The sequence below is a fragment of the Megachile rotundata genome, unplaced genomic scaffold, assembly GCF_050947335.1.
Source record: "Megachile rotundata isolate GNS110a unplaced genomic scaffold, iyMegRotu1 scaffold0044, whole genome shotgun sequence".
Lineage (NCBI taxonomy): Eukaryota > Metazoa > Arthropoda > Insecta > Hymenoptera > Megachilidae > Megachile > Megachile rotundata.
The window spans coordinates 587,287-731,465 of NW_027473341.1; positions in this window are offsets into that span (position 1 = coordinate 587,287).

Consider the following 144,179-nt stretch of genomic DNA (forward strand, 5'->3'; position numbering starts at 1 on the left):
TCGTATAATCACAATCGTACAATCACAATCGCACAACCACAATCAGAAAATCACACTCATACAATCACAATCATACAATCACAATCATACAATCACAATCATACCATCACAATCATACTTTCACAATCATACAATCACAATCATACAATCACAATCATACAATCACAGTCATACAATCACAATCATACAATCACAATCATACTATCACAATCATACAATCACAATCATACAATCACAATCATACAATCACAATCATACAATCACAATCATACAATCACAATCATACAATCACAATCATACAATCATAATCATACAATCACAATCATACGATCGCAATCATACAATCACAATCATACCATCACAATCATACAATCACAATCATACAATCATAATCATACAATTACAGTCATACATCACAATCATACAATCACAATCATACAATCGCAATCATACAATTACAATATCCCAAATACAATCTCCCAAATACAATCATACAATCACAATCATACATACACAATCATACAATCACAATCATACAATCGCAATCATACAATCGCAATCATACAATTACAATATCCCAAATAGAATCTCCCAAATACAATCATACAATCACAATCATACAATCACAATCATACAATCGCAATCATACAATTACCATATCCCAAATACAATCTCCCAAATACAATCATACAATCACAATCACACAATCACAATCATACAATCATAATCATACAATTACAATCATACATCACAATCATACAATCAAAATCATACTATCACAATCATAGAATCACAATCATACAGTCACAATCATACAATCACAATCATACAATCACAATCATACAATCGCAATCATACAATTACAATCTCCCAAATACAATCTCCCAACTACAATCTCCCAAATACAATCATACAATCACAATCATACAATCACAATCATACAATCACAATCATACAATCACAATCATACAATCATAATCATACAATTACAATCATACATCAGAATCATACAATCACAATCATACAATCGCAATCATACAATCACAATCATACAATCGCAATCATACAATTACAATCTCCCAAATACAATCTCCCAAATACAATCATACAATCACAATCATACAATCACAATCATACAATCACAATCATACAATCACAATCATACTATCACAATCATACAATCACAATCATACAATCACAAACATACAATCACAATCATACAATCACAATCATACATTCAAAATCATGCAATCACAATCATACAATCACAATCATGCAATCACAATCATACAATTATAATCATACAATCGCAATCATACAATCACAATCATACAATCACAATCATACAATCACAATCATACAATCACAATCATACAATCAGAATCATACAATCGCATTCATACAATCGCAATCATACAATTACAATCATACAATCAAAATCATACAATTACAATCATACATCACAATCATACAATCACAATCATACAATCGCAATCATACAATCACAATCATACAATCGCAATCATACAATTACAATCTCCCAAATACAATCTCCCAAATACAATCTCCCAAATACAATCTCCCAAATACAATCATACAATCACAATCATACAATCACAATCATACAATCACAATCATACAATCACAATCATACAATCACAATCATACAATCACAATCATACTATCACAATCATACAATCACAATCATACAATCACAAACATACAATCACAATCATACAATCACAATCATACATTCAAAATCATGCAATCACAATCATACAATCACAATCATGCAATCACAATCATACAATTATAATCATACAATCGCAATCATACAATCACAATCATACAATCACAATCATACAATCACAATCATACAATCAGAATCATACAATCGCATTCATACAATCGCAATCATACAATTACAATCATACAATCAAAATCATGCAATCACAATCATACAATCACAATCATGCAATCACAATCATACAATCGCAATCATACAATCACAATCATACAATCACAATCATACAATCACAATCATACAATCACAATCATACAATCACAATCATACAATCACAATCATACAATCACAATCATACAATCGCATTCACACAATCGCAATCATACAATCACAATCATACAATCGCAATCATACAATTACAATCTCCCAAACACAATCTCCCAAATACAATCACCCAAATACAATCATACAATCACAATCATACAATCACAATCATACAATCATAATCATACAATTACAATCATACATCACAATCAGACAATCACAATCATACAATCGCAATCATATAATCACAATCATACAATCGCAATCATACAATTACAATCTCCCAAATACAATCTCCCAAATACAATCTCCCAGATACAATCATACAATCACAATCATACAATCACAATCATACAATCAGAATCATACAATCACAATCATTCAATAACAATCGTATAATCACAATCGTACAATCACAATCGCACAACCACAATCAGAAAATCACACTCATACAATCACAATCATACAATCACAATCATACAATCACAATCATACCATCACAATCATACTTTCACAATCATACAATCACAATCATACAATCACAATCATACAATCACAGTCATACAATCACAATCATACAATCACAATCATACTATCACAATCATACAATCACAATCATACAATCACAATCATACAATCACAATCATACAATCACAATCATACAATCACAATCATACAATCACAATCATACAATCATAATCATACAATCACAATCATACGATCGCAATCATACAATCACAATCATACCATCACAATCATACAATCACAATCATACAATCATAATCATACAATTACAGTCATACATCACAATCATACAATCACAATCATACAATCGCAATCATACAATTACAATATCCCAAATACAATCTCCCAAATACAATCATACAATCACAATCATACATACACAATCATACAATCACAATCATACAATCGCAATCATACAATCGCAATCATACAATTACAATATCCCAAATAGAATCTCCCAAATACAATCATACAATCACAATCATACAATCACAATCATACAATCACAATCATACAATCACAATCATACAATCACAATCATACAATCACAATCATACAATCGCATTCACACAATCGCAATCATACAATCACAATCATACAATCGCAATCATACAATTACAATCTCCCAAACACAATCTCCCAAATACAATCACCCAAATACAATCATACAATCACAATCATACAATCACAATCATACAATCATAATCATACAATTACAATCATACATCACAATCAGACAATCACAATCATACAATCGCAATCATATAATCACAATCATACAATCGCAATCATACAATTACAATCTCCCAAATACAATCTCCCAAATACAATCTCCCAGATACAATCATACAATCACAATCATACAATCACAATCATACAATCAGAATCATACAATCACAATCATTCAATAACAATCGTATAATCACAATCGTACAATCACAATCGCACAACCACAATCAGAAAATCACACTCATACAATCACAATCATACAATCACAATCATACAATCACAATCATACCATCACAATCATACTTTCACAATCATACAATCACAATCATACAATCACAATCATACAATCACAGTCATACAATCACAATCATACAATCACAATCATACTATCACAATCATACAATCACAATCATACAATCACAATCATACAATCACAATCATACAATCACAATCATACAATCACAATCATACAATCACAATCATACAATCATAATCATACAATCACAATCATACGATCGCAATCATACAATCACAATCATACCATCACAATCATACAATCACAATCATACAATCATAATCATACAATTACAGTCATACATCACAATCATACAATCACAATCATACAATCGCAATCATACAATTACAATATCCCAAATACAATCTCCCAAATACAATCATACAATCACAATCATACATACACAATCATACAATCACAATCATACAATCGCAATCATACAATCGCAATCATACAATTACAATATCCCAAATAGAATCTCCCAAATACAATCATACAATCACAATCATACAATCACAAACATACAATCACAATCATACAATCACAATCATACATTCAAAATCATGCAATCACAATCATACAATCACAATCATGCAATCACAATCATACAATTATAATCATACAATCGCAATCATACAATCACAATCATACAATCACAATCATACAATCACAATCATACAATCAGAATCATACAATCGCATTCATACAATCGCAATCATACAATTACAATCATACAATCAAAATCATACAATTACAATCATACAATAACAATCATACAATCACAAACATACAATCACAATCATACAATCACAATCATACATTCAAAATCATGCAATCACAATCATACAATCACAATCATGCAATCACAATCATACAATTATAATCATACAATCGCAATCATACAATCACAATCATACAATCACAATCATACAATCACAATCATACAATCAGAATCATACAATCGCATTCATACAATCGCAATCATACAATTACAATCATACAATCAAAATCATGCAATCACAATCATACAATCACAATCATGCAATCACAATCATACAATCGCAATCATACAATCACAATCATACAATCACAATCATACAATCACAATCATACAATCACAATCATACAATCACAATCATACAATCACAATCATACAATCACAATCATACAATCGCATTCACACAATCGCAATCATACAATCACAATCATACAATCGCAATCATACAATTACAATCTCCCAAACACAATCTCCCAAATACAATCACCCAAATACAATCATACAATCACAATCATACAATCACAATCATACAATCATAATCATACAATTACAATCATACATCACAATCAGACAATCACAATCATACAATCGCAATCATATAATCACAATCATACAATCGCAATCATACAATTACAATCTCCCAAATACAATCTCCCAAATACAATCTCCCAGATACAATCATACAATCACAATCATACAATCACAATCATACAATCAGAATCATACAATCACAATCATTCAATAACAATCGTATAATCACAATCGTACAATCACAATCGCACAACCACAATCAGAAAATCACACTCATACAATCACAATCATACAATCACAATCATACAATCATAATCATACCATCACAATCATACTTTCACAATCATACAATCACAATCATACAATCACAATCATACAATCACAGTCATACAATCACAATCATACAATCACAATCATACTATCACAATCATACAATCACAATCATACAATCACAATCATACAATCACAATCATACAATCACAATCATACAATCACAATCATACAATCACAATCATACAATCATAATCATACAATCACAATCATACGATCGCAATCATACAATCACAATCATACCATCACAATCATACAATCACAATCATACAATCATAATCATACAATTACAGTCATACATCACAATCATACAATCACAATCATACAATCGCAATCATACAATTACAATATCCCAAATACAATCTCCCAAATACAATCATACAATCACAATCATACATACACAATCATACAATCACAATCATACAATCGCAATCATACAATCGCAATCATACAATTACAATATCCCAAATAGAATCTCCCAAATACAATCATACAATCACAATCATACAATCACAATCATACAATCGCAATCATACAATTACCATATCCCAAATACAATCTCCCAAATACAATCATACAATCACAATCACACAATCACAATCATACAATCATAATCATACAATTACAATCATACATCACAATCATACAATCAAAATCATACTATCACAATCATAGAATCACAATCATACAGTCACAATCATACAATCACAATCATACAATCACAATCATACAATCGCAATCATACAATTACAATCTCCCAAATACAATCTCCCAACTACAATCTCCCAAATACAATCATACAATCACAATCATACAATCACAATCATACAATCACAATCATACAATCACAATCATACAATCATAATCATACAATTACAATCATACATCACAATCATACAATCACAATCATACAATCGCAATCATACAATCACAATCATACAATCGCAATCATACAATTACAATCTCCCAAATACAATCTCCCAAATACAATCTCCCAAATACAATCATACAATCACAATCATACAATCACAATCATACAATCACAATCATACAATCACAATCATACAATCACAATCATACAATCACAATCATACTATCACAATCATACAATCACAATCATACAATCACAAACATACAATCACAATCATACAATCACAATCATACATTCAAAATCATGCAATCACAATCATACAATCACAATCATGCAATCACAATCATACAATTATAATCATACAATCGCAATCATACAATCACAATCATACAATCACAATCATACAATCACAATCATACAATCAGAATCATACAATCGCATTCATACAATCGCAATCATACAATTACAATCATACAATCAAAATCATGCAATCACAATCATACAATCACAATCATGCAATCACAATCATACAATCGCAATCATACAATCACAATCATACAATCGCAATCATACAATTACAATCTCCCAAATACAATCTCCCAAATACAATCACCCAAATACAATCATACAATCACAATCATACTTTCACAATCATACAATCACAATCATACAATCACAATCATACTTTCACAATCATACTGTCACAATCATACAATCACAATCATACAATCGCAATCATACAATTACAATATCCCAAATACAATCATACAATCACCATCATACAATCACAATCATACAATCACAATCATACAATCACAATCATACAATCACAATCATACAATCACAATCATACAATCACAATCATACAATCACAATCATACAATCACAATCATACAATCACAATCATACAATCACAATCATACTTTCACAATCATACAATCACAATCATACAATCACAATCATACAATCACAATCATACAATCACAATCATACAATCACAATCGTACAATCACAATCATACAATCACAATCATACAATCACATTCATACAATCGCAAGCATGCAATCACAATCATACAATCTCAATCATACAATCACAATCATACAATCACAATCGTACAATCACAATCATACAATCACAATCATACAATCACATTCATACAATCGCAAGCATGCAATCACAATCATACAATCTCAATCATACAATCACAATCATACAATCATAATCATACAATTACAATCATACATCACAATCATACAATCACAATCATACAATCGCAATCATACAATTACAATATCCCAAATACAATCTCCCAAATACAATCATACAATCACAATCATACAATCACAATCATACAATCACTATCATACAATCACAATCATACAATCACAATCATACAATCGCATTCATACAATCGTAATCATACAATCACAATCATACAATCGCAATCATACAATTACAATCTCCCAAATACAATCTCCCAAATACAATCACCCAAATACAATCATACAATCACAATCATACAATCACAATCATACAATCATAATCATACAATTACAATCATACATCACAATCAGACAATCACAATCATACAATCGCAATCATATAATCACAATCATACAATCGCAATCATACAATTACAATCTCCCAAATACAATCTCCCAAATACAATCTTCCAGATACAATCATACAATCACAATCATGCAATCACAATCATACAATCAGAATCATACAATCACAATCATTCAATAACAATCGTACAATCACAATCGTACAATCACAATCGCACAACCACAATCAGACAGTCACACTCATACAATCACAATCATACAATCACAATCATACAATCACAATCATACCATCACAATCATACTTTCACAATCATACAATCACAATCATACAATCACAATCATACAATCACAGTCATACAATCACAATCATACAATCACAATCATACTATCACAATCATACAATCACAATCATACAATCACAATCATACAATCACAATCATACAATCACAATCATACAATCGCAATTATACAATCGCAATCATACAATCACAATCATACAATCTCAATCATACAATCACAATCATACAACCACAAACAGACAATCACAATCATACAATCACAATCATACCATCACAATCATACAATCACAATCATACAATCATAATCATACTTTCACAATCATACTGTCACAATCATACAATCACAATCATACAATCGCAATCATACAATTACAATATCCCAAATACAATCATACAATCACCATCATACAATCACAATCATACAATCACAATCATACAATCACAATCATACAATCACAATCATACAATCACAATCATACAATCACAATCATACAATCATAATCATACAATTACAATCATACATCACAATCATACAATCACAATCATACAATCGCAATCATACAATTACAATATCCCAAATACAATCTCCCAAATACAATCATACAATCACAATCATACAATCACAATCATACAATCACTATCATACAATCACAATCATACAATCACAATCATACAATCGCATTCATACAATCGCAATCATACAATCACAATCATACAATCGCAATCATACAATTACAATCTCCCAAATACAATCTCCCAAATACAATCACCCAAATACAATCATACAATCACAATCATACAATCACAATCATACAATCATAATCATACAATTACAATCATACATCACAATCAGACAATCACAATCATACAATCGCAATCATATAATCACAATCATACAATCGCAATCATACAATTACAATCTCCCAAATACAATCTCCCAAATACAATCTCCCAGATACAATCATACAATCACAATCATGCAATCACAATCATACAATCAGAATCATACAATCACAATCATTCAATAACAATCGTACAATCACAATCGTACAATCACAATCGCACAACCACAATCAGACAGTCACACTCATACAATCACAATCATACAATCACAATCATACAATCACAATCATACCATCACAATCATACTTTCACAATCATACAATCACAATCATACAATCACAATCATACAATCACAGTCATACAATCACAATCATACAATCACAATCATACTATCACAATCATACAATCACAATCATACAATCACAATCATACAATCACAATCATACAATCACAATCATACAATCGCAATTATACAATCGCAATCATACAATCACAATCATACAATCTCAATCATACAATCACAATCATACAACCACAAACAGACAATCACAATCATACAATCACAATCATACAATCACAATTATGCAATCACAAACATACAATCGCTTTCATACAATCGCAATCATACAATCACAATCATACAATCACAATCATACAATCACAATCATAAAATCACAAAAATCCAAACTTAATCATACAATCACAATCATACAATCGCAATCGCACAATCACAATCATACAATCATAATCATACAATCACAATCATACGATCGCAATCATACAATCACAATCATACCATCACAATCATACAATCACAATCATACAATCATAATCATACAATTACAATCATACATCACAATCATACAATCGCAATCATACAATTACAATATCCCAAATACAATCTCCCAAGTACAATCAAACAATCACAATCATACAATCACAATCATACTATCACAATCGTACAATCACAATCGTACAATCACAATCGTACAATCACAATCGCACAACCACAATCAGACGATCATAATCATACAATCACAATCATACGATCGCAATCATACAATCACAATCATACCATCACAATCATACAATCACAATCATACAATCATAATCATACAATTACAATCATACATCACAATCATACAATCACAATCATACAATCGCAATCATACAATTACAATATCCCAAATACAATCTCCCAAATACAATCATACAATCACAATCATACATACACAATCATACAATCACAATCATACAATCGCAATCATACAATCGCAAGCATACAATCACAATCATACAATCTCAATCATACAATCACAATCATGCAATCATAATCATACAATTACAGTCATACATCACAATCATACAATCACAATCATACAATCGCAATCATACAATCACAATCATACAATCGCAATTATACAATTACAATCTCCCAAGTACAATCTCCCAAATACAATCTCCCAAATACAATCAAACAATCACAATCATACAATCACAATCATACAATCACAATCATACAATCACAATCATACAATCACAAAAATACAATCATAATCATACAATCACAATCATACAATCGCAATCATACAATCACAATCATACAATCATAATCATGCAATCACAATCATACGATCGCAATCATACAATCACAATCATACCATCACAATCATACAATCACAATCATACAATCATACTCATACAATTACAATCATACATCACAATCATACAATCACAATCATACAATCGCAATCATACAATCACAATCATACAATCGCAATCATACAATTACAATCTCCCAAATACAATCTCCCAAATACAATCTCCCAGATACAATCATACAATCACAATCATACAATCACAATCATACAATCATAATCATACAATTACAATCATACATCACAATCATACAATCACAATCATACAATCGCAATCATACAATCACAATCATACAATCGCAATCATACAATTATAATCTCCCAAATACAATCTCCCAAATACAATCTCCCAAATACAATCATACAATCACAATCATACAATCACAATCATACAATCACAATCATACTATCACAATCATACAATCACAATCATACAATCACAATCATACAATCACAATCATACAACTACAATCATACAATCATATTCATACAATCACAATCATACTTTCACAATCATACAATCACAATCGTACAATCACAATTGCACAACCACAATCAGACAATCACAATCATACAATCACAATCATACAATCACAATCATACAATCACAATCATACATTCAAAATCATGCAATCACAATCATACAATCACAATCATGCAATCACAATCATACAATCATAATCATGCAATCACAATCATACAATCACAATCGTACAATCACAATCGTACAATCACAATCGTACAACCACAATCAGACAATCACAATCATACAATCACAATCATACAATCACAATCATACAATCACAATCATACAATCACAATCATACAATCACAATCATACAATCACAATCATACAATCACAATCATACAATCACAATCATACAATCACAAAAATACAATCATAATCATACAATCACAATCATACAATCGCAATCATACAATCACAATCATACAATCATAATCATGCAATCACAATCATACGATCGCAATCATACAATCACAATCATACCATCACAATCATACAATCACAATCATACAATCATACTCATACAATTACAATCATACATCACAATCATACAATCACAATCATACAATCGCAATCATACAATCACAATCATACAATCGCAATCATACAATTACAATCTCCCAAATACAATCTCCCAAATACAATCTCCCAGATACAATCATACAATCACAATCATACAATCACAATCATACAATCATAATCATACAATTACAATCATACATCACAATCATACAATCACAATCATACAATCGCAATCATACAATCACAATCATACAATCGCAATCATACAATTACAATCTCCCAAATACAATCTCCCAAATACAATCTCCCAAATACAATCATACAATCACAATCATACAATCACAATCATGCAATCACAATCATACAATCACAATCATACAATCACAATCATACTATCACAATCATACAATCACAATCATACAATCACAATCATACAATCACAATCATACAACCACAATCATACAATCACAATCATACAATCACAATCATACTATCACAATCATACAATCACAATCATACAATCACAATCATACAATCACAATCATACAATCACAATCATACAATCGCAATTATACAATCGCAATCATACAATCACAATCATACAATCTCAATCATACAATCACAATCATACAACCACAAACAGACAATCACAATCATACAATCACAATCATACAATCACAATTATGCAATCACAAACATACAATCGCTTTCATACAATCGCAATCATACAATCACAATCATACAATCACAATCATACAATCACAATCATAAAATCACAAAAATACAAACTTAATCATACAATCACAATCATACAATCGCAATCGCACAATCACAATCATACAATCATAATCATACAATCACAATCATACGATCGCAATCATACAATCACAATCATACCATCACAATCATACAATCACAATCATACAATCATAATCATACAATTACAATCATACATCACAATCATACAATCACAATCATACAATCGCAATCATACAATTACAATATCCCAAATACAATCTCCCAAATACAATCATACAATCACAATCATACATACACAATCATACAATCACAATCATACAATCGCAATCATACAATCGCAAGCATGCAATCACAATCATACAATCTCAATCATACAATCACAATCATGCAATCATAATCATACAATTACAATCTCCCAAATACAATCTCCCAAATACAATCTCCCAAATACAATCATACAATCACAATCATACAATCACAATCATACAATCACAATCATACAATCACAATCATACTATCACAATCATACAATCACAATCATACAATCACAATCATACAATCACAAACATACAATCACAATCATACAATCACAATCATACATTCAAAATCATGCAATCACAATCATACAATCACAATCATGCAATCACAATCATACAATTATAATCATACAATCACAATCATTCAATCACAATCGTACAATCACAATCGTACAATCTCAATCGCACAACCACAATCACACAATCACACTCATACAATCACAATCATACAATCACAATCATACAATCACAATCATACAATCGCAATCATACAATCACAATCATACTATCACAATCATACAATCACAATCATACAATCAGAATCATACAATCGCATTCATACAATCGCAATCATACAATTACAATCATACAATCAAAATCATGCAATCACAATCATACAATCACAATCATGCAATCACAATCATACAATCGCAATCATACAATCACAATCATACAATCGCAATCATACAATTACAATCTCCCAAATACAATCTCCCAAATACAATCACCCAAATACAATCATACAATCACAATCATACTTTCACAATCATACAATCACAATCATACAATCACAATCATACTTTCACAATCATACTGTCACAATCATACAATCACAATCATACAATCGCAATCATACAATTACAATATCCCAAATACAATCATACAATCACCATCATACAATCACAATCATACAATCACAATCATACAATCACAATCATACAATCACAATCATACAATCACAATCATACAATCACAATCATACAATCATAATCATACAATTACAATCATACATCACAATCATACAATCACAATCATACAATCGCAATCATACAATTACAATCTCCCAAATACAATCTCCCAAATACAATCTCCCAGATACAATCATACAATCACAATCATGCAATCACAATCATACAATCAGAATCATACAATCACAATCATTCAATAACAATCGTACAATCACAATCGTACAATCACAATCGCACAACCACAATCAGACAGTCACACTCATACAATCACAATCATACAATCACAATCATACAATCACAATCATACCATCACAATCATACTTTCACAATCATACAATCACAATCATACAATCACAATCATACAATCACAGTCATACAATCACAATCATACAATCACAATCATACTATCACAATCATACAATCACAATCATACAATCACAATCATACAATCACAATCATACAATCACAATCATACAATCGCAATTATACAATCGCAATCATACAATCACAATCATACAATCTCAATCATACAATCACAATCATACAACCACAAACAGACAATCACAATCATACAATCACAATCATACAATCACAATTATGCAATCACAAACATACAATCGCTTTCATACAATCGCAATCATACAATCACAATCATACAATCACAATCATACAATCACAATCATAAAATCACAAAAATACAAACTTAATCATACAATCACAATCATACAATCGCAATCGCACAATCACAATCATACAATCATAATCATACAATCACAATCATACGATCGCAATCATACAATCACAATCATACCATCACAATCATACAATCACAATCATACAATCATAATCATACAATTACAATCATACATCACAATCATACAATCGCAATCATACAATTACAATATCCCAAATACAATCTCCCAAATACAATCATACAATCACAATCATACAATCACAAACATACAATCACAATCATACAATCACAATCATACATTCAAAATCATGCAATCACAATCATACAATCACAATCATGCAATCACAATCATACAATTATAATCATACAATCACAATCATTCAATCACAATCGTACAATCACAATCGTACAATCTCAATCGCACAACCACAATCACACAATCACACTCATACAATCACAATCATACAATCACAATCATACAATCACAATCATACAATCGCAATCATACAATCACAATCATACTATCACAATCATACAATCACAATCATACAATCAGAATCATACAATCGCATTCATACAATCGCAATCATACAATTACAATCATACAATCAAAATCATGCAATCACAATCATACAATCACAATCATGCAATCACAATCATACAATCGCAATCATACAATCACAATCATACAATCGCAATCATACAATTACAATCTCCCAAATACAATCTCCCAAATACAATCACCCAAATACAATCATACAATCACAATCATACTTTCACAATCATACAATCACAATCATACAATCACAATCATACTTTCACAATCATACTGTCACAATCATACAATCACAATCATACAATCGCAATCATACAATTACAATATCCCAAATACAATCATACAATCACCATCATACAATCACAATCATACAATCACAATCATACAATCACAATCATACAATCACAATCATACAATCACAATCATACAATCACAATCATACAATCATAATCATACAATTACAATCATACATCACAATCATACAATCACAATCATACAATCGCAATCATACAATTACAATCTCCCAAATACAATCTCCCAAATACAATCTCCCAGATACAATCATACAATCACAATCATGCAATCACAATCATACAATCAGAATCATACAATCACAATCATTCAATAACAATCGTACAATCACAATCGTACAATCACAATCGCACAACCACAATCAGACAGTCACACTCATACAATCACAATCATACAATCACAATCATACAATCACAATCATACCATCACAATCATACTTTCACAATCATACAATCACAATCATACAATCACAATCATACAATCACAGTCATACAATCACAATCATACAATCACAATCATACTATCACAATCATACAATCACAATCATACAATCACAATCATACAATCACAATCATACAATCACAATCATACAATCGCAATTATACAATCGCAATCATACAATCACAATCATACAATCTCAATCATACAATCACAATCATACAACCACAAACAGACAATCACAATCATACAATCACAATCATACAATCACAATTATGCAATCACAAACATACAATCGCTTTCATACAATCGCAATCATACAATCACAATCATACAATCACAATCATACAATCACAATCATAAAATCACAAAAATACAAACTTAATCATACAATCACAATCATACAATCGCAATCGCACAATCACAATCATACAATCATAATCATACAATCACAATCATACGATCGCAATCATACAATCACAATCATACCATCACAATCATACAATCACAATCATACAATCATAATCATACAATTACAATCATACATCACAATCATACAATCGCAATCATACAATTACAATATCCCAAATACAATCTCCCAAATACAATCATACAATCACAATCATACATACACAATCATACAATCACAATCATACAATCGCAATCATACAATCGCAAGCATACAATCACAATCATACAATCTCAATCATACAATCACAATCATGCAATCATAATCATACAATTACAGTCATACATCACAATCATACAATCACAATCATACAATCGCAATCATACAATCACAATCATACAATCGCAATCATACAATTACAATCTCCCAAGTACAATCTCCCAAATACAATCTCCCAAATACAATCAAACAATCACAATCATACAATCACAATCATACAATCACAATCATACAATCACAATCATACAATCACAATCATACAATCACAATCATACAATCACAATCATACAATCTCAATCATACAATCACAATCATACAACCACAAACAGACAATCACAATCATACAATCACAATCATACAATCACAATCATACAATCACAATTATGCAATCACAAACATACAATCGCTTTCATACCATCGCAATCATACAATCACAATCATACAATCACAATCATACAATCACAATCATGCAATCATAATCATACAATTACAGTCATACATCACAATCATACAATCACAATCATACAATCGCAATCATACAATCACAATCATACAATCGCAATCATACAATTACAATCTCCCAAATACAATCTCCCAAGTACAATCAAACAATCACAATCATACAATCACAATCATACTATCACAATCGTACAATCACAATCGTACAATCACAATCGTACAATCACAATCGCACAACCACAATCAGACGATCATAATCATACAATCACAATCATACGATCGCAATCATACAATCACAATCATACCATCACAATCATACAATCACAATCATACAATCACAATCATACAATCATAATCATACAATTACAATCATACATCACAATCATACAATCACAATCATACAATCGCAATCATACAATTACAATATCCCAAATACAATCTCCCAAATACAATCATACAATCACAATCATACATACACAATCATACAATCACAATCATACAATCGCAATCATACAATCGCAAGCATACAATCACAATCATACAATCTCAATCATACAATCACAATCATGCAATCATAATCATACAATTACAGTCATACATCACAATCATACAATCACAATCATACAATCGCAATCATACAATCACAATCATACAATCGCAATCATACAATTACAATCTCCCAAGTACAATCTCCCAAATACAATCTCCCAAATACAATCAAACAATCACAATCATACAATCACAATCATACAATCACAATCATACAATCACAATCATACAATCACAAAAATACAATCATAATCATACAATCACAATCATACAATCGCAATCATACAATCACAATCATACAATCATAATCATGCAATCACAATCATACGATCGCAATCATACAATCACAATCATACCATCACAATCATACAATCACAATCATACAATCATACTCATACAATTACAATCATACATCACAATCATACAATCACAATCATACAATCGCAATCATACAATCACAATCATACAATCGCAATCATACAATTACAATCTCCCAAATACAATCTCCCAAATACAATCTCCCAGATACAATCATACAATCACAATCATACAATCACAATCATACAATCATAATCATACAATTACAATCATACATCACAATCATACAATCACAATCATACAATCGCAATCATACAATCACAATCATACAATCGCAATCATACAATTATAATCTCCCAAATACAATCTCCCAAATACAATCTCCCAAATACAATCATACAATCACAATCATACAATCACAATCATACAATCACAATCATACTATCACAATCATACAATCACAATCATACAATCACAATCATACAATCACAATCATACAACCACAATCATACAATCATATTCATACAATCACAATCATACTTTCACAATCATACAATCACAATCGTACAATCACAATTGCACAACCACAATCAGACAATCACAATCATACAATCACAATCATACAATCACAATCATACAATCACAATCATACATTCAAAATCATGCAATCACAATCATACAATCACAATCATGCAATCACAATCATACAATCATAATCATGCAATCACAATCATACAATCACAATCGTACAATCACAATCGTACAATCACAATCGTACAACCACAATCAGACAATCACAATCATACAATCACAATCATACAATCACAATCATACAATCACAATCATACAATCACAATCATACAATCACAATCATACAATCACAATCATACAATCACAGTCATACAATCACAATCATACAATCACAAAAATACAATCATAATCATACAATCACAATCATACAATCGCAATCATACAATCACAATCATACAATCATAATCATGCAATCACAATCATACGATCGCAATCATACAATCACAATCATACCATCACAATCATACAATCACAATCATACAATCATACTCATACAATTACAATCATACATCACAATCATACAATCACAATCATACAATCGCAATCATACAATCACAATCATACAATCGCAATCATACAATTACAATCTCCCAAATACAATCTCCCAAATACAATCTCCCAGATACAATCATACAATCACAATCATACAATCACAATCATACAATCATAATCATACAATTACAATCATACATCACAATCATACAATCACAATCATACAATCGCAATCATACAATCACAATCATACAATCGCAATCATACAATTACAATCTCCCAAATACAATCTCCCAAATACAATCATACAATCACAATCATACAATCACAATCATACAATCACAATCATACAATCACAATCATACAATCACAATCATACTATCACAATCATACAATCACAATCATACAATCACAATCATACAATCACAATCATACAACCACAATCATACAATCGCAATCATACATTCAAAATCATGCAATCACAATCATACAATCACAATCATGCAATCACAATCATACAATCAGAATCATACAATCACAATCATTCAATAACAATCGTACAATCACAATCGTACAATCACAATCGCACAACCACAATCAGACAATCACACTCATACAATCACAATCATACAATCACAATCATACCATCACAATCATACTTTTACAATCATACAATCACAATCATACAATCATAATCATACAATCACAATCATACAATCACAATCATACAATCACAATCATACAATCACAATCATACAATCGCAAGCATTCAATCACAATCATACAATCTCAATCATACAATCACAATCATGCAATCATAATCATACAATTACAGTCATACATCACAATCATACAATCACAATCATACAATCGCAATCATACAATCACAATCATACAATCGCAATCATACAATTACAATCTCCCAAATACAATCTCCCAAATACAATCTCCCAAATACAATCAAACAATCACAATCATACAATCACAATCATACAATCACAATCATACAATCACAATCATACTATCACAATCGTACAATCACAATCGTACAATCACAATCGTACAATCACAATCGCACAACCACAATCAGACAATCACAATCATACAATCACAATCATACAATCACAATCATACAATCACAATCATACAATCACAATCATACTTTCACAATCATACAATCACAATCATACAATCACAATCATACTTTCACAATCATACTATCACAATCATACAATCACAATCATACAATCGCAATCATACAATTACAATATCCCAAATACAATCATACAATCACAATCATACAATCGCAATCATACAATCGCAATCATACAATTACAATATCCCAAATAGAATCTCCCAAATACAATCATACAATCACAATCATACAATCACAATCATACAATCGCAATCATACAATTACAATATCCCAAATACAATCTCCCAAATACAATCATACAATCACAATCACACAATCACAATCATACAATCATAATCATACAATTACAATCATACATCACAATCATACAATCAAAATCATACTATCACAATCATAGAATCACAATCATACAGTCACAATCATACAATCACAATCATACAATCACAATCATACAATCGCAATCATACAATTACAATCTCCCAAATACAATCTCCCAACTACAATCTCCCAAATACAATCATACAATCACAATCATACAATCACAATCATACAATCACAATCATACAATCATAATCATACAATTACAATCATACATCACAATCATACAATCACAATCATACAATCGCAATCATACAATCACAATCATACAATCGCAATCATACAATTACAATCTCCCAAATACAATCTCCCAAATACAATCTCCCAAATACAATCATACAATCACAATCATACAATCACAATCATACAATCACAATCATACAATCGCAATCATACAATCACAATCATACAATCACAATCATACTATCACAATCATACAATCACAATCATACAATCACAAACATACAATCACAATCATACAATCACAATCATACATTCAAAATCATGCAATCACAATCATACAATCACAATCATGCAATCACAATCATACAATTATAATCATACAATCACAATCATTCAATCACAATCGTACAATCACAATCGTACAATCTCAATCGCACAACCACAATCACACAATCACACTCATACAATCACAATCATACAATCACAATCATACAATCACAATCATACAATCGCAATCATACAATCACAATCATACAATCACAATCATACAATCACAATCATACAATCACAATCATACAATCACAATCATACAATCACAATCATACAATCACAATCATACAATCACAATCATACAATCACAATCATACTTTCACAATCATACAATCACAATCATACAATCACAATCATACAATCACAATCATACAATCACAGTCATACAATCACAATCATACTATCACAATCGTACAATCACAATCGTACAATCACAATCGTACATTCACAATCATACAATCACAATCATACAATCACAATCATACAATCGCAATTATACAATCGCAATCATACAATCACAATCATACAATCTCAATCATACAATCACAATCATACAACCACAAACAGACAATCACAATCATACAATCACAATCATACAATCACAATTATGCAATCACAATCATACAATCGCAATTATACAATCGCAATCATACAATCACAATCATACAATCTCAATCATACAATCACAATCATACAACCACAAACAGACAATCACAATCATACAATCACAATCATACAATCACAATTATGCAATCACAAACATACAATCGCTTTCATACCATCGCAATCATACAATCACAATCATACAATCACAATCATAAAATCACAATCATGCAATCATAATCATACAATTACAGTCATACATCACAATCATACAATCACAATCATACAATCGCAATCATACAATCACAATCATACAATCGCAATCATACAATTACATTCTCCCAAATACAATCTCCCAAGTACAATCAAACAATCACAATCATACAATCACAATCATACAATCACAATCATACTATCACAATCGTACAATCACAATGGTACAATCACAATCGTACAATCACAATCGCACAACCACAATCAGACGATCATAATCATACAATCACAATCATACGATCGCAATCATACAATCACAATCATACCATCACAATCATACAATCACAATCATACAATCATAATCATACAATTACAATCATACATCACAATCATACAATCACAATCATACAATCGCAATCATACAATTACAATATCCCAAATACAATCTCCCAAATACAATCATACAATCACAATCATACATACACAATCATACAATCACAATCATACAATCGCAATCATACAATCGCAAGCATACAATCACAATCATACAATCTCAATCATACAATCACAATCATGCAATCATAATCATACAATTACAGTCATACATCACAATCATACAATCACAATCATACAATCGCAATCATACAATCACAATCATACAATCGCAATCATACAATTACAATCTCCCAAGTACAATCTCCCAAATACAATCTCCCAAATACAATCAAACAATCACAATCATACAATCACAATCATACAATCACAATCATACAATCACAATCATACTATCACAATCGTACAATCACAATCGTACAATCACAATCGCACAACCACAATCATACAATCGCAATCATACAATTACAATCTCCCAAATACAATCTCCCAAATACAATCATACAATCACAATCATACAATCACAATCATACAAACATAATCATACAATCACAATCATACTTTCACAATCATACAATCACAATCATACAATCACAATCATACAATCACAATCATACAATCACAATCATACAATCACAATCATACAATCACAATCATACAATCACAATCATACAATCGCAATTATACAATCGCAATCATACAATCACAATCATACAATCTCAATCATACAATCACAATCATACAACCACAAACAGACAATCACAATCATACAATCACAATCATACAATCACAATTATGCAATCACAAACATACAATCGCTTTCATACAATCGCAATCATACAATCACAATCATACAATCACAATCATACAATCACAATCATGCAATCATAATCATACAATTACAGTCATACATCACAATCATACAATCACAATCATACAATCGCAATCATACAATCACAATCATACAATCGCAATCATACAATTACAATCTCCCAAATACAATCTCCCAAGTACAATCAAACAATCACAATCATACAATCACAATCATACAATCACAATCATACTATCACAATCGTACAATCACAATCGTACAATCACAATCGTACAATCACAATCGCACAACCACAATCAGACGATCACAATCATACAATCACAATCATACAATCACAATCATACAATCACAATCATACAATCACAATCATACAATCACAATCATACAATCACAATCATACTTTCACAATCATACTATCACAATCATACAATCACGATCTTACAAACACAATCATACAATCGCAATCATACAATTACAATATCCCAAATACAATCATACAATCACAATCATACAATTACAATATCCCAAATACAATCATACAATCACAATCATACAATCACAATCATACAATCACAATCATACAATCACAATCATACAATCACAATCATACAATCACAATCATACAATCACAATCATACAATCACAATCATACAATCACAATCATACAATCACAATCATACAATCACAATCATACAATCACAATCATACAATCACAATCATACAATCACAATCATACAATCACAATCATACAATCACAATCATACAATCACAATCATACAATCACAATCATGCTTTCACAATCATACAATCACAATCATACAATCACAATCATACAATCGCAATCATACAATTACAATATCCCAAATACAATCTCCCAAATACAATCATACAATCACAATCATACAATCACAATCATACAATCACAATCATACAATCACAATCATACAATCACAATCATACAATCACAATCATACAATCGCATTCACACAATCGCAATCATACAATCACAATCATACAATCGCAATCACACAATTACAATCTCCCAAATACAATCTCCCAAATACAATTACCCAAATACAATCATACAATCACAATCATACAATCACAATCATACAATCATAATCATACAATTACAATCATACATCACAATCAGACAATCACAATCATACAATCGCAATCATATAATCACAATCATACAATCGCAATCATACAATTACAATCTCCCAAATACAATCTCCCAAATACAATCTCCCAGATACAATCATACAATCACAATCATGCAATCACAATCATACAATCAGAATCATACAATCACAATCATTCAATAACAATCTTATAATCACAATCGTACAATCACAATCGCACAACCACAATCAGAAAATCACACTCATACAATCACAATCATACAATCACAATCATACAATCACAATCATACCATCACAATCATACTTTCACAATCATACAATCACAATCATACAATCACAATCATACAATCACAGTCATACAATCACAATCATACAATCACAATCATACTATCACAATCATACAATCACAATCATACAATCACAATCATACAATCACAATCATACAATCACAATCATACAATCATAATCATACAATTACAATCATACATCACAATCATACAATCAAAATCATACTATCACAATCATAGAATCACAATCATACAGTCACAATCATACAATCACAATCATACAATCACAATCATACAATCGCAATCATACAATTACAATCTCCCAAATACAATCTCCCAACTACAATCTCCCAAATACAATCATACAATCACAATCATACAATCACAATCATACAATCACAATCATACAATCATAATCATACAATTACAATCATACATCACAATCATACAATCACAATCATACAATCGCAATCATACAATCACAATCATACAATCGCAATCATACAATTACAATCTCCCAAATACAATCTCCCAAATACAATCTCCCAAATACAATCATACAATCACAATCATACAATCACAATCATACAATCACAATCATACAATCACAATCATACAATCACAATCATACAATCACAATCATACAATCACAATCATACTATCACAATCATACAATCACAATCATACAATCACAAACATACAATCACAATCATACAATCACAATCATACATTCAAAATCATGCAATCACAATCATACAATCACAATCATGCAATCACAATCATACAATTATAATCATACAATCACAATCATTCAATCACAATCGTACAATCACAATCGTACAATCTCAATCGCACAACCACAATCACACAATCACACTCATACAATCACAATCATACAATCACAATCATACAATCACAATCATACAATCGCAATCATACAATCACAATCATACAATCACAATCATACAATCAGAATCATACAATCGCATTCATACAATCGCAATCATACAATTACAATCATACAATCAAAATCATGCAATCACAATCATACAATCACAATCATGCAATCACAATCATACAATCGCAATCATACAATCACAATCATACAATCGCAATCATACAATTACAATCTCCCAAATACAATCTCCCAAATACAATCACCCAAATACAATCATACAATCACAATCATACTTTCACAATCATACAATCACAATCATACAATCACAATCATACTTTCACAATCATACTATCACAATCATACAATCACAATCATACAATCGCAATCATACAATTACAATATCTCAAATACAATCATACAATCACCATCATACAATCACAATCATACAATCACAATCATACAATCACAATCATACAATCACAATCATACAATCACAATCATACAATCACAATCATACAATCACAATCATACAATCACAATCATACAATCACAATCATACAATCACAATCATACTTTCACAATCATACAATCACAATCATACAATCACAGTCATACAATCACAGTCATACAATCACAGTCATACAATCACAATCATACTATCACAATCGTACAATCACAATCGTACAATCACAATCGTACATTCACAATCATACAATCACAATCATACAATCACAATCATACAATCACAATCATACAATCACAATCATACAATCACAATCATACAATCACAATCATACAATCACAATCGTACAATCACAATCATACAATCACAATCATACAATCACATTCATACAATCGCAAGCATGCAATCACAATCATACAATCTCAATCATACAATCACAATCATACAATCATAATCATACAATTACAATCATACATCACAATCATACAATCACAATCATACAATCGCAATCATACAATTACAATATCCCAAATACAATCTCCCAAATACAATCATACAATCACAATCATACAATCACAATCATACAATCACTATCATACAATCACAATCATACAATCACAATCATACAATCGCATTCATACAATCGCAATCATACAATCACAATCATACAATCGCAATCATACAATTACAATCTCCCAAATACAATCTCCCAAATACAATCACCCAAATAAAATCATACAATCACAATCATACAATCACAATCATACAATCATAATCATACAATTACAATCATACATCACAATCAGACAATCACAATCATACAATCGCAATTATATAATCACAATCATACAATCGCAATCATACAATTACAATCTCCCAAATACAATCTCCCAAATACAATCTCCCAGATACAATCATACAATCACAATCATGCAATCACAATCATACAATCAGAATCATACAATCACAATCATTCAATAACAATCGTACAATCACAATCGTACAATCACAATCGCACAACCACAATCAGACAGTCACACTCATACAATCACAATCATACAATCACAATCATACAATCACAATCATACCATCACAATCATACTTTCACAATCATACAATCACAATCATACAATCACAATCATACAATCACAGTCATACAATCACAATCATACAATCACAATCATACTATCACAATCATACAATCACAATCATACAATCACAATCATACAATCACAATCATACAATCACAATCATACAATCGCAATTATACAATCGCAATCATACAATTACAATCTCCCAAGTACAATCTCCCAAATACAATCTCCCAAATACAATCAAACAATCACAATCATACAATCACAATCATACAATCACAATCATACAATCACAATCATACTATCACAATCGTACAATCACAATCGTACAATCACAATCGCACAACCACAATCATACAATCGCAATCATACAATTATAATCTCCCAAATACAATCTCCCAAATACAATCATACAATCACAATCATACAATCACAATCATACAAACATAATCATACAATCACAATCATACTTTCACAATCATACAATCACAATCATACAATCACAATCATACAATCACAATCATACAATCACAATCATACAATCACAATCATACAATCACAATCATACAATCGCAATTATACAATCGCAATCATACAATCACAATCATACAATCTCAATCATACAATCACAATCATACAACCACAAACAGACAATCACAATCATACAATCACAATCATACAATCACAATTATGCAATCACAAACATACAATCGCTTTCATACAATCGCAATCATACAATCACAATCATACAATCACAATCATACAATCACAATCATGCAATCATAATGATACAATTACAGTCATACATCACAATCATACAATCACAATCATACAATCGCAATCATACAATCACAATCATACAATCGCAATCATACAATTACAATCTCCCAAATACAATCTCCCAAGTACAATCAAACAATCACAATCATACAATCACAATCATACAATCACAATCATACTATCACAATCGTACAATCACAATCGTACAATCACAATCGTACAATCACAATCGCACAACCACAATCAGACGATCACAATCATACAATCACAATCATACAATCACAATCATACAATCACAATCATACAATCACAATCATACAATCACAATCATACAATCACAATCATACTTTCACAATCATACTATCACAATCATACAATCACGATCATACAATCACAATCATACAATCGCAATCATACAATTACAATATCCCAAATACAATCATACAATCACAATCATACAATCACAATCATACAATCACAATCATACAATCACAATCATACAATCACAATCATACAATCACAATCATACAATCACAATCATACAATCACAATCATACAATCACAATCATACAATCACAATCATACAATCACAATCATACAATCACAATCATACTTTCACAATCATACAATCACAATCATACAATCACAGTCATACAATCACAGTCATACAATCACAGTCATACAATCACAATCATACTATCACAATCGTACAATCACAATCGTACAATCACAATCGTACATTCACAATCATACAATCACAATCATACAATCACAATCATACAATCACAATCATACAATCACAATCATACAATCACAATCATACAATCACAATCATACAATCACAATCATACAATCACAATCGTACAATCACAATCATACATCACAATCATACAATCACAATCATACAATCGCAATCATACAATTACAATATCCCAAATACAATCTCCCAAATACAATCATACAATCACAATCATACAATCACAATCATACAATCACTATCATACAATCACAATCATACAATCACAATCATACAATCTCAATCATACAATCACAATCATACAACCACAAACAGACAATCACAATCATACAATCACAATCATACAATCACAATCATACAATCACAATTATGCAATCACAAACATACAATCGCTTTCATACCATCGCAATCATACAATCACAATCATACAATCACAATCATACAATCACAATCATGCAATCATAATCATACAATTACAGCCATACATCACAATCATACAATCACAATCATACAATCGCAATCATACAATCACAATCATACAATCGCAATCATACAATTACAATCTCCCAAATACAATCTCCCAAGTACAATCAAACAATCACAATCATACAATCACAATCATACAATCACAATCATACTATCACAATCGTACAATCACAATCGTACAATCACAATCGTACAATCACAATCGCACAACCACAATCAGACGATCATAATCATACAATCACAATCATACGATCGCAATCATACAATCACAATCATACCATCACAATCATACAATCACAATCATACAATCATAATCATACAATTACAATCATACATCACAATCATACAATCACAATCATACAATCGCAATCATACAATTACAATATCCCAAATACAATCTCCCAAATACAATCATACAATCACAATCATACATACACAATCATACAATCACAATCATACAATCGCAATCATACAATCGCAAGCATACAATCACAATCATACAATCTCAATCATACAATCACAATCATGCAATCATAATCATACAATTACAGTTATACATCACAATCATACAATCACAATCATACAATCGCAATCATACAATCACAATCATACAATCGCAATCATACAATTACAATCTCCCAAGTACAATCTCCCAAATACAATCTCCCAAATACAATCAAACAATCACAATCATACAATCACAATCATACAATCACAATCATACAATCACAATCATACAATCACAATCATACAATCACAAAAATACAATCATAATCATACAATCACAATCATACAATCGCAATCATACAATCACAATCATACAATCATAATCATGCAATCACAATCATACGATCGCAATCATACAATCACAATCATACCATCACAATCATACAATCACAATCATACAATCATACTCATACAATTACAATCATACATCACAATCATACAATCACAATCATACAATCGCAATCATACAATCACAATCATACAATCGCAATCATACAATTACAATCTCCCAAATACAATCTCCCAAATACAATCTCCCAGATACAATCATACAATCACAATCATACAATCACAATCATACAATCATAATCATACAATTACAATCATACATCACAATCATACAATCACAATCATACAATCGCAATCATACAATCACAATCATACAATCGCAATCATACAATTATAATCTCCCAAATACAATCTCCCAAATACAATCTCCCAAATACAATCATACAATCACAATCATACTATCACAATCATACAATCACAATCATACAATCACAATCATACAATCACAATCATACAACCACAATCATACAATCATATTCATACAATCACAATCATACTTTCACAATCATACAATCACAATCATACAATCACAATTGCACAACCACAATCAGACAATCACAATCATACAATCACAATCATACAATCACAATCATACAATCACAATCATACATTCAAAATCATGCAATCACAATCATACAATCACAATCATGCAATCACAATCATACAATCATAATCATGCAATCACAATCATACAATCACAATCGTACAATCACAATCGTACAATCACAATCGTACAACCACAATCAGACAATCACAATCATACAATCACAATCATACAATCACAATCATACAATCACAATCATACAATCACAATCATACAATCACAATCATACAATCACAATCATACAATCACAATCATACAATCACAATCATACAATCACAATCATACAATCACAATCATACAATCACAATCATACAATCACAAAAATACAATCATAATCATACAATCACAATCATACAATCGCAATCATACAATCACAATCATACAATCATAATCATGCAATAACAATCATACGATCGCAATCATACAATCACAATCATACCATCACAATCATACAATCACAATCATACAATCATACTCATACAATTACAATCATACATCACAATCATACAATCACAATCATACAATCGCAATCATACAATCACAATCATACAATCGCAATCATACAATTACAATCTCCCAAATACAATCTCCCAAATACAATCTCCCAGATACAATCATACAATCACAATCATACAATCACAATCATACAATCATAATCATACAATTACAATCATACATCACAATCATACAATCATAATCATACAATCGCAATCATACAATCACAATCATACAATCGCAATCATACAATTACAATCTACCAAATACAATCTCCCAAATACAATCTCCCAAATACAATCATACAATCACAATCATACAATCACAATCATACAATCACAATCATACAATCACAATCATACAATCACAATCATACTATCACAATCATACAATCACAATCATACAATCACAATCATACAATCACAATCATACAACCACAATCATACAATCGCAATCATACATTCAAAATCATGCAATCACAATCATACAATCACAATCATGCAATCACAATCATACAATCAGAATCATACAATCACAATCATTCAATAACAATCGTACAATCACAATCGTACAATCACAATCGCACAACCACAATCAGACAATCACACTCATACAATCACAATCATACAATCACAATCATACCATCACAATCATACTTTTACAATCATACAATCACAATCATACAATCATAATCATACAATCACAATCATACAATCACAATCATACAATCACAATCATACAATCACAATCATACAATCGCAAGCATTCAATCACAATCATACAATCTCAATCATACAATCACAATCATGCAATCATAATCATACAATTACAGTCATACATCACAATCATACAATCACAATCATACAATCGCAATCATACAATCACAATCATACAATCGCAATCATACAATCACAATCATACAATCGCAATCATACAATTACAATCTCCCAAATACAATCTCCCAAATACAATCTCCCAAATACAATCATACAATCACAATCATACAATCACAATCATACAATCACAATCATACAATCACAATCATACAATCACAATCATACAATCACAATCATACAATCACAATCATACTATCACAATCATACAATCACAATCATACAATCACAAACATACAATCACAATCATACAATCACAATCATACATTCAAAATCATGCAATCACAATCATACAATCACAATCATGCAATCACAATCATACAATTATAATCATACAATCACAATCATTCAATCACAATCGTACAATCACAATCGTACAATCTCAATCGCACAACCACAATCACACAATCACACTCATACAATCACAATCATACAATCACAATCATACAATCACAATCATACAATCGCAATCATACAATCACAATCATACAATCACAATCATACAATCAGAATCATACAATCGCATTCATACAATCGCAATCATACAATTACAATCATACAATCAAAATCATGCAATCACAATCATACAATCACAATCATGCAATCACAATCATACAATCGCAATCATACAATCACAATCATACAATCGCAATCATACAATTACAATCTCCCAAATACAATCTCCCAAATACAATCACCCAAATACAATCATACAATCACAATCATACTTTCACAATCATACAATCACAATCATACAATCACAATCATACTTTCACAATCATACTATCACAATCATACAATCACAATCATACAATCGCAATCATACAATTACAATATCCCAAATACAATCATACAATCACCATCATACAATCACAATCATACAATCACAATCATACAATCACAATCATACAATCACAATCATACAATCACAATCATACAATCACAATCATACAATCACAATCATACAATCACAATCATACAATCACAATCATATAATCACAATCATACTTTCACAATCATACAATCACAATCATACAATCACAGTCATACAATCACAGTCATACAATCACAGTCATACAATCACAATCATACTATCACAATCGTACAATCACAATCGTACAATCACAATCGTACATTCACAATCATACAATCACAATCATACAATCACAATCATACAATCACAATCATACAATCACAATCATACAATCACAATCATACAATCACAATCATACAATCACAATCGTACAATCACAATCATACAATCACAATCATACAATCACATTCATACAATCGCAAGCATGCAATCACAATCATACAATCTCAATCATACAATCACAATCATACAATCATAATCATACAATTACAATCATACATCACAATCATACAATCACAATCATACAATCGCAATCATACAATTACAATATCCCAAATACAATCTCCCAAATACAATCATACAATCACAATCATACAATCACAATCATACAATCACTATCATACAATCACAATCATACAATCACAATCATACAATCTCAATCATACAATCACAATCATACAACCACAAACAGACAATCACAATCATACAATCACAATCATACAATCACAATCATACAATCACAATTATGCAATCACAAACATACAATCGCTTTCATACCATCGCAATCATACAATCACAATCATACAATCACAATCATACAATCACAATCATGCAATCATAATCATACAATTACAGTCATACATCACAATCATACAATCACAATCATACAATCGCAATCATACAATCACAATCATACAATCGCAATCATACAATTACAATCTCCCAAATACAATCTCCCAAGTACAATCAAACAATCACAATCATACAATCACAATCATACAATCACAATCATACTATCACAATCGTACAATCACAATCGTACAATCACAATCGTACAATCACAATCGCACAACCACAATCAGACGATCATAATCATACAATCACAATCATACGATCGCAATCATACAATCACAATCATACCATCACAATCATACAATCACAATCATACAATCATAATCATACAATTACAATCATACATCACAATCATACAATCACAATCATACAATCGCAATCATACAATTACAATATCCCAAATACAATCTCCCAAATACAATCATACAATCACAATCATACATACACAATCATACAATCACAATCATACAATCGCAATCATACAATCGCAAGCATACAATCACAATCATACAATCTCAATCATACAATCACAATCATGCAATCATAATCATACAATTACAGTCATACATCACAATCATACAATCACAATCATACAATCGCAATCATACAATCACAATCATACAATCGCAATCATACAATTACAATCTCCCAAGTACAATCTCCCAAATACAATCTCCCAAATACAATCAAACAATCACAATCATACAATCACAATCATACAATCACAATCATACAATCACAATCATACAATCACAAAAATACAATCATAATCATACAATCACAATCATACAATCGCAATCATACAATCACAATCATACAATCATAATCATGCAATCACAATCATACGATCGCAATCATACAATCACAATCATACCATCACAATCATACAATCACAATCATACAATCATACTCATACAATTACAATCATACATCACAATCATACAATCACAATCATACAATCGCAATCATACAATCACAATCATACAATCGCAATCATACAATTACAATCTCCCAAATACAATCTCCCAAATACAATCTCCCAGATACAATCATACAATCACAATCATACAATCACAATCATACAATCATAATCATACAATTACAATCATACATCACAATCATACAATCACAATCATACAATCGCAATCATACAATCACAATCATACAATCGCAATCATACAATTATAATCTCCCAAATACAATCTCCCAAATACAATCTCCCAAATACAATCATACAATCACAATCATACTATCACAATCATACAATCACAATCATACAATCACAATCATACAATCACAATCATACAACCACAATCATACAATCATATTCATACAATCACAATCATACTTTCACAATCATACAATCACAATCATACAATCACAATTGCACAACCACAATCAGACAATCACAATCATACAATCACAATCATACAATCACAATCATACAATCACAATCATACATTCAAAATCATGCAATCACAATCATACAATCACAATCATGCAATCACAATCATACAATCATAATCATGCAATCACAATCATACAATCACAATCGTACAATCACAATCGTACAATCACAATCGTACAACCACAATCAGACAATCACAATCATACAATCACAATCATACAATCACAATCATACAATCACAATCATACAATCACAATCATACAATCACAATCATACAATCACAATCATACAATCACAATCATACAATCACAATCATACAATCACAATCATACAATCACAAAAATACAATCATAATCATACAATCACAATCATACAATCGCAATCATACAATCACAATCATACAATCATAATCATGCAATAACAATCATACGATCGCAATCATACAATCACAATCATACCATCACAATCATACAATCACAATCATACAATCATACTCATACAATTACAATCATACATCACAATCATACAATCACAATCATACAATCGCAATCATACAATCACAATCATACAATCGCAATCATACAATTACAATCTCCCAAATACAATCTCCCAAATACAATCTCCCAGATACAATCATACAATCACAATCATACAATCACAATCATACAATCATAATCATACAATTACAATCATACATCACAATCATACAATCATAATCATACAATCGCAATCATACAATCACAATCATACAATCGCAATCATACAATTACAATCTACCAAATACAATCTCCCAAATACAATCTCCCAAATACAATCATACAATCACAATCATACAATCACAATCATACAATCACAATCATACTATCACAATCATACAATCACAATCATACAATCACAATCATACAATCACAATCATACAACCACAATCATACAATCGCAATCATACATTCAAAATCATGCAATCACAATCATACAATCACAATCATGCAATCACAATCATACAATCAGAATCATACAATCACAATCATTCAATAACAATCGTACAATCACAATCGTACAATCACAATCGCACAACCACAATCAGACAATCACACTCATACAATCACAATCATACAATCACAATCATACCATCACAATCATACTTTTACAATCATACAATCACAATCATACAATCATAATCATACAATCACAATCATACAATCACAATCATACAATCACAATCATACAATCACAATCATACAATCGCAAGCATTCAATCACAATCATACAATCTCAATCATACAATCACAATCATGCAATCATAATCATACAATTACAGTCATACATCACAATCATACAATCACAATCATACAATCGCAATCATACAATCACAATCATATAATCGCAATCATACAATCACAATCATACAATCGCAATCATACAATTACAATCTCCCAAATACAATCTCCCAAATACAATCTCCCAAATACAATCATACAATCACAATCATACAATCACAATCATACAATCACAATCATACAATCACAATCATACAATCACAATCATACAATCACAATCATACAATCACAATCATACTATCACAATCATACAATCACAATCATACAATCACAAACATACAATCACAATCATACAATCACAATCATACATTCAAAATCATGCAATCACAATCATACAATCACAATCATGCAATCACAATCATACAATTATAATCATACAATCACAATCATTCAATCACAATCGTACAATCACAATCGTACAATCTCAATCGCACAACCACAATCACACAATCACACTCATACAATCACAATCATACAATCACAATCATACAATCACAATCATACAATCGCAATCATACAATCACAATCATACAATCACAATCATACAATCAGAATCATACAATCGCATTCATACAATCGCAATCATACAATTACAATCATACAATCAAAATCATGCAATCACAATCATACAATCACAATCATGCAATCACAATCATACAATCGCAATCATACAATCACAATCATACAATCGCAATCATACAATTACAATCTCCCAAATACAATCTCCCAAATACAATCACCCAAATACAATCATACAATCACAATCATACTTTCACAATCATACAATCACAATCATACAATCACAATCATACTTTCACAATCATACTATCACAATCATACAATCACAATCATACAATCGCAATCATACAATTACAATATCCCAAATACAATCATACAATCACCATCATACAATCACAATCATACAATCACAATCATACAATCACAATCATACAATCACAATCATACAATCACAATCATACAATCACAATCATACAATCACAATCATACAATCACAATCATACAATCACAATCATATAATCACAATCATACTTTCACAATCATACAATCACAATCATACAATCACAGTCATACAATCACAGTCATACAATCACAGTCATACAATCACAATCATACTATCACAATCGTACAATCACAATCGTACAATCACAATCGTACATTCACAATCATACAATCACAATCATACAATCACAATCATACAATCACAATCATACAATCACAATCATACAATCACAATCATACAATCACAATCATACAATCACAATCGTACAATCACAATCATACAATCACAATCATACAATCACATTCATACAATCGCAAGCATGCAATCACAATCATACAATCTCAATCATACAATCACAATCATACAATCATAATCATACAATTACAATCATACATCACAATCATACAATCACAATCATACAATCGCAATCATACAATTACAATATCCCAAATACAATCTCCCAAATACAATCATACAATCACAATCATACAATCACAATCATACAATCACTATCATACAATCACAATCATACAATCACAATCATACAATCTCAATCATACAATCACAATCATACAACCACAAACAGACAATCACAATCATACAATCACAATCATACAATCACAATCATACAATCACAATTATGCAATCACAAACATACAATCGCTTTCATACCATCGCAATCATACAATCACAATCATACAATCACAATCATACAATCACAATCATACAATCACAATCATGCAATCATAATCATACAATTACAGTCATACATCACAATCATACAATCACAATCATACAATCGCAATCATACAATCACAATCATACAATCGCAATCATACAATTACAATCTCCCAAATACAATCTCCCAAGTACAATCAAACAATCACAATCATACAATCACAATCATACAATCACAATCATACTATCACAATCGTACAATCACAATCGTACAATCACAATCGTACAATCACAATCGCACAACCACAATCAGACGATCATAATCATACAATCACAATCATACGATCGCAATCATACAATCACAATCATACCATCACAATCATACAATCACAATCATACAATCATAATCATACAATTACAATCATACATCACAATCATACAATCACAATCATACAATCGCAATCATACAATTACAATATCCCAAATACAATCTCCCAAATACAATCATACAATCACAATCATACATACACAATCATACAATCACAATCATACAATCGCAATCATACAATCGCAAGCATACAATCACAATCATACAATCTCAATCATACAATCACAATCATGCAATCATAATCATACAATTACAGTCATACATCACAATCATACAATCACAATCATACTTTGACAATCATACAATCACAATCATACAATCGCAATCATACAATTACAATCTCCCAAATACAATCTCCCAAATACAATCTCCCAACTACAATCTCCCAAATACAATCATACAATCACAATCATACAATCACAATCATACAATCACAATCATACAATCATAATCATGCAATTACAATCACACATCACAATCATACAATCACAATCATACAATCGCAATCATACAATCACAATCATACAATCGCAATCATACAATTACAATCTCCCAAATACAATCTCCCAAATACAATCATACAATCACAATCATACAATCATAACCATACAATCACAATCATACAATCACAATCATACTATCACAATCATACAATCACAATCATACAATCACAATCATACAATCACAATCATACAATCACAATCATACAATCACAATCATACAATCACAATCATACAATCGCAATTATACAATCGCAATCATACAATCACAATCATACAATCTCAATCATACAATCACAATCATACAACCACAAACAGACAATCACAATCATACAATCACAATCATACAATCACAATTATGCAATCACAATCATACAATCGCTTTCATACAATCGCAATCATACAATCACAATCATACAATCACAGTCATACAATCACAATCATACAATCACAATCATACAATCACAATCATACAATCACAATCATACAATCACAATCATACAATCACAATCATACAATCGCAATTATACAATCGCAATCATACAATCACAATCATACAATCTCAATCATACAATCACAATCATACAACCACAAACAGACAATCATAATCATACAATTACAATCATACATCACAATCATACAATCACAATCATACAATCACAATCATACAATCGCAATCATACAATTACAATATCCCAAATACAATCTCCCAAATACAATCTCCCAAATACAATCATACAATCACAATCACACAATCACAATCATACAATCATAATCATACAATTACAATCATACATCACAATCATACAATCACAATCATACTATCACAATCATACAATCACAATCATACAGTCACAATCATACAATCACAATCATACAATCACAATCATACAATCGCAATCATACAATTACAATCTCCCAAATACAATCTCCCAAATACAATCTCCCAACTACAATCTCCCAAATACAATCATACAATCACAATCATACAATCACAATCATACAATCGCAATCATACAATCATAATCATACAATTACAATCACACATCACAATCATACAATCACAATCATACAATCGCAATCATACAATCACAATCATACAATCGCAATCATACAATTACAATCTCCCAAATACAATCTCCCAAATACAATCATACAATCACAATCATACAATCATAACCATGCAATCACAATCATACAATCACAATCATACTATCACAATCATACAATCACAATCATACAATCACAATCATACAATCACAATCATACAATCACAATCATACAATCACAATCATACAATCACAATCATACAATCACAATCATACAATCGCAATTATACAATCGCAATCATACAATCACAATCATACAATCTCAATCATACAATCACAATCATACAACCACAAACAGACAATCACAATCATACAATCACAATCATACAATCACAATTATGCAATCACAATCATACAATCGCTTTCATACAATCGCAATCATACAATCACAATCATGCAATCACAGTCATACAATCACTATCATAAAATCACAAAAATACAAACTTAATCATACAATCACAATCATACAATCGCAATCGTACAATCACAATCATACAATCATAATCATACAATCACAATCATACGATCGCAATCATACAATCACAATCATACCATCACAATCATACAATCACAATCATACTATCATAATCATACAATTACAATCATACATCACAATCATACAATCACAATCATACAATCGCAATCATACAATTACAATATCCCAAATACAATCTCCCAAATACAATCATACAATCACAATCATACACACACAATCATACAATCACAATCATACAATCGCAATCATACAATCGCAATCATACAATTACAATATCCCAAATACAATCTCCCAAATACAATCATACAATCACAATCATACAATCACAATCATACAATCGCAATCATACAATTACAATCTCCCAAATACAATCTCCCAAATACAATCATACAATCACAATCATACAATCATAATCATACAATCACAATCATACAATCACAATCATACTATCACAATCATACAATCACAATCATACAATCACAATCATACAATCACAATCATACAATCACAATCATACAATCACAATCATACAATCACAATCATACAATCACAGTCATTCAATCACAATCATACAACCACAATCATACAATCGCAATCATACATTCAAAATCATGCAATCACAATCATACAATCACAATCATGCAATCACAATCATACAATCAGAATCATACAATCACAATCATTCAATAACAATCGTACAATCACAATCTTACAATCACAATCGCACAACCACAATCATACAATCTCAATCATACAATCACAATCATGCAATCATAATCATACAATTACAGTCATACATCACAATCATACAATCACAATCATACAATCGCAATCATACAATCACAATCATACAATCGCAATCATACAATTACAATCTCCCAAATACAATCTCCCAAATACAATCTCCCAAATACAATCAAACAATCACAATCATACAATCACAATCATACAATCACAATCATACAATCACAATCATACTATCACAATCGTACAATCACAATCGTACAATCACAATCGCACAACCACAATCAGACAATCACAATCATACAATCACAATCATACAATCACAATCATACAATCACAATCATACAATCACAATCATACTTTCACAATCATACTATCACAATCATACAATCACAATCATACAATCACAGTCATACAATAACAATCATATAATCACAATCATACTATCACAATCATACAATCACAATCATACAATCACAATCATATAATCACAATCATACAATCACAATCATACAATCGCAATCATACAATCACAATCAAAGAATCACAATCATACAATCACAATCATACAATCGCAAGCATACAATCACAATCATACAATCTCAATCATACAGTCACAATCATACAATCACAATCATACAATCATAATCATACAATTACAATCATACATCACAATCATACAATCACAATCATACAATCGCAATCATACAATTACAATATCCCAAATACAATCTCCCAAATACAATCATACAATCAAAATCATACAATCACAATCATACAATCGCAATCATACAATTACAATATCCCAAATACAATCTCCCAAATACAATCATACAATCACAATCATACAATCACAATCATACAATCGCAAGCATACAATCACAATCATACAATCTCAATCATACAATCACAATCATACAATCATAATCATACAATTACAATTATACATCACAATCATACAATCACAATCATACAATCACAATCATACAATCACAATCATACTATCGCAATCATACAATCACAATCATACAATCACAATCATACGATCACAGTCATACAATCACAACCATTCAATCACAATCATACATTCAAAATCATGCAATCACAATCATACAATCACAATCATGCAATCACAATCATACAATCATATTCATACAATCACAATCATACAATCACAATCATACAATCACAATCATACAATCACATTCATACATTCAAAATCATGCAATCACAATCATACAATCACAATCATGCAATCACAATCATACAATCATAATCATGCAATCACAATCATACAATCACAATCGTACAATCACAATCGTACAATCACAATCGCACAACCACAATCATACAATCATAATCATACAATCACAATCATACAATCACATTCATACATTCAAAATCATGCAATCACAATCATACAATCACAATCATGCAATCACAATCATACAATCATAATCATGCAATCACAATCATACAATCACAATCGTACAATCACAATCGTACAATCACAATCGCACAACCAAAATCATACAATCATAATCATACAATCACAATCATACTTTCACAATCATACAATCACAATCATACAATCACAATCATACAATCACAATCATACAATCACAATCATACAATCACAATCATACAATCACAATCATACAATCACAATCATACAATCGCAATCACACAATCGCAATCATACAATCGCAATCATACAATCACAATCATACAATCTCAATCATACTTTCACAATCATACTATCACAATCATACAATCACAATCATACAATCACAATCATACAATCACAATCATATAATCACAATCATACAATCACAATCATACAATCACAATCATACAATCACAATCAAAGAGTCACAATCATACAATCACAATCATACAATCGCAAGCATACAATCACAATCATACAATCTCAATCATACAATCACAATCATACAATCACAATCATACAATCATAATCATACAATTACAATCATACATCACAATCATACAATCACAATCATACAATCGCAATCATACAATCACAATCATACAATCTCAATCATACAATCACAATCATACAATCACAATCATACAATCATAATCATACAATTACAATCATACATCACAATCATACAATCACAATCATACAATCGCAATCATACAATTACAATATCCCAAATACAATCTCCCAAATACAATCATACAATCACAATCATACAATCACAATCATACAATCGCAATCATACAATTACAATATCCCAAATACAATCTCCCAAATACAATCTCCCAAATACAATCATACAATCACAATCATACAATCACAATCATGCAATCGCAAGCATACAATCACAATCATATAATCTCAATCATACAATCACAATCATACAATCACAATCATACAATCGCAATCATACAATTACAATATCCCAAATACAATCTCCCAAATACAATCATACAATCACAATCACACAATCACAATCATACAATCATAATCATACAATTACAATCATACATCACAATCATACAATCACAATCATACAATCACAATCATACAATCGCAATCATACAATTACAATATCCCAAATACAATCTCCCAAATACAATCTCCCAAATACAATCATACAATCACAATCACACAATCACAATCATACAATCATAATCATACAATTACAATCATACATCACAATCATACAATCACAATCATACTATCACAATCATACAATCACAATCATACAGTCACAATCATACAATCACAATCATACAATCGCAATCATACAATTACAATCTCCCAAATACAATCTCCCAAATACAATCTCCCAACTACAATCTCCCAAATACAATCATACAATCACAATCATACAATCACAATCATACAATCACAATCATACAATCATAATCATACAATTACAATCACACATCACAATCATACAATCACAATCATACAATCGCAATCATACAATCACAATCATACAATCGCAATCATACAATTACAATCTCCTAAATACAATCTCCCAAATACAATCATACAATCACAATCATACAATCATAACCATACAATCACAATCATACAATCACAATCATACTATCACAATCATACAATCACAATCATACAATCACAATCATACAATCACAATCATACAATCACAATCATACAATCACAATCATACAATCACAATCATACAATCGCAATTATACAATCGCAATCATACAATCACAATCATACAATCTCAATCATACAATCACAATCATACAACCACAAACAGACAATCACAATCATACAATCACAATCATACAATCACAATTATGCAATCACAATCATACAATCGCTTTCATACAATCGCAATCATACAATCACAATCATACAATCACAGTCATACAATCACAATCATAAAATCACAAAAATACAAACTTAATCATACAATCACAATCATACAATCGCAATCGTACAATCACAATCATACAATCATAATCATACAATCACAATCATACGATCGCAATCATACAATCACAATCATACCATCACAATCATACAATCACAATCATACAATCATAATCATACAATTACAATCATACATCACAATCATACAATCACAATCATACAATCGCAATCATACAATTACAATATCCCAAATACAATCTCCCAAATACAATCATACAATCACAATCATACACACACAATCATACAATCACAATCATACAATCGCAATCATACAATCGCAATCATACAATTACAATATCCCAAATACAATCTCCCAAATACAATCATACAATCACAATCATACAATCACAATCATACAATCGCAATCATACAATTACAATCTCCCAAATACAATCTCCCAAATACAATCATACAATCACAATCATACAATCATAATCATACAATCACAATCATACAATCACAATCATACTATCACAATCATACAATCACAATCATACAATCACAATCATACAATCACAATCATACAATCACAATCATACAATCACAATCATACAATCACAATCATACAATCACAATCATACAATCACAATCATTCAATCACAATCATACAACCACAATCATACAATCGCAATCATACATTCAAAATCATGCAATCACAATCATACAATCACAATCATACAATCACAATCATACAATCGCAATCATACAATTACAATCTCCCAAATACAATCTCCCAAATACAATCTCCCAAATACAATCAAACAATCACAATCATACAATCACAATCATACAATCACAATCATACAATCACAATCATACTATCACAATCGTACAATCACAATCGTACAATCACAATCGCACAACCACAATCAGACAATCACAATCATACAATCACAATCATACAATCACAATCATACAATCACAATCATACAATCACAATCATACTTTCACAATCATACTATCACAATCATACAATCACAATCATACAATCACAGTCATACAATAACAATCATATAATCACAATCATACTATCACAATCATACAATCACAATCATACAATCACAATCATATAATCGCAATCATACAATCACAATCATACAATCACAATCATACAATCACAATCAAAGAATCACAATCATACAATCACAATCATACAATCGCAAGCATACAATCACAATCATACAATCTCAATCATACAGTCACAATCATACAATCACAATCATACAATCATAATCATACAATTACAATCATACATCACAATCATACAATCACAATCATACAATCGCAATCATACAATTACAATATCCCAAATACAATCTCCCAAATACAATCATACAATCAAAATCATACAATCACAATCATACAATCGCAATCATACAATTACAATATCCCAAATACAATCATACAATCACAATCATACAATCACAATCATACAATCGCAAGCATACAATCACAATCATACAATCTCAATCATACAATCACAATCATACAATCATAACCATACAATTACAATCATGCATCACAATCATACAATCACAATCATACAATCACAATCATACAATCACAATCATACTATCGCAATCATACAATCACAATCATACAATCACAATCATACGATCACAGTCATACAATCACAACCATTCAATCACAATCATACATTCAAAATCATGCAATCACAATCATACAATCACAATCATGCAATCACAATCATACAATCATATTCATACAATCACAATCATACAATCAGAATCATACAATCACAATCATACAATCACATTCATACATTCAAAATCATGCAATCACAATCATACAATCACAATCATACAATCACAGTCATACAATCACAATCATACTATCACAATCGTACAATCACAATCGTACAATCACAATCGTACATTCACAATCATACAATCACAATCATACAATCACAATCATACAATCACAATCATACAATCACAATCATACAATCACAATCATACAATCACAATCGTACAATCACAATCATACAATCACAATCATACAATCACATTCATACAATCGCAAGCATGCAATCACAATCATACAATCTCAATCATACAATCACAATCATGCAATCATAATCATACAATTACAATCATACATCACAATCATACAATCACAATCATACAATCGCAATCATACAATTACAATATCCCAAATACAATCTCCCAAATACAATCATACAATCACAATCATACAATCACAATCATACAATCACTATCATACAATCACAATCATACAATCACAATCATACAATCACAATCATACAATCGCATTTATACAATCGCAATCATACAATCACAATCATACAATCGCAATCATACAATTACAATCTCCCAAATACAATCTCCCAAATACAATCACCCAAATACAATCATACAATCACAATCATACAATCACAATCATACAATCATAATCATACAATTACAATCATACATCACAATCAGACAATCACAATCATACAATCGCAATCATATAATCACAATCATACAATCGCAATCATACAATTACAATCTCCCAAATACAATCTCCCAAATACAATCTCCCAGATACAATCATACAATCACAATCATGCAATCACAATCATACAATCAGAATCATACAATCACAATCATTCAATAACAATCGTACAATCACAATCGTACAATCACAATCGCACAACCACAATCAGACAATCACACTCATACAATCACAGTCATACAATCACAATCATACAATCACAATCATACTATCACAATCATACAATCACAATCATACAATCACAATCATACAATCACAATCATACAATCACAATCATACAATCACAATCATACAATCACAATCATACAATCACAATCATACAATCACAATCATACAATCACAATCATACAATCGCAAGCATACAATCACAATCATACAATCTCAATCATACAATCACAATCATGCAATCATAATCATACAATTACAGTCATACATCACAATCATACAATCACAATCATACAATCGCAATCATACAATCACAATCATACAATCGCAATCATACAATTACAATCTCCCAAGTACAATCTCCCAAATACAATCTCCCAAATACAATCACCCAAATACAATCATACAATCACAATCATACAATCACAATCATACAATCATAATCATACAATTACAATCATACATCACAATCAGACAATCACAATCATACAATCGCAATCATATAATCACAATCATACAATCGCAATCATACAATTACAATCTCCCAAATACAATCTCCCAAATACAATCTCCCAGATACAATCATACAATCACAATCATGCAATCACAATCATACAATCAGAATCATACAATCACAATCATTCAATAACAATCGTACAATCACAATCGTACAATCACAATCGCACAACCACAATCAGACAATCACACTCATACAATCACAATCATACAATCACAATCATACAATCACAATCATACCATCACAATCATACTTTCACAATCATACAATCACAATCATACAATCACAATCATACAATCACAGTCATACAATCACAATCATACAATCACAATCATACTATCACAATCATACAATCACAATCATACAATCACAATCATACAATCACAATCATACAATCATAATCATACAATCACAATCATACAATCACAATCATACAATCACAATCATACAATCACAATCATACAATCACAATCATACAATCGCAAGCATACAATCACAATCATACAATCTCAATCATACAATCACAATCATGCAATCATAATCATACAATTACAGTCATACATCACAATCATACAATCACAATCATACAATCGCAATCATACAATCACAATCATACAATCGCAATCATACAATTACAATCTCCCAAGTACAATCTCCCAAATACAATCTCCCAAATACAATCAAACAATCACAATCATACAATCACAATCATACAATCACAATCATACAATCACAATCATACTATCACAATCGTACAATCACAATCGTACAATCACAATCGCACAACCACAATCATACAATCGCAATCATACAATTACAATCTCCCAAATACAATCTCCCAAATACAATCATACAATCACAATCATACAATCACAATCATACAAACATAATCATACAATCACAATCATACTTTCACAATCATACAATCACAATCATACAATCGCAATCATACAATTACAATCTCCCAAATACAATCTCCCAAATACAATCTCCCAACTACAATCTCCCAAATACAATCATACAATCACAATCATACAATCACAATCATACAATCACAATCATACAATCATAATCATACAATTACAATCACACATCACAATCATACAATCACAATCATACAATCGCAATCATACAATCACAATCATACAATCGCAATCATACAATTACAATCTCCCAAATACAATCTCCCAAATACAATCATACAATCACAATCATACAATCATAACCATACAATCACAATCATACAATCACAATCATACTATCACAATCATACAATCACAATCATACAATCACAATCATACAATCACAATCATACAATCACAATCATACAATCACAATCATACAATCACAATCATACAATCGCAATTATACAATCGCAATCATACAATCACAATCATACAATCTCAATCATACAATCACAATCATACAACCACAAACAGACAATCACAATCATACAATCACAATCATACAATCACAATTATGCAATCACAATCATACAATCGCTTTCATACAATCGCAATCATACAATCACAATCATACAATCACCGTCATAAAATCACAATCATACAATCACAATCATACAATCACAATCATACAATCACAATCATACAATCACAATCATACAATCACAATCATACAATCGCAATTATACAATCGCAATCATACAATCACAATCATACAATCTCAATCATACAATCACAATCATACAACCACAAACAGACAATCATAATCATACAATTACAATCATACATCACAATCATACAATCACAATCATACAATCACAATCATACAATCGCAATCATACAATTACAATATCCCAAATACAATCTCCCAAATACAATCTCCCAAATACAATCATACAATCACAATCACACAATCACAATCATACAATCATAATCATACAATTACAATCATACATCACAATCATACAATCACAATCATACTATCACAATCATACAATCACAATCATACAGTCACAATCATACAATCACAATCATACAATCACAATCATACAATCGCAATCATACAATTACAATCTCCCAAATACAATCTCCCAAATACAATCTCCCAACTACAATCTCCCAAATACAATCATACAATCACAATCATACAATCACAATCATACAATCACAATCATACAATCATAATCATACAATTACAATCACACATCACAATCATACAATCACAATCATACAATCGCAATCATACAATCACAATCATACAATCGCAATCATACAATTACAATCTCCCAAATACAATCTCCCAAATACAATCATACAATCACAATCATACAATCATAACCATACAATCACAATCATACAATCACAATCATACTATCACAATCATACAATCACAATCATACAATCACAATCATACAATCACAATCATACAATCACAATCATACAATCACAATCATACAATCACAATCATACAATCGCAATTATACAATCGCAATCATACAATCACAATCATACAATCTCAATCATACAATCACAATCATACAACCACAAACAGACAATCACAATCATACAATCACAATCATACAATCACAATTATGCAATCACAATCATACAATCGCTTTCATACAATCGCAATCATACAATCACAATCATACAATCACAGTCATACAATCACAATCATAAAATCACAAAAATACAAACTTAATCATACAATCACAATCATACAATCGCAATCGTACAATCACAATCATACAATCATAATCATACAATCACAATCATACGATCGCAATCATACAATCACAATCATACCATCACAATCATACAATCACAATCATACAATCATAATCATACAATTACAATCATACATCACAATCATACAATCACAATCATACAATCGCAATCATACAATTACAATATCCCAAATACAATCTCCCAAATACAATCATACAATCACAATCATACACACACAATCATACAATCACAATCATACAATCGCAATCATACAATCGCAATCATACAATTACAATATCCCAAATACAATCTCCCAAATACAATCATACAATCACAATCATACAATCACAATCATACAATCACAATCATACAATCACAATCATACAATCGCAATCATACAATTACAATCTCCCAAATACAATCTCCCAAATACAATCATACAATCACAATCATACAATCATAATCATACAATCACAATCATACAATCACAATCATACTATCACAATCATACAATCACAATCATACAATCACAATCATACAATCACAATCATACAATCACAATCATACAATCACAATCATACAATCACAATCATACAATCACAATCATTCAATCACAATCATACAACCACAATCATACAATCGCAATCATACATTCAAAATCATGCAATCACAATCATACAATCACAATCATGCAATCACAATCATACAATCAGAATCATACAATCACAATCATTCAATAACAATCGTACAATCACAATCGTACAATCACAATCGCACAACCACAATCATACAATCTCAATCATACAATCACAATCATGCAATCATAATCATACAATTACAGTCATACATCACAATCATACAATCACAATCATACAATCGCAATCATACAATCACAATCATACAATCGCAATCATACAATTACAATCTCCCAAATACAATCTCCCAAATACAATCTCCCAAATACAATCAAACAATCACAATCATACAATCACAATCATACAATCACAATCATACAATCACAATCATACTATCACAATCGTACAATCACAATCGTACAATCACAATCGCACAACCACAATCAGACAATCACAATCATACAATCACAATCATACAATCACAATCATACAATCACAATCATACAATCACAATCATACAATCACAATCATACTTTCACAATCATACTATCACAATCATACAATCACAATCATACAATCACAGTCATACAATAACAATCATATAATCACAATCATACTATCACAATCATACAATCACAATCATACAATCACAATCATATAATCACAATCATACAATCACAATCATACAATCACAATCATACAATCACAATCAAAGAATCACAATCATACAATCACAATCATACAATCGCAAGCATACAATCACAATCATACAATCTCAATCATACAGTCACAATCATACAATCACAATCATACAATCATAATCATACAATTACAATCATACATCACAATCATACAATCACAATCATACAATCGCAATCATACAATTACAATATCCCAAATACAATCTCCCAAATACAATCATACAATCAAAATCATACAATCACAATCATACAATCGCAATCATACAATTACAATATCCCAAATACAATCTCCCAAATACAATCATACAATCACAATCATACAATCACAATCATACAATCGCAAGCATACAATCACAATCATACAATCTCAATCATACAATCACAATCATACAATTATAATCATACAATTACAATTATACATCACAATCATACAATCACATTCATACATTCAAAATCATGCAATCACAATCATACAATCACAATCATGCAATCACAATCATACAATCATAATCATACAATCACAATCATACAATCACAATCATACAATCGCAATCATACAATTAGAATATCCCAAATACAATCTCCCAAATACAATCTCCCAAATACAATCATACAATCACAATCACACAATCACAATCATACAATCATAATCATACAATTACAATCATACATCACAATCATACAATCACAATCATACTATCACAATCATACAATCACAATCATACAGTCACAATCATACAATCACAATCATACAATCACAATCATACAATCGCAATCATACAATTACAATCTCCCAAATACAATCTCCCAAATACAATCTCCCAACTACAATCTCCCAAATACAATCATACAATCACAATCATACAATCACAATCATACAATCACAATCATACAATCATAATCATACAATTACAATCACACATCACAATCATACAATCACAATCATACAATCGCAATCATACAATCACAATCATACAATCGCAATCATACAATTACAATCTCCCAAATACAATCTCCCAAATACAATCATACAATCACAATCATACAATCATAACCATACAATCACAATCATACAATCACAATCATACTATCACAATCATACAATCACAATCATACAATCACAATCATACAATCACAATCATACAATCACAATCATACAATCACAATCATACAATCACAATCATACAATCGCAATTATACAATCGCAATCATACAATCACAATCATACAATCTCAATCATACAATCACAATCATACAACCACAAACAGACAATCACAATCATACAATCACAATCATACAATCACAATTATGCAATCACAATCATACAATCGCTTTCATACAATCGCAATCATACAATCACAATCATACAATCTCAATCATACTTTCACAATCATACTATCACAATCATACAATCACAATCATACAATCACAATCATACAATCACAATCATATAATCACAATCATACAATCACAATCATACAATCACAATCATACAATCACAATCAAAGAGTCACAATCATACAATCACAATCATACAATCGCAAGCATACAATCACAATCATACAATCTCAATCATACAATCACAATCATACAATCGCAATCATACAATCATAATCATACAATTACAATCATACATCACAATCATACAATCACAATCATACAATCGCAATCATACAATCACAATCATACAATCTCAATCATACAATCACAATCATACAATCACAATCATACAATCATAATCATACAATTACAATCATACATCACAATCATACAATCACAATCATACAATCGCAATCATACAATTACAATATCCCAAATACAATCTCCCAAATACAATCAGACAATCACAATCATACAATCACAATCATACAATCGCAATCATACAATTACAATATCCCAAATACAATCTCCCAAATACAATCTCCCAAATACAATCATACAATCACAATCATACAATCACAATCATGCAATCGCAAGCATACAATCACAATCATATAATCTCAATCATACAATCACAATCATACAATCACAATCATACAATCGCAATCATACAATTACAATATCCCAAATACAATCTCCCAAATACAATCATACAATCACAATCACACAATCACAATCATACAATCATAATCATACAACCGCAATTATACAATCGCAATCATACAATCACAATCATACAATCTCCATCATACAATCACAATCATACAACCACAAACAGACAATCATAATCATACAATTACAATCATACATCACAATCATACAATCACAATCATACAATCACAATCATACAATCGCAATCATACAATTAGAATATCCCAAATACAATCTCCCAAATACAATCTCCCAAATACAATCATACAATCACAATCACACAATCACAATCATACAATCATAATCATACAATTACAATCATACATCACAATCATACAATCACAATCATACTATCACAATCATACAATCACAATCATACAGTCACAATCATACAATCACAATCATACAATCACAATCATACAATCGCAATCATACAATTACAATCTCCCAAATACAATCTCCCAAATACAATCTCCCAACTACAATCTCCCAAATACAATCATACAATCACAATCATACAATCACAATCATACAATCACAATCATACAATCATAATCATACAATTACAATCACACATCACAATCATACAATCACAATCATACAATCGCAATCATACAATCACAATCATACAATCGCAATCATACAATTACAATCTCCCAAATACAATCTCCCAAATACAATCATACAATCACAATCATACAATCATAACCATACAATCACAATCATACAATCACAATCATACTATCACAATCATACAATCACAATCATACAATCACAATCATACAATCACAATCATACAATCACAATCATACAATCACAATCATACAATCACAATCATACAATCGCAATTATACAATCGCAATCATACAATCACAATCATACAATCTCAATCATACAATCACAATCATACAACCACAAACAGACAATCACAATCATACAATCACAATCATACAATCACAATTATGCAATCACAATCATACAATCGCTTTCATACAATCGCAATCATACAATCACAATCATACAATCACAGTCATACAATCACAATCATAAAATCACAAAAATACAAACTTAATCATACAATCACAATCATACAATCGCAATCGTACAATCACAATCATACAATCATAATCATACAATCACAATCATACGATCGCAATCATACAATCACAATCATACCATCACAATCATACAATCACAATCATACAATCATAATCATACAAATACAATCATACATCACAATCATACAATCACAATCATACAATCGCAATCATACAATTACAATATCCCAAATACAATCATACAATCAGAATCATACACACACAATCATACAATCACAATCATACAATCGCAATCATACAATCGCAATCATACAATTACAATATCCCAAATACAATCTCCCAAATACAATCATACAATCACAATCATACAATCACAATCATACAATCACAATCATACAATCGCAATCATACAATTACAATCTCCCAAATACAATCTCCCAAATACAATCATACAATCACAATCATACAATCATAATCATACAATCACAATCATACAATCACAATCATACTATCACAATCATACAATCACAATCATACAATCACAATCATACAATCACAATCATACAATCACAATCATACAATCACAATCATACAATCACAATCATACAATCACAATCATTCAATCACAATCATACAACCACAATCATACAATCGCAATCATACATTCAAAATCATGCAATCACAATCATACAATCACAATCATGCAATCACAATCATACAATCAGAATCATACAATCACAATCATTCAATAACAATCGTACAATCACAATCGTACAATCACAATCGCACAACCACAATCATACAATCTCAATCATACAATCACAATCATGCAATCATAATCATACAATTACAGTCATACATCACAATCATACAATCACAATCATACAATCGCAATCATACAATCACAATCATACAATCGCAATCATACAATTACAATCTCCCAAATACAATCTCCCAAATACAATCTCCCAAATACAATCAAACAATCACAATCATACAATCACAATCATACAATCACAATCATACAATCACAATCATACTATCACAATCGTACAATCACAATCGTACAATCACAATCGCACAACCACAATCAGACAATCACAATCATACAATCACAATCATACAATCACAATCATACAATCACAATCATACTTTCACAATCATACTATCACAATCATACAATCACAATCATACAATCACAATCATACAATCACAATCATATAATCACAATCATACAATCACAATCATACAATCACAATCATACAATCACAATCATACAATCACAATCAAAGAATCACAATCATACAATCACAATCATACAATCGCAAGCATACAATCACAATCATACAATCTCAATCATACAGTCACAATCATACAATCACAATCATACAATCATAATCATACAATTACAATCATACATCACAATCATACAATCACAATCATACAATCGCAATCATACAATTACAATATCCCAAATACAATCTCCCAAATACAATCATACAATCAAAATCATACAATCACAATCATACAATCGCAATCATACAATTACAATATCCCAAATACAATCTCCCAAATACAATCATACAATCACAATCATACAATCACAATCATACAATCATAACCATACAATCACAATCATACAATCACAATCATACTATCACAATCATACAATCACAATCATACAATCACAATCATACAATCACAATCATACAATCACAATCATACAATCACAATCATACAATCACAATCATACAATCGCAATTATACAATCGCAATCATACAATCACAATCATACAATCTCAATCATACAATCACAATCATACAACCACAAACAGACAATCACAATCATACAATCACAATCATACAATCACAATTATGCAATCACAATCATACAATCGCTTTCATACAATCGCAATCATACAATCACAATCATACAATCACAGTCATACAATCACAATCATAAAATCACAAAAATACAAACTTAATCATACAATCACAATCATACAATCGCAATCGTACAATCACAATCATACAATCATAATCATACAATCACAATCATACGATCGCAATCATACAATCACAATCATACCATCACAATCATACAATCACAATCATACAATCATAATCATACAATTACAATCATACATCACAATCATACAATCACAATCATACAATCGCAATCATACAATTACAATATAACAAATACAATCTCCCAAATACAATCATACAATCACAATCATACACACACAATCATACAATCACAATCATACAATCGCAATCATACAATCGCAATCATACAATTACAATATCCCAAATACAATCTCCCAAATACAATCATACAATCACAATCATACAATCACAATCATACAATCACAATCATACAATCGCAATCATACAATTACAATCTCCCAAATACAATCTCCCAAATACAATCTCCCAAATACAATCATACAATCACAATCATACAATCATAATCATACAATCACAATCATACAATCACAATCATACTATCACAATCATACAATCACAATCATACAATCACAATCATACAATCACAATCATACAATCACAATCATACAATCACAATCATACAATCACAATCATACAATCACAATCATTCAATCACAATCATACAATCACAATCATACAATCACAATCATACAATCACAATCATACAATCACAATCATACAATCACAATCATACAATCACAATCATACAATCACAATCATACAATCGCAATCATACAATCGCAATCATACAATCGCAATCATACAATCGCAATCATACAATCACAATCATACAATCTCAATCATACTTTCACAATCATACAATCACAATCATACAATCACAATCATACAATCACAATCATACAATCATAATCATACAATTACAATCACACATCACAATCATACAATCACAATCATACAATCGCAATCATACAATCACAATCATACAATCGCAATCATACAATTACAATCTCCCAAATACAATCTCCCAAATACAATCTCCCAACTACAATCTCCCAAATACAATCATACAATCACAATCATACAATCACAATCATACAATCACAATCATACAATCATAATCATACAATTACAATCACACATCACAATCATACAATCACAATCATACAATCGCAATCATACAATCACAATCATACAATCACAATCATACAATCGCAATCATACAATTACAATATCCCAAATACAATCTCCCAAATACAATCATACAATCACAATCATACACACACAATCATACAATCACAATCATACAATCGCAATCATACAATCGCAATCATACAATTACAATATCCCAAATACAATCTCCCAAATACAATCATACAATCACAATCATACAATCACAATCATACAATCACAATCATACAATCGCAATCATACAATTACAATCTCCCAAATACAATCTCCCAAATACAATCATACAATCACAATCATACAATCATAATCATACAATCACAATCATACAATCACAATCATACTATCACAATCATACAATCACAATCATACAATCACAATCATACAATCACAATCATACAATCACAATCATACAATCACAATCATACAATCACAATCATACAATCACAATCATTCAATCACAATCATACAACCACAATCATACAATCGCAATCATACATTCAAAATCATGCAATCACAATCATACAATCACAATCATGCAATCACAATCATACAATCAGAATCATACAACCACAATCATTCAATAACAATCGTACAATCACAATCGTACAATCTCAATCATACTATCACAATCATACAATCACAATCATACAATCACAATCATACAATCACAATCATACTATCACAATCATACAATCACAATCATACAATCACAATCATACAATCACAATCATACAATCACAATCATACAATCACAATCATACAATCACAATCATACAATCACAATCATACAATCACAATCATACAATCGCAATCATACAATCGCAATCATACAATCGCAATCATACAATCACAATCATACAATCTCAATCATACTTTCACAATCATACTATCACAATCATACAATCACAATCATACAATCACAATCATACAATCACAATCATATAATCACAATCATACAATCACAATCATACAATCACAATCATACAATCACAATCAAAGAGTCACAATCATACAATCACAATCATACAATCGCAAGCATACAATCACAATCATACAATCTCAATCATACAATCACAATCATACAATCGCAATCATACAATCATAATCATACAATTACAATCATACATCACAATCATACAATCACAATCATACAATCGCAATCATACAATCACAATCATACAATCTCAATCATACAATCACAATCATACAATCACAATCATACAATCATAATCATACAATTACAATCATACATCACAATCATACAATCACAATCATACAATCGCAATCATACAATTACAATATCCCAAATACAATCTCCCAAATACAATCAGACAATCACAATCATACAATCACAATCATACAATCGCAATCATACAATTACAATATCCCAAATACAATCTCCCAAATACAATCTCCCAAATACAATCATACAATCACAATCATACAATCACAATCATGCAATCGCAAGCATACAATCACAATCATATAATCTCAATCATACAATCACAATCATACAATCACAATCATACAATCGCAATCATACAATTACAATATCCCAAATACAATCTCCCAAATACAATCATACAATCACAATCACACAATCACAATCATACAATCATAATCATACAATCGCAATTATACAATCGCAATCATACAATCACAATCATACAATCTCCATCATACAATCACAATCATACAACCACAAACAGACAATCATAATCATACAATTACAATCATACATCACAATCATACAATCACAATCATACAATCACAATCATACAATCGCAATCATACAATTAGAATATCCCAAATACAATCTCCCAAATACAATCTCCCAACTACAATCTCCCAAATACAATCATACAATCACAATCATACAATCACAATCATACAATCACAATCATACAATCATAATCATACAATTACAATCACACATCACAATCATACAATCACAATCATACAATCGCAATCATACAATCACAATCATACAATCGCAATCATACAATTACAATCTCCCAAATACAATCTCCCAAATACAATCATACAATCACAATCATACAATCATAACCATACAATCACAATCATACAATCACAATCATACTATCACAATCATACAATCACAATCATACAATCACAATCATACAATCACAATCATACAATCACAATCATACAATCACAATCATACAATCACAATCATACAATCGCAATTATACAATCGCAATCATACAATCACAATCATACAATCTCAATCATACAATCACAATCATACAACCACAAACAGACAATCACAATCATACAATCACAATCATACAATCACAATTATGCAATCACAATCATACAATCGCTTTCATACAATCGCAATCATACAATCACAATCATACAATCACAATCATACAATCACAGTCATACAATCACAATCATAAAATCACAAAAATACAAACTTAATCATACAATCACAATCATACAATCGCAATCGTACAATCACAATCATACAATCATAATCATACAATCACAATCATACGATCGCAATCATACAATCACAATCATACCATCACAATCATACAATCACAATCATACAATCATAATCATACAAATACAATCATACATCACAATCATACAATCACAATCATACAATCGCAATCATACAATTACAATATCCCAAATACAATCATACAATCACAATCATACACACACAATCATACAATCACAATCATACAATCGCAATCATACAATCGCAATCATACAATTACAATATCCCAAATACAATCTCCCAAATACAATCATACAATCACAATCATACAATCACAATCATACAATCACAATCATACAATCGCAATCATACAATTACAATCTCCCAAATACAATCTCCCAAATACAATCATACAATCACAATCATACAATCATAATCATACAATCACAATCATACAATCACAATCATACTATCACAATCATACAATCACAATCATACAATCACAATCATACAATCACAATCATACAATCACAATCATACAATCACAATCATACAATCACAATCATACAATCACAATCATTCAATCACAATCATTCAATCACAATCATACAACCACAATCATACAATCGCAATCATACATTCAAAATCATGCAATCACAATCATACAATCACAATCATGCAATCACAATCATACAATCAGAATCATACAATCACAATCATTCAATAACAATCGTACAATCACAATCGTACAATCACAATCGCACAACCACAATCATACAATCTCAATCATACAATCACAATCATGCAATCATAATCATACAATTACAGTCATACATCACAATCATACAATCACAATCATACAATCGCAATCATACAATCACAATCATACAATCGCAATCATACAATTACAATCTCCCAAATACAATCTCCCAAATACAATCTCCCAAATACAATCAAACAATCACAATCATACAATCACAATCATACAATCACAATCATACAATCACAATCATACTATCACAATCGTACAATCACAATCGTACAATCACAATCGCACAACCACAATCAGACAATCACAATCATACAATCACAATCATACAATCACAATCATACAATCACAATCATACTTTCACAATCATACTATCACAATCATACAATCACAATCATACAATCACAATCATACAATCACAATCATATAATCACAATCATACAATCACAATCATACAATCACAATCATACAATCACAATCAAAGAATCACAATCATACAATCACAATCATACAATCGCAAGCATACAATCACAATCATACAATCTCAATCATACAGTCACAATCATACAATCACAATCATACAATCATAATCATACAATTACAATCATACATCACAATCATACAATCACAATCATACAATCGCAATCATACAATTACAATATCCCAAATACAATCTCCCAAATACAATCATACAATCAAAATCATACAATCACAATCATACAATCGCAATCATACAATTACAATATCCCAAATACAATCTCCCAAATACAATCATACAATCACAATCATACAATCACAATCATACAATCATAACCATACAATCACAATCATACAATCACAATCATACTATCACAATCATACAATCACAATCATACAATCACAATCATACAATCACAATCATACAATCACAATCATACAATCACAATCATACAATCACAATCATACAATCGCAATTATACAATCGCAATCATACAATCACAATCATACAATCTCAATCATACAATCACAATCATACAACCACAAACAGACAATCACAATCATACAATCACAATCATACAATCACAATTATGCAATCACAATCATACAATCGCTTTCATACAATCGCAATCATACAATCACAATCATACAATCACAGTCATACAATCACAATCATAAAATCACAAAAATACAAACTTAATCATACAATCACAATCATACAATCGCAATCGTACAATCACAATCATACAATCATAATCATACAATCACAATCATACGATCGGAATCATACAATCACAATCATACCATCACAATCATACAATCACAATCATACAATCATAATCATACAATTACAATCATACATCACAATCATACAATCACAATCATACAATCGCAATCATACAATTACAATATAACAAATACAATCTCCCAAATACAATCATACAATCACAATCATACACACACAATCATACAATCACAATCATACAATCGCAATCATACAATCGCAATCATACAATTACAATATCCCAAATACAATCTCCCAAATACAATCATACAATCACAATCATACAATCACAATCATACAATCACAATCATACAATCGCAATCATACAATTACAATCTCCCAAATACAATCTCCCAAATACAATCTCCCAAATACAATCATACAATCACAATCATACAATCATAATCATACAATCACAATCATACAATCACAATCATACTATCACAATCATACAATCACAATCATACAATCACAATCATACAATCACAATCATACAATCACAATCATACAATCACAATCATACAATCACAATCATACAATCACAATCATACAATCACAATCATTCAATCACAATCATACAACCACAATCATACAATCGCAATCATACATTCAAAATCATGCAATCACAATCATACAATCACAATCATGCAATCACAATCATACAATCAGAATCATACAATCACAATCATTCAATAACAATCGTACAATCACAATCGTACAATCACAATCGCACAACCACAATCATACAATCTCAATCATACAATCACAATCATGCAATCATAATCATACAATTACAGTCATACATCACAATCATACAATCGCAATCATACAATCACAATCATACAATCACATTCATACATTCAAAATCATGCAATCACAATCATACAATCACAATCATGCAATCACAATCATACAATCATAATCATGCAATCACAATCATACAATCACAATCGTACAATCACAATCGTACAATCACAATCGCACAACCAAAATCATACAATCATAATCATACAATCACAATCATACTTTCACAATCATACAATCACAATCATACAATCACAATCATACAATCACAATCATACAATCACAATCATACAATCACAATCATACAATCACAATCATACAATCACAATCATACAATCGCAATCATACAATCGCAATCATACAATCGCAATCATACAATCACAATCATACAATCTCAATCATACTTTCACAATCATACAATCACAATCATACAATCACAATCATACAATCACAATCATACAATCATAATCATACAATTACAATCACACATCACAATCATACAATCACAATCATACAATCGCAATCATACAATCACAATCATACAATCGCAATCATACAATTACAATCTCCCAAATACAATCTCCCAAATACAATCTCCCAACTACAATCTCCCAAATACAATCATACAATCACAATCATACAATCACAATCATACAATCACAATCATACAATCATAATCATACAATTACAATCACACATCACAATCATACAATCACAATCATACAATCGCAATCATACAATCACAATCATACAATCACAATCATACAATCGCAATCATACAATTACAATATCCCAAATACAATCTCCCAAATACAATCATACAATCACAATCATACACACACAATCATACAATCACAATCATACAATCGCAATCATACAATCGCAATCATACAATTACAATATCCCAAATACAATCTCCCAAATACAATCATACAATCACAATCATACAATCACAATCATACAATCACAATCATACAATCGCAATCATACAATTACAATCTCCCAAATACAATCTCCCAAATACAATCATACAATCACAATCATACAATCATAATCATACAATCACAATCATACAATCACAATCATACTATCACAATCATACAATCACAATCATACAATCACAATCATACAATCACAATCATACAATCACAATCATACAATCACAATCATACAATCACAATCATTCAATCACAATCATACAACCACAATCATACAATCGCAATCATACATTCAAAATCATGCAATCACAATCATACAATCACAATCATGCAATCACAATCATACAATCAGAATCATACAACCACAATCATTCAATAACAATCGTACAATCACAATCGTACAATCTCAATCGCACAACCACAATCATACAATCTCAATCATACAATCACAATCATGCAATCATAATCATACAATTACAGTCATACATCACAATCATACAATCACAATCATACAATCGCAATCATACAATCACAATCATACAATCGCAATCATACAATTACAATCTCCCAAATACAATCTCCCAAATACAATCTCCCAAATACAATCAAACAATCACAATCATACAATCACAATCATACAATCACAATCATACAATCACAATCATACAATCACAATCATACTATCACAATCGTACAATCACAATCGTACAATCACAATCGCACAACCACAATCAGACAATCACAATCATACAATCACAATCATACAATCACAATCATACAATCCCAGTCATACAATAACAATCATATAATCACAATCATACTATCACAATCATACAATCACAATCATACAATCACAATCATATAATCACAATCATACAATCACAATCATACAATCACAATCATACAATCACAATCAAAGAATCACAATCATACAATCACAATCATACAATCGCAAGCATACAATCACAATCATACAGTCTCAATCATACAGTCACAATCATACAATCACAATCATACAATCATAATCATACAATTACAATCATACATCACAATCATACAATCACAATCATACAATCGCAATCATACAATTACAATATCCCAAATACAATCTCCCAAATACAATCATACAATCAAAATCATACAATCACAATCATACAATCGCAATCATACAATTACAATATCCCAAATACAATCTCCCAAATACAATCATACAATCACAATCATACAATCACAATCATACAATCGCAAGCATACAATCACAATCATACAATCTCAATCATACAATCACAATCATACAATCATAATCATACAATTACAATTATACATCACAATCATACAATCACAATCATACAATCACAATCATACAATCACAATCATACTATCGCAATCATACAATCACAATCATACAATCACAATCATACGATCACAGTCATACAATCAGAACCATTCAATCACAATCATACATTCAAAATCATGCAATCACAATCATACAATCACAATCATGCAATCACAATCATACAATCATATTCATACAATCACAATCATACAATCACAATCATACAATCACAATCATACAATCACATTCATACATTCAAAATCATGCAATCACAATCATACAATCACAATCATGCAATCACAATCATACAATCATAATCATGCAATCACAATCATACAATCACAATCGTACAATCACAATCGTACAATCACAATCGCACAACCACAATCATACAATCATAATCATACAATCACAATCATACAATCACATTCATACATTCAAAATCATGCAATCACAATCATACAATCACAATCATGCAATCACAATCGTACAATCATAATCATGCAATCACAATCATACAATCACAATCGTACAATCACAATCGTACAATCACAATCGCACAACCAAAATCATACAATCATAATCATACAATCACAATCATACTTTCACAATCATACAATCACAATCATACAATCACAATCATACAATCACAATCATACAATCACAATCATACAATCACAATCATACAATCACAATCATACAATCACAATCATACAATCGCAATCATACAATCGCAATCATACAATCGCAATCATACAATCACAATCATACAATCTCAATCATACTTTCACAATCATACTATCACAATCATACAATCACAATCATACAATCACAATCATACAATCACAATCATATAATCACAATCATACAATCACAATCATACAATCACAATCATACAATCACAATCAAAGAGTCACAATCATACAATCACAATCATACAACCGCAAGCATACAATCACAATCATACAATCTCAATCATACAATCACAATCATACAATCACAATCATACAATCATAATCATACAATTACAATCATACATCACAATCATACAATCACAATCATACAATCGCAATCATACAATCACAATCATACAATCTCAATCATACAATCACAATCATACAATCACAATCATACAATCATAATCATACAATTACAATCATACATCACAATCATACAATCACAATCATACAATCGCAATCATACAAATACAATATCCCAAATACAATCTCCCAAATACAATCATACAATCACAATCATACAATCACAATCATACAATCGCAATCATACAATTACAATATCCCAAATACAATCTCCCAAATACAATCTCCCAAATACAATCATACAATCACAATCATACAATCACAATCATGCAATCGCAAGCATACAATCACAATCATATAATCTCAATCATACAATCACAATCATACAATCACAATCATACAATCGCAGTCATACAATTACAATATCCCAAATACAATCTCCCAAATACAATCATACAATCACAATCACACAATCACAATCATACAATCATAATCATACAATTACAATCATACATCACAATCATACAATCACAATCATACAATCACAATCATACAATCACAATCATACAATCGCAATCATACAATTACAATATCCCAAATACAATCTCCCAAATACAATCTCCCAAATACAATCATACAATCACAATCACACAATCACAATCATACAATCATAATCATACAATTACAATCATACATCACAATCATACAATCACATTCATACTATCACAATCATACAATCACAATCATACAGTCACAATCATACAATCACAATCATACAATCACAATCATACAATCGCAATCATACAATTACAATCTCCCAAATACAATCTCCCAAATACAATCTCCCAACTACAATCTCCCAAATACAATCATACAATCACAATCATACAATCACAATCATACAATCACAATCATACAATCATAATCATACAATTACAATCACACATCACAATCATACAATCACAATCATACAATCGCAATCATACAATCACAATCATACAATCGCAATCATACAATTACAATCTCCCAAATACAATCTCCCAAATACAATCATACAATCACAATCATACAATCATAACCATACAATCACAATCATACAATCACAATCATACTATCACAATCATACAATCACAATCATACAATCACAATCATTCAATCACAATCATACAATCACAATCATACAATCACAATCATACAATCACAATCATACAATCGCAATTATACAATCGCAATCATACAATCACAATCATACAATCTCAATCATACAATCACAATCATACAACCACAAACAGACTATCACAATCATACAATCACAATCATACAATCACAATTATGCAATCACAATCATACAATCGCTTTCATACAATCGCAATCATACAATCACAATCATACAATCACAGTCATACAATCACAATCATAAAATCACAAAAATACAAACTTAATCATACAATCACAATCATACAATCGCAATCGTACAATCACAATCATACAATCATAATCATACAATCACAATCATACGATCGCAATCATACAATCACAATCATACCATCACAATCATACAATCACAATCATACAATCATAATCATACAATTACAATCATACATCACAATCATACAATCACAATCATACAATCGCAATCATACAATTACAATATCCCAAATACAATCTCCCAAATACAGTCATACAATCACAATCATACACACACAATCATACAATCACAATCATACAATCGCAATCATACAATCGCAATCATACAATTACAATATCCCAAATACAATCTCCCAAATACAATCATACAATCACAATCATACAATCACAATCATACAATCACAATCATACAATCGCAATCATACAATTACAATCTCCCAAATACAATCTCCCAAATACAATCATACAATCACAATCATACAATCATAATCATACAATCACAATCATACAATCACAATCATACTATCACAATCATACAATCACAATCATACAATCACAATCATACAATCACAATCATACAATCACAATCATACAATCACAATCATACAATCACAATCATTCAATCACAATCATACAACCACAATCATACAATCGCAATCATACATTCAAAATCATGCAATCACAATCATACAATCACAATCATGCAATCACAATCATACAATCAGAATCATACAATCACAATCATTCAATAACAATCGTATAATCACAATCGTACAATCACAATCGCACAACCACAATCATACAATCTCAATCATACAATCACAATCATGCAATCATAATCATACAATTACAGTCATACATCACAATCATACAATCACAATCATACAATCGCAATCATACAATTACAATCTCCCAAATACAATCTCCCAAATACAATCTCCCAAATACAATCAAACAATCACAATCATACAATCACAATCATACAATCACAATCATACAATCACAATCATACTATCACAATCGTACAATCACAATCGTACAATCACAATCGCACAACCACAATCAGACAATCACAATCATACAATCACAATCATACAATCACAATCATACAATCACAATCATACTTTCACAATCATACTATCACAATCATACAATCACAATCATACAATCACAGTCATACAATAACAATCATATAATCACAATCATACTATCACAATCATACAATCACAATCATACAATCACAATCATATAATCACAATCATACAATCACAATCATACAATCACAATCATACAATCACAATCAAAGAATCACAATCATACAATCACAATCATACAATCGCAAGCATACAATCACAATCATACAATCTCAATCATACAGTCACAATCATACAATCACAATCATACAATCATAATTATACAATTACAATCATACATCACAATCATACAATCACAATCATACAATCACAATCATTCAATCACAATCATACAACCACAATCATACAATCGCAATCATACATTCAAAATCATACAATCACAATCATACAATCACAATCATGCAATCACAATCATACAATCAGAATCATACAATCACAATCATTCAATAACAATCGTACAATCACAATCGTACAATCACAATCGCACAACCACAATCATACAATCTCAATCATACAATCACAATCATGCAATCATAATCATACAATTACAGTCATACATCACAATCATACAATCACAATCATACAATCGCAATCATACAATCACAATCATACAATCGCAATCATACAATTACAATCTCCCAAATACAATCTCCCAAATACAATCTCCCAAATACAATCAAACAATCACAATCATACAATCACAATCATACAATCACAATCATACTATCACAATCGTACAATCACAATCGTACAATCACAATCGCACAACCACAATCAGACAATCACAATCATACAATCACAATCATACAATCACAATCATACAATCACAATCATACAATCACAATCATACAATCACAATCATACAATCACAATCATACAATCACAATCATACTTTCACAATCATACTATCACAATCATACAATCACAATCATACAATCACAGTCATACAATAACAATCATATAATCACAATCATACTATCACAATCATACAATCACAATCATACAATCACAATCATATAATCACAATCATACAATCACAATCATACAATCACAATCATACAATCACAATCAAAGAATCACAATCATACAATCACAATCATACAATCGCAAGCATACAATCACAATCATACAATCTCAATCATACAGTCACAATCATACAATCACAATCATACAATCATAATCATACAATTACAATCATACATCACAATCATACAATCACAATCATACAATCGCAATCATACAATTACAATATCCCAAATACAATCTCCCAAATACAATCATACAATCAAAATCATACAATCACAATCATACAATCGCAATCATACAATTACAATATCCCAAATACAATCTCCCAAATACAATCATACAATCACAATCATACAATCACAATCATACAATCATAACCATACAATCACAATCATACTATCACAATCATACAATCACAATCATACAATCACAATCATATAATCACAATCATACAATCACAATCATACAATCACAATCATACAATCACAATCAAAGAATCACAATCATACAATCACAATCATACAATCGCAAGCATACAATCACAATCATACAATCTCAATCATACAGTCACAATCATACAATCACAATCATACAATCATAATCATACAATTACAATCATACATCACAATCATACAATCACAATCATACAATCGCAATCATACAATTACAATATCCCAAATACAATCTCCCAAATACAATCATACAATCAAAATCATACAATCACAATCATACAATCGCAATCATACAATTACAATATCCCAAATACAATCTCCCAAATACAATCATACAATCACAATCATACAATCACAATCATACAATCGCAAGCATACAATCACAATCATACAATCTCAATCATACAATCACAATCATACAATCATAATCATACAATTACAATTATACATCACAATCATACAATCACAATCATACAATCACAATCATACAATCACAATCATACTATCGCAATCATACAATCACAATCATACAATCACAATCATACGATCACAGTCATACAATCACAACCATTCAATCACAATCATACATTCAAAATCATGCAATCACAATCATACAATCACAATCATGCAATCACAATCATACAATCATATTCATACAAGCACAATCATACAATCACAATCATACAATCACAATCATACAATCACAATCATACAATCACATTCATACATTCAAGATCATGCAATCACAATCATACAATCACAATCATGCAATCACAATCATACAATCATAATCATGCAATCACAATCATACAATCACAATCGTACAATCACAATCGTGCAATCACAATCGCACAACCACAATCATACAATCATAATCATACAATCACAATCATACAATCACATTCATACATTCAAAATCATGCAATCACAATCATACAATCACAATCATGCAATCACAATCATACAATCATAATCATGCAATCACAATCATACAATCACAATCGTACAATCACAATCGTACAATCACAATCGCACAACCAAAATCATACAATCATAATCATACAATCACAATCATACTTTCACAATCATACAATCACAATCATACAATCACAATCATACAATCACAATCATACAATCACAATCATACAATCACAATCATACAATCACAATCATACAATCACAATCATACAATCGCAATCATACAATCGCAATCATACAATCGCAATCATACAATCACAATCATACAATCTCAATCATACTTTCACAATCATACAATCACAATCATACAATCATAACCATACAATCACAATCATACAATCACAATCATACTATCACAATCATACAATCACAATCATACAATCACAATCATACAATCACAATCATACAATCACAATCATACAATCACAATCATACAATCGCAATCATACAATTACAATCTCCCAAATACAATCTCCCAAATACAATCAAACAATCACAATCATACAATCACAATCATACAAACATAATCATACAATCACAATCATACTTTCACAATCATACAATCACAATCATACAATCATAACCATACAATCACAATCATACAATCACAATCATACAATCACAATCATACAATCACAATCATACTATCACAATCGTACAATCACAATCGTACAATCACAATCGCACAACCACAATCATACAATCGCAATCATACAATTACAATCTCCCAAATACAATCTCCCAAATACAATCATACAATCACAATCATACAATCACAATCATACAAACATAATCATACAATCACAATCATACTTTCACAATCATACAATCACAATCATACAATCGCAATCATACAATTACAATCTCCCAAATACAATCTCCCAAATACAATCTCCCTACTACAATCTCCCAAATACAATCATACAATCACAATCATACAATCACAATCATACAATCACAATCATACAATCATAATCATACAATTACAATCACACATCACAATCATACAATCACAATCATACAATCGCAATCATACAATCACAATCATACAATCGCAATCATACAATTACAATCTCCCAAATACAATCTCCCAAATACAATCATACAATCACAATCATACAATCATAACCATACAATCACAATCATACAATCACAATCATACTATCACAATCATACAATCACAATCATACAATCACAATCATACAATCATAATCATACAATTACAATCACACATCACAATCATACAATCACAATCATACAATCGCAATCATACAATCACAATCATACAATCGCAATCATACAATTACAATCTCCCAAATACAATCTCCCAAATACAATCATACAATCACAATCATACAATCATAACCATACAATCACAATCATACAATCACAATCATACTATCACAATCATACAATCACAATCATACAATCACAATCATACAATCACAATCATACAATCACAATCATACAATCACAATCATACAATCACAATCTTACAATCGCAATTATACAATCGCAATCATACAATCACAATCATACAATCTCAATCATACAATCACAATCATACAACCACAAACAGACAATCACAATCATACAATCACAATCATACAATCACAATTATGCAATCACAATCATACAATCGCTTTCATACAATCGCAATCATACAATCACAATCATACAATCACAGTCATACAATCACAATCATAAAATCACAAAAATACAAACTTAATCATACAATCAAAATCATACAATCGCAATCGTACAATCACAATCATACAATCATAATCATACAATCACAATCATACGATCGCAATCATACAATCACAATCATACCATCACAATCATACAATCACAATCATACAATCATAATCATACAATTACAATCATACATCACAATCATACAATCACAATCATACAATCGCAATCATACAATTACAATATCCCAAATACAATCTCCCAAATACAATCATACAATCACAATCATACACACACAATCATACAATCACAATCATACAATCGCAATCATACAATCGCAATCATACAATTACAATATCCCAAATACAATCTCCCAAATACAATCATACAATCACAATCATACAATCACAATCATACAATCACAATCATACAATCGCAATCATACAATTACAATCTCCCAAATACAATCTCCCAAATACAATCATACAATCACAATCATACAATCATAATCATACAATCACAATCACACAATCACAATCATACTATCACAATCATACAATCACAATCATACAATCACAATCATACAATCACAATCATACAATCACAATCATACAATCACAATCATACAATCACAATCATTCAATCACAATCATACAACCACAATCATACAATCGCAATCATACATTCAAAATCATGCAATCACAATCATACAATCACAATCATGCAATCACAATCATACAATCAGAATCATACAATCACAATCATTCAATAACAATCGTACAATCACAATCGTACAATCTCAATCGCACAACCACAATCATACAATCTCAATCATACAATCACAATCATGCAATCATAATCATACAATCACAATCATACAATCACAGTCATACAATAACAATCATATAATCACAATCATACTATCACAATCATACAATCACAATCATACAATCACAATCATATAATCACAATCATACAATCACAATCATACAATCACAATCAAAGAATCACAATCATACAATCACAATCATACAATCGCAAGCATACAATCACAATCATACAATCTCAATCATACAGTCACAATCATACAATCACAATCATACAATCATAATCATACAATTACAATCATACATCACAATCATACAATCACAATCATACAATCGCAATCATACAATTACAATATCCCAAATACAATCTCCCAAATACAATCATACAATCAAAATCATACAATCGCAATCATACAATTACAATATCCCAAATACAATCTCCCAAATACAATCATACAATCACAATCATACAATCACAATCATACTATCGCAATCATACAATCACAATCATACAATCACAATCATACGATCACAGTCATACAATCACAACCATTCAATCACAATCATACATTCAAAATCATGCAATCACAATCATACAATCACAATCATGCAATCACAATCATACAATCATATTCATACAATCACAATCATACAATCACAATCATACAATCACAATCATACAATCACAATCATACAATCACATTCATACATTCAAAATCATGCAATCACAATCATACAATCACAATCATGCAATCACAATCATACAATCATAATCATGCAATCACAATCATACAATCACAATCGTACAATCACAATCGTACAATCACAATCGCACAACCACAATCATACAATCATAATCATACAATCACAATCATACAATCACATTCATACATTCAAAATCATGCAATCACAATCATACAATCACAATCATGCAATCACAATCATACAATCATAATCATGCAATCGCAATCATACAATCACAATCGTACAATCACAATCGTACAATCACAATCGCACAACCAAAATCATACAATCATAATCATACAATCACAATCATACTTTCACAATCATACAATCACAATCATACAATCACAATCATACAATCACAATCATACAATCACAATCATACAATCACAATCATACAATCGCAATCATACAATCGCAATCATACAATCGCAATCATACAATCGCAATCATACAATCACAATCATACAATCTCAATCATACTTTCACAATCATACTATCACAATCATACAATCACAATCATACAATCACAATCATACAATCACAATCATATAATCACAATCATACAATCACAATCATACAATCACAATCATACAATCACAATCATACAATCACAATCAAAGAGTCACAATCATACAATCACAATCATACAATCGCAAGCATACAATCACAATCATACAATCTCAATCATACAATCACAATCATACAATCACAATCATACAATCATAATCATACAATTACAATCATACATCACAATCATACAATCACAATCATACAATCGCAATCATACAATCACAATCATACAATCTCAATCATACAATCACAATCATACAATCACAATCATACAATCATAATCATACAATTACAATCATACATCACAATCATACAATCACAATCATACAATCGCAATCATACAATTACAATATCCCAAATACAATCTCCCAAATACAATCATACAATCACAATCATACAATCACAATCATACAATCGCAATCATACAATTACAATATCCCAAATACAATCTCCCAAATACAATCTCCCAAATACAATCATACAATCACAATCATACAATCACAATCATGCAATCGCAAGCATACAATCACAATCATATAATCTCAATCATACAATCACAATCATACAATCACAATCATACAATCGCAATCATACAATTACAATATCCCAAATACAATCTCCCAAATACAATCTCCCAACTACAATCTCCCAAATACAATCATACAATCACAATCACACAATCACAATCATACAATCATAATCATACAATTACAATCATACATCACAATCATACAATCACAATCATACAATCACAATCATACAATCGCAATCATACAATTACAATATCCCAAATACAATCTCCCAAATACAATCTCCCAAATACAATCATACAATCACAATCACACAATCACAATCATACAATCATAATCATACAATTACAATCATACATCACAATCATACAATCACAATCATACTATCACAATCATACAATCACAATCATACAGTCACAATCATACAATCACAATCATACAATCACAATCATACAATCGCAATCATACAATTACAATCTCCCAAATACAATCTCCCAAATACAATCTCCCAACTACAATCTCCCAAATACAATCATACAATCACAATCATACAATCACAATCATACAATCACAATCATACAATCATAATCATACAATTACAATCACACATCACAATCATACAATCACAATCATACAATCGCAATCATACAATCACAATCATACAATCGCAATCATACAATTACAATCTCCCAAATACAATCTCCCAAATACAATCATACAATCACAATCATACAATCATAACCATACAATCACAATCATACAATCACAATCATACTATCACAATCATACAATCACAATCATACAATCACAATCATACAATCACAATCATACAATCACAATCATACAATCACAATCATATAATCACAATCATACAATCGCAATTATACAATCGCAATCATACAATCACAATCATACAATCTCAATCATACAATCACAATCATACAACCACAAACAGACAATCACAATCATACAATCACAATCATACAATCACAATCATACAATCACAATTATGCAATCACAATCATACAATCGCTTTCATACAATCGCAATCATACAATCACAATCATACAATCACAGTCATACAATCACAATCATAAAATCACAAAAATACAAACTTAATCATACAATCACAATCATACAATCGCAATCGTACAATCACAATCATACAATCATAATCATACAATCACAATCATACGATCGCAATCATACAATCACAATCATACCATCACAATCATACAATCACAATCATACAATCATAATCATACAATTACAATCATACATCACAATCATACAATCACAATCATACAATCGCAATCATACAATTACAATATCCCAAATACAATCTCCCAAATACAATCATACAATCACAATCATACACACACAATCATACAATCACAATCATACAATCGCAATCATACAATCGCAATCATACAATTACAATATCCCAAATACAATCTCCCAAATACAATCATACAATCACAATCATACAATCACAATCATACAATCACAATCATACAATCGCAATCATACAATTACAATCTCCCAAATACAATCTCCCAAATACAATCATACAATCACAATCATACAATCATAATCATACAATCACAATCATACAATCACAATCATACTATCACAATCATACAATCACAATCATACAATCACAATCATACAATCACAATCATACAATCACAATCATACAATCACAATCATACAATCACAATCATACAATCACAATCATACAATCACAATCATTCAATCACAATCATACAACCACAATCATACAATCGCAATCATACATTCAAAATCATGCAATCACAATCATACAATCACAATCATGCAATCACAATCATACAATCAGAATCATACAATCACAATCATTCAATAACAATCGTACAATCACAATCGTACAATCACAATCGCACAACCACAATCATACAATCTCAATCATACAATCACAATCATGCAATCATAATCATACAATTACAGTCATACATCACAATCATACAATCACAATCATACAATCGCAATCATACAATTACAATCTCCCAAATACAATCTCCCAAATACAATCTCCCAAATACAATCAAACAATCACAATCATACAATCACAATCATACAATCACAATCATACAATCACAATCATACAATCACAATCGTACAATCACAATCGTACAATCACAATCGCACAACCACAATCAGACAATCACAATCATACAATCACAATCATACAATCACAATCATACAATCACAATCATACAATCACAATCATACTTTCACAATCATACTATCACAATCATACAATCACAATCATACAATCACAGTCATACAATAACAATCATATAATCACAATCATACTATCACAATCATACAATCACAATCATACAATCACAATCATATAATCACAATCATACAATCACAATCATACAATCACAATCATACAATCACAATCAAAGAATCACAATCATACAATCACAATCATACAATCGCAAGCATACAATCACAATCATACAATCATAATCATACAATTACAATCATACATCACAATCATACAATCACAATCATACAATCGCAATCATACAATTACAATATCCCAAATACAATCTCCCAAATACAATCATACAATCAAAATCATACAATCGCAATCATACAATTACAATATCCCAAATACAATCTCCCAAATACAATCATACAATCATAATCATACAATCACAATCATACAATCGCAAGCATACAATCACAATCATACAATCTCAATCATACAATCACAATCATACAATCATAATCATACAATTACAATTATACATCACAATCATACAATCACAATCATACAATCACAATCATACAATCACAATCATACAATCGCAATCATACTATCGCAATCATACAATCACAATCATACAATCACAATCATACGATCACAGTCATACAATCACAACCATTCAATCACAATCATACATTCAAAATCATGCAATCACAATCATACAATCACAATCATGCAATCACAATCATACAATCATATTCATACAATCACAATCATACAATCACAATCATACAATCACAATCATACAATCACATTCATACATTCAAAATCATGCAATCACAATCATACAATCACAATCATGCAATCACAATCATACAATCATAATCATGCAATCACAATCATACAATCACAATCGTACAATCACAATCGTACAATCACAATCGCACAACCACAATCATACAATCATAATCATACAATCACAATCATACAATCACATTCATACATTCAAAATCATGCAATCACAATCATACAATCACAATCATGCAATCACAATCATACAATCATAATCATGCAATCGCAATCATACAATCACAATCGTACAATCACAATCGTACAATCACAATCGCACAACCAAAATCATACAATCATAATCATACAATCACAATCATACTTTCACAATCATACAATCACAATCATACAATCACAATCATACAATCACAATCATACAATCACAATCATACAATCACAATCATACAATCGCAATCATACAATCGCAATCATACAATCGCAATCATACAATCGCAATCATACAATCACAATCATACAATCTCAATCATACTTTCACAATCATACTATCACAATCATACAATCACAATCATACAATCACAATCATACAATCACAATCATATAATCACAATCATACAATCACAATCATACAATCACAATCATACAATCACAATCATACAATCACAATCAAAGAGTCACAATCATACAATCACAATCATACAATCGCAAGCATACAATCACAATCATACAATCTCAATCATACAATCACAATCATACAATCACAATCATACAATCATAATCATACAATTACAATCATACATCACAATCATACAATCACAATCATACAATCGCAATCATACAATCACAATCATACAATCTCAATCATACAATCACAATCATACAATCACAATCATACAATCATAATCATACAATTACAGTCATACATCACAATCATACAATCACAATCATACAATCGCAATCATACAATTACAATATCCCAAATACAATCTCCCAAATACAATCATACAATCACAATCATACAATCACAATCATACAATCGCAATCATACAATTACAATATCCCAAATACAATCTCCCAAATACAATCTCCCAAATACAATCATACAATCACAATCATACAATCACAATCATGCAATCGCAAGCATACAATCACAATCATATAATCTCAATCATACAATCACAATCATACAATCACAATCATACAATCGCAATCATACAATTACAATATCCCAAATACAATCTCCCAAATACAATCATACAATCACAATCACACAATCACAATCATACAATCATAATCATACAATTACAATCATACATCACAATCATACAATCACAATCATACAATCACAATCATACAATCGCAATCATACAATTACAATATCCCAAATACAATCTCCCAAATACAATCTCCCAAATACAATCATACAATCACAATCACACAATCACAATCATACAATCATAATCATACAATTACAATCATACATCACAATCATACAATCACAATCATACTATCACAATCATACAATCACAATCATACAGTCACAATCATACAATCACAATCATACAATCACAATCATACAATCGCAATCATACAATTACAATCTCCCAAATACAATCTCCCAAATACAATCTCCCAACTACAATCTCCCAAATACAATCATACAATCACAATCATACAATCACAATCATACAATCATAATCATACAATTACAATCACACATCACAATCATACAATCACAATCATACAATCGCAATCATACAATCACAATCATACAATCGCAATCATACAATTACAATCTCCCAAATACAATCTCCCAAATACAATCATACAATCACAATCATACAATCATAACCATACAATCACAATCATACAATCACAATCATACTATCACAATCATACAATCACAATCATACAATCACAATCATACAATCACAATCATACAATCACAATCATACAATCACAATCATATAATCACAATCATACAATCGCAATTATACAATCGCAATCATACAATCACAATCATACAATCTCAATCATACAATCACAATCATACAACCACAAACAGACAATCACAATCATACAATCACAATCATACAATCACAATCATACAATCACAATTATGCAATCACAATCATACAATCGCTTTCATACAATCGCAATCATACAATCACAATCATACAATCACAGTCATACAATCACAATCATAAAATCACAAAAATACAAACTTAATCATACAATCACAATCATACAATCGCAATCGTACAATCACAATCATACAATCATAATCATACAATCACAATCATACGATCGCAATCATACAATCACAATCATACCATCACAATCATACAATCACAATCATACTATCATAATCATACAATTACAATCATACATCACAATCATACAATCACAATCATACAATCGCAATCATACAATTACAATATCCCAAATACAATCTCCCAAATACAATCATACAATCACAATCATACACACACAATCATACAATCACAATCATACAATCGCAATCATACAATCGCAATCATACAATTACAATATCCCAAATACAATCTCCCAAATACAATCATACAATCACAATCATACAATCACAATCATACAATCACAATCATACAATCGCAATCATACAATTACAATCTCCCAAATACAATCTCCCAAATACAATCATACAATCACAATCATACAATCATAATCATACAATCACAATCATACAATCACAATCATACTATCACAATCATACAATCACAATCATACAATCACAATCATACAATCACAATCATACAATCACAATCATACAATCACAATCATACAATCACAATCATACAATCACAATCATTCAATCACAATCATACAACCACAATCATACAATCGCAATCATACATTCAAAATCATGCAATCACAATCATACAATCACAATCATGCAATCACAATCATACAATCAGAATCATACAATCACAATCATTCAATAACAATCGTACAATCACAATCGTACAATCACAATCGCACAACCACAATCATACAATCTCAATCATACAATCACAATCATGCAATCATAATCATACAATTACAGTCATACATCACAATCATACAATCACAATCATACAATCGCAATCATACAATTACAATCTCCCAAATACAATCTCCCAAATACAATCTCCCAAATACAATCAAACAATCACAATCATACAATCACAATCATACAATCACAATCATACAATCACAATCATACAATCACAATCGTACAATCACAATCGTACAATCACAATCGCACAACCACAATCAGACAATCACAATCATACAATCACAATCATACAATCACAATCATACAATCACAATCATACAATCACAATCATACTTTCACAATCATACTATCACAATCATACAATCACAATCATACAATCACAGTCATACAATAACAATCATATAATCACAATCATACTATCACAATCATACAATCACAATCATACAATCACAATCATATAATCACAATCATACAATCACAATCATACAATCACAATCATACAATCACAATCAAAGAATCACAATCATACAATCACAATCATACAATCGCAAGCATACAATCACAATCATACAATCTCAATCATACAGTCACAATCATACAATCACAATCATACAATCATAATCATACAATTACAATCATACATCACAATCATACAATCACCATCATACAATCGCAATCATACAATTACAATATCCCAAATACAATCTCCCAAATACAATCATACAATCAAAATCATACAATCACAATCATACAATCGCAATCATACAATTACAATATCCCAAATACAATCTCCCAAATACAATCATACAATCACAATCATACAATCACAATCATACAATCGCAAGCATACAATCACAAACATACAATCTCAATCATACAATCACAATCATACAATCATAATCATACAATTACAATCATACATCACAATCATACAATCACAATCATACAATCACAATCATACAATCACAATCATACTATCGCAATCATACAATCACAATCATACAATCACAATCATACGATCACAGTCATACAATCACAACCATTCAATCACAATCATACATTCAAAATCATGCAATCACAATCATACAATCACAATCATGCAATCACAATCATACAATCATATTCATACAATCACAATCATACAATCACAATCATACAATCACAATCATACAATCACATTCATACATTCAAAATCATGCAATCACAATCATACAATCACAATCATGCAATCACAATCATACAATCATAATCATGCAATCACAATCATACAATCACAATCGTACAATCACAATCGTACAATCACAATCGCACAACCACAATCATACAATCATAATCATACAATCACAATCATACAATCACATTCATACATTCAAAATCATGCAATCACAATCATACAATCACAATCATGCAATCACAATCATACAATCATAATCATGCAATCACAATCATACAATCACAATCGTACAATCACAATCGTACAATCACAATCGCACAACCAAAATCATACAATCATAATCATACAATCACAATCATACTTTCACAATCATACAATCACAATCATACAATCACAATCATACAATCACAATCATACAATCACAATCATACAATCACAATCAAAGAGTCACAATCATACAATCACAATCATACAATCGCAAGCATACAATCACAATCATACAATCTCAATCATACAATCACAATCATACAATCACAATCATACAATCATAATCATACAATTACAATCATACATCACAATCATACAATCACAATCATACAATCGCAATCATACAATCACAATCATACAATCTCAATCATACAATCACAATCATACAATCACAATCATACAATCATAATCATACAATTACAATCATACATCACAATCATACAATCACAATCATACAATCGCAATCATACAATTACAATATCCCAAATACAATCTCCCAAATACAATCATACAATCACAATCATACAATCACAATCATACAAAAGCAATCATACAATTACAATATCCCAAATACAATCTCCCAAATACAATCATATAATCACAATCATGCAATCACAATCATACAATCATAATCCTGCAATCACAATCATACAATCACAATCGTACAATCACAATCGTACAATCACAATCGCACAACCACAATCATACAATCATAATCATACAATCACAATCATACTTTCACAATCATACAATCACAATCATACAATCACAATCATACAATCGCAATCATACAGCCACAATCATACAATCACAATCATACAATCACAATCATACAATCACAATCATACAATCACAATCATACAATCGCAATCATACAATTACAATATCCCAAATACAATCTCCCAAATACAATCATACAATCACAATCATACAATCGCAATCATACAATTACAATATCCCAAATACAATCTCCCAAATACAATCATACAATCACAATCATACAATCACAATCATACAATCACAATCATACAATCGCAAGCATACAATCACAATCATACAATCTCAATCATACAATCACAATCATACAATCATAATCATACAATTACAATCATACATCACAATCATACAATCACAATCATACAATCACAATCATACAATCACAATCATACTATCGCAATCATACAATCACAATCATACAATCACAATCATACAATCACAATCATACGATCACAGTCATACAATCACAACCATTCAATCACAATCATACATTCAAAATCATGCAATCACAATCATACAATCACAATCATGCAATCACAATCATACAATCATATTCATACAATCACAATCATACTTTCACAATCATACAATCACAATCATACAATCACAATCATACAATCACAATCATACAATCACAATCATACAATCACAATCATACAATCACAATCATACAATCACAATCATACAATCACAATCATACAATCGCAATCATACAATCGCAATCATACAATCGCAATCATACAATCACAATCATACAATCACAATCATACAATCACATTCATACATTCAAAATCATGCAATCACAATCATATAATCACAATCATGCAATCACAATCATACAATCATAATCCTGCTATCACAATCATACAATCACAATCGAACAATCACAATCGTACAATCACAATCGCACAACCACAATCATACAATCATAATCATACAATCACAATCATACTTTCACAATCATACAATCACAATCATACAATCACAATCATACAGTCACAATCATACAACCACAATCATACAATCACAATCATACAATCACAATCATACAATCACAATCATACAATCACAATCATACAATCGCAATCATACAATTACAATATCCCAAATACAATCTCCCAAATACAATCATACAATCACAATCATACAATCGCAATCATACAATTACAATATCCCAAATACAATCTCCCAAATACAATCATACAATCACAATCATACAATCACAATCATACAATCGCAAGCATACAATCACAATCATACAATCTCAATCATACAATCACAATCATACAATCATAATCATACAATTACAATCATACATCACAATCATACAATCACAATCATACAATCACAATCATACAATCACAATCATACTATCGCAATCATACAATCACAATCATACAATCACAATCATACGATCACAGTCATACAATCACAACCATTCAATCACAATCATACATTCAAAATCATGCAATCACAATCATACAATCACAATCATGCAATCACAATCATACAATCATATTCATACAATCACAATCATACTTTCACAATCATACAATCACAATCATACAATCACAATCATACAATCACAATCATACAATCACAATCATACAATCACAATCATACAACCACAATCATACAATCACAATCATACAATCACAATCATACAATCGCAATCATACAATCGCAATCATACAATCGCAATCATACAATCACAATCATACAATCACAATCATACAATCACATTCATACATTCAAAATCATGCAATCACAATCATACAATCACAATCATGCAATCACAATCATACAATCATAATCATGCAATCACAATCATACAATCACAATCGTACAATCACAATCGTACAATCACAATCGCACAACCACAATCATACAATCATAATCATACAATCACAGTCATACTTTCACAATCATACAATCACAATCATACAATCACAATCATACAATCACAATCATACAATCACAATCATACAATCACAATCATACAATCGCAATCATACAATCGCAATCATACAATCGCAATCATACAATCACAATCATACGATCACAGTCATACAATCACAACCATTCAATCACAATCATACATTCAAAATCATGCAATCACAATCATACAATCACAATCATGCAATCACAATCATACAATCATATTCATACAATCACAATCATACAATCACAATCATACAATCACAATCATACAATCACATTCATACATTCAAAATCATGCAATCACAATAATACAATCACAATCATGCAATCACAATCATACAATCATAATCATGCAATCACAATCATACAATCACAATCGTACAATCACAATCGTACAATCACAATCGCACAACCACAGTCATACAATCATAATCATACAATCACAATCATACTTTCACAATCATACAATCACAATCATACAACCACAATCATACAATCACAATCATACAATCACAATCATACAATCACAATCATACAATCGCAATCATACAATCGCAATCATACAATCGCAATCATACAATCACAATCATACAATCTCAATCATACAATCACAATCATACAACCACAATCAGACAATCACAATCATACAATCACAATCATACAATCACAATTATGCAATCACAATCATACAATCGCATTCATACAATCGAAATCATACAATCACAATCATACAATCACAATCATACAATCACAATCATAAAATCACAAAAATACAAACTTAATCATACAATCAAAATCATACTATCACAATCATACAATCACAATCATACAGTCACAATCATACAATCACAATCATACAATCACAATCATACAATCATAATCATACAATCACAATCATACAATCACAATCATACAATCACAATCATACAATCACGATCATACAATCGCAATCATACAATCACAATCATACAATCGCTATCATACAATCACAATCATACTATCACAATCGTACAATCGCAATCGTACAATCACAATCGCACAACCACAATCAGACAATCCCAATCATACAATCACAATCATACAATCACAATCATACAATCACAATCATACAATCACAATCATACAATCACAATCATACTTTCACAATCATACTATCACAATCATACAATCACAATCATACAATCACAGCCATACGATCACAGTCATACAATCACAATCAAAGAAACACAATCATACAATCACAATCATACAATCGCAAGCATACAATCACAATCATACAATCACAATCATACAATCACGATCATACAATCGCAATCATACAATCACAATCATACAATCACAATCATATGATCACAGTCATACAATCACAACCATTCAATCACAATCATACATTCAAAATCATGCAATCACAATCATACAATCACAATCATGCAATCACAATCATACAATCATATTCATACAATCACAATCATACAATCACAATCATACAATCACAATCATACAATCACATTCATACATTCAAAATCATGCAATCACAATCATACAATCACAATCATACTATCGCAATCATACAATCACAATCATACAATCACAATCATATGATCACAGTCATACAATCACAACCATTCAATCACAATCATACATTCAAAATCATGCAATCACAATCATACAATCACAATCATGCAATCACAATCATACAATCATATTCATACAATCACAATCATACAATCACAATCATAGAATCACAATCATACAATCACATTCATACATTCAAAATCATGCAATCACAATCATACAATCACAATCATGCAATCACAATCATACAATCATAATCATGCAATCACAATCATACAATCACAATCGTACAATCACAATCGTACAATCACAATCGCACAACCACAATCATACAATCATAATCATACAATCACAATCATACTTTCACAATCATACAATCACAATCATACAATCACAATCATACAATCACAATCATACAACCACAATCATACAATCACAATCATACAATCACAATCATACAATCACAATCATACAATCGCAATCATACAATCGCAATCATACAATCGCAATCATACAATCACAATCATACAATCTCAATCATACAATCACAATCATACAACCACAATCAGACAATCACAATCATACAATCACAATCATACAATCACAATTATGCAATCACAATCATACAATCGCATTCATACAATCGAAATCATACAATCACAATCATACAATCACAATCATACAATCACAATCATAAAATCACAAAAATACAAACTTAATCATACAATCAAAATCATACTATCACAATCATACAATCACAATCATACAGTCACAATCATACAATCACAATCATACAATCATAATCATACAATCACAATCATACAATCACAATCATACAATCACAATCATACAATCACGATCATACAATCGCAATCATACAATCACAATCATACAATCGCTATCATACAATTACAATCTCCCAAATGCAATCTCCCAAATACAATCTCCCAAATACAATCAAACAATCACAATCATACAATCACAATCATACAATCACAATCATACAATCACAATCATACTATCACAATCGTACAATCACAATCGTACAATCACAATCGCACAACCACAATCAGACAATCACAATCATACAATCACAATCATACAATCACAATCATACAATCACAATCATACAATCACAATCATACAATCACAGTCATACTTTCACAATCATACTATCACAATCATACAATCACAATCATACAATCACAGTCATACAATAACAATCATATAATCACAATCATACTATCACAATCATACAATCACAATCATACAATCACAATCATATAAGCACAATCATACAATCACAATCATACAATCACAATCATACAATCACAATCATACAATCACAATCAAAGAATCACAATCATACAATCACAATCATACAATCGCAAGCATACAATCACAATCATACAATCTCAATCATACAATCACAATCATACAATCACAATCATACAATCATAATCATACAATTACAATCATACATCACAATCATACAATCACAATCATACTATCGCAATCATACAATCACAATCATACAATCACAATCATACGATCACAGTCATACAATCACAACCATTCAATCACAATCATACATTCAAAATCATGCAATCACAATCATACAATCACAATCATGCAATCACAATCATACAATCATATTCATACAATCACAATCATACAATCACAATCATACAATCACAATCATACAATCACAATCATACAATCACATTCATACATTCAAAATCATGCAATCACAATCATACAATCACAATCATGCAATCACAATCATACAATCATAATCATGCAATCACAATCGTACAATCACAATCATACAATCACAATCATACAATCACAATCATACAATCACAATCATACAATCACAATCATACAATCGCAATCATACAATCGCAATCATACAATCGCAATCATACAATCACAATCATACAATCTCAATCATACTTTCACAATCATACTATCACAATCATACAATCACAATCATACAATCACAGTCATACAATAACAATCATATAATCACAATCATACTATCACAATCATACAATCACAATCATACAATCACAATCATATAATCACAATCATACAATCACAATCATACAATCACAATCATACAATCACAATCAAAGAATCACAATCATACAATCACAATCATACAATCGCAAGCATACAATCACAATCATACAATCTCAATCATACAATCACAATCATACAATCACAATCATACAATCATAATCATACAATTACAATCATACATCACAATCATACAATCACAATCATACAATCGCAATCATACAATTACAATATCCCAAATACAATCTCCCAAATACAATCATACAATCACAATCATACAATCACAATCATACAATCACAATCATACAATCACAATCATACTATCGTAATCATACAATCACAATCATACAATCACAATCATTCAATCACAGCCATACAATCACAACCATTCAATCACAATCATACATTCAAAATCATGCAATCACAATCATACAATCACAATCATGCAATCACAATCATACAATCATATTCATACAATCACAATCATACTTTCACAATCATACAATCACAATCATACAATCACAATCATACAATCACAATCATACAATCACAATCATACAATCACAATCATACAATCACAATCATACAATCACAATCATACAATCGCAATCATACAATCGCAATCATACAATCGCAATCATACAATCGCAATCATACAATCACAATCATACAATCACAATCATACAATCACATTCATACATTCAAAATCATACAATCACAATCATACAATCATAATCATACAATTACAATCATACATCACAATCATACAATCACAATCATACAATCGCAATCATACAATTACAATATCCCAAATACAATCTCCCAAATACAATCATACAATCACAATCATACAATCACAATCATACAATCGCAATCATACAATTACAATATCCCAAATACAATCTCCCAAATACAATCATATAATCACAATCATGCAATCACAATCATACAATCATAATCCTGCAATCACAATCATACAATCACAATCGTACAATCACAATCGTACAATCACAATCGCACAACCACAATCATACAATCATAATCATACAATCACAATCATACTTTCACAATCATACAATCACAATCATACAATCACAATCATACAATCGCAATCATACAGCCACAATCATACAATCACAATCATACAATCACAATCATACAATCACAATCATACAATCACAATCATACAATCGCAATCATACAATTACAATATCCCAAATACAATCTCCCAAATACAATCATACAATCACAATCATACAATCGCAATCATACAATTACAATATCCCAAATACAATCTCCCAAATACAATCATACAATCACAATCATACAATCACAATCATACAATCACAATCATACAATCGCAAGCATAAAATCACAATCATACAATCTCAATCATACAATCACAATCATACAATCATAATCATACAATTACAATCATACATCACAATCATACAATCACAATCATACAATCACAATCATACAATCACAATCATACTATCGCAATCATACAATCACAATCATACAATCACAATCATACAATCACAATCATACGATCACAGTCATACAATCACAACCATTCAATCACAATCATACATTCAAAATCATGCAATCACAATCATACAATCACAATCATGCAATCACAATCATACAATCATATTCATACAATCACAATCATACTTTCACAATCATACAATCACAATCATACAATCACAATCATACAATCACAATCATACAATCACAATCATACAATCACAATCATACAATCACAATCATACAATCACAATCATACAATCACAATCATACAATCGCAATCATACAATCGCAATCATACAATCGCAATCATACAATCACAATCATACAATCACAATCATACAATCACATTCATACATTCAAAATCATGCAATCACAATCATATAATCACAATCATGCAATCACAATCATACAATCATAATCCTGCAATCACAATCATACAATCACAATCGAACAATCACAATCGTACAATCACAATCGCACAACCACAATCATACAATCATAATCATACAATCACAATCATACTTTCACAATCATACAATCACAATCATACAATCACAATCATACAGTCACAATCATACAACCACAATCATACAATCACAATCATACAATCACAATCATACAATCACAATCATACAATCACAATCATACAATCGCAATCATACAATTACAATATCCCAAATACAATCTCCCAAATACAATCATACAATCACAATCATACAATCGCAATCATACAATTACAATATCCCAAATACAATCTCCCAAATACAATCATACAATCACAATCATACAATCACAATCATACAATCGCAAGCATACAATCACAATCATACAATCTCAATCATACAATCACAATCATACAATCATAATCATACAATTACAATCATACATCACAATCATACAATCACAATCATACAATCACAATCATACAATCACAATCATACTATCGCAATCATACAATCACAATCATACAATCACAATCATACGATCACAGTCATACAATCACAACCATTCAATCACAATCATACATTCAAAATCATGCAATCACAATCATACAATCACAATCATGCAATCACAATCATACAATCATATTCATACAATCACAATCATACTTTCACAATCATACAATCACAATCATACAATCACAATCATACAATCACAATCATACAATCACAATCATACAATCACAATCATACAACCACAATCATACAATCACAATCATACAATCACAATCATACAATCGCAATCATACAATCGCAATCATACAATCGCAATCATACAATCACAATCATACAATCACAATCATACAATCACATTCATACATTCAAAATCATGCAATCACAATCATACAATCACAATCATGCAATCACAATCATACAATCATAATCATGCAATCACAATCATACAATCACAATCGTACAATCACAATCGTACAATCACAATCGCACAACCACAATCATACAATCATAATCATACAATCACAGTCATACTTTCACAATCATACAATCACAATCATACAATCACAATCATACAATCACAATCATACAATCACAATCATACAATCACAATCATACAATCGCAATCATACAATCGCAATCATACAATCGCAATCATACAATCACAATCATACGATCACAGTCATACAATCACAACCATTCAATCACAATCATACATTCAAAATCATGCAATCACAATCATACAATCACAATCATGCAATCACAATCATACAATCATATTCATACAATCACAATCATACAATCACAATCATACAATCACAATCATACAATCACATTCATACATTCAAAATCATGCAATCACAATAATACAATCACAATCATGCAATCACAATCATACAATCATAATCATGCAATCACAATCATACAATCACAATCGTACAATCACAATCGTACAATCACAATCGCACAACCACAGTCATACAATCATAATCATACAATCACAATCATACTTTCACAATCATACAATCACAATCATACAACCACAATCATACAATCACAATCATACAATCACAATCATACAATCACAATCATACAATCGCAATCATACAATCGCAATCATACAATCGCAATCATACAATCACAATCATACAATCTCAATCATACAATCACAATCATACAACCACAATCAGACAATCACAATCATACAATCACAATCATACAATCACAATTATGCAATCACAATCATACAATCGCATTCATACAATCGAAATCATACAATCACAATCATACAATCACAATCATACAATCACAATCATAAAATCACAAAAATACAAACTTAATCATACAATCAAAATCATACTATCACAATCATACAATCACAATCATACAGTCACAATCATACAATCACAATCATACAATCACAATCATACAATCATAATCATACAATCACAATCATACAATCACAATCATACAATCACAATCATACAATCACGATCATACAATCGCAATCATACAATCACAATCATACAATCGCTATCATACAATCACAATCATACTATCACAATCGTACAATCGCAATCGTACAATCACAATCGCACAACCACAATCAGACAATCCCAATCATACAATCACAATCATACAATCACAATCATACAATCACAATCATACAATCACAATCATACAATCACAATCATACTTTCACAATCATACTATCACAATCATACAATCACAATCATACAATCACAGCCATACGATCACAGTCATACAATCACAATCAAAGAAACACAATCATACAATCACAATCATACAATCGCAAGCATACAATCACAATCATACAATCACAATCATACAATCACGATCATACAATCGCAATCATACAATCACAATCATACAATCACAATCATATGATCACAGTCATACAATCACAACCATTCAATCACAATCATACATTCAAAATCATGCAATCACAATCATACAATCACAATCATGCAATCACAATCATACAATCATATTCATACAATCACAATCATACAATCACAATCATACAATCACAATCATACAATCACATTCATACATTCAAAATCATGCAATCACAATCATACAATCACAATCATACTATCGCAATCATACAATCACAATCATACAATCACAATCATATGATCACAGTCATACAATCACAACCATTCAATCACAATCATACATTCAAAATCATGCAATCACAATCATACAATCACAATCATGCAATCACAATCATACAATCATATTCATACAATCACAATCATACAATCACAATCATAGAATCACAATCATACAATCACATTCATACATTCAAAATCATGCAATCACAATCATACAATCACAATCATGCAATCACAATCATACAATCATAATCATGCAATCACAATCATACAATCACAATCGTACAATCACAATCGTACAATCACAATCGCACAACCACAATCATACAATCATAATCATACAATCACAATCATACTTTCACAATCATACAATCACAATCATACAATCACAATCATACAATCACAATCATACAACCACAATCATACAATCACAATCATACAATCACAATCATACAATCACAATCATACAATCGCAATCATACAATCGCAATCATACAATCGCAATCATACAATCACAATCATACAATCTCAATCATACAATCACAATCATACAACCACAATCAGACAATCACAATCATACAATCACAATCATACAATCACAATTATGCAATCACAATCATACAATCGCATTCATACAATCGAAATCATACAATCACAATCATACAATCACAATCATACAATCACAATCATAAAATCACAAAAATACAAACTTAATCATACAATCAAAATCATACTATCACAATCATACAATCACAATCATACAGTCACAATCATACAATCACAATCATACAATCATAATCATACAATCACAATCATACAATCACAATCATACAATCACAATCATACAATCACGATCATACAATCGCAATCATACAATCACAATCATACAATCGCTATCATACAATTACAATCTCCCAAATGCAATCTCCCAAATACAATCTCCCAAATACAATCAAACAATCACAATCATACAATCACAATCATACAATCACAATCATACAATCACAATCATACTATCACAATCGTACAATCACAATCGTACAATCACAATCGCACAACCACAATCAGACAATCACAATCATACAATCACAATCATACAATCACAATCATACAATCACAATCATACAATCACAATCATACAATCACAGTCATACTTTCACAATCATACTATCACAATCATACAATCACAATCATACAATCACAGTCATACAATAACAATCATATAATCACAATCATACTATCACAATCATACAATCACAATCATACAATCACAATCATATAAGCACAATCATACAATCACAATCATACAATCACAATCATACAATCACAATCATACAATCACAATCAAAGAATCACAATCATACAATCACAATCATACAATCGCAAGCATACAATCACAATCATACAATCTCAATCATACAATCACAATCATACAATCACAATCATACAATCATAATCATACAATTACAATCATACATCACAATCATACAATCACAATCATACTATCGCAATCATACAATCACAATCATACAATCACAATCATACGATCACAGTCATACAATCACAACCATTCAATCACAATCATACATTCAAAATCATGCAATCACAATCATACAATCACAATCATGCAATCACAATCATACAATCATATTCATACAATCACAATCATACAATCACAATCATACAATCACAATCATACAATCACAATCATACAATCACATTCATACATTCAAAATCATGCAATCACAATCATACAATCACAATCATGCAATCACAATCATACAATCATAATCATGCAATCACAATCGTACAATCACAATCATACAATCACAATCATACAATCACAATCATACAATCACAATCATACAATCACAATCATACAATCGCAATCATACAATCGCAATCATACAATCGCAATCATACAATCACAATCATACAATCTCAATCATACTTTCACAATCATACTATCACAATCATACAATCACAATCATACAATCACAGTCATACAATAACAATCATATAATCACAATCATACTATCACAATCATACAATCACAATCATACAATCACAATCATATAATCACAATCATACAATCACAATCATACAATCACAATCATACAATCACAATCAAAGAATCACAATCATACAATCACAATCATACAATCGCAAGCATACAATCACAATCATACAATCTCAATCATACAATCACAATCATACAATCACAATCATACAATCATAATCATACAATTACAATCATACATCACAATCATACAATCACAATCATACAATCGCAATCATACAATTACAATATCCCAAATACAATCTCCCAAATACAATCATACAATCACAATCATACAATCACAATCATACAATCACAATCATACAATCACAATCATACTATCGTAATCATACAATCACAATCATACAATCACAATCATTCAATCACAGCCATACAATCACAACCATTCAATCACAATCATACATTCAAAATCATGCAATCACAATCATACAATCACAATCATGCAATCACAATCATACAATCATATTCATACAATCACAATCATACTTTCACAATCATACAATCACAATCATACAATCACAATCATACAATCACAATCATACAATCACAATCATACAATCACAATCATACAATCACAATCATACAATCACAATCATACAATCGCAATCATACAATCGCAATCATACAATCGCAATCATACAATCGCAATCATACAATCACAATCATACAATCACAATCATACAATCACATTCATACATTCAAAATCATGCAATCACAATCATACAATCACAATCATACAATCACAATCATACAATCACATTCATACATTCAAAATCATGCAATCACAATCATACAATCACAATCATGCAATCACAATCATACAATCATAATCATGCAATCACAATCATACAATCACAATCGTACAATCACAATCGTACAATCACAATCGCACAACCACAATCATACAATCATAATCATACAATCACAGTCATACTTTCACAATCATACAATCACAATCATACAATCACAATCATACAATCACAATCATACAATCACAATCATACAATCACAATCATACAATCACAATCATACAATCACAATCATACAATCACAATCATACAATCACAATCATACAATCACAATCATACAATCGCAATTATACAATCGCAATCATACAATCACAATCATACGATCACAGTCATACAATCACAACCATTCAATCACAATCATACAATCACAATCATACAATCGCAATCATACAATCGCAATCATACAATCGCAATCATACAATCACAATCATACAATCTCAATCATACTTTCACAATCATACTATCACAATCATACAATCACAATCATACAATCACAGTCATACAATAACAATCATATAATCACAATCATACTATCACAATCATACAATCACAATCATACAATCACAATCATATAATCACAATCATACAATCACAATCATACAATCACAATCATACAATCACAATCAAAGAATCACAATCATACAATCACAATCATACAATCGCAAGCATACAATCACAATCATACAATCTCAATCATACAATCACAATCATACAATCACAATCATACAATCATAATCATACAATTACAATCATACATCACAATCATACAATCACAATCATACAATCGCAATCATACAATTACAATATCCCAAATACAATCTCCCAAATACAATCATACAATCACAATCATACAATCGCAATCATACAATTACAATATCCCAAATACAATCTCCCAAATACAATCATACAATCACAATCATACAATCACAATCATACAATCGCAAGCATACAATCACAATCATACAATCTCAATCATACAATCACAATCATACAATCATAATCATACAATTACAATCATACATCACAATCATACAATCACAATCATACAATCACAATCATACTATCGCAATCATACAATCACAATCATAAAATCACAATCATACGATCACAGTCATACAATCACAACCATTCAATCACAATCATACATTCAAAATCATGCAATCACAATCATACAATCACAATCATGCAATCACAATCATACAATCATATTCATACAATCACAATCATACTTTCACAATCATACAATCACAATCATACAATCACAATCATACAATCACAATCATACAATCACAATCATACAATCACAATCATACAATCACAATCATACAAACACAATCATACAATCGCAATCATACAATCGCAAACATACAATCGCAATCATACAATCGCAATCATACAATCGCAATCATACAATCACAATCATACAATCACAATCATACAATCACATTCATACATTCAAAATCATGCAATCACAATCATACAATCACAATCATACAATCACAATCATACAATCACATTCATACATTCAAAATCATGCAATCACAATCATACAATCACAATCATGCAATCACAATCATACAATCATAATCATGCAATCACAATCATACAATCACAATCGTACAATCACAATCGTACAATCACAATCGCACAACCACAATCATACAATCATAATCGTACAATCACAGTCATACTTTCACAATCATACAATCACAATCATACAATCACAATCATACAATCACAATCATACAATCACAATCATACAATCACAATCATACAATCGCAATCATACAATCGCAATTATACAATCGCAATCATACAATCACAATCATACGATCACAGTCATACAATCACAACCATTCAATCACAATCATACATTCAAAATCATGCAATCACAATCATACAATCACAATCATGCAATCACAATCATACAATCATATTCATACAATCACAATCATACAATCACAATCATACAATCACAATCATACAATCACAATCATACAATCACATTCATACATTCAAAATCATGCAATCACAATCATACAATCACAATCATGCAATCACAATCATACAATCATAATCATGCAATCACAATCATACAATCACAATCGTACAATCACAATCGTACAATCACAATCGCACAACCACAATCATACAATCATAATCATACAATCACAATCATACTTTCACAATCATACAATCACAATCATACAAACACAATCATACAATCACAATCATACAATCACAATCATACAATCACAATCATACAATCGCAAGCATACAATCACAATCATACAATCTCAATCATACAATCACAATCATACAATCATAATCATACAATTACAATCATACATCACAATCATACAATCACAATCATACAATCGCAATCATACAATTACAATATCCCAAATACAATCTCCCAAATACAATCAGACAATCAAAATCATACAATCACAATCATACAATCGCAATCATACAATTACAATATCCCAAATACAATCTCCCAAATACAATCATACAATCACAATAATACAATCACAATCATACAATCGCAAGCATACAATCACAATCATACAATCTCAATCATACAATCACAATCATACAATCATAATCATACAATTACAATCATACATCACAATCATACAATCACAATCATACAATCACAATCATACAATCACAATCATACTATCGCAATCATACAATCACAATCATACAATCACAATCATACGATCACAGTCATACAATCACAACCATTCAATCACAATCATACATTCAAAATCATGCAATCACAATCATACAATCACAATCATGCAATCACAATCATACAATCACAATCATACAATCACAATCATACAATCGCAAGCATACAATCACAATCATACTATCTCAATCATACAATCACAATCATACAATCATAATCATACAATTACAATCATACATCACAATCATACAATCACAATCATACAATCACAATCATACAATCACAATCATACTATCGCAATCATACAATCACAATCATACAATCACAATCATACGATCACAGTCATACAATCACAACCATTCAATCACAATCATACATTCAAAATCATGCAATCACAATCATACAATCACAATCATGCAATCACAATCATACAATCATATTCATACAATCACAATCATACAATCACAATCATACAATCAAATTCATACATTCAAAATCATGCAATCACAATCATACAATCACAATCATGCAATCACAATCATACAATCATAATCATGCAATCACAATCATACAATCACAATCGTACAATCACAATCGTACAATCACACTCGTACAATCACAATCGCACAACCAAAATCATACAATCATAATCATACAATCACAATCATACTTTCACAATCATACAATCACAATCATACAATCACAATCATACAATCACAATCATTCAATCACAATCATACAATCACAATCATACAATCACAATCATACAATCGCAATCATACAATCGCAATCATACAATCGCAATCATACAATCACAATCATACAATCTCAATCATACTTTCACAATCATACTATCACAATCATACAATCACAATCATACAATCTCAATCATACAATCACAATCATACAATCACAATCATACAATCATAATCATACAATTACAATCATACATCACAATCATACAATCACAATCATACAATCGCAATCATACAATTACAATATCCCAAATACAATCTCCCAAATACAATCATACAATCACAATCATACAATCACAATCATACAATCGCAATCATACAATTACAATATCCCAAATACAATCTCCCAAATACAATCATACAATCACAATCATACAATCACAATCATGCAATCGCAAGCATACAATCACAATCATATAATCTCAATCATACAATCACAATCATACAATCATAATCATACAATTACAATCATACATCACAATCATACAATCACAATCATACAATCACAATCATACAATCACAATCATACTATCGCAATCATACAATCACAATCATACAATCACAATCATACGATCACAGTCATACAATCACAACCATTCAATCACAATCATACATTCAAAATCATGCAATCACAATCATACAATCACAATCATGCAATCACAATCATACAATCACAATCATACAATCACAATCATACAATCGCAAGCATACAATCACAATCATACAATCACAATCATACAATCACAATCATACAATCACAATCATACAATCACAATCATACAATCACAATCATACAATCGCAATCATACAATCGCAATCATACAATCGCAATCATACAATCACAATCATACGATCACAGTCATACAATCACAACCATTCAATCACAATCATACATTCAAAATCGTGCAATCACAATCATACAATCACAATCATGCAATCACAATCATACAATCATATTCATACAATCACAATCATACAATCACAGTCATACAATCACAATCATACAATCACATTCATACATTCAAAATCATGCAATCACAATTATACAATCACAATCATGCAATCACAATCATACAATCATAATCATGCAATCACAATCATACAATCACAATCGTACAATCACAATCGTACAATCACAATCGCACAACCACAATCATACAATCATAATCATACAATCACAGTGATACTTTCACAATCATACAATCACAATCATACAATCACAATCATACAATCACAATCATACAATCACAATCATACAATCACAATCATACAATCGCAATCATACAATCGCAATCATACAATCGCAATCATACAATCACAATCATACGATCACAGTCATACAATCACAACAATTCAATCACAATCATACATTCAAAATCATGCAATCACAATCATACAATCACAATCATGCAATCACAATCATACAATCATATTCATACAATCACAATCATACAATCACAATCATACAATCACAATCATACAATCACAATCATACAATCACATTCATACATTCAAAATCATGCAATCACAATAATACAATCACAATCATGCAATCACAATCATACAATCATAATCATGCAATCACAATCATACAATCACAATCGTACAATCACAATCGTACAATCACAATCGCACAACCACAATCATACAATCATAATCATACAATCACAATCATACTTTCACAATCATACAATCACAATCATACAACCACAATCATACAATCACAATCATACAATCACAATCATACAATCACAATCATACAATCACAATCATACTTTCACAATCATACAATCACAATCATACAATCACAATCATACAATCACAATCATACAATCACAATCATACAATCACAATCATACAATCACAATCATACAATCACAATCATACAATCACAATCATACAATCACATTCATACATTCAAAATCATGCAATCACAAACATACAATCACAATCATGCAATCACAATCATACAATCATAATCATGCAATCACAATCATACAATCACAATCGTACAATCACAATCGTACAATCACAATCGCACAACCACAATCATACAATCATAATCATACAATCGCAATCATACTTTCACAATCATACAATCACAATAATACAATCACAATCATACAATCACAATCATACAACCACAATCATACAATCACAATCATACAATCACAATCATACAATCACAATCATACAATCGCAATCATACAATCGCAATCATACAATCGCAATCATACAATCACAATCATACAATCTCAATCATACAATCACAATCATACAACCACAATCAGACAATCACAATCATACAATCACAATCATACAATCACAATTATGCAATCACAATCATACTTTCACAATCATACTATCACAATCATACAATCACAATCATACAATCACAGTCATACAATAACAATCATATAATCACAATCATACTATCACAATCATACAAACACAATCATACAATCACAATCATACAATCACAATCATATAATCACAATCATACAATCACAATCATACAATCACAATCATGCAATCACAATCATACAATCATAATCATGCAATCACAATCATACAATCACAATCGTACAATCACAATCGTACAATCACAATCGCACAACCACAATCATACAATCATAATCATACAATTACAATCATACATCACAATCATACAATCACAATCATACAATCGCAATCATACAATTACAATATCCCAAATACAATCTCCCAAATACAATCATACAATCACAATCATACAATCACAATCATACAATCGCAATCATACAATTACAATATCCTAAATACAATCTCCCAAATACAATCATACAATCACAATCATACAATCACAATCATACAATCACAATCATGCAATCGCAAGCATACAATCACAATCATATAATCTCAATCATACAATCACAATCATACAATCATAATCATACAATTACAATCATACATCACAATCATACAATCACAATCATACAATCACAATCATACAATCACAATCATACTATCGCAATCATACAATCACAATCATACAATAACAATCATACGATCACAGTCATACAATCACAACCATTCAATCACAATCATACATTCAAAATCATGCAATCACAATCATACAATCACAATCATGCAATCACAATCATACAATCATATTCATACAATCACAATCATACAATCACAATCATACAATCACAATCATACAATCACATTCATACATTCAAAATCATGCAATCACAATCATACAATCACAATCATGCAATCACAATCATACAATCATAATCATGCAATCACAATCATACAATCACAATCGTACAATCACAATCGTACAATCACAATCGCACAACCACAATCATACAATCATAATCATACAATCACAATCATACTTTCACAATCATACAATCACAATCATACAATCACAATCATACAACCACAATCATACAATCACAATCATACAATCACAATCATACAATCACAATCATACAATCACAATCATACAATCGCAATCATACAATCGCAATCATACAATCGCAATCATACAATCACAATCATACAATCTCAATCATACTTTCACAATCATACTATCACAATCATACAATCACAATCATACAATCACAGTCATACAATAACAATCATATAATCACAATCATACTATCACAATCATACAATCACAATCATACAATCACAATCATATAATCACAATCATACAATCACAATCATACAATCACAATCATACAATCACAATCAAAGAATCACAATCATACAATCGCAATCATACAATCGCAAGCATACAATCACAATCATACAATCTCAATCATACAATCACAATCATACAATCACAATCATACAATCATAATCATACAATTACAATCATACATCACAATCATACAATCACAATCATACAATCGCAATCATACAATTACAATATCCCAAATACAATCTCCCAAATACAATCATACAATCACAATCATACAATCACAATCATACAATCACAATCATACAATCGCAATCATACAATTACAATATCCCAAATACAATCTCCCAAATACAATCATACAATCACAATCATACAATCACAATCATACAATCGCAAGCATACAATCACAATCATACAATCTCAATCATACAATCACAATCATACAATCATAATCATACAATTACAATCATACATCACAATCATACAATCACAATCATACAATCACAATCATACAATCACAATCATACTATCGCAATCATACAATCACAATCATACAATCACAATCATACGATCACAGTCATACAATCACAACCATTCAATCACAATCATACATTCAAAATCATGCAATCACAATCATACAATCACAATCATGCAATCACAATCATACAATCGTATTCATACAATCACAATCATACTTTCACAATCATACAATCACAATCATACAATCACAATCGTACAATCACAATCGTACAATCACAATCGCACAACCACAATCATACAATCATAATCATACAATCACAGTCATACTTTCACAATCATACAATCACAATCATACAATCACAATCATACAATCACAATCATACAATCACAATCATACAATCACAATCATACAATCGCAATCATACAATCGCAATCATACAATCGCAATCATACAATCGCAATCGTACAATCACAATCATACGATCACAGTCATACAATCACAACCATTCAATCACAATCATACATTCAAAATCATGCAATCACAATCATACAATCACAATCATGCAATCACAATCATACAATCATATTCATACAATCACAATCATACAATCACAATCATACAATCACAATCATACAATCACATTCATACATTCAAAATCATGCAATCACAATCATACAATCACAATCATGCAATCACAATCATACAATCATAATCATGCAATCACAATCATACAATCACAATCGTACAATCACAATCGTACAATCACAATCGCACAACCACAATCATACAATCATAATCATACAATCACAATCATACTTTCACAATCATACAATCACAATCATACAACCACAATCATACAATCACAATCATACAATCACAATCATACAATCACAATCATACAATCGCAATCATACAATCGCAATCATACAATCGCAATCATACAATCACAATCATACAATCTCAATCATACTTTCACAATCATACTATCACAATCATACAATCACAATCATACAATCTCAATCATACAATCACAATCATACAATCACAATCATACAATCATAATCATACAATTACAATCATACATCACAATCATACAATCACAATCATACAATCGCAATCATACAATTACAATATCCCAAATACAATCTCCCAAATACAATCATACAATCACAATCATACAATCACAATCATACAATCGCAATCATACAATTACAATATCCCAAATACAATCTCCCAAATACAATCATACAATCACAATCATACAATCACAATCATGCAATCGCAAGCATACAATCACAATCATATAATCTCAATCATACAATCACAATCATACAATCATAATCATACAATTACAATCATACATCACAATCATACAATCACAATCATACAATCACAATCATACAATCACAATCATACTATCGCAATCATACAATCACAATCATACAATCACAATCATACGATCACAGTCATACAATCACAACCATTCAATCACAATCATACATTCAAAATCATGCAATCACAATCATACAATCACAATCATGCAATCACAATCATACAATCACAATCATACAATCACAATCATACAATCGCAAGCATACAATCACAATCATACAATCACAATCATACAATCACAATCATACAATCACAATCATACAATCACAATCATACAATCACAATCATACAATCGCAATCATACAATCGCAATCATACAATCGCAATCATACAATCACAATCATACGATCACAGTCATACAATCACAACCATTCAATCACAATCATACATTCAAAATCGTGCAATCACAATCATACAATCACAATCATGCAATCACAATCATACAATCATATTCATACAATCACAATCATACAATCACAGTCATACAATCACAATCATACAATCACATTCATACATTCAAAATCATGCAATCACAATTATACAATCACAATCATGCAATCACAATCATACAATCATAATCATGCAATCACAATCATACAATCACAATCGTACAATCACAATCGTACAATCACAATCGCACAACCACAATCATACAATCATAATCATACAATCACAGTGATACTTTCACAATCATACAATCACAATCATACAATCACAATCATACAATCACAATCATACAATCACAATCATACAATCACAATCATACAATCGCAATCATACAATCGCAATCATACAATCGCAATCATACAATCACAATCATACGATCACAGTCATACAATCACAACAATTCAATCACAATCATACATTCAAAATCATGCAATCACAATCATACAATCACAATCATGCAATCACAATCATACAATCATATTCATACAATCACAATCATACAATCACAATCATACAATCACAATCATACAATCACAATCATACAATCACATTCATACATTCAAAATCATGCAATCACAATAATACAATCACAATCATGCAATCACAATCATACAATCATAATCATGCAATCACAATCATACAATCACAATCGTACAATCACAATCGTACAATCACAATCGCACAACCACAATCATACAATCATAATCATACAATCACAATCATACTTTCACAATCATACAATCACAATCATACAACCACAATCATACAATCACAATCATACAATCACAATCATACAATCACAATCATACAATCACAATCATACTTTCACAATCATACAATCACAATCATACAATCACAATCATACAATCACAATCATACAATCACAATCATACAATCACAATCATACAATCACAATCATACAATCACAATCATACAATCACAATCATACAATCACATTCATACATTCAAAATCATGCAATCACAAACATACAATCACAATCATGCAATCACAATCATACAATCATAATCATGCAATCACAATCATACAATCACAATCGTACAATCACAATCGTACAATCACAATCGCACAACCACAATCATACAATCATAATCATACAATCGCAATCATACTTTCACAATCATACAATCACAATAATACAATCACAATCATACAATCACAATCATACAACCACAATCATACAATCACAATCATACAATCACAATCATACAATCACAATCATACAATCGCAATCATACAATCGCAATCATACAATCGCAATCATACAATCACAATCATACAATCTCAATCATACAATCACAATCATACAACCACAATCAGACAATCACAATCATACAATCACAATCATACAATCACAATTATGCAATCACAATCATACTTTCACAATCATACTATCACAATCATACAATCACAATCATACAATCACAGTCATACAATAACAATCATATAATCACAATCATACTATCACAATCATACAAACACAATCATACAATCACAATCATACAATCACAATCATATAATCACAATCATACAATCACAATCATACAATCACAATCATGCAATCACAATCATACAATCATAATCATGCAATCACAATCATACAATCACAATCGTACAATCACAATCGTACAATCACAATCGCACAACCACAATCATACAATCATAATCATACAATTACAATCATACATCACAATCATACAATCACAATCATACAATCGCAATCATACAATTACAATATCCCAAATACAATCTCCCAAATACAATCATACAATCACAATCATACAATCACAATCATACAATCGCAATCATACAATTACAATATCCTAAATACAATCTCCCAAATACAATCATACAATCACAATCATACAATCACAATCATACAATCACAATCATGCAATCGCAAGCATACAATCACAATCATATAATCTCAATCATACAATCACAATCATACAATCATAATCATACAATTACAATCATACATCACAATCATACAATCACAATCATACAATCACAATCATACAATCACAATCATACTATCGCAATCATACAATCACAATCATACAATAACAATCATACGATCACAGTCATACAATCACAACCATTCAATCACAATCATACATTCAAAATCATGCAATCACAATCATACAATCACAATCATGCAATCACAATCATACAATCATATTCATACAATCACAATCATACAATCACAATCATACAATCACAATCATACAATCACATTCATACATTCAAAATCATGCAATCACAATCATACAATCACAATCATGCAATCACAATCATACAATCATAATCATGCAATCACAATCATACAATCACAATCGTACAATCACAATCGTACAATCACAATCGCACAACCACAATCATACAATCATAATCATACAATCACAATCATACTTTCACAATCATACAATCACAATCATACAATCACAATCATACAACCACAATCATACAATCACAATCATACAATCACAATCATACAATCACAATCATACAATCACAATCATACAATCGCAATCATACAATCGCAATCATACAATCGCAATCATACAATCACAATCATACAATCTCAATCATACTTTCACAATCATACTATCACAATCATACAATCACAATCATACAATCACAGTCATACAATAACAATCATATAATCACAATCATACTATCACAATCATACAATCACAATCATACAATCACAATCATATAATCACAATCATACAATCACAATCATACAATCACAATCATACAATCACAATCAAAGAATCACAATCATACAATCGCAATCATACAATCGCAAGCATACAATCACAATCATACAATCTCAATCATACAATCACAATCATACAATCACAATCATACAATCATAATCATACAATTACAATCATACATCACAATCATACAATCACAATCATACAATCGCAATCATACAATTACAATATCCCAAATACAATCTCCCAAATACAATCATACAATCACAATCATACAATCACAATCATACAATCACAATCATACAATCGCAATCATACAATTACAATATCCCAAATACAATCTCCCAAATACAATCATACAATCACAATCATACAATCACAATCATACAATCGCAAGCATACAATCACAATCATACAATCTCAATCATACAATCACAATCATACAATCATAATCATACAATTACAATCATACATCACAATCATACAATCACAATCATACAATCACAATCATACAATCACAATCATACTATCGCAATCATACAATCACAATCATACAATCACAATCATACGATCACAGTCATACAATCACAACCATTCAATCACAATCATACATTCAAAATCATGCAATCACAATCATACAATCACAATCATGCAATCACAATCATACAATCGTATTCATACAATCACAATCATACTTTCACAATCATACAATCACAATCATACAATCACAATCGTACAATCACAATCGTACAATCACAATCGCACAACCACAATCATACAATCATAATCATACAATCACAGTCATACTTTCACAATCATACAATCACAATCATACAATCACAATCATACAATCACAATCATACAATCACAATCATACAATCACAATCATACAATCGCAATCATACAATCGCAATCATACAATCGCAATCATACAATCGCAATCGTACAATCACAATCATACGATCACAGTCATACAATCACAACCATTCAATCACAATCATACATTCAAAATCATGCAATCACAATCATACAATCACAATCATGCAATCACAATCATACAATCATATTCATACAATCACAATCATACAATCACAATCATACAATCACAATCATACAATCACATTCATACATTCAAAATCATGCAATCACAATCATACAATCACAATCATGCAATCACAATCATACAATCATAATCATGCAATCACAATCATACAATCACAATCGTACAATCACAATCGTACAATCACAATCGCACAACCACAATCATACAATCATAATCATACAATCACAATCATACTTTCACAATCATACAATCACAATCATACAACCACAATCATACAATCACAATCATACAATCACAATCATACAATCACAATCATACAATCGCAATCATACAATCGCAATCATACAATCGCAATCATACAATCACAATCATACAATCTCAATCATACAATCACAATCATACAACCACAATCAGACAATCGCAATCATACAATCACAATCATACAATCACAATTATGCAATCACAATCATACAATCGCATTCATACAATCGAAATCATACAATCACAATCATACAATCACAATCATACAATCACAATCATACAATCACAATCATAAAATCACAAAAATACAAACTTAATCATACAATCAAAATCATACTATCACAATCATACAATCACAATCATACAGTCACAATCATACAATCACAATCATACAATCACAATCATACAATCATAATCATACAATCAGAATCATACAATCACAATCATACAATCACAATCATACAATCACGATCATACAATCACGATCATACAATCACAATCATACAATCGCTATCATACAATTACAATCTCCCAAATGCAATCTCCCAAATACAATCTCCCAAATACAATCAAACAATCACAATCATACAATCACAATCATACAATCACAATCATACAATCACAATCATACTATCACAATCGTACAATCACAATCGTACAATCACAATCGCACAACCACAATCAGACAATCACAATCATACAATCACAATCATACAATCACAATCATACAATCACAATCATACAATCACAATCATACAATCACAATCATACAATCACAATCATACAATCACAATCATACAATCACAATCATACAATCACAATCATACAATCACAATCATACAATCGCAATCATACAATCGCAATCATACAATCGCAATCATACAATCACAATCATACAATCTCAATCATACTTTCACAATCATACTATCACAATCATACAATCACAATCATACAATCACAATCATACAATCTGAATCATACAATCACAATCATACAATCACAATCATACAATCACAATCATACAATCACAATCATACAATCACAATCATGCAATCACAATCATACAATCATATTCATACATTCAAAATCATGCAATCACAATCATACAATCACAATCATGCAATCACAATCATACAATCATAATCATGCAATCACAATCATACAATCACAATCGTACAATCACAATCGTACAATCACAATCGCACAACCACAATCATACAATCATAATCATACAATCACAATCATACTTTCACAATCATACAATCACAATCATACAATCACAATCATACAATCACAATCATACAACGACAATCATACAATCACAATCATACAATCACAATCATACAATCGCAATCATACAATCGCAATCATACAATCGCAATCATACAATCGCAATCATGCAATCACAATCATACAATCACAATCATGCAATCACAATCATACAATCATATTCATACAATCACAATCATACAATCACAATCATACAATCAAATTCATACATTCAAAATCATGCAATCACAATCATACAATCGCAATCATGCAATCACAATCATACAATCACAATCATGCAATCACAATCATACAATCATAATCATGCAATCACAATCATACAATCACAATCGTACAATCACAATCGTACAATCACACTCGTACAATCACAATCGCACAACCAAAATCATACAATCATAATCATACAATCACAATCATACTTTCACAATCATACAATCACAATCATACAATCACAATCATACAATCACAATCATTCAATCACAATCATACAATCACAATCATACAATCACAATCATACAATCGCAATCATACAATCGCAATCATACAATCGCAATCATACAATCACAATCATACAATCTCAATCATACTTTCACAATCATACTATCACAATCATACAATCACAATCATACAATCTCAATCATACAATCACAATCATACAATCACAATCATACAATCATAATCATACAATTACAATCATACATCACAATCATACAATCACAATCATACAATCGCAATCATACAATTACAATATCCCAAATACAATCTCCCAAATACAATCATACAATCACAATCATACAATCACAATCATACAATCGCAATCATACAATTACAATATCCCAAATACAATCTCCCAAATACAATCATACAATCACAATCATACAATCACAATCATGCAATCGCAAGCATACAATCACAATCATATAATCTCAATCATACAATCACAATCATACAATCATAATCATACAATTACAATCATACATCACAATCATACAATCACAATCATACAATCACAATCATACAATCACAATCATACTATCGCAATCATACAATCACAATCATACAATCACAATCATACGATCACAGTCATACAATCACAACCATTCAATCACAATCATACATTCAAAATCATGCAATCACAATCATACAATCACAATCATGCAATCACAATCATACAATCACAATCATACAATCACAATCATACAATCGCAAGCATACAATCACAATCATACAATCACAATCATACAATCACAATCATACAATCACAATCATACAATCACAATCATACAATCACAATCATACAATCGCAATCATACAATCGCAATCATACAATCGCAATCATACAATCACAATCATACGATCACAGTCATACAATCACAACCATTCAATCACAATCATACATTCAAAATCGTGCAATCACAATCATACAATCACAATCATGCAATCACAATCATACAATCATATTCATACAATCACAATCATACAATCACAGTCATACAATCACAATCATACAATCACATTCATACATTCAAAATCATGCAATCACAATTATACAATCACAATCATGCAATCACAATCATACAATCATAATCATGCAATCACAATCATACAATCACAATCGTACAATCACAATCGTACAATCACAATCGCACAACCACAATCATACAATCATAATCATACAATCACAGTGATACTTTCACAATCATACAATCACAATCATACAATCACAATCATACAATCACAATCATACAATCACAATCATACAATCACAATCATACAATCGCAATCATACAATCGCAATCATACAATCGCAATCATACAATCACAATCATACGATCACAGTCATACAATCACAACAATTCAATCACAATCATACATTCAAAATCATGCAATCACAATCATACAATCACAATCATGCAATCACAATCATACAATCATATTCATACAATCACAATCATACAATCACAATCATACAATCACAATCATACAATCACAATCATACAATCACATTCATACATTCAAAATCATGCAATCACAATAATACAATCACAATCATGCAATCACAATCATACAATCATAATCATGCAATCACAATCATACAATCACAATCGTACAATCACAATCGTACAATCACAATCGCACAACCACAATCATACAATCATAATCATACAATCACAATCATACTTTCACAATCATACAATCACAATCATACAACCACAATCATACAATCACAATCATACAATCACAATCATACAATCACAATCATACAATCACAATCATACTTTCACAATCATACAATCACAATCATACAATCACAATCATACAATCACAATCATACAATCACAATCATACAATCACAATCATACAATCACAATCATACAATCACAATCATACAATCACAATCATACAATCACATTCATACATTCAAAATCATGCAATCACAAACATACAATCACAATCATGCAATCACAATCATACAATCATAATCATGCAATCACAATCATACAATCACAATCGTACAATCACAATCGTACAATCACAATCGCACAACCACAATCATACAATCATAATCATACAATCACAATCATACTTTCACAATCATACAATCACAATAATACAATCACAATCATACAATCACAATCATACAACCACAATCATACAATCACAATCATACAATCACAATCATACAATCACAATCATACAATCGCAATCATACAATCGCAATCATACAATCGCAATCATACAATCACAATCATACAATCTCAATCATACAATCACAATCATACAACCACAATCAGACAATCACAATCATACAATCACAATCATACAATCACAATTATGCAATCACAATCATACTTTCACAATCATACTATCACAATCATACAATCACAATCATACAATCACAGTCATACAATAACAATCATATAATCACAATCATACTATCACAATCATACAAACACAATCATACAATCACAATCATACAATCACAATCATATAATCACAATCATACAATCACAATCATACAATCACAATCATGCAATCACAATCATACAATCATAATCATGCAATCACAATCATACAATCACAATCGTACAATCACAATCGTACAATCACAATCGCACAACCACAATCATACAATCATAATCATACAATTACAATCATACATCACAATCATACAATCACAATCATACAATCGCAATCATACAATTACAATATCCCAAATACAATCTCCCAAATACAATCATACAATCACAATCATACAATCACAATCATACAATCGCAATCATACAATTACAATATCCTAAATACAATCTCCCAAATACAATCATACAATCACAATCATACAATCACAATCATACAATCACAATCATGCAATCGCAAGCATACAATCACAATCATATAATCTCAATCATACAATCACAATCATACAATCATAATCATACAATTACAATCATACATCACAATCATACAATCACAATCATACAATCACAATCATACAATCACAATCATACTATCGCAATCATACAATCACAATCATACAATAACAATCATACGATCACAGTCATACAATCACAACCATTCAATCACAATCATACATTCAAAATCATGCAATCACAATCATACAATCACAATCATGCAATCACAATCATACAATCATATTCATACAATCACAATCATACAATCACAATCATACAATCACAATCATACAATCACATTCATACATTCAAAATCATGCAATCACAATCATACAATCACAATCATGCAATCACAATCATACAATCACAATCGTACAATCACAATCGTACAATCACAATCGCACAACCACAATCATACAATCATAATCATACAATCACAATCATACTTTCACAATCATACAATCACAATCATACAATCACAATCATACAACCACAATCATACAATCACAATCATACAATCACAATCATACAATCACAATCATACAATCACAATCATACAATCGCAATCATACAATCGCAATCATACAATCGCAATCATACAATCACAATCATACAATCTCAATCATACTTTCACAATCATACTATCACAATCATACAATCACAATCATACAATCACAGTCATACAATAACAATCATATAATCACAATCATACTATCACAATCATACAATCACAATCATACAATCACAATCATATAATCACAATCATACAATCACAATCATACAATCACAATCATACAATCACAATCAAAGAATCACAATCATACAATCGCAATCATACAATCGCAAGCATACAATCACAATCATACAATCTCAATCATACAATCACAATCATACAATCACAATCATACAATCATAATCATACAATTACAATCATACATCACAATCATACAATCACAATCATACAATCGCAATCATACAATTACAATATCCCAAATACAATCTCCCAAATACAATCATACAATCACAATCATACAATCACAATCATACAATCACAATCATACAATCGCAATCATACAATTACAATATCCCAAATACAATCTCCCAAATACAATCATACAATCACAATCATACAATCACAATCATACAATCGCAAGCATACAATCACAATCATACAATCTCAATCATACAATCACAATCATACAATCATAATCATACAATTACAATCATACATCACAATCATACAATCACAATCATACAATCACAATCATACAATCACAATCATACTATCGCAATCATACAATCACAATCATACAATCACAATCATACGATCACAGTCATACAATCACAACCATTCAATCACAATCATACATTCAAAATCATGCAATCACAATCATACAATCACAATCATGCAATCACAATCATACAATCGTATTCATACAATCACAATCATACTTTCACAATCATACAATCACAATCATACAATCACAATCGTACAATCACAATCGTACAATCACAATCGCACAACCACAATCATACAATCATAATCATACAATCACAGTCATACTTTCACAATCATACAATCACAATCATACAATCACAATCATACAATCACAATCATACAATCACAATCATACAATCACAATCATACAATCGCAATCATACAATCGCAATCATACAATCGCAATCATACAATCGCAATCGTACAATCACAATCATACGATCACAGTCATACAATCACAACCATTCAATCACAATCATACATTCAAAATCATGCAATCACAATCATACAATCACAATCATGCAATCACAATCATACAATCATATTCATACAATCACAATCATACAATCACAATCATACAATCACAATCATACAATCACATTCATACATTCAAAATCATGCAATCACAATCATACAATCACAATCATGCAATCACAATCATACAATCATAATCATGCAATCACAATCATACAATCACAATCGTACAATCACAATCGTACAATCACAATCGCACAACCACAATCATACAATCATAATCATACAATCACAATCATACTTTCACAATCATACAATCACAATCATACAACCACAATCATACAATCACAATCATACAATCACAATCATACAATCACAATCATACAATCGCAATCATACAATCGCAATCATACAATCGCAATCATACAATCACAATCATACAATCTCAATCATACAATCACAATCATACAACCACAATCAGACAATCGCAATCATACAATCACAATCATACAATCACAATTATGCAATCACAATCATACAATCGCATTCATACAATCGAAATCATACAATCACAATCATACAATCACAATCATACAATCACAATCATACAATCACAATCATAAAATCACAAAAATACAAACTTAATCATACAATCAAAATCATACTATCACAATCATACAATCACAATCATACAGTCACAATCATACAATCACAATCATACAATCACAATCATACAATCATAATCATACAATCAGAATCATACAATCACAATCATACAATCACAATCATACAATCACGATCATACAATCACGATCATACAATCACAATCATACAATCGCTATCATACAATTACAATCTCCCAAATGCAATCTCCCAAATACAATCTCCCAAATACAATCAAACAATCACAATCATACAATCACAATCATACAATCACAATCATACAATCACAATCATACTATCACAATCGTACAATCACAATCGTACAATCACAATCGCACAACCACAATCAGACAATCACAATCATACAATCACAATCATACAATCACAATCATACAATCACAATCATACAATCACAATCATACAATCACAATCATACAATCACAATCATACAATCACAATCATACAATCACAATCATACAATCACAATCATACAATCACAATCATACAATCGCAATCATACAATCGCAATCATACAATCGCAATCATACAATCACAATCATACAATCTCAATCATACTTTCACAATCATACTATCACAATCATACAATCACAATCATACAATCACAATCATACAATCTCAATCATACAATCACAATCATACAATCACAATCATACAATCACAATCATACAATCACAATCATACAATCACAATCATGCAATCACAATCATACAATCATATTCATACATTCAAAATCATGCAATCACAATCATACAATCACAATCATGCAATCACAATCATACAATCATAATCATGCAATCACAATCATACAATCACAATCGTACAATCACAATCGTACAATCACAATCGCACAACCACAATCATACAATCATAATCATACAATCACAATCATACTTTCACAATCATACAATCACAATCATACAATCACAATCATACAATCACAATCATACAACGACAATCATACAATCACAATCATACAATCACAATCATACAATCACAATCATACAATCGCAATCATACAATCGCAATCATACAATCGCAATCATACAATCACAATCATACAATCTCAATCATACAATCACAATCATACAACCACAATCAGACAATCACAATCATACAATCACAATCATACAATCACAATCATACAATCACAATTATACAATCACAATCATACAATCGCATTCATACAATCGAAATCATACAATCACAATCATACAATCACAATCATAAAATCACAAAAATACAAACTTAATCATACAATCAAAATCATACTATCACAATCATACAATCACAATCATACAGTCACAATCATACAATCACAATCATACAATCACAATCATACAATCATAATCATACAATCACAATCATACAATCACAATCATACAATCACGATCATACAATCACGATCATACAATCGCAATCATACAATCACAATCATACAATCGCTATCATACAATTACAATCTCCCAAATGCAATCTCCCAAATACAATCACCCAAATACAATCAAACAATCACAATCATATAATCACAATCATACAATCACAATCATACAATCACAATCATACTATCACAATCGTACAATCACAATCGTACAATCACAATCGCACAACCACAATCAGACAATCACAATCATACAATCACAATCATACAATCACAATCATACAATCACAATCATACAATCACAATCATACAATCACAATCATACAATCACAATCATACTTTCACAATCATACAATCACAATCATACAATCACAATCATACAATCACAGTCATACAATCACAATCAAAGAATCACAATCATACAATCACAATCATACAATCGCAAGCATACAATCACAATCATACAATCTCAATCATACAATCACAATCATACAATCACAATCATACAATCATAATCATACAATTACAATCATACATCACAATCATACAATCACAATCATACAATCACAATCATACTATCGCAATCATACAATCACAATCATACAATCACAATCATACGATCACAGTCATACAATCACAACCATTCAATCACAATCATACATTCAAAATCATGCAATCACAATCATACAATCACAATCATGCAATCACAATCATACAATCATATTCATACAATCACAATCATACAATCACAATCATACAATCACAATCATACAATCACAATCATACAATCACATTCATACATTCAAAATCATGCAATCACAATCATACAATCACAATCATGCAATCACAATCATACAATCATAATCATGCAATCACAATCATACAATCACAATCGTACAATCACAATCGTACAATCACAATCGCACAACCACAATCATACAATCATAATCATACAATCACAATCATACTTTCACAATCATACAATCACAATCATACAATCACAATCATACAATCACAATCATACAATCACAATCATACAATCACAATCATACAATCACAATCATACAATCACAATCATACAATCGCAATCATACAATCGCAATCATACAATCGCAATCATACAATCACAATCATACAATCTCAATCATACTTTCACAATCATACTATCACAATCATACAATCACAATCATACAATCACAGTCATACAAAAACAATCATATAATCACAATCATACTATCACAATCATACAATCACAATCATATAATCACAATCATACAATCACAATCATACAATCACAATCATACAATCACAATCAAAGAATCACAATCATACAATCACAATCATACAATCGCAAGCATACAATCACAATCATACAATCTCAATCATACAATCACAATCATACAATCACAATCATACAATCATAATCATACAATTACAATCATACATCACAATCATACAATCACAATCATACAATCGCAATCATACAATTACAATATCCCAAATACAATCTCCCAAATACAATCATACAATCACAATCATACAATCACAATCATACAATCGCAATCATACAATTACAATATCCCAAATACAATCTCCCAAATACAATCATTCAATCACAATCATACAATCACAATCATACAATCGCAAGCATACAATCGCAATCATACAATCACAATCATACAATCTCAATCATACTTTCACAATCATACTACCACAATCATACAATCACAATCATACAATCACAGTCATACAATAACAATCATATAATCACAATCATATAATCACAATCATACAATCACAATCATACAATCACAATCATACAATCACAATCAAAGAATCACAATCATACAATCACAATCATACAATCGCAAGCATACAATCATAATCATACAATTACAATCATACATCACAATCATACAATCACAATCATACAATCACAATCATACTATCGCAATCATACAATCACAATCATACAATCACAATCATACGATCACAGTCATACAATCACAACCATTCAATCACAATCATACATTCAAAATCATGCAATCACAATCATACAATCACAATCATGCAATCACAATCATACAATCATATTCATACAATCACAATCACACAATCACAATCATACAATCACAATCATACAATCACATTCATACATTCAAAATCATGCAATCACAATCATACAATCACAATCATGCAATCACAATCATACAATCATAATCATGCAATCACAATCATACAATCACAATCGTACAATCACAATCGTACAATCACAATCGTACAATCACAATCGCACAACCACAATCATACAATCATAATCATACAATCACAATCATACTTTCACAATCATACAATCACAATCATACAATCACAATCATACAATCACAATCATACAATCACAATCATACAATCACAATCATACAATCACAATCATACAATCACAATCATACAATCACAATCATACAATCGCAATCATACAATTACAATATCCCAAATACAATCTCCCAAATACAATCATACAATCACAATCATACAATCACAATCATACAATCACAATCATACAATCACAATCATACAATCACATTCATACATTCAAAATCATGCAATCACAATCATACAATCACAATCATGCAATCACAATCATACAATCATAATCATGCAATCACAATCATACAATCACAATCGTACAATCACAATCGTACAATCACAATCGCACAACCACAATCATACAATCATAATCATACAATCACAATCATACTTTCACAATCATACAATCACAATCATACAATCACAATCATACAATCACAATCATACAATCACAATCATACAATCACAATCATACAATCACAATCATACAATCACAATCATACAATCACAATCATATAATCACAATCATACAATCACAATCAGACAATCACAATCATACAATCACAATCAAAGAATCACAATCATACAATCACAATCATACAATCGCAAGCATACAATCACAATCATAAAATCTCAATCATACAATCACAATCATACAATCACAATCATACAATCATAATCATACAATTACAATCATACATCACAATCATACAATCACAATCATACAATCGCAATCATACAATTACAATATCCCAAATACAATCTCCCAAATACAATCATACAATCACAATCATACAATCACAATCATACAATCGCAATCATACAATTACAATATCCCAAATACAATCTCCCAAATACAATCATACAATCACAATCATACAATCACAAACATACAATCGCAAGCATACAATCACAATCATACAATCTCAATCATACAATCACAATCATACAATCACAATCATACGATCACAGTCATACAATCACAACCATTCAATCACAATCATACATTCAAAATCATGCAATCACAATCATACAATCACAATCATGCAATCACAATCGTACAATCATATTCATACAATCACAATCATACTTTCACAATCATACAATCACAATCATACAATCACAATCATACAATCACAATCATACAATCACAATCATACAATCACAATCATACAATCACAATCATACAATCACAATCATACAATCACAATCATACAATCACAATCATACAATCGCAATCATACAATCGCAATCATACAATCGCAATCATACAATCACAATCATACAATCACAATCATACAATCACAATCATACAATCACATTCATACATTCAAAATCATGCAATCACAATCATACAATCACAATCATGCAATCACAATCATACAATCATAATCATGCAATCACAATCATACAATCACAATCGTACAATCACAATCGTACAATCACAATCGCACAACCACAATCATACAATCATAATCATACAATCACAATCATACTTTCACAATCATACAATCACAATCATACAATCACAATCATACAATCACAATCATACAATCACAATCATACAATCGCAATCATACAATCGCAATCATACAATCGCAATCATACAATCGCAATCATACAATCGCAATCATACAATCACAATCATACAATCTCAATCATGCAATCACAATCATACAACCACAATCATACTATCACAATCGTACAATCACAATCGTACAATCACAATCGCACAACCACAATCAGACAATCACAATCATACAATCACAATCATACAATCACAATCATACAATCACAATCATACAATCACAATCATACAATCACAATCATACTTTCACAATCATACAATCACAATCATACAATCACAATCATACAATCACAGTCATACAATCACAATCAAAGAATCACAATCATACAATCACAATCATACAATCGCAAGCATACAATCACAATCATACAATCTCAATCATACAATCACAATCATACAATCACAATCATACAATCATAATCATACAATTACAATCATACATCACAATCATACAATCACAATCATACAATCACAATCATACTATCGCAATCATACAATCACAATCATACAATCACAATCATACGATCACAGTCATACAATCACAACCATTCAATCACAATCATACATTCAAAATCATGCAATCACAATCATACAATCACAATCATGCAATCACAATCATACAATCATATTCATACAATCACAATCATACAATCACAATCATACAATCACAATCATACAATCACAATCATACAATCACATTCATACATTCAAAATCATGCAATCACAATCATACTATCACAATCATGCAATCACAATCATACAATCATAATCATGCAATCACAATCATACAATCACAATCGTACAATCACAATCGTACAATCACAATCGCACAACCACAATCATACAATCATAATCATACAATCACAATCATACTTTCACAATCATACAATCACAATCATACAATCACAATCATACAATCACAATCATACAATCACAATCATACAATCACAATCATACAATCACAATCATACAATCACAATCATACAATCGCAATCATACAATCGCAATCATACAATCGCAATCATACAATCACAATCATACAATCTCAATCATACTTTCACAATCATACTATCACAATTATACAATCACAATCATACAATCACAGTCATACAATAACAATCATATAATCACAATAATACTATCACAATCATACAATCGCATTCATACAATCGAAATCATACAATCACAATCATACAATCACAATCATACAATCACAATCATAAAATCACAAAAATACAAACTTAATCATACAATCAAAATCATACTATCACAATCATACAATCACAATCATACAGTCACAATCATACAATCACAATCATACAATCACAATCATACAATCATAATCATACAATCACAATCATACAATCACAATCATACAATCACAATCATACAATCACGATCATACAATCACGATCATACAATCGCAATCATACAATCACAATCATACAATCGCTATCATACAATTACAATCTCCCAAATGCAATCTCCCAAATACAATCACCCAAATACAATCAAACAATCACAATCATACAATCACAATCATACAATCACAATCATACAATCACAATCATACTATCACAATCGTACAATCACAATCGTACAATCACAATCGCACAACCACAATCAGACAATCACAATCATACAATCACAATCATACAATCACAATCATACAATCACAATCATACAATCACAATCATACAATCACAATCATACTTTCACAATCATACAATCACAATCATACAATCACAATCATACAATCACAGTCATACAATCACAATCAAAGAATCACAATCATACAATCACAATCATACAATCGCAAGCATACAATCACAATCATACAATCTCAATCATACAATCACAATCATACAATCACAATCATACAATCATAATCATACAATTACAATCATACATCACAATCATACAATCACAATCATACAATCACAATCATACTATCGCAATCATACAATCACAATCATACAATCACAATCATACGATCACAGTCATACAATCACAACCATTCAATCACAATCATACATTCAAAATCATGCAATCACAATCATACAATCACAATCATGCAATCACAATCATACAATCATATTCATACAATCACAATCATACAATCACAATCATACAATCACAATCATACAATCACAATCATACAATCACATTCATACATTCAAAATCATGCAATCACAATCATACAATCACAATCATGCAATCACAATCATACAATCATAATCATGCAATCACAATCATACAATCACAATCGTACAATCACAATCGTACAATCACAATCGCACAACCACAATCATACAATCATAATCATACAATCACAATCATACTTTCACAATCATACAATCACAATCATACAATCACAATCATACAATCACAATCATACAATCATAATCATACAATCACAATCATACAATCACAATCATACAATCACAATCATACAATCGCAATCATACAATCGCAATCATACAATCGCAATCATACAATCACAATCATACAATCTCAATCATACTTTCACAATCATACTATCACAATCATACAATCACAATCATACAATCACAGTCATACAAAAACAATCATATAATCACAATCATACTATCACAATCATACAATCACAATCATATAATCACAATCATACAATCACAATCATACAATCACAATCATACAATCACAATCAAAGAATCACAATCATACAATCACAATCATACAATCGCAAGCATACAATCACAATCATACAATCTCAATCATACAATCACAATCATACAATCACAATCATACAATCATAATCATACAATTACAATCATACATCACAATCATACAATCACAATCATACAATCGCAATCATACAATTACAATATCCCAAATACAATCTCCCAAATACAATCATACAATCACAATCATACAATCACAATCATACAATCGCAATCATACAATTACAATATCCCAAATACAATCTCCCAAATACAATCATACAATCACAATCATACAATCACAATCATACAATCGCAAGCATACAATCGCAATCATACAATCACAATCATACAATCTCAATCATACTTTCACAATCATACTATCACAATCATACAATCACAATCATACAATCACAGTCATACAATAACAATCATATAATCACAATCATATAATCACAATCATACAATCACAATCATTCAATCACAATCATACAATCACAATCAAAGAATCACAATCATACAATCACAATCATACAATCGCAAGCATACAATCATAATCATACAATTACAATCATACATCACAATCATACAATCACAATCATACAATCACAATCATACTATCGCAATCATACAATCACAATCATACAATCACAATCATACGATCACAGTCATACAATCACAACCATTCAATCACAATCATACATTCAAAATCATGCAATCACAATCATACAATCACAATCATGCAATCACAATCATACAATCATATTCATACAATCACAATCACACAATCACAATCATACAATCACAATCATACAATCACATTCATACATTCAAAATCATGCAATCACAATCATACAATCACAATCATGCAATCACAATCATACAATCATAATCATGCAATCACAATCATACAATCACAATCGTACAATCACAATCGTACAATCACAATCGTACAATCACAATCGCACAACCACAATCATACAATCATAATCATACAATCACAATCATACTTTCACAATCATACAATCACAATCATACAATCACAATCATACAATCACAATCATACAATCACAATCATACAATCACAATCATACAATCACAATCATACAATCACAATCATACAATCACAATCATACAATCACAATCATACAATCGCAATCATACAATTACAATATCCCAAATACAATCTCCCAAATACAATCATACAATCACAATCATACAATCACAATCATACAATCACAATCATACAATCACATTCATACATTCAAAATCATGCAATCACAATCATACAATCACAATCATGCAATCACAATCATACAATCATAATCATGCAATCACAATCATACAATCACAATCGTACAATCACAATCGTACAATCACAATCGCACAACCACAATCATACAATCATAATCATACAATCACAATCATACTTTCACAATCATACAATCACAATCATACAATCACAATCATACAATCACAATCATACAATCACAATCATACAATCACAATCATACAATCACAATCATACAATCACAATCATACAATCGCAATCATACAATCGCAATCATACAATCGCAATCATACAATCGCAATCATACAATCACAATCATACAATCTCAATCATACTTTCACAATCATACTATCACAATTATACAATCACAATCATACAATCACAGTCATACAATAACAATCATATAATCACAATCATACTATCACAATCATACAATCACAATCATACAATCACAATCATATAATCACAATCATACAATCACAATCAGACAATCACAATCATACAATCACAATCAAAGAATCACAATCATACAATCACAATCATACAATCGCAAGCATACAATCACAATCATAAAATCTCAATCACACAATCACAATCATACAATCACAATCATACAATCATAATCATACAATTACAATCATACATCACAATCATACAATCACAATCATACAATCGCAATCATACAATTACAATATCCCAAATACAATCTCCCAAATACAATCATACAATCACAATCATACAATCACAATCATACAATCGCAATCATACAATTACAATATCCCAAATACAATCTCCCAAATACAATCATACAATCACAATCATACAATCACAAACATACAATCGCAAGCATACAATCACAATCATACAATCTCAATCATACAATCACAATCATACAATCACAATCATACGATCACAGTCATACAATCACAACCATTCAATCACAATCATACATTCAAAATCATGCAATCACAATCATACAATCACAATCATGCAATCACAATCGTACAATCATATTCATACAATCACAATCATACTTTCACAATCATACAATCACAATCATACAATCACAATCATACAATCACAATCATACAATCACAATCATACAATCACAATCATACAATCACAATCATACAATCACAATCATACAATCGCAATCATACAATCGCAATCATACAATCGCAATCATACAATCACAATCATACAATCACAATCATACAATCACATTCATACATTCAAAATCATGCAATCACAATCATACAATCACAATCATGCAATCACAATCATACAATCATAATCATGCAATCACAATCATACAATCACAATCGTACAATCACAATCGTACAATCACAATCGCACAACCACAATCATACAATCATAATCATACAATCACAATCATACTTTCACAATCATACAATCACAATCATACAATCACAATCATACAATCACAATCATACAATCACAATCATACAATCGCAATCATACAATCGCAATCATACAATCGCAATCATACAATCGCAATCATACAATCGCAATCATACAATCACAATCATACAATCTCAATCATGCAATCACAATCATACAACCACAATCAGACAATCACAACCATACAATCACAATCATACAATCACAATTATGCAATCACAATCATACAATCGCATTCATACAATCGAAATCATACAATCACAATCATACAATCACAATCATACAATCACAATCATAAAATCACAAAAATACAAACTTAATCATACAATCAAAATCATACTATCACAATCATACAACCACAATCATACAGTCACAATCATACAATCACAATCATACAATCACAATCATACAATCATAATCATACAATCACAATCATACAATCACAATCATACAATCACAATCATACAATCGCAATCATACAATCGCAATCATACAATCGCAATCATACAATCACAATCATACAATCTCAATCATACTTTCACAATCATACTATCACAATCATACTTTCACAATCATACAATCACAATCATACAATCACAATCATTCAATCACAATCATACAACCACAATCATACAATCGCAATCATACATTCAAAATCATGCAATCACAATCATACAATCACAATCATGCAATCACAATCATACAATCAGAATCATACAATCACAATCATTCAATAACAATCGTACAATCACAATCGTACAATCACAATCGCACAACCACAATCATACAATCTCAATCATACAATCACAATCATGCAATCATAATCATACAATTACAGTCATACATCACAATCATACAATCACAATCATACAATCGCAATCATACAATTACAATCTCCCAAATACAATCTCCCAAATACAATCTCCCAAATACAATCAAACAATCACAATCCTACAATCACAATCATACAATCACAATCATACAATCACAATCATACAATCACAATCGTACAATCACAATCGTACAATCACAATCGCACAACCACAATCAGACAATCACAATCATACAATCACAATCATACAATCACAATCATACAATCACAATCATACAATCACAATCATACTTTCACAATCATACTATCACAATCATACAATCACAATCATACAATCACAGTCATACAATAACAATCATATAATCACAATAATACTATCACAATCATACAATCACAATCATACAATCACAATCATATAATCACAATCATACAATCACAATCATACAATCACAATCATACAATCACAATCATACAATCACAATCAAAGAATCACAATCATACAATCACAATCATACAATCGCAAGCATACAATCACAATCATACAATCTCAATTATACAGTCACAATCATACAATCACAATCATACAATCATAATCATACAATTACAATCATACATCACAATCATACAATCACAATCATACAATCGCAATCATACAATTACAATATCCCAAATACAATCTCCCAAATACAATCATACAATCAAAATCATACAATCACAATCATACAATCGCAATCATACAATTACAATATCCCAAATACAATCTCCCAAATACAATCATACAATCACAATCATACAATCACAATCATACAATCGCAAGCATACAATCACAAACATACAATCTCAATCATACAATCACAATCATACAATCATAATCATACAATTACAATCATACATCACAATCATACAATCACAATCATACAATCACAATCATACAATCACAATCATACTATCGCAATCATACAATCACAATCATACAATCACAATCATACGATCACAGTCATACAATCACAACCATTCAATCACAATCATACATTCAAAATCATGCAATCACAATCATACAATCACAATCATGCAATCACAATCATACAATCATATTCATACAATCACAATCATACAATCACAATCATACAATCACAATCATACAATCACATTCATACATTCAAAATCATGCAATCACAATCATACAATCACAATCATGCAATCACAATCATACAATCATAATCATGCAATCACAATCATACAATCACAATCGTACAATCACAATCGTACAATCACAATCGCACAACCACAATCATACAATCATAATCATACAATCACAATCATACAATCACATTCATACATTCAAAATCATGCAATCACAATCATACAATCACAATCATGCAATCACAATCATACAATCATAATCATGCAATCACAATCATACAATCACAATCGTACAATCACAATCGTACAATCACAATCGCACAACCAAAATCATACAATCATAATCATACAATCACAATCATACTTTCACAATCATACAATCACAATCATACAATCACAATCATACAATCACAATCATACAATCACAATCATACAATCACAATCAAAGAGTCACAATCATACAATCACAATCATACAATCGCAAGCATACAATCACAATCATACAATCTCAATCATACAATCACAATCATACAATCACAATCATACAATCATAATCATACAATTACAATCATACATCACAATCATACAATCACAATCATACAATCGCAATCATACAATCACAATCATACAATCTCAATCATACAATCACAATCATACAATCACAATCATACAACCACAATCATACAATCACAATCATACAATCACAATCATACAATCACAATCATACAATCACAATCATACAATCGCAATCATACAATTACAATATCCCAAATACAATCTCCCAAATACAATCATACAATCACAATCATACAATCGCAATCATACAATTACAATATCCCAAATACAATCTCCCAAATACAATCATACAATCACAATCATACAATCACAATCATACAATCACAATCATACAATCGCAAGCATACAATCACAATCATACAATCTCAATCATACAATCACAATCATACAATCATAATCATACAATTACAATCATACATCACAATCATACAATCACAATCATACAATCACAATCATACAATCACAATCATACTATCGCAATCATACAATCACAATCATACAATCACAATCATACGATCACAGTCATACAATCACAACCATTCAATCACAATCATACATTCAAAATCATGCAATCACAATCATACAATCACAATCATGCAATCACAATCATACAATCATATTCATACAATCACAATCATACTTTCACAATCATACAATCACAATCATACAATCACAATCATACAATCACAATCATACAATCACAATCATACAATCACAATCATACAATCACAATCATACAATCACAATCATACAATCACAATCATACAATCACAATCATACAATCGCAATCATACAATCGCAATCATACAATCGCAATCATACAATCACAATCATACAATCACAATCATACAATCACAATCATACAATCACATTCATACATTCAAAATCATGCAATCACAATCATACAATCACAATCATGCAATCACAATCATACAATCATAATCCTGCAATCACAATCATACAATCACAATCGTACAATCACAATCGTACAATCACAATCGCACAACCACAATCATACAATCATAATCATACAATCACAGTCATACTTTCACAATCATACAATCACAATCATACAATCACAATCATACAATCACAATCATACAATCACAATCATACAATCACATTCATACATTCAAAATCATGCAATCACAATCATATAATCACAATCATGCAATCACAATCATACAATCATAATCCTGCAATCACAATCATACAATCACAATCGAACAATCACAATCGTACAATCACAATCGCACAACCACAATCATACAATCATAATCATACAATCACAATCATACTTTCACAATCATACAATCACAATCATACAATCACAATCATACAATCACAATCATACAACCACAATCATACAATCACAATCATACAATCACAATCATACAATCACAATCATACAATCACAATCATACAATCACAATCATACAATCGCAATCATACAATTACAATATCCCAAATACAATCTCCCAAATACAATCATACAATCACAATCATACAATCGCAATCATACAATTACAATATCCCAAATACAATCTCCCAAATACAATCATACAATCACAATCATACAATCACAATCATACAATCGCAAGCATACAATCACAATCATACAATCTCAATCATACAATCACAATCATACAATCATAATCATACAATTACAATCATACATCACAATCATACAATCACAATCATACAATCACAATCATACAATCACAATCATACTATCGCAATCATACAATCACAATCATACAATCACAATCATACGATCACAGTCATACAATCACAACCATTCAATCACAATCATACATTCAAAATCATGCAATCACAATCATACAATCACAATCATGCAATCACAATCATACAATCATATTCATACAATCACAATCATACTTTCACAATCATACAATCACAATCATACAATCACAATCATACAATCACAATCATACAATCACAATCATACAATCACAATCATACAACCACAATCATACAATCACAATCATACAATCACAATCATACAATCGCAATCATACAATCGCAATCATACAATCGCAATCATACAATCACAATCATACAATCACAATCATACAATCACATTCATACATTCAAAATCATGCAATCACAATCATACAATCACAATCATGCAATCACAATCATACAATCATAATCATGCAATCACAATCATACAATCACAATCGTACAATCACAATCGTACAATCACAATCGCACAACCACAATCATACAATCATAATCATACAATCACAGACATACTTTCACAATCATACAATCACAATCATACAATCACAATCATACAATCACAATCATACAATCACAATCATACAATCACAATCATACAATCGCAATCATACAATCGCAATCATACAATCGCAATCATACAATCGCAATCATACAATCACAATCATACGATCACAGTCATACAATCACAACCATTCAATCACAATCATACATTCAAAATCATGCAATCACAATCATACAATCACAATCATGCAATCACAATCATACAATCATATTCATACAATCACAATCATACAATCACAATCATACAATCACAATCATACAATCACAATCATACAATCACATTCATACATTCAAAATCATGCAATCACAATAATACAATCACAATCATGCAATCACAATCATACAATCATAATCATGCAATCACAATCATACAATCACAATCGTACAATCACAATCGTACAATCACAATCGCACAACCACAGTCATACAATCATAATCATACAATCACAATCATACTTTCACAATCATACAATCACAATCATACAACCACAATCATACAATCACAATCATACAATCACAATCATACAATCACAATCATACAATCGCAATCATACAATCGCAATCATACAATCGCAATCATACAATCACAATCATACAATCTCAATCATACAATCACAATCATACAACCACAATCAGACAATCACAATCATACAATCACAATCATACAATCACAATTATGCAATCACAATCATACAATCGCATTCATACAATCGAAATCATACAATCACAATCATACAATCACAATCATACAATCACAATCATAAAATCACAAAAATACAAACTTAATCATACAATCAAAATCATACTATCACAATCATACAATCACAATCATACAGTCACAATCATACAATCACAATCATACAATCACAATCATACAATCATAATCATACAATCACAATCATACAATCACAATCATACAATCACAATCATACAATCACGATCATACAATCGCAATCATACAATCACAATCATACAATCGCTATCATACAATCACAATCATACTATCACAATCGTACAATCGCAATCGTACAATCACAATCGCACAACCACAATCAGACAATCCCAATCATACAATCACAATCATACAATCACAATCATACAATCACAATCATACAATCACAATCATACAATCACAATCATACAATCACAATCATACTTTCACAATCATACTATCACAATCATACAATCACAATCATACAATCACAGCCATACGATCACAGTCATACAATCACAATCAAAGAATCACAATCATACAATCACAATCATACAATCGCAAGCATACAATCACAATCATACAATCTCAATCATACAATCACAATCATACAATCACAATCATACAATCATAATCATACAATTACAATCATACATCACAATCATACAATCACAATCATACAATCACAATCATACTATCGCAATCATACAATCACAATCATACAATCACAATCATACGATCACAGTCATACAATCACAACCATTCAATCACAATCATACATTCAAAATCATGCAATCACAATCATACAATCACAATCATGCAATCACAATCATACAATCATATTCATACAATCACAATCATACAATCACAATCATACAATCACAATCATACAATCACAATCATACAATCACATTCATACATTCAAAATCATGCAATCACAATCATACAATCACAATCATGCAATCACAATCATACAATCATAATCATGCAATCACAATCATACAATCACAATCGTACAATCACAATCGTACAATCACAATCGCACAACCACAATCATACAATCATAATCATACAATCACAATCATACTTTCACAATCATAAAATCACAATCATACAATCACAATCATACAATCACAATCATACAATCACAATCATACAATCATAATCATACAATTACAATCATACATCACAATCATACAATCACAATCATACAATCGCAATCATACAATCACAATCATACAATCTCAATCATACAATCACAATCATACAATCACAATCATACAATCATAATCATACAATTACAATCATACATCACAATCATACAATCACAATCATACAATCGCAATCATACAATTACAATATCCCAAATACAATCTCCCAAATACAATCATACAATCACAATCATACAATCACAATCATACAATCGCAATCATACAATTACAATATCCCAAATACAATCTCCCAAATACAATCATACAATCACAATCATACAATCACAATCATGCAATCGCAAGCATACAATCACAATCATATAATCTCAATCATACAATCACAATCATACAATCATAATCATACAATTACAATCATACATCACAATCATACAATCACAATCATACAATCACAATCATACAATCACAATCATACTATCGCAATCATACAATCACAATCATACAATCACACTCATACGATCACAGTCATACAATCACAACCATTCAATCACAATCATACATTCAAAATCATGCAATCACAATCATACAATCACAATCATGCAATCGCAATCATACAATCATATTCATACAATCACAATCATACAATCACAATCATACAATCACATTCATACATTCAAAATCATGCAATCACAATCATACAATCACAATCATGCAATCACAATCATACAATCATAATCATGCAATCACAATCATACAATCACAATCGTACAATCACAATCGTACAATCACAATCGCACAACCACAATCATACAATCATAATCATACAATCACAATCATACTTTCACAATCATACAATCACAATCATACAATCACAATCATACAATCACAATCATACAATCACAATCATACAACCACAATCATACAATCACAATCATACAATCACAATCATACAATCACAATCATACAATCACAATCATACAATCACAATCATACAATCGCAATCATACAATTACAATATCCCAAATACAATCTCCCAAATACAATCATACAATCACAATCATACAATCACAATCATACAATCGCAATCATACAATTACAATATCCCAAATACAATCTCCCAAATACAATCATACAATCACAATCATACAATCACAATCATACAATCGCAATCATACAATTACAATATCCCAAATACAATCTCCCAAATACAATCATACAATCACAATCATACAATCACAATCATACAATCGCAAGCATACAATCACAATCATACAATCTCAATCATACAATCACAATCATACAATCATAATCATACAATTACAATCATACATCACAATCATACAATCACAATCATACAATCACAATCATACAATCACAATCATACTATCGCAATCATACAATCACAATCATACAATCACAATCATACAATCACAATCATACAATCACAATCATACGATCACAGTCATACAATCACAACCATTCAATCACAATCATACATTCAAAATCATGCAATCACAATCATGCAATCACAATCATACAATCATATTCATACAATCACAATCATACTTTCACAATCATACAATCACAATTATACAATCACAATCATACAATCACAATCATACAATCACAATCATACAATCACAATCATACAATCACAATCATACAATCACAATCATACAATCACATTCATACATTCAAAATCATGCAATCACAATCATACAATCACAATCATGCAATCACAATCATACAATCATAATCATGCAATCACAATCATACAATCACAATCGTACAATCACAATCGTACAATCACAATCGCACAACCACAATCATACAATCATAATCATACAATCACAATCATACTTTCACAATCATACAATCACAATCATACAATCACAATCATACAATCACAATCATACAACCACAATCATACAATCACAATCATACAATCACAATCATACAATCACAATCATACAATCGCAATCATACAATCGCAATCATACAATCGCAATCATACAATCACAATCATACAATCTCAATCATACAATCACAATCATACAACCACAATCAGACAATCACAATCATACAATCACAATCATACAATCACAATTATGCAATCACAATCATACTTTCACAATCATACTATCACAATCATACAATCACAATCATACAATCACAATCATACAATCGCAATCATACAATCGCAATCATACAATCGCAATCATACAATCACAATCATACAATCTCAATCATACAATCACAATCATACAACCACAATCAGACAATCACAATCATACAATCACAATCATACAATCACAATTATGCAATCACAATCATACAATCGCATTCATACAATCGAAATCATACAATCACAATCATACAATCACAATCATACAATCACAATCATAAAATCACAAAAATACAAACTTAATCATACAATCAAAATCATACAATCACAATCATACAATCACAATCATACAATCATAATCATACAATCACAATCATACAATCACAATCATACAATCACAATCATACAATCACGATCATACAATCGCAATCATACAATCACAATCATACAATCGCTATCATACAATCACAATCATACTATCACAATCGTACAATCGCAATCGTACAATCACAATCGCACAACCACAATCAGACAATCCCAATCATACAATCACAATCATACAATCACAATCATACAATCACAATCATACAATCACAATCATACAATCACAATCATACTTTCACAATCATACTATCACAATCATACAATCACAATCATACAATCACAGCCATACGATCACAGTCATACAATCACAATCAAAGAATCACAATCATACAATCACAATCATACAATCGCAAGCATACAATCACAATCATACAATCTCAATCATACAATCACAATCATACAATCACAATCATACAATCATAATCATACAATTACAATCATACATCACAATCATACAATCACAATCATACAATCACAATCATACTATCGCAATCATACAATCACAATCGTACAATCACAATCGTACAATCACAATCGCACAACCACAATCATACAATCATAATCATACAATCACAATCATACAATCACATTCATACATTCAAAATCATGCAATCACAATCATACAATCACAATCATGCAATCACAATCATACAATCATAATCATGCAATCACAATCATACAATCACAATCGTACAATCACAATCGTACAATCACAATCGCACAACCAAAATCATACAATCATAATCATACAATCACAATCATACTTTCACAATCATACAATCACAATCATACAATCACAATCATACAATCACAATCATACAATCACAATCATACAATCACAATCAAAGAGTCACAATCATACAATCACAATCATACAATCGCAAGCATACAATCACAATCATACAATCTCAATCATACAATCACAATCATACAATCACAATCATACAATCATAATCATACAATTACAATCATACATCACAATCATACAATCACAATCATACAATCGCAATCATACAATCACAATCATACAATCTCAATCATACAATCACAATCATACAATCACAATCATACAACCACAATCATACAATCACAATCATACAATCACAATCATACAATCACAATCATACAATCACAATCATACAATCGCAATCATACAATTACAATATCCCAAATACAATCTCCCAAATACAATCATACAATCACAATCATACAATCGCAATCATACAATTACAATATCCCAAATACAATCTCCCAAATACAATCATACAATCACAATCATACAATCACAATCATACAATCACAATCATACAATCGCAAGCATACAATCACAATCATACAATCTCAATCATACAATCACAATCATACAATCATAATCATACAATTACAATCATACATCACAATCATACAATCACAATCATACAATCACAATCATACAATCACAATCATACTATCGCAATCATACAATCACAATCATACAATCACAATCATACGATCACAGTCATACAATCACAACCATTCAATCACAATCATACATTCAAAATCATGCAATCACAATCATACAATCACAATCATGCAATCACAATCATACAATCATATTCATACAATCACAATCATACTTTCACAATCATACAATCACAATCATACAATCACAATCATACAATCACAATCATACAATCACAATCATACAATCACAATCATACAATCACAATCATACAATCACAATCATACAATCACAATCATACAATCACAATCATACAATCGCAATCATACAATCGCAATCATACAATCGCAATCATACAATCACAATCATACAATCACAATCATACAATCACAATCATACAATCACATTCATACATTCAAAATCATGCAATCACAATCATACAATCACAATCATGCAATCACAATCATACAATCATAATCCTGCAATCACAATCATACAATCACAATCGTACAATCACAATCGTACAATCACAATCGCACAACCACAATCATACAATCATAATCATACAATCACAGTCATACTTTCACAATCATACAATCACAATCATACAATCACAATCATACAATCACAATCATACAATCACAATCATACAATCACATTCATACATTCAAAATCATGCAATCACAATCATATAATCACAATCATGCAATCACAATCATACAATCATAATCCTGCAATCACAATCATACAATCACAATCGAACAATCACAATCGTACAATCACAATCGCACAACCACAATCATACAATCATAATCATACAATCACAATCATACTTTCACAATCATACAATCACAATCATACAATCACAATCATACAATCACAATCATACAACCACAATCATACAATCACAATCATACAATCACAATCATACAATCACAATCATACAATCACAATCATACAATCACAATCATACAATCGCAATCATACAATTACAATATCCCAAATACAATCTCCCAAATACAATCATACAATCACAATCATACAATCGCAATCATACAATTACAATATCCCAAATACAATCTCCCAAATACAATCATACAATCACAATCATACAATCACAATCATACAATCGCAAGCATACAATCACAATCATACAATCTCAATCATACAATCACAATCATACAATCATAATCATACAATTACAATCATACATCACAATCATACAATCACAATCATACAATCACAATCATACAATCACAATCATACTATCGCAATCATACAATCACAATCATACAATCACAATCATACGATCACAGTCATACAATCACAACCATTCAATCACAATCATACATTCAAAATCATGCAATCACAATCATACAATCACAATCATGCAATCACAATCATACAATCATATTCATACAATCACAATCATACTTTCACAATCATACAATCACAATCATACAATCACAATCATACAATCACAATCATACAATCACAATCATACAATCACAATCATACAACCACAATCATACAATCACAATCATACAATCACAATCATACAATCGCAATCATACAATCGCAATCATACAATCGCAATCATACAATCACAATCATACAATCACAATCATACAATCACATTCATACATTCAAAATCATGCAATCACAATCATACAATCACAATCATGCAATCACAATCATACAATCATAATCATGCAATCACAATCATACAATCACAATCGTACAATCACAATCGTACAATCACAATCGCACAACCACAATCATACAATCATAATCATACAATCACAGACATACTTTCACAATCATACAATCACAATCATACAATCACAATCATACAATCACAATCATACAATCACAATCATACAATCACAATCATACAATCGCAATCATACAATCGCAATCATACAATCGCAATCATACAATCGCAATCATACAATCACAATCATACGATCACAGTCATACAATCACAACCATTCAATCACAATCATACATTCAAAATCATGCAATCACAATCATACAATCACAATCATGCAATCACAATCATACAATCATATTCATACAATCACAATCATACAATCACAATCATACAATCACAATCATACAATCACAATCATACAATCACATTCATACATTCAAAATCATGCAATCACAATAATACAATCACAATCATGCAATCACAATCATACAATCATAATCATGCAATCACAATCATACAATCACAATCGTACAATCACAATCGTACAATCACAATCGCACAACCACAGTCATACAATCATAATCATACAATCACAATCATACTTTCACAATCATACAATCACAATCATACAACCACAATCATACAATCACAATCATACAATCACAATCATACAATCACAATCATACAATCGCAATCATACAATCGCAATCATACAATCGCAATCATACAATCACAATCATACAATCTCAATCATACAATCACAATCATACAACCACAATCAGACAATCACAATCATACAATCACAATCATACAATCACAATTATGCAATCACAATCATACAATCGCATTCATACAATCGAAATCATACAATCACAATCATACAATCACAATCATACAATCACAATCATAAAATCACAAAAATACAAACTTAATCATACAATCAAAATCATACTATCACAATCATACAATCACAATCATACAGTCACAATCATACAATCACAATCATACAATCACAATCATACAATCATAATCATACAATCACAATCATACAATCACAATCATACAATCACAATCATACAATCACGATCATACAATCGCAATCATACAATCACAATCATACAATCGCTATCATACAATCACAATCATACTATCACAATCGTACAATCGCAATCGTACAATCACAATCGCACAACCACAATCAGACAATCCCAATCATACAATCACAATCATACAATCACAATCATACAATCACAATCATACAATCACAATCATACAATCACAATCATACTTTCACAATCATACTATCACAATCATACAATCACAATCATACAATCACAGCCATACGATCACAGTCATACAATCACAATCAAAGAATCACAATCATACAATCACAATCATACAATCGCAAGCATACAATCACAATCATACAATCTCAATCATACAATCACAATCATACAATCACAATCATACAATCATAATCATACAATTACAATCATACATCACAATCATACAATCACAATCATACAATCACAATCATACTATCGCAATCATACAATCACAATCATACAATCACAATCATACGATCACAGTCATACAATCACAACCATTCAATCACAATCATACATTCAAAATCATGCAATCACAATCATACAATCACAATCATGCAATCACAATCATACAATCATATTCATACAATCACAATCATACAATCACAATCATACAATCACAATCATACAATCACAATCATACAATCACATTCATACATTCAAAATCATGCAATCACAATCATACAATCACAATCATGCAATCACAATCATACAATCATAATCATGCAATCACAATCATACAATCACAATCGTACAATCACAATCGTACAATCACAATCGCACAACCACAATCATACAATCATAATCATACAATCACAATCATACTTTCACAATCATAAAATCACAATCATACAATCACAATCATACAATCACAATCATACAATCACAATCATACAATCATAATCATACAATTACAATCATACATCACAATCATACAATCACAATCATACAATCGCAATCATACAATCACAATCATACAATCTCAATCATACAATCACAATCATACAATCACAATCATACAATCATAATCATACAATTACAATCATACATCACAATCATACAATCACAATCATACAATCGCAATCATACAATTACAATATCCCAAATACAATCTCCCAAATACAATCATACAATCACAATCATACAATCACAATCATACAATCGCAATCATACAATTACAATATCCCAAATACAATCTCCCAAATACAATCATACAATCACAATCATACAATCACAATCATGCAATCGCAAGCATACAATCACAATCATATAATCTCAATCATACAATCACAATCATACAATCATAATCATACAATTACAATCATACATCACAATCATACAATCACAATCATACAATCACAATCATACAATCACAATCATACTATCGCAATCATACAATCACAATCATACAATCACACTCATACGATCACAGTCATACAATCACAACCATTCAATCACAATCATACATTCAAAATCATGCAATCACAATCATACAATCACAATCATGCAATCGCAATCATACAATCATATTCATACAATCACAATCATACAATCACAATCATACAATCACATTCATACATTCAAAATCATGCAATCACAATCATACAATCACAATCATGCAATCACAATCATACAATCATAATCATGCAATCACAATCATACAATCACAATCGTACAATCACAATCGTACAATCACAATCGCACAACCACAATCATACAATCATAATCATACAATCACAATCATACTTTCACAATCATACAATCACAATCATACAATCACAATCATACAATCACAATCATACAATCACAATCATACAACCACAATCATACAATCACAATCATAC